This window comes from Callithrix jacchus, chromosome 13, assembly GCF_049354715.1.
Source record: "Callithrix jacchus isolate 240 chromosome 13, calJac240_pri, whole genome shotgun sequence".
Lineage (NCBI taxonomy): Eukaryota > Metazoa > Chordata > Mammalia > Primates > Cebidae > Callithrix > Callithrix jacchus.
In genome coordinates this window covers 121,938,225-122,059,552 of record NC_133514.1, presented here as the reverse complement: position 1 = coordinate 122,059,552, position 121,328 = coordinate 121,938,225, and the positions used below count along the sequence as shown (strand labels likewise).

Below are 121,328 nucleotides of genomic sequence, written 5' to 3'. Positions count from 1 at the left end.
AGTGGGAAATCCTTGGTGTGAACGTTGCCTCAACCTGGAATTGAAATTTTATTTCTTTAAGGAAATAGGCTGGGCACAGTGGCTCATTCTTGTAATCCCAGCATTTTGAGAGGCTGAGGCAGGAGGATCGTTTGAGGCCAGGATTTTAAGACGAACCTGGGCAACGTAGCAAAACCCTGTCTCTACAAAAAAAAAAAAATGAAAAATTGGCTGAGAGTGGTGGCACATTCCTGTAATATTAAGTACTTGGGAGGCTGAGATGGGAGGATTGCTTAAGCCCCAGGAGTTGGGAGATACAGTGAGCCGTGATCACACCACTGCACACCAGTCAGGGTGACAGAGAGAGACTGTCTCAAAAAAAAAGAAGGAAGGAAGAAAAGAAAAGGAGCATCCCGTTTGTGCGTCTCCGGCTTGTCTGTCTTAGACACTAGCCTCTGGGGCAGGGGCCCTTCCTATCTGTGTCCTTGGCCCTTGGCGTGGGCTGGGCTCCGAAGCATGTCGTTGGCGAGCATTCGCTGAAAGCGGTAATAGGAAGTGAATGGTAATGTCATAAACTTAGATGTCAAACTACTTTCTCTACTAGTGTTTTCCAAATTCGTCATCTTCTTCCGGACATTTACTATAAGTTTCATTTCTTGGCTGATTTTCAAAGTAAGATGATGTATCCCACAGCTTTTCTGAGCTAGAACGGACCCCATGCAAGTCACCGCTTCAGCTGCACAAGTCAGTGCCTTTTGGTTTATTGAGAGTGTACGGCCATTGCTACATCTGTTCTAAAGCAGCTTCACCACCCCCAGGGTACCCGTGTCCTTCAGCCCTGCCGACCTCTGCCCGCCCCGGGTTCTCCCGGCTTCTGGACACGTGTATTCTTCTGTGCCTCTGCCTGGCTCTCTACTCGCTCCCTTCTTTTCTGTTTCTTGCTCATGGGAGGCAGGGGCCCATTTCTAGCATCTGCTGCCTCCCTCTCTGCATGCCGAGGGAAGAGGCTGCTCGTGGCGGGGCTGCCGGCCCATGGGGGGCTGCTCTGAATGCTCGTCTTTGTTTCCGGTCCCCGATGGCTCTCACGTGTCTGTGTCCGGGCAGATCCCCCGGGTGCCCGCAGGGCCGTCCCTCTCCAGTGGTGCTACCCTGGCCCCTCTTCTTGGTGCCAGCCGGCTCTGGCAGCAAACACTTCACCACACCGGGAACACAGGCTCTCTCTGGGGCTTTCTGGGCCTCCTCCTCTGTTCACTTTAATCTGAACCCTGAATTCCCGAAGTGCACATTTCCTGTTATTCTATTTTCTCTTCTTAACTTGAGCTCTGATAGGAAGCTGTCCACTGAAACACGGACACATTCACACCGAGTCCCGTCTGCCGGGCATATTCTTGGCAAGGGAGGCGATTCTGCTCTGCAATCTCAGACCCGTGTGTGCTTCAGAGGATACGACCGCCTTCCACTCAGCTAATACATGTGCTCCTGAAATTTGTGTAAATTAAAATGTTGGAAGTGGATTCAAATGTCCACATGACTCCTGTGAGCGCTGATGAACTGGCTCTCCGTGTCAGATTCCTTTGTAATGTAAGCAGCTGGGCTCTTCATGCGCTGTCGGCAAGGGAGGAGTTTGCTACGCTCAGCTCTCTTAGCCCAGGGACATCTGGGCAGCGACCCGCACCTTCTGTGACCACTTCCTTCTCTCTTCCTGAAGGCAAACTGCATGTGGTTGACGCCGTGCGGTTTTTGTATTTGTGAACGTTCATAATCAGTGTTCTTAATGGACGACTTACATAACACTTCCCGATAGTGTCTGCGATTATGAAACGTTCGTGCTGCAGCGAGCAGCCAGCGCTTCCTCCGAGCCTCTCCTCGTTTCGTTTAAACCACAGTGGAATGCAGACGTCCTTTCCGTCTCTGTCGGTTTTGTGCTGTGAATGTAACGTTCCATTTCACTACTGTCAGTAGGTTCTGGGAAACGGCCTTGGATTGGATGAAAAACCCATGTAAGTTATTTGCACTGCCCAGCCCTGCACCGTGTGCAGGGAAACGTTGTGAGTGATTGGGGTTTCCTTTTCTCCCCAAACTGTATGGCACCCGTGACATTCTGAGCAGAGGTGTTTCTCTTTTGTGAATAGAGCAGCTTACCTTTGCAGTCCAGTAAACATTTGTCCACGTGTTGTGTTAACATCTGCTCCGTGCTGCGTGCCAGGCACTGTGGGGCCTGGACATTCACCAGACACAGTCTCTGCCCCAGAGAGGCTGGAAGACTCTGCGGAAGAAGACAACACCGTATGTCATTAGCTGTGTTAAAAGCCACACGCGGGAATGACATGATAATGATAATGCCCGAGACCTGGAGCTGTTGCTGTTGTTACTCAGGAAAGACAATGCCTGACCGTGTCAGCTCATCCTATAAAATGTGCTTTAAATTCTTTCAAAAGCACAAGCTGCCCCCTCCCCACTTCAATCTCCGTGGAAAACGTGCTCAGATCATAGAGGCAGGAGGCAGTGCTGAGAAATAGGGAGAATGGAGGAAGAGAGTGCAAGAGAGACAGAAAATGAGAGGGAGGGAGAGAGAGATGGGATGGGGGCATGGAGGAAAAGAGAGGAGAGAGACAGAGAGAGGGAGGGAAGGAAGGACACAGTCCCCTCCCCCAAAACTCGGTTAGAGCACGGAGCCATTCTCAGGTGAAGAAGCAAGCTGCAGGCATGCTGGCCTGGGAAGCAGCCACCTTCCTCAACATGTCACTGTGTCAGAGCAGGTGCATGGAGAGAACAGGTGTTTCCTGCAAGTGACCATGAGGATGGCACAGGAGAGGCTCAGCAGAACACGTGAAAGCGAGAGACTCCGCCACCCACAGCAGTGGTGGCCCGGCCTGGGACCGAACTGCTTTCAGGTCTGTGTGTGGGGACCAGGTTTCAGGGTCTGTGTGGCTTCTCCGTAACTGGAAAAGACTGGCTTCCTTCCTCCACCCCCAAACCCTGGACACTCTGGGCCAGCCCAGCAGCCCCTGCAGGTCTGAGCTCGTTTCCCCCGTCTCCCGCCTCTGTGTCCACCCTCGACACTCTCCAGCTTCTCTGGAGGATACTGCTTATCTTCTAAACATATTCGGCTTCTCCCTCCATGCGTAGCAAGGCCGCTGCCTGTAAGGACATGTGTGTTTCAGGCAGAAATTCGCTTTCAATAGGCACTCTTGCACAAATCAATCCCCCGAAGGCCCCGTGGCTCCTGTGTCATTCCTGCTGGATGGTTCTGGCACCCAGGGCTTTTGTGGTGTTCTGCTGGGGAAGGGGATTACTAGTCCCAGGGCCTGGGGTGAACCCAGGAGCTCCCCTGGTCTGACCACACTTCAGACTGTGGCCTTGCACCTGGCCATGGTGAGAACCACAGCTCCACAGCAGGCGCCACAGAGTTGGGCTCCCAGGGCACAGGAGGCACATGTGAGCCACTTAGGAATTTCTGCACTTCTTGTGGGACTAGAGTCTGGTCATGGCCTCCAGAATACCAAGGACAAGACAAGGGCCCAGCACAAAAAGCCTGAGAAACTGCTCCCGTTGTGGCCCGGGAATTTCCCGCGGGGGTGCCTGTGGAGGCTCCTGTCCCTGCCGGCTTCCAGCCCATGAGCGCCGTCCTTCCTTCTGTCTCTTTCGTGTGCTTGGTGCTATGTGCACCCATGGTTCTAAGGCGTGTCCTGATGATGGGCTGCTTTCCCTTTGGGGCGCCCGAGCAGGCAGGGCTCCAGGGCCTCTCGGGGGCCTCCTGTGCCGCTCAGGGCTGTGCTCAGCCTGGTCACGTCCTGCCCATGCGGCGGGGGGCATGCGGGACCCCTGGGAGCAGCAGAGACGCGGAGCTTCAGTCCCGGGAGGATACGGAGGTTCAGTGGGAGACGCCTTGCTCTACAGACCCCTCATCGTGCCACTGCCTTACACCTGTGTGCAGCCGTGTGCACAGGCCTGCGAGATGGGAGTGTGTGTGCATGTGTACCTGTAAGTGTGCACGCATGGGTGTATGTATGCGTCTGCATACATGACCGCACACGTGTGTGAATATGCACATGCGTGCATGTGCATGCACACACACGCACATACATGTTCACACATGTATGTGAGTGTGCATGTGTGCGTGTGTGAGTGTGCACATGAACGTGAATGTGTGTGCACGTGTGAGTGAGCATGTGTGCATGAGTGCAACCGTGTGTGCATGTGTGCACATACATGTGCATTGTGTGTGTGCATGAGTGCATGCATGTGCGGGCATGAGTGTGCATGTGAGTGTTCATGTGTGCATGCGTGAATGAGCATGTGTGAGTGCATGTATGTGAGTGCATGCATGTGTGTGCATGTGTGACTGCATGCAAGGTGTGCACAAGTGAGTGCATACGTGTACATGTGTATGTGAGTTCGTGTGTGCATGTGTATGAGCATGTGGGCGTGTGTGTGCATTGGTGTGTGAGTGCATGCATGTGTGCATGTGTGTGAGTGCATGCCAGTGTGTGCGTGTGTGTGCATTTAAGTGTGAGTGTGCACGTCTGAGTGAGCATTTGTGTGCGTGTGACTGTGCATTCATATGCATGTGTGAGTGTGCATGCTGTGCGTGCTCTTTCTCCCCACCTCAGTGCGTGCAGGGCGGGAACCAGGCACCCTCCTGAAGCCTAGGCTGGAGTTTGTGCGGCCCGCAGAGCAAAGGCCCCACTTTCTGTGGGAGAAGCCTACTGGCTGCACCACCACCCTCTGCAACTACCTGAGCTCTGGTCCCCAGAACCCAGAGACCCCGAGCCGGGCAGACACGGTATCCGATGGGGACCCCAGAACCGTCGCCAGGGGAACCCCGTGAGGAGCAAAGACTAAGGAACGGGCAGCCCCTGCTCCTGGGGGTGAACGAGAAGGGCGGGTCGGTTCCCTGCGCAGGCACTGGGACCCCCGGGGTGGAGGTCGCTCGCACAGGGCAGACCCACCTTCGCCCTGGGTGCGACCCCAGCTGTCACAGTGCAACCGTGTTCCGAAGAAACGGATCAAGTTTACCTTTCATGAGCAAACTGGCCGTATTTCTGATGGCCATATTTCTAAGGAGGGCGGGGCTGCCGGCGGGATGTGATCCGAACGTTTTCTCTCGCTCGGGAATCTCCTGGGTGGAAGCCACTTTGACTCCCTTGGAGGAAGGCGCGCCCCTCCCCAGTGCCGCCCTGGAGAAGGACCGGGTCCAGCGGCCCGCGGTGGAGCGGTGGGGGCAGGGGGTGCGGGTCCCACGTGCAGGGTCCCAACCACCCAAGGAAAAGGGGCTTCCACAGAAAAAACCCACAAAAGCCCGGGAGTGGGGGCAGCTGGGCCTGCTGGACGGGAGCGCGCAGGGGAAACGTGTCCCTTCTGCGTCCTGAAGAGGGTCCACCGTGGGCAGATCCCTAGGCCGTGCGCCCGACACTGGGCTCTAAGCAAGGATCTGCTGGCTCCGGGGACGCGGCTCGGGGGCATCTGCGGCGCGAGTGACCCCGAAGGCTGCGGGTTGGGCCGGGTTCCCGCATGGCGGCCTGGCTCCGGAGCTCCAGAGCACCCAGGCGAGCCTTGCGCTTCGCAGACCCTGTGTCTCCCCCATGGCTGGGCCGCCTTGTCAGGATGTTTTAATTTAGCCTGTGCTCCGGGAATATTTGGGAGGCTCTTTCGCAGAGGACTAAAATAAAAGTGACAAAAAATGTAAATATCGAACATTTGAAAAAACTGTTGAAGCTCACTTATAATTAAAGAATGCAAATTAAAACAATGACACTTTTCCTATAAAATTAGGCAAGTATCTTCTAACTGTCCCAGCTATCGGGTTCTAAAACTCTCTCCTAAGGAAATAAAGGAGAGATGTAAAATTCGGTCCAAGAAGGTGAACAGACGCCACATTGAAACACTGGGCACCGTGGCTCTGTCCAGCACCAGGGGCTGGATGGCCCTCAGCCTTTTTCGGGGTCCAACTGCATGGTACGGGGTTCACGCGGCCACTTGAGAGCTTTCTGAAGAATCTCTCTTGCATCTGGCACTGCTCAGGACACTTGGATGATAACCGCACATGGACCCATGCTGACCCTGTGCTGAGGACAGCTGGTCACTGCGCTCCCTGCCCACCTGCGGCTCCACCTTGGAGAACCCGCCTGGCTTTCTCGTAAGCTTCACACTAGTCCGAAACCCAGGATTTGGGCGGTGCGAGGCGCGGGTTGCTGGATGCCTTCAGGCTCAGTGTGCCCTGTGGGCACCAGTGCCTCTCACACCTAAGCAGGAACCACAGAAAGCAGGAGGCAAAGTCACACCAGCCTGGGAGGGGGGCAGCTGGGCCTGCTGGACGGGAGCACGCGGAGGAAACGTGTCCCCTCTGCGTCCTGAAGAGGGTCCACCATGGGTAGATCCCTGGGCCGTGCGTCCGACGCTGCATCTGAGGGATTCCGACTCCCTTTCTGCTTCTTGGTACTTTCCATATTTTCTACAAACAACTTACGTAACTTTGACATTCATAAAACATGGAAAGGGGCCCTGTCCACTCTCTGGCCTCTGTCCCTGAAGACACAGTTGCTGGGATGGGAGGAGCCACTCCCCCACGTCAGACCTTTGGGGTTTAAGCTGTGAAACGTGCTGATTTGCCAGGGAAGACTCTGCCTGAAAGCCCCAGCGGCATTTTACAAGCAGGTTGTTTCACAACTTTGTAAAATCTGAGAATTTAAAGTGCTGCTCCTGACCACAGAGCGACTGAGTGAATGAAGTGAAACAGAAAGACCCCAATTTTCAGACTTCCTCACATTAAATAAGGAAGAGGAAGGGAGGAAAAATAATTCTGGTCGATGCATTTCCAACTTCAGATCAGATCAAAGACTCATAGGCTTTGCAAAAACACTTCCCACTCGCCTGGTGGGCTAGTGGTGATTTTAGTTTTTATTTCTCTAGTTTCCCCTTTACTGAAAACATTCACACAGAAGTGAGTGCACTAGCCAGGACCCTTGGTTGAAAATGACACTTTTCAAACTGGCTTTGCCCTCAGGGGAATTTCACTCCCACGCCCAGCTTGTCATGGTGACCCGTGTGGCTTCAGGTGGCCTAAATTCTGGGCTCAAATAAGGCGCCATGGGGTGCATGCCCCTCCCCCTGTGTGAGGCACTGCAGCCCCGTCCTGGCTTCCCCCGGCGTCCTGGCTCTCCCCTGGCAGGTGCTCACGCAGGAAGACAGAGGCAGACAGCTCCAGGCACTGTCTTAGTGACTCCAGGGGAGAGAAGGTTCTGGCAAAACTCCCTGGCTGGTGTGGCTCAGGTGCCCTGTCCTCAAGGGACGGCTACTGTGGCCAGGGGCACAAATGATCCTGATGGAGCAGGCTGGGATCCAGGCAGTGGTGGTCAGGCCTGGCCGAGCCCTGTGCTGTGGGACGCCGTGGGGAGTAGCGCTGTGGCCTGGGACCACTCAGTGCCGGCGACTCGACCCGGTGACACCAGGTCAGGCTCTCCCACCTCGGACCCACGTGTGGCCTCTGGCTGGGCTTCCCCACATGGGCGTCCTGTGTGTCTTGGGGTGCCAGCAGTGGGCCTGCCCCACCTGCATGATGCCAATGCCCCTCCCCATGCTGGGCAATCAGAACTGTCTTCAGGCATTGCCAGTGCCCCTGGGGTGGGGTGAGGGCAGCGTTGCCTTGAGGGCACCATGTACCCGGCGTGTCCACCCCAAACTGTTAAAGACAATTGCTCTGCTTTAGAGCTGAAATAAGATTTCAGCTGCTTCTACTTAATCTTAGAAGTCATCTGGTCCCTCTCATTTCGCAGGTGAGGAAGGTTTAGTCCGGCCTTAGCTACGGTTCAGAGGAATAGAAAAGGCGAAACCCTCTTATGTTCATTGTTTGGCGAATGAATATTCATTCATGGCCACTATGGAGAATGTGATCCTGAGCGAGCTCACTGGAGAAACAGGTTCCGAGGGTGCGGCCGGCTCAGGGGTGGTGTGCAGCTCCCACCCGGCTCCCCGAAGGCAGCACAGCCCCCAGAGTGAACCGGCTCTGACCATCCTCCAAATTCCCAGCCCCCAAAACGGGAATTGCAGGGGCTAAAAATAGACACGTGGGCTGTTATGCACATAGCTTGTCTTCTCCCTTCAAGCTGAATAATTCCAATTCCGTCAGCAATTTTTCATAAGATTTATCTGCCAACACTTGAGTAATGCATGTGGCTGTGCTGTGCGTCTGTCCTGAGTCTTCCCACGCTGTTCAGTTGTGGGGTCCAGAGCAGGACCCAGCACTTAAAATTCCTGCAGTGTTACTGCTGGGTGCCGGAAAGGGAACACACGGTCTCTAGTTTCTGCACACAGCGGATGCATCAGGAACTGCGGAGTGGGAGTGTGTGGTTGCTGGGCCGGGGCCACCCCTGCTCGTCCTGGTGCAGCCCAAGCTGACCTCCACCTGCTTCACCTCAGATGCCAGCCAAGCTGGGAACCCGGGACGCTCTGCCTCACAGCACGTTGGCGGCTCTAGCCCACCCTGGAAACACCTGTTTGTCCGCAGGGACACAGGTGCTGTGAGCCAAGCTTCTATTATTGTAAACGATTCATTTTCATTCATTGGGGAACCTTCCCATGTCACCCCCTCAGTCCAAGGCCGTGTGCTGAGCTGTGGGGAAGACGGTCTCTATCATCGAGGCACTTCCGCTCATACGCGGGAGACGGGCACAGGGACAGGTGACAGGCGTGCACAGCAGCGGAGGGCAGGGCCACGTAGGTCATCTGCTCCCCGCGGGGGGCAGCCCTGGCGAGAGGCACAAAGTGTGTAAAGGCGACTGTGACCTGATGTGTGGGGAGGGCTCTTTCCTTTGGGTGCAGCAGTGGGAGGGCCGGGGGTTGGTTTTCTGGACACTGGGCTGTCATTGGTCATTTCCTGTCCAGTCACTGCTTCACCGTTTCTACCCTTCACCCCAGTGCCCACCTGTCACAGGCTGCAGAATTGCCAGGCTGCGTCTGCCTGGGCCTCGTTCCCACCCCGTTCGCCCACTGTCTCCACCTCTTCCCCCGTCCTGGCCCCAGTGCCACCTCTCGACCTCGAGGGCCTTTTCGCAGCCTACCTGCAGGACGTGATGGGCCACACAAAGTGCACAGACGCTCTTCCTGAGTCTACGCCGGGCTACAAGTGTTGCCCTCCTTGTGACAGCATCCTTATGATGCCACCCATGGGACACCATCCATAACATCATCACATGGTGTCAATGGCGGCAGCAGCCCATCTGGAGTGGCTGTGGTGGGGACACCAACTGCAGCGGGGGAGGCGTTGGGGCTGCGCACTCCGTGGAGCAGGTAGGGGCCCTGTGCCCTCCTGAGTCTGCAGGGTGGGAGCTCATACTCCACTGCAGCTGCAGCACCCGGCCACGGCTCTGGACCCTGGCATCCCTGTGCTCTCAGTGGCCTGGGAAGCCCCGTTGCCCTACAGGCTCAGAAGTGCCTGTTCCTGCTGTCTTGCCTCTCCCCATTCCTGGTGTCTGCTCCAGTGCAGAGCAAAGTTGTAGCTGAGTCCGGGCACTGCTGCAACCCAGCCAGTTGCACACACTTGGAGCAGTGCTGACACCCCAGCCCCCCCACCTTGGCCACCTCTGAAGCTTTGGGCACTGATGAGCTCAGGGAAGGGAGCCAGGGGGCCCAGGTGGCTCAACGTGGGCTTGAGGCACCCCTCCGCACAGACAGCCTGGGCGATGAACAGCAAGTTGATGCTGGTGGCAGGGAGAGGCAGATAGGTTACTATGTGGGAAGGGGTGGGTCCCAGTGAAACCCCACCTCCAAGCTGAGGATGGCCTGAAACCTGGAGCCAGGCTGTCATTCTGGGTGGAGTCCACCACTGGGAGTGACAACTTCATTGTTGCCTTTTGGCCAATCTGATGGAACTTTACCCCAAGCCTTCCAATGGCTGCCTGTGGACCAAGCAGCATGGACTTCCTCCATTCTGAGCACACGAAAACTCCAGACTCAGCCAAATGTGACACTCAACAGGGCAACCTGTCTCCCTGTGGAAAGGAGCTACCCACTTTGGGTCTCCTGAGAGCTCTTCTGTTGCTCACTAAAGCTCCTCTCCACCTGGCTCACCCCCCAGTTATCCATGTAAACTCATTCTTCCTTGACATGGGACAAGAACTCAGGACCCACTGAACGGTGAGAGTAAAAGGGACTGGCTGGCTCACTGAGCTGTGGGCAGTGACATTTCTGGACTGCAGGAGTGCAGGGTGGATACCGTTCAGGGGGCCCAGACCTTGGGATTCTCTGAGCCACAGCTGCTGTAACGCTCTAGCTCTCCTGCCCTCTGCTTCACAGGAAGAAGGAGGCAGCAGTGGGGGTGAGCCAGTGCAGCAGCCACAGGCTGGACTGAAACAGCTGTAATGCAAATGGGCTGAAACACCCCTCCCCAAAACACACCTCACCTGCCATGCTGCACGCAGCAAGGAGAGAAGAGCTGCTGCTCCTCTGGGAGCCCAGACCTCGGGGCACCCTGAGCCAGGGCTGTGACATGCTGTGACACCCTCTTTGGGGCTCTGCAGTTCCTGCAGTCTCCAAGCTTTAGGGCACCACCATGTTCCCCTTGTCCAGATGCTGGTACTTGCAGCAGAAGCTGCTTGTGGTATGTCTGGTCCAGAAGCAGCCTCCCATGGAGCCAGCAACTTGGTGGTTCCTGAAGCTGCCCACCCCACCGCAGCAGCCAGCATCCCTCACTGCACTGCGGCTGGACCCTGCACTTGCTCACTCACACACCCCTTGCCGCTCCGTGCCTGGCTCACCCTTGGCAAGTGTGGGATCCAGGCCGGAAGTGAGAGCCGAGTGCAGCCTGCTGGGCCTAATGGGCAGAACAAGCCCCACAGGGGTGAGCAAAACTCAGGCAGAGGGGCTGCCAGCCATGGAGGTTTCTGGCTGGTGAAGCAGCACCCTAAGAATCCTGTGTGATGTCATCCATGTAATGCCATCCTGTGTGATGTCATCTGTGTGGTGTCATCAGTGTAGTGTCATCCTGTGTGATATCCATGTGGTGTCCTCCTGTGATGTCATCCTGTGTGATGTCATCTGTGTGATGCCATCCTGTGTGATGTCACCTGTGTGATGTCGTCTGTGTGACGTCATCTGTGTGACATCATCCATGTGATGTCTTCTGTGTGGTGTCATCCTATGTGATCTTATCTTGTGTGATGCCATCTGTTTCATCCTGTGATGTCATCCTCTATGATGTCATCCTGTGTGATGTCCTCTGTGTGATGTCATCCTCTGTGAACTAATCCTGTGTGATGTCCTCTGTGTGATGTCATCCTGTGTGATGTCATCTGCATGATGTCATCCTGTGTGATCTTACCCTGTGTGATCCTATCCTGTGTGATGACATCCAGTGCAGTGTCATCCAGTGCGATGTCATCCTATGCAACGTCATCCTGTGTGGTGTCATCCAGTGTGATATCATCTGTGTGACATTATCCTGTGTGATGTCATCCTCTGCAATGTCATCTGTGTGACATCATCCTCTGTGATGTCAGCCTGTGTGATGTCATCCATCTGTGTGATGTCATCCTCTGTGATGTCAGCGTGTGTGATCTTATCCTGTGTGATGTCATCCATCTGTGTGACATCATCCTCTGTGATGTCATCCTGTGTGATCTTATCCTGTGTGATGTCATCCTCTGTGATGTCACTCTGTGTGATCTTATCCTGTGTGATGTCATCCGTGTGAGGTCATCCTCTGCAATGTCAGCCTGTGTGATGTCATCCGTCTGCATGACATCATCCCCTGTGATGTCAGCCTGTGTGATCTTATCCTGTGTGATGTCATCCATCTGCATGACATCATCCCCTGTGATGTCAGCCTGTGTGATGTCATCTGTGTGATATCATCCTCTGTGATGTCAGCCTGTGTGATCTTATCCTGTGTGATGTCATCCATGTGATGTCGTCCTCTGTGATGTCAGCCTGTGTGATCTTATCCTGTGTGATGTCATCCGTGTGATGTCATCCTCTGTGATATCAGCCTGTGTGATCTTATCCTGTGTGATGTCATCCGTGTGATGTCATCCTCTGTGATGTCAGCCTGTGTGATCTTATCCTGTGTGATGTCATCCATCTGTGTGATGTCATCCTCTGTGATGTCATCCTGTGTGATCTTATCCTGTGTGATGTCATCCATCTGTGTGATGTTGTCCTCTGCGATGTCACCCTGTGTGATCTTATCCTGTGTGATGTCATCCATATGACATCTTCCTCTGCGATGTCAGCCTGTGTGATCTTATCCTGTGTGATGTCATCCGTGTGATGTCATCCTCTGCGATGTCAGCCTGTGTGATGTCATCCATCTGTATGACGTCATTCTCTGTGATATCAGCCTGTGTGATCTTATCCTGTGTGATGTCATCCGTGTGACATCTTCCTCTGTGATGTCAGCCTGTGTAATCTTATCCTGTGTGATGTCATCCATCTGTGTGATGTCAGCCAGTGTGATCTTATCCTGTGTGATGTCATCCATCTGTGTAATTTCTTCCTCTGCGATGTCACCCTGTGTGATCTTATCCTGTGTGATGTCATCCATGTGACATCATCCTCTGTGATATCAGCCTGTGTGATCTTATCATGTGTGATGTCATCCATCTGTGTGATGTCATCCTCTGTGATGTCAGCCTATGTGATCTTATCCAGTGTGATGTCATCCATGTGATGCGATCCTGTGAAATAGACATGCCATGATGCCATGGACAGGCCTCTGCATGCCAGGGTCTGAGGATGCTGCAGTTGGGCTGCTGGCTGCTTCTGCTGCTCTTTGCCCCTTTCAGTGCTCCATTTTCTGCCTCCCTCCCTTCTCCCCCAGTGGTGTGCATTTTCCCATCTATTATCAGAGGTGGGAATGTAATCACCAGGTGAGGTATCATAGGGACAAACTTTCCTTAGTAACTGGCAAGAACACTGATTCTGGGTTTGCTTTCATACAAACGTTTGCTTGTTGGATAATGAGATAAATATCCACAAGAAGCAGCTTTAAAAAGAAATGTTTGAGACTTCCCAGTGTTCATCTGCTCTGAGGCATGTGCTTGGCTCCATGCACACCCAGTTACATGCAGACTTCTCAGTACTACAGGAGCCACGCCTTGGGGACCCAGCTTCTCACAGACACATGTGATAGGAAGCCTGGGTGCGTTTAGATGCACAACAGAGATTTTTGAAGGGTGCAAACCTCGCCGATAGGTGGCACGCTGCTGCCAGGTGGGCCGGGTTATGGGGCTGGGCTTTCCCCGAGGGAGCAGCAGGGCCAGGTGGAGCCTAAGGCGGTGGCATGGGAGCCACCTGCCAGCCCAGCCTGCAGCTCCCAATGACACTGAACAAGGCCCAGTAGACACTGGGTGGGAAATGGAGGACAGCCACCACTCGCCGCCCACAGAGAGGGCAGTGCCCACAGCACGGGTCCCACAGCCACCATGGGGCAGAGCTCAGGTCTGCACTGCAGCTGGGGACACAGGCTTGGAAAGCAGGAAGAGCTGCCCATTCACCTGCCAGCCGACAGCTCGCCAGAGTGGCTCTGAAGCCCGAGCCATTCGCTGTGCAGGTTTTGAAAGGAGAGACCTCTGTGAAGCATTGTTTATTCAGAGGGACCGCAATGGCCTCATGCATCTGGTTGTCTGTTTCAGTGAACAGGTATCAAGGGCCCCTCCAAGCAGGGCCTGGGGCTGCTTGCTGGGGGCCCTGAGACCCCAGGGCATCTACACCTGGACACAATCACACAGCTGATAGAGAACAGGCAGGTCAGCGCGACCACCGCCAACACCGACTCTGGAAACGGTCACCTGGGGGCAGCTGCCGGCCATGGAGTCCGAGTTTCAGTGTTGCAGCCTGAGAGGGAAGCTGCAGCCTGGCGGGCAGAGGCCCAGAGTCTCAACTGTTCCCCTGCCCACGTGTTTCCCGATGTTTGCTGTGGAATGACTGGAAATTTCCTTACCCTCAACACCTGTGAACCAGAAATCATTGGGACCAAAAATAAAATCGCTCCGCAGGTCTTCAAACAGGTACAGCAAGTGATGGCGTGCGCGGTGGGCGCTGTGAGGGCACCGGGGAGGCTCCAGGAGGGTGCGGCCACAGTGGAGATGTTTGCCACTGACAAGGAAAAATGCCAAATGCTGCTAATTTTCCAATGTGCTTTTTGTTATTTTTGTTGTTTTTGTTTCTTGTGTCTAATTGAACTCTGACCGAGTTATAAAGGGAAAGTGTTAGTTTTAGAAGGAAATGCAGTTGCCCCTGGATCTAGAGGAACACCGGGGAGACGCGTGTTGTTACGGAGCAGAGGGAGCGGGTCCCTCCTGAGACCCTCCGCACAGAACCAAGCGGGATTTAAACGTCCCGCGTTCCTGCCTCCACTACGGTGGAAGACACACCCCGAGTGCCACAGGCCCTGCCACACAGACAGGGCCCAGGCTGCCGTGGGTGCTCCCACAAATGTCCAGGGCTTTCCCTCAAGGATGAACCTCACTGATGCTTAGCTTGGCCTTCCTTCCCCAGCGAGGAGGGCACTGTCGGGGGACAGGGACACTGGGGTGCCAGCCCAGGCTCTTCCTCCCAGCCGCCCCCACCACAGGCACACTCAAAATGAGGAGTGTGTTTGGAGGCTGGGGCCGTTCCCAGCACTGCTTGGTTGAGGAGAAAAGTCACAGAGGAGGTGGCACGTGGTTCTCAGAGTCCAGGCCTCAGCGAGGTGTCTCCAGACCAGCAGGGACAGACGGTCACTTCATCTGCAAATGCGACCTTAGAGCAGCTCCAGTTTTCAAGGATGTGATATGTTGTGTTCCACAAGGCGGCTGCTTATTCCGTTCTGAAACCAGCGACCTTGCTCACTGGGCTAGCCTACGCCGGGCACTCGGCGGGCGTGGTGCCGACTCCAGGGAGGGCGTGGTGATTTTGGAGCCAGCCTGCAGCACAGCGGGGCTGATGCCGTCCCTACTGAGTGTGCAAGTAATGGGTGGATTCTTACACTCGAATGAAACCCTGAAGGAAAACAGGCTGCGGCTCAAAGGCTCACAGGCTACCCTGTTATAACAGGTGTGCACGCTTCATGTCAGGTAATCACACGGCCAAATGTTCTTGAGGAATTCTGTTTACATGTGGATTTCTTTATAATTCTTATGGTTTGCAAAGTATGTGCACATGTGAGTGTACCAGAAATATCTGAAAATGTGTAATCAGCTTCATAGGAAGCAAAGGGAGGGCAAAGTGAGACACGCAGATGGGAGGAGCTGCCGCTCTCACGCCCCTGCCTGGCAGTGAAATTTAGGGCCGCTGAGGAACCTCGCCCCGCACTCAGTATCGGGTCTTTCATTTTGTTGGTTTATTTATTTTTGACTCAGCATCTCACTCTGTCGCTCAGGCTGCCGTGCAGTGAGGTGATCACGGTTCACTTCTACCTCAAACTCCCAGGCTTGAGCAATCCTCCCACCTCAGCCTCCCAAGTAGCTGGGACTACAGGTGTGCACCACCACACCCGGATACGGGGTCTTGCCCATGTTGTCCAGGCTGGTCTCAAGTGCCTGGACTCAAGTGACCTTCCCGCCTCGGCCTCCCACAGTGCTGGGATTACAGGCGTGAGCCACTGTGCATGGCCGCGATTTAGGATTTTTCAGGACTAACAGAGTCCCAGCCCAGAAAGCCCCTGCCTAGTATTGAAGGGCAGCCTCCAGAGGGTGGGGTCAGCGGGGCCGCAGATGCAGGAAGCAAAGTCCCAACTGTACCAGGGCGGAGAGCACCCCTGGCACACCCAGCCTGCGCTGATGTACATAGCAGTTGCTGCTCCATCCTCCCCGAGGCTGGACCTGGGGTGCTCCCTTCAATCCTCCAGCTTTATGAGTGCCCAGAGCAGAGTCCTCTCAGGCCATGGCCAGTGTGTGTGCCTGGCCTTCCCGGACGGCCTCTGGCTGTAGATTCTGGTGCCCGGGCCAGGGCTGGCCCACCCACGCTTCTGCACAGGCCACCCAGTCCTTTAGCAGAGACCTACCTCGGCATCCTCTCCTGCTCATCTCCTCTGACCTCCAAGTCCGGGCCGTGTGTGGTGGAGTCATGTCAGTTATTTTTCTTGCCCTAAACCGCCCCTTCTCATAGGACCAGCACCTCCCTTTGGGAATCACTTCTCTATCAAACCACACATTTTCAGTGGCACAGGACTCTGAGTGTCCCAAGGATGGGTGACAACAGGCTTTTAATCCACGGTGGAGGCTGAGGAGCTGGGGCCTCAGACTCAGTGCGGGGACTGGACAACACGCTCTCGCTGGCTGAGTCTTCCGGCAGCTTCACGGCCCCGCGCCCCTGGGGTGGGGTTGTGGGCGGGGGTGACGAGCAGACGGGTGTTCCTGTTTGGGGATGGGGCCGGCAGGGCTGCAGCTGGAAGCAGGCATTTTACAACGTGGGCGCTGTTCCAGAGGGCTGGGTGGGCTGCAGGTCGCCGTGTGTCTCACTGAAGGGCTGTGGGCTGTGTCAGCCGCCCACCACGCTTCTCCGGAGTTGGAGGCATTTCCATCAAGAACTCAAAATCGAGCCGCACACGTATTTTCAAAGCCTGTGGCCAGCGATGGGCCCACCTACTCCCATGTGTCTGAACGGGATGGTTGGGAACGTGTCACTATGTTCACCTCTGAGCCAAGGGGGACAGGGGTCCCCTCACAGACAGTGACCACTCTGCAGCCGCATGCAGGCTGGGTCCAGGGATGATCTTCTAAAATGCACATATGTATTTATAATGTAATATATGCAAACAAATTTAAGTTCGTATGTGTGTGGGTTTCATATTTATATCTTTTTCCGTTGCTGGAATGGAAACCCACAGCTAAACACATACGTCTATAATTTGTGCTGTCTTCAGCAAACATGCCTTTAATGCCTGATCTCTTTGCTGATGCTTCACATAACAGGGTCTTTAAAGTTGATGAACTTTGAAACAAGAACCCCTTCCTCTCACTGTTTGTGTGCTGTTCTGATGGTGCCCCTCAGAGTTTCTTTTCTCTCCTCAGGGTCTGCTCCCAGACAGCTCCCGGGAGCCACAGCCCTGAGGAGGCTTTGTCTCTGGACAGTTGTTTCTGCACTGTCCCGGGGTGCCACCCCACCTGCCCACTGTCTGACTAAACCACACAGAAGATTAAGCAGCACATTAGAGGCTCTTTCCTCAGAGATGCCTTTTTAAGTAAAAGTCAGGAACTCAGACCATGAGGTCAGAGCCCCTGGCCGCTGCTCCACATGCTCTCTTGGAGACAATGAACACAGACTTGGCTTCGCAAGATGGTGGAGCAGGGCCTCCCCTCCACATCTGGACGCAGGGCTTGGCAGGGACAGGGACACGGCGGCTCCATGCACTGCAGCTCCACGCCTGGCAGCAGGGCAGCTGCCACAGCTCCAGTCCAGAGAGCGTGGCCTCGGCCCCAGCTCCTGCCCATGCACGGCCTGCCAGCTGTGTGGATTCCTCATCACCAAGGGTCAGAGAGTCGGGACTCTGGGAAGAAGAGTTCACGCCCCTCCCTCCTCTAGCAGACCTGGAGCTGTTAATGCCTCAACATGCTTGTGCCTCAAGGAAGCACCACCCTGGCCCCAGCAATGATGAGGCTGCCCAGCCACGTGGGAGCCACGCACCAGGGAGGCCACGGAAAACAGCCTGGGGGGAGCGGGAGAAATGAGAAACTCTGGAGCAGGAGTTTCTCAAATCAGGGAGGGACAAGAGCACGGAGGAAGATGAGCCAGACTTTGAAGAAAAAGAACCAAACCCTGACACCGCTGCAGAGAGAGGTTGCCCTCTGCGAGCAGGCGCACGCCCAATTCATTCCTGTCTTCATATTAAAGATCAGTGCTCCCCACGGTATCCAACCCAGAGATCATCTAACGCTTGAGTGTGGACGTCTATGCAGCGTGTGGCTCACACACGGCACAGATCCCATCCCATACTCCCGGAAATATCCACACTCTCGTAAGTCTGAAAGTCCCTATTAAATTATTTGATATAACCTCATTTCCTGCTGCCTTCCCTAATGTGGAAGCCATTCAATATGGAGTCTGGGACCATCCTCAGTGACAGTCCTCCATCTTAGAGCTGCCTCCATCCTCCAGGACAGTCCTCACCTAAGAGTTGTCTCCATCCCCTGGGACAGTCCTCCATCCTAGAGCTGCCTCCATCCTCCAGGACAGTCCTCCACCTTAGAGCTGCTTCCATCCTCCAGGACAGTCCTTACCCTAGAGTCATCTCCATCCTCCAGGACAGTCCTCCATCCTAGAGTTGTCTCCATCCTCCAGGACAGTCCTCCATCCTAGAGCTGCCTCCATCCTCCAGGACAGTCCTCCATCCTAGAGCTGCCTCCATCCTCCAGGACAGTCCTCCACCTTAGAGCTGCTTCCATCCTCCAGGACAGTCCTTACCCTAGAGTCATCTCCATCCTCCAGGACAGTCCTCCATCCTAGAGTTGTCTCCATCCTCCAGGACAGTCCTCCACCTTAGAGCTGCCTCCATCCTCCAGGACACTCCTCCACCTTAGAGCTGCCTCCATCCTCCAGGACAGTCCTCCATCCTAGAGCTGCCTCCATCCTCCAGGACACTCCTCCATCCTAGAGCTGCCTCCATCCTCCAGGACACTCCTCCACCTTAGAGCTGCCTCCATCCTCCAGGACACTCCTCCACCTTAGAGCTGCTTCCATCCTCCAGGACAGTCCTTACCCTAGAGTCATCTCCATCCTCCAGGACAGTCCTCCATCCTAGAGCTGCCTCCATCCTCCAGGACAGTCCTCCACCTTAGAGCTGCCTCCATCCTCCACCCTAAGCCTGACACCATCCTCCATTACAGGCCTCTACCCTAGAACATCCTTAGTTTTGCAACCTCCATTCTGGGCCTCCAATTTGGGCTGCCTGTTCTCAACCACTTATTCCCCAGCCTGGCTGGGGAGCTCTTTGGGCCCCTTATTTAAATCCTTTCTTGAAAATCACTGATCATGCCTATTCATTTAGTTTCACCTTAGGGATTGTGGGGACGGAACTTAAACCCAGACTTCTTTTTTTCCAGTTACTAAGGGCATCTGGGCTACCTCCTCAGTGCGGCTCATGGGAGGCCAGCCATCTTCCCCTTTCACACCCAGAGCTGCTGCCCTGAGCCTCCCCACCTGCTGCCCACTCCACCCCTGCCTCTGCCCTCACCTTCATCACCCCGCAGGCTCTCAGCTGTTGAGTTTCTTTGCGATTGGTTAAGAGGTCCTGGGATTTTTCAAAGGGGCCTCCACCCTGTCATTTTGCACAAGATGTTCTTACTAAACCCTGAAGCCTGCTCTGGGGGTGAGTGTGAAGATGTCTGTGTCCTATTTTTATCGCTGGGTATCTTTAGAATTTTCACTTAAGCATGATCCAGCATCCAAGCCTGCCCTTTGCAAGAGCCAGTGAGGTGCCGTGGGAAACCACGGGCCCTGCTGGGCCCCTCAGCCGGCGTTGAGGAAGTCCTGGACTGTGGAGACACATGGCCACCACAGCTTTTGCTCATGCCAATGTCCAATGCAGAGTGGATTCAAAGGCAAAATGAAAATTAAACATCTCATCTGTGTAGGTCAGATTCTAGAGGCGTAACTACCTTCACCACGCCCAGAGCAAATGTGCCCATGCATGGATCCACCTGGGCAACGTTTCTGAGGATCTCCTTGAAGCTGGGACTAACCACTGTCCTTCTCCAGCCCATGCAGTGGTCGTGACCACCTGGTCCCTCGCTGGTGCCCTGCATCGAGATTACCAGAGGTTGGTGGCCAGCGCAGGTGGCAAGTGGCAGGGACCCTGCAGCCCCCCTTGCTGTGAGCAGCTCTCCTGGCAGGTGACAGACTCAAGGTCCTCCATGGGTCAACCAAGCTCTGTGCTTCGGTCTGAGCTCCTCCCTGCCCTGTCGCTGCCCACCTCCTCCTTGCCCCTCCAGCGCCTTCCTGTCCTCCAGCACAGCACTGCCCCAAGGAATCTCTTCCACATGTCCTCAAAGGACCGAGGCTAACACACATCTCGAGCAGCTGTGAAGGGTGAACACACAACACGTCCATCATTTACGATTTTCTGGGGAGGGCAGAGGGGTGCTGTGGCCCCATGGAAGGGCTCAGTGCTGCTACAGCACACAGATCCAGCACTGGCCGGAGTCCCTACCACGGAGGATATCCCTGCTCTAGACAGTAAGGCAGAGGGAGGGACCCACCAGACAAGGAGTGGCCATGGGGACTGTGGGGTTGACCATGGGGACCGGGGGGGCCAAGCCCGATAACGCTGCAGCCACCAGCCCCCGTCACTCAGCAGACCGCAGAGCACAGCATGCCACCTCGTCACACGGGCATTTTATAGTTTTGTTGAATAAATACATTAATTAATAAACACCTTTTTTTCAGGATGGCCCTATGCATGTCAAGTCACAGCCCCTCCAAGCTGCCCAGGATTGAGAGGGCGGCTTGCTGCTGTGACACGTGGATCTCGGACACTTTCCAGCTTTATCGTCTCTGGCTTTATCTTTCTTCTTTTAGAGAGGGTCTCGCTTTGTCACCCTTCCAGTGACACGATCACATCTCACTGCAGCCTCCACCTCCAGGGCTCAAGTGATCCTCCCGCCTCAGCCTCCTGAGTAGCTTGGATACAAGGGTGCCATGACACCTGGCTAGTTTTTACATGTTTTTGTGGAGATGGGGTCTCGCTGTGTTGCCCAGGCTGGTCTCGAACTCCTGTACTCAATGATTCTCCCACCTTGGCCTCCTGAGTAACTGAGATGCAAGTGTGTGCCACTGCACCTGGCCTTGTCTGTTTTCTTATGTACACATACATGTTCATACACACAGAAGCACACAGTCATACGTGTGTACACACGAGCAGTAGACACACACATACACCTGCACACAGACCCACACATCTATATACAGATATGCACACACACGTATACACATACAGATACACACCTATATGCACAGATACACCTATACAGATATTTACACACCTATACACACAGATGTACCTCTACACAGATACACACCTATACACAGATATGCACACACACATCTAAATACAGATATTTACACACACCTATACACACAGATACACACCAATACACAGATATTTACATACACACCTATACACCTATACACACTTGTAAACAGATATGCACACATCTATACACACACAGATACACCTATACATGGATATGCACACACACCTATACACAGACACACACATCTATATACAGATACACATACACATACAGATACACACACCTATACAGATACACCCAGACACAGATACACACCTATACACAGATATGCACACACACCTATTCACACAGATGCACACACAACTATACAGATATGCAAACACCTATACACAGATATTTACACACACCTATACACAGATACACAGATATGCACACACCTATACATAGATACACATACACCTATACACATATGCCCACACACCTGTACGCATAAACACACACACCTATATACAGATATTTACACACACAATACACAGATACACACATCTATACAGATATGCACACACCTATACACAGATATTTACACACATCTATATACACAGATACACACACTATACAGATATGCACACACACATACACATATTTACACACACCTATACACAGATACACACCTATACAGATATGCACACACCTATACACAGATACACCTATACACAGATATGCACACACACCTATACACAGATACACAGCTAATACAGATATACACACACCTATACAGATACACACCTATACACAGATATGCACACACACCTATACACACAGATACATCTATACATAGATACACACCTATACACAGATATTGACACACACCTATACACATAGATACACACACCTATAGATATGCACACACACACCTATACACACAGATACACCTATACACAGATATTGACACACCTATACAGATATGCACACACACACCTATACACAACAGATACACACGTATGACTGGGATGTGCATAGAGCCTCGGAGATTCCGGGGAAAGGAAACAGTTTGCCTCTGCACACAGGGTCAGCCTCTGAGGGAGCGGACCCTCTACCCACTCCGGGCGCCCAGCAGTGACTTGGCTGTAGGTCGTCTGCTCTGGGTCCTTTTTGTTCTGTGCTCAGCAGCATCCCCCTGCCCTATGCTGTTAATCGGATGCCTCTCCGGACGTTGCCGGCTGCCAGCATTACCCCCACCCTCAGAGAACAGAGCAAAGAGGCGCTAACAAGGCCCCTGAGGGGAGGTCGGACCCAGGTGTGTGGGCGTGGGGGAGGGGAGGTGGATCCCAGGTGTGCGGGTGTGGGGGAGGGGAGGTGGGTCCCAGGTGTGCGGGCGTGGGGGAGGGGAGGTCGGGCCAGGTGTGCGGGCGTGGGGGAGTGGAGGGGCGTGGGGGAGGGGAGGTGGGTCCCAGGTGTGCGGGCGTGGGGGATGGGAGGGGCGTGGGGGAGGGGAGGTGGGTCCCAGGTGAGCGGGCGTGGGGAATGGGAGGGGCGTGGGGGAGGGGAGGTGGGTCCCAGGTGAGCGGGCGTGGGGGGATGGGAGGGGCGTGGGGGGAGGGGACGTCGGGCCAGGTGTGCGGGCGTGGGGGAAGCTCCTTCAGGCTGAGCGGCAGGTGCAGCCGGGACAGTCACTCCACGGCTGGAGGGGCGCAGCAGAGTGTGGAGCCGCCCCCGGAGGAGAGGCTGCGCGTGTCGGAGGCAGAGCCGGCCTGAGTGGGCGTGGATCGGCCAGAAGGGAACCAGCTGAGGACCGGAGCCTGGACTCCGACCCCGGCGTGGATCTGACACCGGAGCCTGCACTGGTGAGCTGAGTGGGGAGGTGCGTGGCGGGGAAGACCGGGGTTCTCCACGGTGGAATTTCAGCTGATAAACCTGGGAGCAGCGGCCGAAGCAGGGAGCCGCGGGGCGGGGCAGAGCCGTCAGCGGTGCCAGGACGAGGGGCCGCAGCCTGTGGGAGGCGGGTGCCTGCAGGTCTCAGACGCTCCGGCTGGGCGCGCCCGGCCACGGCACACGCGGACACCTGCTCCTGTCCAGACGCCGCCAGGGAAGGGGCACTGTGATCTCGGGAGACTCCTGTGAAGACACAAAACCACAAATATGGTCCCAAGGACATGTGAGGGGAGCCTGCGTGGAGGTTATCCGATGAAATGCCTGAGCCGCAGTCTTCAAAAGGGTCCGGGTCGCCGCAGACACGGCAGGAACTGCCCCACGGACGCAGTCCAGGCACCCACGGACCCCGGACGAGGAGGGCAGGGCGGGTCTCCAGGCGCCGCAGGGCTGAGCTGACCCGCACGTGGCTGGATTTTCCTGCAGCAGGAAGGCGCGAGGAAACTCTGGACATCAGCCCCTCACTGTCACCTGCACGTGACACACGTGGCTCACAGGCAGTGCCAGGGCCCTGCGCAGAGCCAGCCGTGAGAGGAGGGCATGAGGGTCTGGAAGCAGAAACGGGGCCGGGGCGCCAAACCCTCTCCCTGCTGCTGAGACGCGACTCCCACTGGAGAGCCCCCAACTCTTGCCCTCCCGCCCCTCCAGCCCTGGCTGGATTCTGGAACTGCCCAGGGGGGTGGGACCCAACTTCACACCCTCCCAGGGTGCAGTTTGCATTTTCCTTGTGACGCGCCTTGTGAAGCCCAGGGGCGTGGGGGCTCTCGGAGCCGAGGGGCGGTGCTGTCTTGTTCACTAAGGGAGGCCGCGGAGTCCTGGATGGAATGAATGAGTCTCTGCCCAGGCAGGTGCTCTCCACGGGGAATCAGTTGGCTTTTTCAGCAAAAAAAGAAAAGACAGTGTCGGTCTTTTCTTCTTTTTTGGTGCCCGGAGTACCTGGTGAGTCACTTAGACCAGAGATATTTCAAACGTCATCATTATTACAACAACGTTGACATTATTACTATTTTTATCTTTCAGGGATCCCTTCCTCAATCTCAATCCTGCATGGAGATCCAGCTAGGAGACCAGCAGATGTGGGGGCCCCTCCAGGGATGAGTGCGGGGGGCACTGGAGCCCCAGGTCCCTCAGGGGATGAGTGTGTAGGCCACTGGGGGCACTAGAGCACCCGGTCTTCCTCATCTCTGCTGCCCCAGGCACCTGTGAGGGGCCGGCGTCCTGAGCCTGGCGCCCAGCGGGACCCTCTCGGATGGTTCTCTGTTCTCTCCTGGAGCGGGAAGCACCTGTTCTCAATGTTGCTGTGTCTCCTGCACCAGTGAGTGGTCTCTGAGCGCCTGCTCTGTGCTGGGCTCGGTGATGGGCACAGCGGGAAGGGCTGGGGCAGGAGCTTCAGCAAGGTGCTTGAGGAGCGCACAGGGAGAGCAGAGCGCTGGAAACCTTGTGGGAGGAGACAACAGCTGCAAAAACAAAGCCTGGTCTCAGGGAACCTGCTGGGTGTGGAGCCACAATGGGCCGCTGGGCTCCTCCGGGTGCCGCGAATACCCTGGGCTCCAGGACGGGTGCCCACACCTGCGACCTTGGCACAGGGACGCAGCTGCTTCCCTCTGAGACCACCTGGTTGTGTCCCAAAGCTGAATGATCCTTCGACGTCCCTGTCCTTGGTGGCTCAGGAGCCATCTCAGTTGTCAGACTGACTGTCGTGGCACCAAAGTGCTGGTGTTCAAGGGACCCTCATTTTGCCTATTAACGATTGGCCTCAAAGCACAACAGCAATGACGTCAGCAATTCACATCTGCCAGCGAGAAGCCAAAAGAGTGTCCTCACGTGGAAAGGTGAGAGTTCTCAGCTCAGGAAAGACAGGAAAAGCATCACTTGCTGAGGTTGCTGAGAATCTATGGAAAGAAGGAATATTCTACCGGTTAAATTATTAAGGAGGAAACAGGAATCGGTGCGCAGCACACGCAGTGGGCTCTGGGCCTGTGCCAGGGTCTCTGAATGTGGCCCCTGACGACAGGGCCACTGTGTTACTGACTCAAACTGTCCCCTCCCATGTGGCAGAAATGGGGACCTTTGACCAACATCTCCACAGCCCCCCCACCCCACCTACTCCTGCCTGGGTTTGATTTCTGCCAACTCTGCACGTGAGACCCTGTGGTGCGAAGGTGCAGGTCACCTCTGCGTAGAGGGAATACTCAGGTGTCGACCGACGTGCAGACGGCACGCTCTGTGGTAGGACCTTTGCTTTGTGACCTGAAACAGACTTAAGGTGTGAGTTGATGCTGCCTCCATGTGGTTCTGAAACCGCTGGGCTGATTTACCCAGGATGGGGTTGATGGGGCTGCCCTCGCCGGGTACATTTCAGAGCATGGCTTCTTTAAAAGTGTTTCAAGCATCATGGTATCATGCTGGGTTTCAGAAAACCCTTGGGGCCAGCTGTGGTGTCATGCATGTCCCTGTAGTCCCAGCCAGTCAGGAGGCTGAGGCAGGAGGATCACTTGAAGCTAGGAGGTGGAGGCTGCAGTGAGCTGTGATCGCAACACCGTACTCCAGCCTGGATGACAGAGCAAGATCCTGTCCAGAACAAAACAAAAACGCCACGAAAACCTGAGACGTAGCGGGTTTCTGCACCGTTTGCTCCGAATCTGCAGTCCGAGTGGGAGGGACTGGGCCATGTGAAGTGTTGTGAACATCACACCCTCTGACCGTGGGGCCCTGCCTGGCCCTGAGTCACCGGGCGACCTCACCTCTCACTGGCAGCCACTGATTCTGCCATGCCCAGGGGGCTCGGCTGCTTCGCCTGGTCACCCAGGTGGGGCCCCACAGGCCGGGCCACAGGTGTGCAGGGTCCCTGCTGCGGGGGTCCCTGCTCCGCCTGGGCCCCCCTGCTGCCACCACGCCACCCAGCAAGCTCGGCCGTGGCCTCCACCACTGGTTCAGCTTTGCCTCCTCACCTTACTCACTGCCTGCTGCTTTACCAAGCTGCAGACCTGCTTCGAAGGCACCTTCCTCCCTGACCGACGGTGGCGTCCAGTTCCATAATGTGGGCCACAGGTGTGCGGGGTCCCTGCTGCGGGGGTCCCTGCTGTGTGCAAAAACATTTGCACATCAAAACCATCGCAGGAATGCGGGCAGCTGGCCCCGGGCTCCAGGGAGGAAGGTTTGCAGATGCAGACTTGGTGCTGGGAGGTTCTTTTCTTTCAGTGCCTGAAAAAGTCCCACTTGCTTTGGGTCCCATGACTCAGGTGAAAAACCCACTGTCATTGAGCTGGGTTTCCTGCTGGCCGTGTGTCTTCCCCCAGCTGTGCAACGTGTTTGTCTTTATCTTTAGTTTTTAGGCGTTTAATTCTGGCGTGTCTCGGTTTGTCCTACTTGGCGCTGTGAGCTCCTTGGATCTGCACGTGTCTGTGTTTTCCCAAACGAGGCGAGGCTTGGCCACGACTTCCCCGGCTGCTCTCCTAGCCCGGCATTCCTCCTTTCCTGGGGCCGAGACACAGATGTTGGAGGCGAGTATCTGCCCACTTTGCTCCGCTTGGTTCCTCTGGGTTGTTCAGATGGGTTAAATTCTTTGGGTCTTTCTCCTCCGCTCTGCCAGGAAACCCTTGCTGAGGATCCCAGGGAGAAGGCACTCCTCTGCCTGTGGCTTTCCCACCTGCCCATCCTTCCCACAGGACCAAGCCAGAGCTCCTTGGGTGTCAGTGCAGGGAAAAGACAGCTGAAGGCTTAACCAAAACCAGAACGAACGCCTTTTACACATTACGTCATCTGCAGATCGCAGGCTGCGCCTCGGACAAGAGGCAAGGGCTTCAGGGAGTGCAGGGTGTGGGGGGCTTGTCTCCATCCTAACCTCAGCTGCCACATTCACCTTGCTTACATGTCCTAACACCGAGACCACGGAAGCCACTGGAAGGATCTGAAACCCATGCAAATCAGGTTCATGCTGGCTGTCGGAGACTGTGATATCTGCGGAGTCGGTGGCCAGGGTAGCACCAGGGCAGGAGGACCCGGCCGGGCGGGCCAAGTGCTGCTTTGGGAGAGGGGTCTGGCCCTCTGTCAGTGGGAAGAGGGGCCCCAGCTCTGAAGTTCTGGCTCCCTGTGACTCAGAGGCCATCCCTTCCCTGGGAGGTGACCGCAGACGTCACTGAAGTGTTTGCCGGCCCCAGCTTCAGGGAGCCCTGGGCTCTGGGGTGAGCCTCTGGTGAAGCGGGGAGGCTGGCCTGGCTGGGGCTGCTCTAAGGCCCCTGACCGATGTGCATGAGGCAGGTGGGTCCCTACATTTGCCCCTGGCCACCCTCCCTGAGCAAGAAGCCACGTCCTCCATTTCCGTAGGCCTCATGCGCAGACCTGGGCTGGCTTCTGGAGGACGACATCATTTCTGGGGAGATGGGAGAGGCAGGAGGCAGCTGTCCCAGGAAAACTGGAAATTGCTCAAAGCCCCCCATGAGGACTCGTCCCATCGTGACACCGTCTGACCCAGGACCATGTTCCCTCCATGAGGATTTGTCCCATTGTGACACCGTCTGACCCAGGACCACGTTCCCTCCACGAGGATTCATCCCATCATGACACAGTCTGACCCAGGACCACGTTCCCTCCACAGGGACACGTCCAATTATGACACTGTCTGACCCAGGACCAAGTTCCCTCCATGAGGACTCGTCCCATCGTGACACCCTCTAACCCAGGACCACGTTCCCTCCATGAGGACTCATCCCATCGTGACACTGTCTGACCCAGGACCATGTTCCCTCCATGAGGACTCGTCCCATCGTGACACCCTCTAACCCAGGACCACGTTCCCTCCACGAGGACTCATCCCATCGTGACACTGTCTGACCCAGGACCATGTTCCCTCCATGAGGACTCGTCCCATCGTGACACCCTCTAACCCAGGACCACGTTCCCTCCACAGGGACACGTCCAATTATGACACTGTCTGACCCAGGACCAAGTTCCCTCCACGAGGATTCATCCTATCATGACACAGTCTGACCCAGGACCAAGTTCCCTCCATGAGGACTCGTCCCATCGTGACACCCTCTAACCCAGGACCACGTTCCCTCCACGAGGACTCATCCCATCGTGACACTGTCTGACCCAGGACCATGTTCCCTCCATGAGGACTCGTCCCATCGTGACACCCTCTAACCCAGGACCACGTTCCCTCCACAGGGACACGTCCAATTATGACACTGTCTGACCCAGGACCAAGTTCCCTCCACGAGGATTCATCCTATCATGACACAGTCTGACCCAGGACCAAGTTCCCTCCATGAGGACTCGTCCCATCGTGACACCCTCTAACCCAGGACCACGTTCCCTCCACGAGGACTCATCCCATCGTGACACTGTCTGACCCAGGACCATGTTCCCTCCATGAGGACTCGTCCCATCGTGACACCCTCTAACCCAGGACCACGTTCCCTCCACAGGGACACGTCCAATTATGACACTGTCTGACCCAGGACCAAGTTCCCTCCATGAGGACTCGTCCCATCGTGACACCCTCTAACCCAGGACCACGTTCCCTCCACAGGGACACGTCCAATTATGATACTGTCTGACCCAGGACCACGTTCCCTCCACAGGGACACGTCCAATTATGACACTGTCTGACCCAGGACCAAGTTCCCCATCAGCTCACACTGTGGCACATAGCTCAGAATAGAGACCATCTCCTAAGAGGACTTTCATTCTCACACGAATCATTCCATTGTAACCAGTGCAGGACCTGGCCCAGGGACGTTAGAGGTTCGTGATGCAGGAATCACCTCTCGTGTGCAGGTGAGAATCCAGCCAGCCCCAGGGCGTGAGGCGTGTATGCAGGTGTGCATCTGGGAGGGTCATCACACCCTCTATGGGCATGAACAAATGCCCACATCATGTGCAACACTGGCTGTGGAGTCTCAGGTCAGGGCTGCCAAGGCCGTGGGTGACATCCAGGGCTTGGGAGCAAGGTGAGCACACAGGACACCAGGGAACTCACATGGCATTTGGGCAGCGGCTAAGGCCAGGCTGTGGGTGCAGAGAAGTGGGGCCCAGGTCGGCCCATGGGGGCTGCCCACAGGCTGCAGACCACCTGTTCCTGGTCCACACGGGAGAAGTGTGCGTGTCTACAGAGGAAATGTGGAAGGGTCCGTGACACCCCAAGAGCATGGCCACGGCCTCCTCACCAGGCAGGCGTGACCAGCGTGGGTGCTGCTGAGGCTGCCGGGTGCCCAGGAGCAGATCGGAAATCAAGACCAAGCAAAACCTGGCCCTCAGCACGGGGCCTTACAGTCTTCGAGATGGGTGCAACTACCTTCCCTCTGCATTGTGTGATTCACATCCACTCCCTGCAAGTTTTAACCCCAGGTGGACAGCGTGGCCTGCCAAAGGCCAGCGGTGCTGCTGGATCCGGGGACATTACTCAACACTTTCCAACCAAAGCAGAAAGCGTGTTTGTATCAGAAGTCAAACCACCACAGTGGACCAGAACCGGGGAAGCAGCTGGGGGAGATCCACAGCGTGGCCAGTGACACCAACAGGCCCAGGTGCTGCGGCTTTGTCCCGGCCCCGGGAGTGTCTTTTGGGTCCTGGTCCGATGATCATAGTCATCTGGTGTTGGCCAGGCTCCGGGCTCCTGTGGTCTGGGTGCGACCTGCAGGGCACACACCAGCCGTGGAGAGCGGATTCCCAGCGTGCTGTTCCCCCAGCCCAGGGGTGAGTGGCTCCAGTGCCTGTGGTGTCGGACCCAGAAGTCACCAGGCCCCAGGGGTCTCAGAGGGTCCCTGTGGTCCCGCTGCTGGGTGTGGAACCAGCTCCCTTGCCTCCATCTGGGACCCTGTCCAGGGTCCTGGATGAACCTGGGATGTTCGTGCCCCTCTGAGCAGAGGCTGGTAAGCTCAGGATGGAAGTTAGCCCCACCTGATCACTCCCTGCTGGCCTCATGAACTGGTCACAGGAACCAGGGATGGGCTCAGATGGACAGAATTGTCATCCGTCCTGCAGCTTTCTCCCAGCTCCACGAGCAGACCCAGAGCCGGTGTTTTAGGGCCATTCCTGCCGTTCAGGTGCAGACTGGAGTCAGAGAAGTGAAACGAAGCCCTGGAATCAGGTCTCCGTGGGGCTGAGACTGCAGAAGATGAGTGGGCAGTGTGGCCTCCAGAGTGTGGCACCAACAAGGACAGCTCTCAGCTCCCGCAGCAGGACGCAGGGGCCCGCCACCACGCCTGACCCTTGCTGTGGGCCAGCGTCAGCACAGGAATGCACAGCTCTCACGGGGCCAGGAAAGCAGCTGGTCCTCAGCACACGGCTGCACCCACCACCGAGGCTCTGGCCTTTGCCGGCATCTCAGCAGGGCCCAGCTCTGCTCCTAGCGCTCTGTGGAGTGTGGAGGCAAAACCATCCACATCCCCCCTGGATGGCGCTGTCTCCCAATGGGCTGTGCTTCAGGTCTGCACAGAGTTGCCGAAACTGCCTGAGTCAGGATGACAGGAAAGTTCCCGGCACGTCCCTCCCCGGCATGTCCCTCCCTGGTGCCTTGTAGCTCTGGCCTTCCTGGAGGCCAAGGTCAAGGTCAAGGGCGGCCCCGGGTGGGTATCACTTCTGCATCCTCCTGAATCCCCTAAATCCAACCAGTGTGAGGTTAACAGGAAAGAGTGGCCTTCTTGGTCTATTTTGGGGGCACTCGTGGGAAGCACGTCTGGCCACGTGCTCCTCAAACAGGGCCCAGCCTGCAGGCATTTAGGAGGTGGGGGTGCTCTGGGGAGGGGCTGGTCATTGCCTGTCAGATGACCTGGGGGTCCTCATGTGCCTGAAACAACAGCCACAGTATGTGCTGTGCTGGTGCCCTGGTGCCAAGATGGGCCCATCAAAACCTCCTCCTCCCCAGCGGGTGCCGGGATGCCCCCATCATAACTTTCTTCCCGCCAGGAGGACCCTAACTTTGCCCCGTGCATGTCCCTCACGGGACAGAATGTTTTCTAGAGGCTTCCTGAAGCTGTCCTGTTCTGGCACAAAAACACCCTCTGTGAATTGTCTTCTTGTGCCTCTTGGAAGTGGAGCTTTTAGAAAAGGCAGGAACGAGGCCAGGTCAAGGCAGGGACGAGGGTTAGGGTTAGCGCAGGGTCCCTAGAGGAGGCAGTGGCCGCTGCCTGTGTTCAGAGGCGTGAAGTCTGTCACAGGAACGACATCCCTCCCTCCCTCAGGTATTTAGGAAAGGAAATGACTGGCAGAAGAATTAGCTTTTAAGGGCAACGTGCTGGAAGGCTCTAGGGGGCCGGTACCCGGGGAAAGGAGTGATTCCCTCCCCAGTCTGCAGGGGGGTGACCACGCGGGTGCTGTCAGCACAGAAGGCCCAGGCGCCGGAGGGAGGAGGAGGCCAAAGCCGACTTTGCATTCCTCCAGCGGGAGCGCCGCCCTCCACGGTGATTCTACATTCTGTTTCGGACGCCAGCCCACACCCCAGCCTCTGCCAGGCCGGCTGCTGGCTCCGGGACAGCGGTTGTGCACCAGCCTCTGGAGGCAACCAAGGCCCAGGGCACCCTGCTGCTCCTCCAGGTGTCGGTGAAGTGGCGAGGCAGCCGGGCACGGGCAGGTGAGGCCTCCCTTGGACTGGGAAGCTGCAGGCGTCCACGGCATCCACGGGCATCCACGGCACCCACGGTGTCCACGGGCATCCACAGCACCCACGGGCACCCATGGCATCCATGAGCATCCACGGGCTCGGGACGCTGGGGCCTGAGGGCAGCATAAGAGCCGGGTCCCCAGGAAGACGGCGTGAAGGGAGGTGGCCCTGAGCCTCCAGATTCCAACCGCAGCCCCAGGCGCTTGCAGAAGCACCTGCTCTAACGCTGGGAAGCATCACACGCTCTCACTCCAGATCCTGCGAGCTGAAAGCTGACATCTCCTGTGAAAACAGTGGAGAATAAAAGACACTCGGTTTCCCGCCTGCTGCTCGCTTTCTGTGCACCTGGTTTCACCGGCCCGGGGACCCACCGGCCCACTCCGAGCAGACGCTGCCTCCGCCGGTCTCTGCTGTGAGGAGGAGGGAGGACCAACCTGCACTGCGTCCTAAGAAACTGAGGCGAGTCACAGGGGCTGCAGACGGCAAGTGTGGGCTCCAGTAGTCACCGTGGGGGAAGGACGTGGTGCAGAGCCAGGCTGCGGGGCTCCCGGCGCCTCCTCCCCGCGGACCAGCTCCCACAGGGACTTCTCACGGGCCAGGCTCCCCGAACCTCCCGCCCCGCACCTCCCGCCCTGCACCACCACGTCCCGCACCTCCCCATCCTGCGCCTCCTTGTCCCACGCCTCCTCTCCCTGGACCGGCTCCCACAGGGACTTCTCACGGGCCAGGCTCTCCGCACCTCCCGCCCGGCACCTTCCCGCCCTGCAACTCCTGCCCCGCACCTCCTTGTCCCACGCCTCCTCCCCCTGGACCGGCTCCCACGAGGACATCCCACCCCGTCACCCACCCACGGAGGCCAGGCACCCGTGCTGCGCTGGCTCTGGAACGACCCCTCCTCCCCGCTTCACCGGGGCATCTTCCCCACATCCTGCACTGGCGCCACCATGGAGTCCGGCCCTGCCCTATGGCTGGGGATCCGGGGGATTCGCTGGGTCTCAGCTCCTCAACCGCCCACCACCCACAGCCAGACCGAGCATTTGAGGAAGCAAATTTCCAAAAAAACGCTTCCATCCTGACGTTCAAACATCTGCTTCCCAGTTCCGCCTCCAGCACCAAGTCCGCACACTTCAAAGGACCAGCAATATCAGGGCAGCACTGTCACGTGGCGTCCTCTGCCCCCGTGGTTGGAGGGCTCCTGCCCGCTGTTCCTTACCTCGGGACCATGTTGGAGCTGGCCGAGTCTGAATGGTGTGCGGCGTCCCGGTGGGAGCTGCCCTGCCTGGATCCCACAGCCCCCAGATCCCACACCCCAGATCCCACACACCCCAGACACCCAGACCCCACACACCCCAGACCCCACACCCTGGATCCCACACACCCCAGATCCCACACACCCCAGACTCCACACACCCCAGATCCCACACTCCAGACCACACACACCCCAGACCACATACACCCCAGACCCCACACACCCCAGAACCCACACACCCCAGACCCCGCACTCCAGACCCCACACCCTGGATCCCACACACCCCAGATTCCACACACCCCAGACCCCCCACACCCCAGATCCCACACACCCCAGACCCCACACACCCCAGACCCCACACCCTGGATCCCACACACCCTGGCTCCTCATAAGACTCTGCCTGGAATGGACGCATGTGTAGAGTGGTCGCCAACTTGTGGGTGACGTGCACCTTCAGCCGGGAAGGAAGCCCTTGCTGAGAGCCACTGGGATTTTGGGCTCACTCCTTATGCAGCATAACTCAGCGAAAGGTGACTACAGCTTCTCCACAGATAACTTGGCATTTGTAACAAGAAACGTGGACTCACTTGGGTGGCAACTTTAAGATACGAAGCCTATCCGTGACCACGACACTCTCCAGTTAAGGCTTCAATATTTTCAATAAAGCGGTAGCATTTTCTCAAAGAGCTATTAGTTTTTAAGTTAGATATATTCTTAGTACTCATTTTTTTTTGATGCTGTAATACTTTTAAATTACATTTTGCTTGTTCTAGTTCCTAGAAATGGAAATGATATATGTACACTGACTTTGCATGCAGCTACCAAATAAATGCTTTTTAATTCTAATCATTTGTCATTTGGGGGCATTAGAGACCAGCATACAACCTAATAATGCCAAGTTGGATTTTTCTTGAACAGTAAATACTTTAATATTTCAGTATTACTTACATGTTTTGGGCCAGTCTCAGTAATCACAGCACTTTAGGAAGCTGAGGTGGGAGGATCACTTGAGACCAGGAGTTCAAGACCAGACTGGGCAACATACTGAGACCCCCATCTTTACTAAAAGTTACAAAGTTAGCTGAGTGTGGTGGCCCACGCTGTGGGCTGTTACTAGGGAGGCTGAGGCACAAGGATCACTTGGGCCCAGCAGTTTGAGGTGAACTACGGTTGGGGCACTGCACTCCAGCCTGGGCAACAGAGCAAGATCCTGTCTCTAAGAAAAACTGCAAATTTACTTATAGGAAAAAACCCTACACATTTTATATAGACTTTTATGCGGCTGCCCATTAGATTAGGAAGAGTCTATCCTTGGTAAATTTATAGACCCCTCTCTGCAAGCATGAATGGATGTTAAGAGTTTTATCAAATAGAAAACCAAACATTTAAATATCACTTAGGCTGCATTGCCACAAGTTTTGAAATGTGGTTCACACAGAGGTCTGTTCGGTTTCCATTGTGGCTGATTCTTGGCTCACGAGTTAATACCTTGCTTTTAAATTTTCAAATGTATGAGGTTTTTCTCGTTATTATTCCACTGATGTCTAAACAATCGCACTTGTCAGAAAACTATGGAAATATCCTATATACGTCCATTACACCAAACTTGTTTATTACGCTGTTTTTCTGTATTCTTTCTGATTTGTGTGTGTCTTATCAATTATTCATGAGGTACTAAAATCTCCCAAAATGTTGCTGAATTTGTCAGTTTCTCCTTATGGTTTTATCAGATTTTGCTGGTAACAGCACAGCTCTAAGATATGTATTATGTACCTTTTATTTTTAGATCTCTGTTATTAGTGGTATGTATCTCCAATACTGAGTAGGCTGCTGTACTCGGGTGGGGTCCACGGGGCAATTACAACATCCTTTAGGGTTTTCTTTCATGGGGGTCTGTTGGTGCCAAACTCACAGCTTTTGTCTGAAAGTGTTTCACTCTACCTTTAATCTTGAACAACAATTTCACTGGGCACAGTTCTAGACCAATAGTTATTTCCTCGAAGTACTTTGAAGACGTGTTTTCCCTGTCTTCTATTTGTTTCTGTTGAATGTTTCAGAGAATCTAAATTATCTGCAAACTTTAGGATTTTTGTTCTGAATTTCACTATACGTTCTGATTTCATTTTAATTATATTAGTTTGGATTTAGTGAGATTCTAGAATCTAAGGCCTGAGGTTTTAAAACAATTTTGGAAAATTCTAAGCCATCATCTCTTCAATTACCTTTTCACGTTCCCCAGATTTTCTTCCTGAAATCTGGATTTCAGGATGTACCCTGGACCTTCCAACTCCGACCATGTGTCTCAGCTTCTCTTTAATATTTCCCATCTTGCCACATTGATTTCTGAATAATTTCTTTGGATCTGGCTTCCAGTTCACTGGTTTTCTCTTCAGCCATGTCTAATGTGCTATTTGATCTGTTCATTGAATTTTTAATTTCAGTTGAACTCTAGGATTTTTAAAGTGAAAAAGTATCTCCAAAAATGTGTGATAATTTTAAAAATTAAAAAAAATTTTTTTTTGTTTTGTGGAGATGAGGTTTTGCCATGTTGCCCATCCTGGTCTCAAACTGCTGGGCTCAACCTGCCTTGGCCTCCCAGAGTTGGGGGGATTCCCGGTGGAGCTGCTACACCCGGCCTGCGTGGTGGTGCTCTAACAGCCTCTGTCACACACACACCCCTTTCCTTTATTTCCTTACGGAGATCAACCTGCCGGTCTCAGCTTCTGACAATCGAGCATCTGACACCTGCCACTGTCTGCAGATTTCCCGCCTCTCCCTCACACTTGAGTTACCTATAATTTTATCTGGGGAATTAGTTGAAATCTAAGCTGTGTACCTTAAGGAAGGATGTTTGCTCACTTCTGCTGGCCGCTGAGGATGCCACCGTCAACCCCATTACCCACTTGAGGTTTCTCAGATTATGCACGTAGCATAAATCTTGGCTATGGATGTGCTTAGGAACCAGCTTGTCATCACTAATTTCCGAGGATGTTTTCCCTTCCTTCACCTAAGCTGAGACCGAAACAGGCAATTTTCCTGACTCATGTCCTTGGCGTGAAGGGCCTCGTCCGCGTCCTGTCCTGCACCGAGAGCGGAGCCCTCTGAGCTCGTGGCTAACAGGTCTCCTGCTGGAAGCCCTACTTGGATGCTGGCTTCTCTCCTGCCCACAAAGCCATCAGAATAAGGTTCAAGGCGCCAGGGCTCCACAGGTGCCCTCGGGGGAAGTCTCCTCCATTTAAAAACACGGTTCAACACGGTGAGCGAGTTTCAGTTGTGGGGTTCCCAGCAGTGTCTAACAGGCCATTCTGGAGTCCATCAGTATATTTTTTTTTAAATAAAAAAGGTGAGATCGAGTTCGAAGTTGGGGTTGTTGGGAGAAAGATTCCAGGAGTCTGGCCTCCTGCGAAAAGCAGAGCTGTCCCAGTGGGCAGAACAAGGCCGGGAAACTCAGCGGGAAGGAGAAGGGCTGTGGGAGCAGGAACGCAAGAAACCAAGCTGTGTGAGTCCTTCCTGGGATGGGTGGATGACAGGAGCAACAGAGGACGGTGGGCTGTGCTCTTCTCTCTGGTAGCCCAGGCTGCGGTGGGCCAACAGGACAACAGGGAGAAGAGAGAAGGGGCAACAACCCCTTCCCACGCCCAGCTGAGCCGGATGAGGAAGGACATACCCTGGGCTCCCTCTTGACCTGTAGACGAAGGTTCCAGGCTGCACATCCACGTTTATTCCCAGAGTGCACACTGCTGAGTCCGGACCTGGGAGGGGCATCCAGGGATCTCAGCTCGGGCAGCACAGGGCTGTCTTGGGGCAGGTCAGCCTCCTCTTCTGAACCTGTGCCTCCTTCAAGCACATGGGGCCCTGCCTCAGGCTCGATGCTATTCCAAGTCTGGTCGTGCAGGAGAGACGGGCACAGCCTTCCACCTAATTGGGCTCGCACCTAAAAAGGAACACCAGCATTGGCACTGAGGTGTCAAGGCGACGCACAGCAGACTCAATGCCTTCGATGATCCAAGTGCATCTTCCGGGAAATGCCTGGAATGAAGGGAGGGTTGAGATGACATCTGGGTGACTTTCAAGGCGTTTCTGTCTTGGTTGTTGCCTTCTGTCGTCTCAGGGCGCAGCAGAACTCATTGCTCTTGCCCGACTCTTCCAAAGATCTCAAGGTTCCTTAACAAATACATAACCCGACCCCAGGGATGTTTATCTCTGGCCCAGGCGGCTCATGTGTAAGTCATTCTGTCAGCTCAGGCCAAGCCAATTTCTAACTTTCAGACGACAGCCCCCGTGCTGGCCTCCCCGGGAAAGCACTGCCCAGAGCTCAGCCTCCAGCTGCTGACAGCGTCATCGTTACCCCAACGCAGGTATCAGGAGCTGTTCACAGAGCCTCACTGATGTCTTTCCTTCCTTCTTCACTGCAAAATTTAAAAAATGCACCTTTAGAAACTAGTTCTAACAACAATGAAAAATAATCCGAGGGGCCGAAATGGTGCCAACGCCTGGAGCCCAGGGTGTGGGGAGAGCAGCCACATTCCCAACACCAGGGCTGAGGCAGACGTGGCCTCTGCTCTCTTCATAATCTCGTTACTGTTGCTTTTCCAAAGAAGCAATCCTGGCCATTAGGGCGGCTCCGACTTAGGGAGCCCTGAAACCCACCCCACTTGTGTCTGGAAAGGGGCTTCCTGGGCCTAGGACAAAACCACACTTTCCCACTCGGGGCTGGGGCTGAACTGCTGCTGACCCTGGTCACTCTCATGCAGGGCTGAGCTGCTGACCCTGGTCACTCTCAGGTGGGGCTGGTGCTGCTACTGACCCTGGTCATTCTCACATGGGGTTGAGCTATTGCTGACCCTGGTCACTCTCACGCAGGGCTGGGGCTGCACTGCTCGTGACCCTGGTCACTCGGGGACCATCAGTGCCCACAAGGGCCATGTCTCAGGAAAACCAGCAGAGGCATTCCCAGCCCCAGGCGGAGGAGCTTCCTGGGCAGTCCGAGGCTGGCCAAGCGCACGACATGCACTGTGGTGACACATCAAGCTGCACCTCAGAGGCTCTCTCCTAAAACCTGCGGTCTTGTTGACACTGCACCTGACAGCTGCGCTGGCTCCCATTGGCTGCAAGCTGCCCGCCACGTGGTCACCACCCACCAGGCCCTGCAGGGAACTGTCCAGGAGCCTCAAGCCCACTCCCTGTGCTTGTCGGTCACTTCTAGAAAAAGGTGACAGTTAACTGTGATTCCATCAACTGCGGGAATAAGCTCCTGCAGACATTTTCGGAAGGCTGATGACAGTGCCGGGGCCCCAGCTTCCTGGGTCTGCAACTCTGAGGGTCTAGAAGATTCTCTCTAGACAAACAACTTTGTCCACCTGGGAGGGGCTTGCTGTGAAATCGCCCTTCGGGTCCTTCTGTGGTTGGAAACCCGTTTTCGGCTGCCCAGGTGTGGGGGTGCTGCTACTGGATGGGCCGGGCCCTCCTTGCTCCAACCTCCTACCCTGCCGGCTTCATGTTCACCTCCAACTGTGGGGACCTCACTCGACAGAGGAGGCGCTTCCATCAAAAACAACTTCCACCGGCAGGAACACAGAGCAGGAGACCCTGGTGGGTTCTCACCGCAGGAGGGAGCGTGAGTCAGCATCCCTCACTGGGAGAGAGTGTGGACCCACGTCACTGATGGGAAACTCACTCCATGCTATCCAGGAAAACCGCAGTAAGGTGGCCCCAGTCCCAGCAGCTCTATTTAACTCCGGAGGCTCATTCACGAGTGCCCCGGAGATATGTAAAGAACGCTCAGGGGCTGCATTTGCACAGCAAGAGCCAGAAGCAACACACATCTGGCAAAACAAGCTGTGGAACAGAACGCCACCGAGCATGGAGGACAATGACAGACCACGCTGCGCACGTGGACAAAGCCCTGAAGCACCCGGTCAGAAAGCAAAGGTTCCCTCCCTACTGACCACGGGGCCACGTCCTGAAAAACCCAAGTGTCCCAAGTTGGAAATGCATTGAAACACTTAACCCTCCACACACCATGGCTGAGCCCAGCCCGCATTAAACACGTCAGGCTCCTCATGTCTGCCGACAGTCGGGCAAACTCGTCCGGCAAAAGCCTGCTAGGTGCTATCCTGTGACCCGACTGCCTCGGGAGGTACTCGCTGCTGAACTGAGATGGTAAGATTCGACTGTGTGCATACTGGAAGCACGGATTCTAGTGACCATGTATCCCTTTGGAATCACTCTAAAGTCAAAAAACTATGGTCAAACCATGGTAAGCTGAAAATCGTATTGTGTACAAAAATGGGCAAAACCAAACGTGCAGTGCTTACGTGTGAATATGCATGTGGTAGTTACACAGAAAAACATAGCGATTAACACGAAACTCAAGATTTGTCTAAGGGTATCGCGGTGTGGGGAGTACCGGACAGGAAAGGCTCCGAGAACCCTGTTTCTCACACGGGGCGCTGGGTCACTAGGTGGTCATTTACTCTTAAAAACTATTTTAATTCACATACCATGAGTTCACCTCTTTAATGTGTACGATTCAGTGGAATTTCAGTACATTCTCAGTTGTGTAATCATCAGCACAGCCTAATTCCACATCTGCACCCCCTCTGAGGGAAACCCCACGCTCATCGGCTGACCCCTCCCTCCACATCTTCCTGCCCGAAGAAGTGGGAATGAAATGGGATGCTTTTCGCACAACTGGAGGATGTTTGTGTCTTTTCTGGGAATGCAAATGCCTTTGCCCTCCAGCCTGGGCTACAGAGGGAGACTCCATCTCAAAAAAAAAAACCAAACAAACCATCTTTTAGGACACACAGGGCGGGGGTACAAACACATCATCAACTCGCTGATAATATGAGAGACTAGATGCTCAGACTGGGCAGAGCACCCAGAGTCAGGCTGGTCCAGAAAGCTGGACGTGGCTGGGCCCCTCCCGGAACCAGACCCACGTGGGGGCCAGGTAGGTACTGAAAGCTACACAATGCCTGGCCCCTCCCGCCAGCAGGCCCCAGCCACCCTCCTCCTGTCCTCTCCGCCCCTAGGCCAGAATAGGTAGCAGAGGGGTCCCCATTCTTGCTGCCCTTGAAGTCCCATCTATATTTCCACGCTGTGTTCAATGAGGCCCTGCAGGGCATCACTAACACCTAAAAAGTCAGAGGGGACTTGACCAGGAGCAGTACAAGGCGCCAACTCGGACCGAGCAGGACTCCCCACAGGTAGAATTAGCCCAAGCCCTGAGAAACCCTGCGGAGGGAGAGGAGGGTCCCCTGAGAAACCCCCGCGGAGGAAGAGGAGGGTCCCCTGAGAAACCCTGCGGAGAGGAGGGTCCCCTGAGAAACCCCTGCGGAGGGAGAGGAGGGTCCCCTGAGAAACCCCTGCGGAGGGAGAGGAGGGTCCCCTGAGAAACCCCTGCGGAGAGGAGGGTCCCCTGAGAAACCCTGCGGAGAGGAGGGTCCCCTGAGAAACCCCTGCGGAGAGGAGGGTCCCCTGAGAAACCCTGCGGAGGGAGAGGAGGGTCCCCTGAGAAACCCCTGCGGAGAGGAGGGTCCCCTGAGAAACCCCTGCGGAGGGAGAGGAGGGTCCCCTGAGAAACCCTGCGGAGAGGAGGGTCCCCTGAGAAACCCTGCGGAGAGGAGGGTCCCCTGAGAAACCCTGCGGAGGGAGAGGAGGGTCCCCTGAGAAACCCCTGCGGAGAGGAGGGTCCCCTGAGAAACCCCTGCGGAGGGAGAGGAGGGTCCCCTGAGAAACCCTGCGGAGAGGAGGGTCCCCTGAGAAACCCTGCGGAGAGGAGGGTCCCCTGAGAAACCCCTGTGGAGAGGAGGGTCCCCTGAGAAACCCTGCGGAGAGGAGGGTCCCCTGAGAAACCCCTGTGGAGAGGAGGGTCCCCTGAGAAACCCCTGTGGAGGGAGAGGAGGGTCCCCTGAGAAACCCCTGCGGAGAGGAGGGTCCCCTGAGAAACCCCTGTGGAGAGGAGGGTCCCCTGAGAAACCCCTGTGGAGGGAGAGGAGGGTCCCCTGAGAAACCCCTGTGGACCGAGAGGAGGGTCCCCTGAGAAACCCTGTGGACCGAGAGGAGGGTCCCCTGAGAAACCCCTGTGGAGCGAGAGGAGGGGTCCCCTGAGAAACCCCTGTGGATGGAGAGGAGGGTCCCCGAGCCTTCCCCAGAGGCCTCGTTTGGCCTCCCTGGCCCCCACCCAGCACATCACTCCCTGCACGTTTTGTGCCCCTATAAACCATAGAATTTTATGCTCTCTTTGGGATATCAACCTGTACATTATTTTTGTTTTCTGTCCAATTCATCTTAGATTCTGACTTGCTTGCAGAGAAAGTGAACCTGAGGTGGGGTCCAGTTTGCATCCTGCTTCCCTGGACAGGAGGAGCTCCCTGAGCAGCGCCTGCTGCCCTGAGGCCTCCTCAGAGCTCGGACCTTGGAGAACCCACAGGTGGGCTGGGTGGTGAAGCTGCCTTGTCACACGGCCCTGCAAATAACCTGGTTAGTACCTCAGTCACCTGGGGCTGGCACGCTGCTGGGAGACGCTGCCTTTCCTCTGCTGCCATCTCACCATACCTTGATGACAGCACAAGGACCCCTGGGGTCCTCTATCCACTGAGGACACCTCCCTTGGGAACCCCACGGGAAGGCCCCACACCCAGCAGAAGCAGCCTGAGCCCAGAGGTCCTGCAAGAGCTGCATCCTGTGGACGGAGACGTCCATCACACCCGCCACATCCCGAGCTGCAGTCAGGTAAGGGTGCTGTCGGAACACAGGGGAGAGTGCTTTTGGAGAAGGGTCACAGCCTCAAGGTGCAGCCTTGAGCCCATCACACTGCGGGACTGACGCCGGGAGGAGGGGACGTCAGCCCAGGCTGTGAGATCGAGGGGTCCTGGCAGGACTGATAGCAGCCTGGGCTCACGTCCCCTCCTCCTCCAGCTGCCGACTGAGGCTGCTTGCTCTAGGGTTCTCAGGGCAGCATGACCAGAAGAGAGAGAGACCGCCACATGCCTGACCTCCTGCAGACACACACAAGCTGTTGCATGCCTTTCTCTTAGGGGCTGCGAGCCAGACTCTGACCACCCCCAGGGAGCAGACAGCCCAGGGTGGAGCCCCACTTTCCACCTGTGAACGTGCTCCCAACAGAAGCGCTTTCTTGGGCATCTCAGGGTTAAGTTTTGTAAAAATCTAATAATTAGAAACAACAATGGTCTCTTGGATTTTTAATGTTTCAGTGAGATCTGTGGAAAAATTCCTCCCACACAAAGGAGAGTAGCAGCCAGAGTGAGACCCTCTCCTGTTTAAACTGCCACCCCTGGTCACACGCAGACAAACCCACCACGAGCTCAGAGCCCGCCTACCCCACGCCCCATAAGCATTCAGCTCAGGAGCTGGATCCCAGCAAGGGAGAAGCCAGGTGCCACCGCTGCCACACACCACAAGAAGATAATTTACAAAAAGGATTTTTATTAAATGAAAGAAAAATCCGTCTGGTGGGTCAGATATGAAATAGATTTACAGAAACTTTACATCAGATCTAACACATAAAAGGCTGCCCAGCAAAAGCAACGCCCCCTCGCCAGGATGCCAGTGGGAGGACGGCAGGGTGGCTGCCCAGACCACATGGCATGGACCCTGCACAGGAAGCTCCAGGCCGCCCAGAGTTGCGCCATTCCCCAGAAATGGGTCCCCTGGGTGGGAGTGGCAGGTGCTCCAGGCATGACTGTGTGGGGCTCGGCACTTGGCACACATGCTGTCCCATTTAAAGTCCTTGTCCATGTCTTGAGGGACCCTGAAGCCTTCCCCTAAAGAATGTGCTCTGGTACACTGGGGGAAACACACCACCCACTGCTCACTGAGACAGCAGGCGGGGCCAGAGTGGGCCACGCAGGAAAACACACCGACCCACCCTCACAGAGACAGCAGGCGGGGCGAGCCTGGGCCCCACAAGGCTCTGCTAAGATCTTTGGCACAGCACGCCCGGCCCTTTAACACCTGTCACTTACAAAAGTAGACTTTCCTGTAGTAAAACTTCTTAAAAACACCTATTTCTGTAAAATAATGTGTTTCTGTATGTGGAGCTCTGCAAATATACATGTCCTTCGGGAAAAAGCGCGTGGACCGCGGGCTGGTCCGGATGGCTTCGGTCCCGCCTGCCTGCCGCCTGTGCTCACATGAGGTCATTCAGCTCCGCCTCCAGCGCCGCAGCCATCTCGTCGGCCTCAGAGCTGCTGCCCTCGTCCTCGTTGCTGGACCCCCTGCTGGACTCACTGGCGGCATCCTCTTCGTTCAGCTTCCTCTTGTGGCCTCTGCAGAGAAGCAAGCATGGTGTGAGATGTCCAGGGCATGCAAACACACGCCGGGTGACTGCGGGGTCTGTACTTGGAAAGGGGCCTCTGTGGTTTTAACACAGGACACAGCAGAATTCTCTGGTCAAGGATGCACATGGGCCACCAGACCTGGGGCCACGCCACACAGGCGTGGACAGCAGAGCCACCGGCCTGTTATACACGAGGACACCAATGACAAAGTGGCTCCTCACCATCTGCAAACAGGTGTTCCAGCAGCTCATAAACACACGGGTCTTGCTGGAAACCTCAGATCGGGAGTGTGAGGGCAGGACAGGAAGTCACCAGTCAGTTATGCTAACAAGCACCTCCCAGGTCATCAAGGGGCTGCAATCCAGAAATTCTCATTTCCTCAGGTCTTGCTAAAATGGTCACCCTAAAAAATAAGCGAAGAGAACACCAGCCCTTTGCATAACCAGCAAATGCCACTAGCCTTTACTTATGAGCCACTGCAGATGCACCTGGTTCCAGTGACAGTGGCTGACTTGAACGGACACACCCACGAGATTCCCAGAGCACTGAAACACTAGCCTGCGAGTGTCCTCCTGGACACCCACCTCCCGGTGTTGCGCCCAGGAACCTCAGCTACACCCTTAACGACGGAAGCCTGGTGAAGGGCACACGGCCTGATGGGGGCAACTGGGCCATGCCAGTCTCCAGTTACAGTCCTGAAAACCACCGAGAGAAATGAGTGAGTCACCATATGTGAATACCCTAAAAATACTTTCTTGGCTAACGGAGATACAATGCAGCTAACATGAATGTGACACACTACATATGATACAGCTGCGTGCATACATAGCACGCATGTAGCACACATGCTCGAGGCTAACGTGCACAAACCACAGCACAGAAATAACCTGAAGCCAAGAAAGACCACACTGCACTGAGACAAAAGGAAAAGCAGTAGCCAATCGGACAGACCGACGGAACATGAGAGAACCCAGGGCTGGCACCCACCGCCGACCAGTCACGACGAGCTTGTTCAGAGAACTCAACCGTCTATGGTCCAGGGAACACAGTGTGAGAGGCACACGAGGGCCCCACACCTCCAAGTCCTGTCCAGGTGGCATACGCTGGGCTGCAGGATGACAGCCCCTCCCTCCTTTCCTCCCTCCCTGGCCTGCCATGCAAGATGAGAACTGCTGTCTTCCACGACATGCTGGGACCCCTGGATTCATAAGATCCTTTCCTAAACAGCAATGTATCCCATCATTTAAGAGCGGAGTAGACTGGGTGTGGTGGCTCACGCCTGTAAACCCAGCACTCTGGGAGGCCCAGGCGGTGGATCGCCTGAGGTCGAGGGCTGGACAAGAGACCGTTGTGAACAGAGGCAGTGTTCGGGGCTCCCTGAGCGGTGCACAGCGCTGACCTCAGGGAGGAGGACAGTCATGGCTGAACAGGAATGCCAAAGCGCAATCTCAGATCGAGTGTGGGATGGTCACTAAGTCCAGGAGAGGCCGGGCCAGGACCTAGTATTCACGGGGCCTCGGGAGTGTGCGGCCCGACCCTAAGAGTCTGGTGACCCAGCTCGCCCCTCCCATATGAGGCCAGGCCCTCAGGGTCGGCAGGTGTGGTCACCTCCTTCGTGGCGAGGCTGGGCTGGACAGACAGGGCACTGAGCAAGCAGGGGCAGTGTCCCCCAAAGAAAGTGGAGATGGGGCCGACATTGGCCAGGAGGGACCCTGGAGACAAGCAGGGGGAGGAGGGGGAGGGTGAGAGACAGAAGAACCAGTTCCAACAATTCCTTTCTTCCTAAAATCAAGTGGGGAAGCCGTCCATGGAAGACAAGAGTTCTAGAAGCAGGAAGAGAAACACAAAGAATGGGAAACAGCCGTGACTCTTTCTGTTTGAAGTTTAGAAATACGCCACAGCATTCCCCTCAAAAGGCTGATTAAAACACACAGCCATGATGTCGATAGCAGGACACCTTCAGAAAAGCCAGCGTGCCTTGCCAGGGTGCCACAGGACTCGAATGAAGCCCATGAAGGGGCTACCTCAGCTCCTGCTGCAGAGCCCTGCACAGACGCACCAACATAGCTCACGCACTGACACGGCTCACACACACAGACACGGTTCACACACGCAGACACCGCTCACACAGACACGGCTCCCACGCAGACACCGCTCACACAGACACGACACCCATGCAGACACAGCTCACACAGACACGGCTCACACACACACGGCTCACACAGACACGACACACACGCAGACACGGCTCCTACACAGACAGCTCACACAGACATGGCTCACACAGACATGACACACATGCAGACACAGCTCAGACACGGCTCATGCAGACATGGCTCAAACAGACATGGCTCACACACAGACACGGCTCACACAAAGACACGGCTCACAGACATGGCTCACACGCAGACGGCTCACACAGACAGCTCACACACACAGACGGCTCACACAGACACGGCTCACACACAGACGGCTCACACAGACACGGCTCACACAAAGACACGGCTCACACAGACATGGCTCACACGCAGACGGCTCACACAGACAGCTCACACACACAGACGGCTCACACAGCTCACACACACAGACACGGCTCACAGACATGACACACACACAGACACGGCTCATACAGACACAGCTCACACACACAGACGGCTCACAGCTCAGACACAGCTCACAGACACGGCTCACACAGACATGACACACACGCAGACAGGGCTCATACAGACAGCTCACACACACAGACACGGCTCACACAGACACAGCTCACACACACAGACACGGCTCACACAGACACGACACACACGCAGACACGGCTCCTACACAGACAGCTCACACAGACATGGCTCACACAGACATGACACACATGCAGACACAGCTCAGACACGGCTCATGCAGACATGGCTCAAACAGACATGGCTCACACACAGACACGGCTCACACAAAGACACGGCTCACAGACATGGCTCACACGCAGACGGCTCACACAGACAGCTCACACACACAGACGGCTCACACAGACACGGCTCACACACAGACGGCTCACACAGACACGGCTCACACAAAGACACGGCTCACACAGACATGGCTCACACGCAGACGGCTCACACAGACAGCTCACACACACAGACGGCTCACACAGCTCACACACACAGACACGGCTCACAGACATGACACACACACAGACACGGCTCATACAGACACAGCTCACACACACAGACGGCTCACAGCTCAGACACAGCTCACATAGACACGACACACACGCAGACACGGCTCATACAGACAGCTCACACACACAGACACGGCTCACACAGACACAGCTCACACACACAGACACGGCTCACACACACACACAGAGCTCACAGCACTCCTGCACCAACATGCTACTGATGACTTCAGGCCTCTGACCACACGTGTCACTGCCGTGAGAAGAGGTGGCCACACGTGTCGCTGCCGTGAGAAGAGGTGGCCACAGGCGCTCAGAGTGCTTGCTGCGAAGTTTCTTATGGATCCACAGCTGAGGATGCTGTGGGTTGAGGACCAGCTGTACCGGGGGCCTCTTCCTTCGATTTTCACAACAAACCCAGTGGGCTGGCACCACCATTCCCATCTCACAGACAGGAACCTGGACCCCAGGATGCTGGCGAGAATGCTCACAGAAACATTTTCCACATATTCTGGGAAAACGTGGCTGACAGGCGACAGGGCCAGGCCTTGCGTGAGGCTGCATGTCTGGGGGCAGGTCAATGGTTTCTACCCTGAGGGGTCACAGAGCCTGGGCTGGAGTGCCCCTCTCTCCGTGGGTCCCGCCAGGCCCCGCGTGGTCCCTCCTGGTGCTGAGAACGCTGTGCCCTCAGCCTCTGTGGGCCTCCAGCTCCATAATGAAGTACGCGAGCGCTCCGCTAAGATGGCACAAAACATTTATTCTCGGCTAAACGATGATTGTAGTGTGCCATTTAAAAATACAAGATGAATGAATTTTAGTAATTAAAAATTACCTCAAACATTAAAGACAGCTGCATGCCACAGTGAGTAAATGTCTATAACCGACACCAGCTTCATTTCCTCAGCATAACATGCAATGTTTGTATTTTGTTTACACAACCAGCTGCACAGCTCCGTAGAGAAATATTGACAGATTTAATTTGGAGAAAATTTAAAGCTCAAACATTTATCTCAGATTTAACGTGGAATAAGGCAAGAATCCAAATAGAAGAATACATATGTAAACTGCCCCCTACCCATATTTGTTTTCCAAACACACTGGGCTGTCACAGTGCACAATTTAGCACCAGAAAGCTGTCAGTGTGGTGAATACATGGGTGATCGTGTCACACCAGCATCTAATCCAGTGGGAAAGGAGCAATCCATAGCCACAGGGTTTCCGTGGCTGCAGGAAGAGGGAAGATCAGCTCTGCACACAGTGAGGCCACCACGTCACTAAAAACCCATGCTGGGGTGGCCAGGTCTGCACATGTCAGGACAGCTGCGGAGGGTGGTTTATTTCTCCAATGAATTTCTAGAGTGAAATGTGGCGTGAGGGTGGCGTGGGGCTGCCTGGTTAAAGTAGGCAAAGCCTGCATTTCACAGGGACCTGCAGGGAGCCACCAGATGAGCGGGGACCCAACAGTCCAACCACCTACAACACAGGCTGGGCCCTGTCAAGGAAAGAAGGCAGCAAGAGCTGGTCAGCTGCTGAGAGCGGGCCTGGGCCCAGGCCCAGAAAGCCAGCAGCACCTCCGCAGGGGCTGCGCCTGAGACCCAGGCCCCCGAGGGCCCCAGCGGCCGGGAATGCATGCAGCAGTTCCGGGTGTGGATGCTGTCATGCTCTCCTCCTCAGCAATCTCATGGCATTAGAATGAATCTGAGTGTGTGTTGCAGGTGGAAGAGGAGGCAGGGACCCTTCCCAGCAGGGAGCTGGCGAGCCCCATGGGCTCGACCCTTCCCTCCAAGAGTCTGCTCCTCAGGCTGGGGCTCCTTAAAGTGAGAAGTTGAGTATTTTAGGGCAAGAATAGCTACTTCATGCATCGGTAAGAAAGGACGAGAAAAAAATTCTATCCCTCACTTATAATTGGGCAATCATTAAGAAAACTATTTGATCCAGCAGTTTTGTACCCAAATTCTAAATTGCACGCACCTGAGTGGCTGGCATCACATGGTCAAGGCACGCGACCAAGAGCCTTTGCCTCGGTGTGCCAAAGACCACTTTAACACCACTGGGCATGGTGTTCACCTGCAGTCCCAGCACTGTGGGATGCTGAGGTGGGAGGATTGCTAGAGGCCAGGAGTTTGAGACCAGTATGGTCTCAATGGGCAAAACAGGGAGTCCTCATCTCTACAAAAACAATTTTAAAAAATTAGCCAGGCATAGTGGGGTGCCCCTGTGCTCCCAGCCACTCAGGAGGCAGAGGTGGAAGAATCCCTTGAGCCTAGGAGTTCGAGGTTCCAGTGAGCCGTGATCCTGCCACTGCACTCCAGCCGGGGCAGCAGAGTGAAACCCTGTCTCTTCAAAAAGAAAAAAAGCCCCGAAGTACGAGGTGGGCGAGGTAGGTCTCCTGACCGTTCACAGTGCAGCGGTAGTCATGAGGCTCTCATTCTGGCAAGAGATGCTTGTATAGCCATCAAAGCAAAGCTCCACACACTGTGTGCAGTGAGAACGAACACAGCCTCCGTTTCCGACACCCTCGAGGGGCAAACCCAGAACACGCACAATGCAGTCACAACACGTGGGTGTGCTGACCTCTCATCTTTCCCACAAAAGTTACCCATGCCGCTCAGGACCCAGAGGGCTTTCCCACCCCACAATCTCAGCAACACGTTCAGACTCCCGCTGGGAGAAAAAGGGGGGCCCTCAACACCCCCACCCCACTCTCAGGACCCACAGGTCTTTCCCATGGAGGGGCCTGGTACTCTTGCTGAGAGCCAGCTGGCCATGGGCACGGGACATTCCAGAACGGCTGCTTCCGCTCCAGCTCCACAGCCCACCATGCCGACAGGGGCACCCCCTGCAACCTCCATTGCTCTGAAGTGGGATGCACGTCCTCTGGCCCACTCTTCCTCAGGACCCTCCGGAGTCTCCCTCGTTCCCTGAAGAGCTTCAGGACTGGTCTGTGGCCCCCACGACTCAGTGGTGGGGAAACCTGCGCGGTCTTGCCGCGCCCACTTCTCCTTTGCTTAGACGGTTTCTGCCTCCGCTGAGGTGGTTCTCACGTGTGCCAGCAATGCTCACATCTTCCCGATGGGTCCAGCTCTTACCGTCACAATTCTATAGGTTTTCACTATACAGCGTCCTCTGTACTTGTAGGTGCACTCGGTTTTAAATTCAGTCTTCTCTGATATTCGGTAACACTCCGCTTTCCTATGGGTCTGCTGACCGATGCAATGCCTGCCTTCTGACCAACTGGTCCACCCACTCATGTTAATCTGTGAGTGCCCTTGCGTTACAACTGCCATTTGCTATTTGTTTTTCACGTCTTACGGAGTTTTGGTTCCTGTCTTCTCTTTACTGTTTCCTTTTGCATTAAGTGATTATTTTCCAATGTCATTTTGGTTCCTTTTGTGAACCCCAAATATCTGAGGCAGGTCTCAGTTAATTTAGAAAGTTTATTTTTTGCCAAGGTTGCGGGCATGCGCCAGTAACACAGCCTCAGGAAATCCTGACGACCTGTGTCCAAGGTGGTCGGGACATAGCTTGGTTTTATACATTTTTGGGAGATATGAAACATCAATCAACATATGTAAGAAAAACACTGGTTCCGTCCAGAACGGTGGGGCAGCTGGAAGTGGGGAGGAGGCTTCCAGGTCACAGGTAGACAAAAGACAAACAGCTGCATTCTTGTGAGTTTCTGATCAACCTTTCCAAAGGAGGCCATCAGATCTGCATCCGTCTCAGGGAGCAGGGGTGACTCTGGAGGGAATGGGAGGCAGGCTGGCCCTCACAGTTCCCCAGTTCAACTCTTCCTGTTAGCTGAGTGATGCTGGGGCCCAAGGGTTATTCTCCTTTCATACTTTCATGGTCTGTTTCTCGACGTATTTTGAGTTATTTCGTTAGTGGCTATTCTTGGGTTCAGCATATATCTATCTCCTGCCATCAGAGTCAATTGTGGGTTCAATGCTGCCTAATTCCAGTTAGACATGGAGAAGTGGCTGCTGCGCAGCTCTGCCCCTTTCCCGCTTTGTGCTTCATTGCTACAATACCACACCCACGTGTGCCACAAACCCAGTAATACGCTGTTGTAACTACTCATTTGCAGAAGGAGGGAGAGCAAGTGTGCACTCAGAGCATGGTCCTGGTTCTCTTCACCTCTTCCTGTAATTCCACTCAGAGTGTGGTAAGAGCAACCTCTTTGCTCCACACTCCGGGCTCTCTTCGCCTCTTCCTGTAAATTCCACTCAGAGCATTGCTAGATGGACCTTCCTCCTCCGCACACAGGGTTCTCTTTGCCCCTTCCTGTAAATTCAAGTCACCACCTGTTGTCATTTCGCTCCCAGTCCCTTCCTCTGTGCTGCTACTGGCAAGCATTACACTCCCGCATGTCATGGGCCCAACAATACAAAGAGTTTTTGTTTTTATTTTTATTTTTTGAGACAGGGTCTTGCTCTGTGGCCCAGCCTGGAGTGCAGAGGCATGATCCTGGCTCACTGCAACCTCTGCTTTCTAGACTCTAGTGATTCTTGTGCCTCAGCCTCCCGAGCAGCTGAAATTACAGGAATGCATGACCACGCCTGGCTAATTTTTATATTTTTTAGTAGTGACAGGGTTTCACCATGTTGGACAGGCTGGTCTTGAACTCCTGACCTAAAGTGATCCACCTGCCTTGGCCTCCCAAAGTGCTGGGATTACAGGCGCCAGCCACCAGACACCTGGCCATAGAGTTTTATAATATAAAACTGTATCACTTTTTAAACCAACAGAGAAAAAGAGAAGCGACATGCTGCCTTACAGAGTTAAATCACCATTTCTGGTGCTCTGCTCGTTTGTGTGGACTCAGATTTTCATCTGGGTCACCTGCTTTCAGCCTGAAGAGCTTCTTTTAGAACTTCTTTTAAGGAGGGTCTGCTAGTGAATTCCCACTTTCTGTCTGTCTGGGAAAGCCCAGCCTTTGTTTGTGAAGGGCTATTTTGCTGGACAGGGCCTGGGTATGGTCACACCGTCTGAGAAGAAGCGGCTGCGGCCTCAGGATGGGCTCTGTGGAGGCCTCACACTTCCTCTGCTGCCCCAGGCCTGTCTAAGCATTTCCACTTCCACTGTGGAAGGGCCTTTGTGCTCCTCCTACGGGGAGTTTGCTGAGCTTCTGGGATGAATAAATTCATGTTTTCCATTAAATTTGGGGAGTTTTCAGTCATTATGTCTTTGAATAGTTTTTCTGCTCCTCGCTCTCCTAAAGAACATCCTGCTTGGTTACCCCAGATTAAAAACAACTTTGATGTGTGTTTCTGGGGAGAACTGTTCACTGTTGTCTGTCTGTGAGAGCAGGAAACTCATGCAACCCTCCCAAATGGACAAGAGGAGCCAGACCTCAGAGGAGCCTCGCCGGCCGTCCCGTGTCTCCACGATGGCTGACCACGCGCCCCCATGGAGAGGAGCTGAGTGTTGGATCTGGGCACTCGTGTCAGGAAACGAAGGCTTTAAAACGTGGTGCTGTTTTCCTTTCCTGTTTATCACTGTACCAGATGGGACAGAAACAGCGCCAGGACTAAAATCTCTGAGTACTCAGGGAACCGTCTTCGGCTGTTGTCTCTGTCAACAGATCATGGGAATGACCGGCTCATCCTCTTGCTGCCAACATAACAGCTCCCAGCAATGCTATGCTATGTTTCTTGGCAGTTAACTCAATGTCGTTTTCACTTCTCCACGAACTCTAGGAATAATCTGAAGAGGCTACGGCGTATTTTAAAGTTGCCTTCTGTGAGCAATGACTCACCTCCTACCACCGAAAGAATAAAAGGATAGGCTCAGGGGCAGATCACCCAATAGGGGAGACATCACCCCGCCACAGGCTCAGGGACAGATCCTACACAGGAGAACTCGCCTAACCTGGGCGCCTGTTCTTTTCAGTACCTGGAATGGTGGTGAGATGATGTGTCTGGAAGATCCTTGGACATTCCGAAGACGTCTTGTTTGGTTTTTTATCTTAAGGATTTACTTTAAGGAGTAAAAGCGCTCGGCAGGAGGCTACATATATAGCAGGCATCTGATGTTTGTTGATTTCAGAGAAGAATGAATCACTTCTTGGTAGACAAGTAAAAAACACAACCTTCTCCCTTCTGTTAAAACTCGTTTTCAAGTTCAAGTGACATTAAGATTCTACAGAACAGCTTGGCCAAGTGAAATCAGCAAGATGTGCTGCCAACCAGAGCACTGATGGGAAAAAGCGGAGCCAGCTTCCGCACAAAATGCGTCGCCATACACGGGAAAGAATCAGGATGAAGCTGAATGTTTGACATGCAAAAATAAACCCAAAACTCAAACCATATTTTACTTAATTACAAGCAAAAATGTTACGTGAAAAATTTCAAGACATTTGCATGTCTCACTGAATACCCCATAAACAGGAATGAAATAACTGGAGTTCCCTGATCTTTAAAGAAGGCATGAGGCCCCCAAAGCCCAAAGTCACAAAAATGTGACAGGAAGCCAAACAGACCCCACTCCCAGCTGACAAGAAGCCGCGCGGACCCCACTCCCAGCTGACGGGAAGCCGCGCGGACCCCACTCCCAGCTGACGGGAAGCCGCGTGGACCCCACTCCCTGCTGATGGGAAGCCCCACTCCCAGCTGACGGGAAGCCGCGTGGACCCCACTCCCTGCTGATGGGAAGCCGCGCAGACCCCACTCCCAGCTGACGGGAAGCCACGCGGACCCCACTCCCAGCTGACAGGAAGCCGTGGAGACCCCACTCCCTGCTGACAGGAAGCCGCGCGGACCCCACTCCCAGCTGACGGGAAGCCGTGCGGACCCCACTCCCTGCTGATAGGAATCCAAACAGACCCCACTCCCAGTTGACAGGAGGCCGCGCAGACGCCACTGTCCCACCCCTTCTAGGGGCATGCACGTCCCAGCAGTCAGGCTGCTATGGCAATTCACGAAGGCTGGCGTGGCACAGGCGGGGGTCAGGCGCCCAGAGTCCCACCCATCCCGGTGGCAAGGATGAAGGCTGTTTGGCGGGATTGGAATAGACTCTTGGGATGCTTTATTCTTCTGATATCAAATTCTAAAGTCTTCCAAGTCCACTGAGTCCGTAAGACATAAAGAGAAACAGTGATGACAGTGACGATTCCCGTCCCTGCCGGAGGAGCCAGAATGCAGAGGTCCAGCCCTGACCGCCTCCTGCAGCTGGGAGACCAGCGCTGAAGCCACGACCAAGCAGAGGGGCTCTCTCACCTCATCTGCATTGCTTCACCATTGTTTCACCAGTTCTGCCGTGGGCAGGTCATTTAGCAAAAAAAGAGAAAAGACCCAGGGGTGCTAACTCCCGCCCTGGCCCCCAAGTCCTCCACAGGTCTGGGCCCCGACCTGCTGAGCGCCTCAACCAGGTGCCCACATGGGGAGACACAGCAACACCCTGACTGGTCTTAGTAGAGAAACACTTTGGGTTTCTTCTTTTAATTAGAAAAAACTATCATGTTAAAACCACATATGTTCACACCCAGAGCACGCTGCAAATCTGCAGAAACTAACATGGCCACAGCAGACTCTTTGGAGCCTGCTCAGCCCAACCTTGGCCAAGAGGGGAGGGCAGGAGAACCGTCTCAGAGGTCCCCAACGTGCTGCCCTTCCCAGACCTGACCCCAGAGCTTCAGGACAGGCCCAATAGGTCTATACTGAGAAGTGAAGAAAGGCACGGCCAGGCAGAACCACCCCAAAATTCATGTGGAAAAACCAAGGCCCAACATGGAATTTCAAAATTTCTCCCAAAACAATTTCATGTCATCTCAACACAGCTGGGAAATGCTGCTTCCTACACGGCAAACACAGAGTGGCTGCCTGAGAGAAACTGCACACATTTCCCTGCTAAACCAGAGTTGCAAATCAAGTGATTTTCTCTAAGTAATTCTTGCAAACGGAACAATATTATCCTGTCCTGTCTGCATTTGTTGCTGGAATTTCTGGCCCAATTTTACAACTGGTTTCCCTGAATGAGTTACACTCTTTTCTTGAAATGTTTATTCACCCACAGAATAGCCTAAGAGTAAGACCAGATGGGGAGAACTGCTTCCGCGGATAAAAGCAGTCCCACCGTTTTCTTTACCCACAGACAGTGCACATGTACCTGGAGTACTGCCGTGGGCGCTCCCCACTCACCTGCTGAAGCTGGGAGCAGCCTCTCCGAGGCTGGCACTGCTTCTACTCCATTTCACCTGTGAGCGCACAGGCAGACCTCACACACAACTGTGTGCACACGTGCAGACCATACATGCGCCTGTGCGCACACATGGAGACCCCACACACACACCTGTGTGCACATGTACAGACCACAAACATGCCTGTGTGCACACAGAGAAGATACACGCCTGTGCGCACACATGGAGACCCCACACACACACCTGTGTGTACACGTATAGATGACAAACATGCCTGTGCGCACACAGAGATGATACACGCCTGTGCGCACACATGGAGACCCCACACACACACCTGTGTGTACACGTATAGATGACAAACATGCCTGTGCGCACACATGGAGACCCCACACACACACCTGTGTGCACACATGGAGACCACACGCCTGTGCGCACACATGGAGACCCCACACACACACCTGTGTGCACACATGGAGACCACACGCCTGTGCGCACACATGGAGACCCCCACACACGCCAGTGTGCACATGTACAGACCACAAACGTCTGTACGCACACATGGAGACCTCACATGCCTGTATGCACACACACGGAGACCACACACATGCTTATGCACACACATGCCTATGTGCACACACGGAGAACATACACACGTCTGTGCACACACGTACAGATCTCACACACGCCTGTGCACACACATGGAGACCCCACACACCTGTGTGCACACATGGAGACCATACACACGTCTGCGCACACACACAGACCTCACATGCCTGTGAGCACACATGGAGACCACACGCCTGTGCGCACACATGGAGACCACACACGCCTGTGTGAACACATACAGACCTCACACACGCCTGTATGCACACATGGAGATCACATGTGCATGTACACATACAGACCTCACACCTGTGTGCATACATGGAGACCATACACACGTCTGTGTGCAGACATACAGATCTCACACACGCCTGTGTGCACACATGGAGACCACGCACATGCCTGTGCATGCACACGTACAGAACTCACCTGTGCACACACACGGAGACCCCACACACGCCTGTGCGCATGTACAGACCTCACACACATCTGTGTGAACACACGGAGACCCCACACGCCTGTGCGCATACACCTCATACACGCCTGTGCGCACACATACAGACCTCACACACACCTGTCCGAACACACGGAGACCCCACACACGCCTGTGCGCACACACGGAGACCCCACACGCCTGTGCGCATACACCACTTCATACACGCCTGTGCGCACACATACAGACCTCACACACACCTGTCCAAACACACGGAGATCCCACACATGCCTGTGCGCACACACGGAGACCCCACACGTCTGTGCTCACACATGGAGACCTCACACACGCCTGTGTGCACATACAGACCTCACACACCTGTGCACACGTGCAGACCCCACACATGCCTATGTGCACACGTACAGACCTCACACACACCGAGACCACACACGCCTGCACACACGTGGAGACCCCATACACGCCTGTGCACACATGTGCAGACCACACACACGCCTGTGCACACATGTAATATGACATGGATTCAACATGGAGGCATCCAAGTGTCCACCACCAGGGGCTGCTGAATCGAAGCCGCTGCTGTCAAGACATAGAACAGGGGAGGGCATGAAGAACAAGACACAGGCGGCCCACCAAAAGCAGGGTCACCTTCAACCTCAGAGCCCAAAACTCACCTGGGCCCCCGGCCACCTGCCATGCTCCTCTCGCTGGACGCTGAGGCCCCGAGGGTCTGCTCCCTGCGGGCCTCAGGCTTCCGGGGCTGGAGCTCCTCCTCCTGCTCCTCTGGCCTCCTCTTCTCGCTGTCGCTGTCATCGCTGCCTTCTCCAAGGATGTCGTCCACCTGACAAACAGCCAAGAGTCAGCCACAGACCTTCCTGGGCCCCATCCCCAACAACAGGCCTTCTCCCGTCGTGTCCAGGGCTCTGGATGCAGTGGGGTGGCGGCTAGAGGTGGGACTCTGCTTCCTGCCTGAGCTCTGGGGTTTGAAACTCACCAATTCTTAAAACAAAGCCTCAGGTGAAAGACTCTTGGAAATCCATGGAGCAAGCCCAGTTGCTTCACAGGCAGGGGCTGGGTTTACATTCATTCTGTGCCTTACATGAACAGGGGCTTTATTCCTAGCCCCTGTTGGATTTTACGGTGAATAACCAGAATATTTGCTTGAAATTCTCTCATTGAGATCCACAGCATGACTCCCGAGTGACAGGGCTTTCTGGGAGGCGGCCTGGTCTTTCCCATCCTGGAATTTGGGTGGAGATGTGGCCACGCCGTAGGGACACTCGCTAAGAGCCTGCTCGCTCGCTCTAGGCATGCCTCCAATTTGGAACACGTTCAGGGAGGGTGACTCCTGAACACCTTGGGTGAGCACCGGCCAGCCCCTGCCTGACACGTGGTGCGATGGGAGCTCGAACAGAGGCGGAAGGTGTGCGGTGGGAGGGTGAGCGAGCAGGTGAGCCGTGTGCCACATCTGAACCTCAGCCTCCTGGAACCTCAGCACGCAGGAAGTGAGTGCCATCGGCGCCTTGCTGTGGCAGCAAAAGAGGCTGAGCCCAGTGCCAGGGAGGCGAATCTGCTCTCCTGAATTGAGCGGAGATGGGAGGATGTGCAGAAAGAATCTGCACACAGCAGCCAGGGGCCTCTTGGCCGCCGCCAGCAGAGAGAAGACGGCTTTATGTCCAGCAGGGATCATGACGGAGGGGTGCTGGCGGGCAGCTCTGCTCACAGCTCTCCTATGTTGAGGGTGTCTGTGTGCGATGGCATAGCCATGTGGTCCCCAAGACAGGCGGTCTGTCCCCTGCCCCCCAGCGCAGGCTGCTTCCCAGGAGGGGTCTGGACGTGCCCACCTGACTGGGGCCCAAGGGATGCCACATGGGGCCCTGAGGGGCGCTGACTGACACAGATGTGACCTCACCCCTGCAGCAGGCCATGACAAACGGCCACGGAGCACAACTCCTGAGACAGGCGCAGCTCAGAGTAGTCGAGGCCCTGAGGTCAGTTACAGAGGCTTGGAAATCATGGCTCACCCCCTGCCCCGAGTTCACATGGATGCCGCCTTGTCCGCCTCACCCAGTCTGCAATTTCAAACTCAGCACCAACGCGTCCAGTGAGTCACAGCACATGTACCCTGGCCGAAATTATTAAAAGGCAGAAACATCTTAACCAATGGTTAATTAGCTAAGGCAGCGACTTTATCATCAGGTCATTATAATGATCTGTGAAAGTGACATGTTACCAGGGACACTGGCATTAAAGGTATTTAATAAGAGCAGTTGGTTAATCCAAGACGTTACTGATGTTTGCGCTTTACCAGAATGTTACATCACTGTATTTACTGTTCTGATGGCGAGCCTCCTATGGGAATCATTCCGCTAAATTCTATTCTGAAAATACGCACGGCCTTTAACACGGCACCATGCTTTAGTCGAGAGAGAGAGCGAAGGCATCGCTAAAATCTGTTATTTTATACTTGACAGCCAAGGGCAGGCAGGCTGGCCAGCGTGGCAACCCAGGGACCCCACACGGCCCTTGCTGGCGCGGCGCCCCACCTGGGAGGGCCAACACTGGCGAGGCAGGGCGGCCGGCACGTGTCCGCTGGCTGCTCTCTGGAAGACCCTGAGGTACACTTTGCAGAGCCAAGCCAGAAGCGTAGACACGCATCAAACCTGACTTCCCCTGACTGCTCCCATCCCCTTCCCTGTCTGCCTGACTCACGTCGGTGTGGCAACGACACCTATCTTTCCTGCACTGGTTTTTAGAAAAAAGATGACTTTCAAAAAAAGTTTTCTGCACTACAGAGGCTCCTAGGCTCAAGATGGGGTCACGTCCAGGTGAGCCCAGCACAGGCTGAAAACAGTTAGCACACGTGGCCCAGCCGCCTTCCACACTAAGACCCCCGACATTGGCCCACCGCTGGCGAATCACCTCGCACGAGGCCAACTCAGAAACAGCTTTCCACAGAATGCGGAGTCAAGATTCCAAATTCGAAGCGTGGTTTCTCCCAAACGCCCATCACCTGCACATCGTTGTAAAGTTAGAAAACCATTAAGCTGAACCGTTATAAGTTGAGGATTGTTTGTATTTACTTAAAAGATACCAAAATATATATTTTTTAATCTTAAGGAAAATTTAGAATTCTATAAAAAGAAAAACACAAATGAATTCATACGTAAGTGTTGGAATTTCTACCAAAGTGCAAATACAGATAATACCAGATGCTACGATATCCTGTCAATGCACAGAAATTAAATGTTTCTATCAACCTCCTTCCATGACCCCAGATCACTAATAACAACACTGAACCCAGCTCCGCCCTGGAGTGAGGTGGGACGGCTGTGGGAGAGAGGACGGAAACCAGCAGGGACACAGAGCAAGGCCGGGAAAGCTCCCTGAGCATGACAGGCAGAGCAGCAAGAGCGAGGAAAAGCAGCTGAAGAGGCAGCTGTGCTGGCTTTCTGCGGGGTGTGCAGGGGACTGGCCCCGCCACAAGGCTCCAGTGACCTCAGAGCCCTGGTTCCAGCACCTTCCCTTCCCTGAAGTTCCATGATCACACAAGAACCTGCCGAGAGGCTAACACACATGGCTGTGGGGTCTCTTTCTGAGCTGGCTGAGACAAAGGCGGATGTTTGTGGAGAAACACACAGGCTTCAGCAAATTACGAGACACGGCACGTCCTGTAAAAAGGCCACCACGGCACCCTAAGAAGCTCTAGTCTCAAGGAACAAACCTCTATTAACCGTAAATCCTACTGCCTGACATCAACGGACTTCTCTTCCGTCCAAAAGGACAAACATCCCAGGCCTCCTCTCAGATGTGCTATATTCTCTGCCAACAGAACTAAAAGCACTTAGAGACCATTAAAGTTAACTTTCTTCAACAGCATTTTCCAGAGATGGCGAACAAAGAGAACAGAAGGCAACGCTGCCCAGAGCTGCCCAGAGCTGTCCAGGGCCGTGTGGCCGACCACGGCTCCTGCAGGTCTCCAAACCCAGGGCAGATACTCGACCCGAGTGGCAGGGAAATGCCTGTGCCTGGTGTGGGGCCTGGCGCACTTTCCACGAAGAGCATCGCTGGAACAGCTCATGATGGACACCTGGGTGAAGCCCGAGCTCCCAATGCCGTAAGCACAGGAGGGGCCTGTGGCCTCCCAGCAACCCACAGGGCCCAGCACAGCTGGGGACGCTGCTCTTGGGAAGAGGTCCCGCCACATGGCTTCGGCTGTGCCAACTGCAGGGAAGGTCTCCTGCAGGCTGCCTCTGGGAGATGAGGACCTGGGTGCAGGAACACAGTCTGCAATCCGAGCACTGGAGGATGACCCTGAGCTCTGAGAGCAGCAGGAAGGACGGCCCCGGGCACGGCCTGAACCCTGAGTCCCAGTGGTGGAGATGAGAGAAGCAGGGGTGGCTTTGAGGGAGACATGCGGTGATTTGTAATGAAGCAGAGAACTCACAGAGAAAAACTGTAATACGGAATACCTTTTCAAGTGAATTAATACCAACTGGAAAGATGTTTTAATCAACAGAAGACTTTAACTAAAGAGGAACTTTAATGACATGTAAAAAAAACCCCAAAGCTTGGAAAACAAGGCATTCAGAACTTGCCAAGCTTCAGTGGCGGGACCCAGAGCCCTTCACTAGAGACGTGGCTGTAGCCAGCACATGTTCCAAAATGACTTATGCAAATTACATACTCCAAACCCCACAGAGAAAGCTTTTCTACTTAGAGAAATATTGTGACAAGTCTTTTATAAAACAAAAGATAACTTCTTATCCATTCAATTACACCTACAGTGAGACTTTAATTCACGAACACTTCAGGAAACGTAACTTTCAGGCAGGAAGTAGAGCCCGGAGAGAGAAGCATTCTTTCTAAAGCTACCAACTTCATGAAAGAAAAGTCTAATCCCAGTCTACACACCTGAAGTTCCGACCACGTGAAGAATGATCTACTGATCTAATCTTTAGACATGGTAAGTTTTTTCCCCATTAATTATCATCAACAACTTCTACTGATTGGATAATACAATGTAAAAACTAACTCATTCTTAAAGGATGTTGGTTAATCAGAAAATTTTAAAAGATCAAGTCACAATTTGGTTAAAAACCACAAAGCAGACATAACGGGAAAAATTACTGCTGTTCGGCGACAGGAGAGTTCCCACACATCACTGAGTCATGTGTATTGTGTGTAGTTTATGATCTGTCTACTGCACACAGCCATGGAGGGATCTGGCCCTTTAGTTTCCTGGAATCTAATCCACCATTAATTCTGCAGTCTGTCATTACTTTGGGAGAAGGCCTACCATGGTAGCAGGTGCCTAGAGCTTTCTGAACAAATGTCCAATTCAATAAGAGCAGTTTCACTAACATGTTAGGCTCCAAGACGCCACAGGTATTAGGAGTGGAGTCACAGAAACGGTCTCAGAAGCACAGCAAGAGAAGGACTGGCATCTCAAGGGCCTCCGCACAGCACGAGAAGTTTTAACATTTGTGTCATGGATTCCTGAAAAGGAGGAGAAAAAGACTGGCTTCGAAAAAATACTTAAAGACATCATGGCTGAAAACTCCACAAGTTGGCTTAAAAACGTGCATTGCTGCATCCATGTGCAGAGACGAGTGTGGTGGCCGTCTGCGTTCCTTGTTTGTGTCCACCATCTTTTGCTTCCTTACTCCAGGGGTGGGAGGGATCAGAGCAGATCTGTGGAAAGGCAGCAGCTGAGCGGGGCCTTGAAGGACGGGTGGGAGGTGCTTCGGGCGTCAGAGAGGAGCGCAGAGCCCCACGCTAGGATGACGGGTGCCAACTTCAGGGAAACAGTTTGGACGCTACGCAAGAGCTCACTCCAGGCTAGAAGGTACTGAGACTGTAAGTCCAGGCACATGTCGTGCATATTTTATGAGCATTAAGTATCTGTGAAGTTTTAACTTTTTGAGACAGCTCGAAACTCTTCACACATGTTGCCTTGTTCAACCTGTTTCTGGGTTCCACTGACGTGCCAGAAACGACTGGAGGTCTCAACACCCCTCACTCAATGGCCCCCCCATAGTCTGCATCCTGGTTCCGGATCCCCTCAACTCCCCATCGTCTGCATCCTGAAAAAAGCAGCAGCCCCTGCCCTGTGTGTCCCCAGGATGAATGGGGGCCACGGCAGCCTCCAGGGAATGCCACGTGGCAGGCACCCGGTCCATCTCGCGGGCCCATGGCGGGTGCAGGCAGCAAGCCCGAGACAGGCATGTCTGAGGTGCAGCTGCCTCATCTGCACCAGCACAGGAGTATAAAGGGGACAGGCGTGAGACGAGGCTGTCGTGCCAGGGCTGGGACACAAGGAGATTCCTGAGGCTGCTGTAATAACCACGCATCATGGCTCAAATGATCCAAATTCACGACTTCACAGCTGTGCAGGTCAGAAGTTCCACGGGAGTCTCACAGGACCAAAATCCAGGTGTCCATGGGGAGAGTCCCTTCCTCGAATTTTCCAGCTTCCAGAGCCCCGTGTCCTCAGCTCTGGGCCTCCTCTGACCCCTCTCTTGCATCCCTCCTCCCTCCTCCAAGGAGGATTCTGTGATCTCAGTGGTCACCAGAACTTTCCAGTACCATCTCTTCTAAAAGTCCCGAATTTCATCTCTCGTGCAAAGTTATTTGGCACCAAGGCAGCGTTGACTGGTCCCGGGAGAAGGAGATGCCTTCAGGGGCCACTGCTCGCCTACCACCATCTCTAACTTGTCTTCCAGCCAATGAGGAGTGACAGGTGGCTCCGAGCCAAGGACAGTGCCAAGCACTGTGCTTAGAAGGCCCAGTGTCAGCACCTGCCCTCTGGGACACACTGCCGGGGGCTGGGGCTAGGAGTGGGTAGGGATGAGAGCAAGGGGTATGGGGCAGTGCTCTGGCCCCTGTGGTGAGGGAGGAGCCGCACAGGGAGGGACGGCTAACCTCCAAGTCCCCTCTTTCCTCCCTGAGCAAATGGGATGGGACCTGGGCAGCTGTGGGAGCTCACAACAGCAAGGACCAAAAGAGCCCCATGGTCAGGGCAGCTCACGGCAGGCAGTGTGGGCAGCACACTGCAAGCCTGGCTCTTGCTGACGGTGGGAGCAACTCCCTGCAAGCTTTGGTAGAAACTTGAAGGAATCCTCCCTGCTGCACATTCAAGACTATCCTGGAAAGTGGGTGGGAGCATCCCGGCAGCTGCCTGGACCCTGTGCTGGGAAACCCACAGTGTGCTGTGCCCCATGAAGTAAAATTTTTGGAATATTTCAAACACAGAAGTAACAGCAAGCACCCAGGAAGCCTGTTTTCCACTTGCCTGCTGGAGGAAACCTAGATAAAGAATCCATCTGGGTCAGTCTAGTGCTAAAAAAATTTATAAACACAGGACACATTTCATGGAGGCTGGGGAGGGGCCGGAGTAGAAATCAAATACTTTTGCTCCTCTGAAACTTGAGACGTATTTACTTAAAGGAGAAAATATTAAAACGGTTAGAATGCATTAACATTAAAATATAAAGTCACCATCTGATAGAAAAGAAAGACTAAAATTTCTTTTCCTAAAGTAGAGCCCTTCTAGCCTTTCAAATGCCTCAAGTGACAAAAGGCAGGTACTGTGGGTATGCGTGTATGTATATATGTATGTGTTCTCTCTGGGGAGAGGGAGTAAGAAGGCTCCATATTTTTTTAGGCTGTGTGCCATGGGTTAAACAGGCACCCCTGGTCTTGTGCACGTGCCCGCATGTCCACACACAGCACAGGGAGTCAGGTGAGACAAGGCCACTTGGACTGGGTGGGCCTCGGCAAAGAGCTAGGGACGAAGGCACGGGGGGATGCAGGCATGGGGGACACAGAGGCTGGAAAGAGGTGCCACAGCACTGCTCACCAATGTGCACCTGCAGGACACACCACGGCTCCATTCTTGGAGGTCCCAGGGTTCCCAGGATGTGTGCAGGTGCCGCAAACCCCTACATCATGATGCTGGGACACTGCTCACCTCTTCTCCACAGTCACCTCTGTAAGGCAGGATGCGTACTCGGTGTCTCCTGCACTGCCTCGCAGCCCCCACTGCAGCCCCCAGGAAGGAGCGGAGGGTCCCGGCTGTCAGTGCTCCAACAGCAGGCGCTGTCTTGTGGGCCCGGGACTCATGGAGAATCCCACAGGGGAGGGCTGCTTCTCCTGTGGACCCGGGACTCACGGAGAATCAAGCAGGCTTTAACTATTCACGAATGTGAAACCCTCTGTCCTCTCTCCCATGCACAGAGCAATCCACGGCTGCAGACTTTCACTTCCGATACCATTTGTTCCTGAAGGGCCACACCTGGGGCTGAAGGTCACTTTTTATTTCTGAGAGAATTAGGTTTTTGGGTGGGGGAAAGCTGCTGACTGCATTGAAGACTTCTGTCTCCCACTGAGATTTCAACCCCCTTTGATGTCAAATGAATAAGAACCAAGGTTGTCACCGCTACCTGACAAATGGGACTGCGTGGGGAACAGACCCAGAGTCCTCCACACCTGACCAGGAAAGCAAGAGGAAGATGTGACGTGTCGGCGGCTTCCAGGCAGGAAGAGGCCAGCGTCCACTCCCTCCTCTCCTCCAGCCTCTGCTCCTAGTCAGGTGGTGATTCCTTATATGGAAACCTGGCGTCTCAAATAAACTGGTCTGGGCTTACGAGTAGTGGCTGACGAAAATTTAAGAGAAAACATCTTCATGAAGAAAAAAACAAAAAACCCCATGTTTAAAATGGCAGAAAAATGGCAGAGAAATCAGCACACCTGAAAAATGGGTTTGATCCTCACAAAATACACTGGGGTCTAAAGGTGATGACCTGAATTACTGACGTGATTCTGTCCTAAATACAACCATCTGCATTTTTCTGCTCCTGCTAAAAATAAACAGGAGCTATTTTCCTCCTCAAGAAACCTCTACCTTCTCAATGCAAACAGAACAGCAGCTCTCTCCACAGGACCGCGATGCCACGTGGGCACAGAGGAGGGGCTCTGGAGAAAAAGACCTCGGAAGGGGGTGGCCTGCGCCCCGACCAGCTGCGGGAGACCCACACGGGAGCCCTGACAGGCTGCAGGAGACCTACACAGGTACCCTGACCAGCTGTGGGTCAGACCCACAGGGGAGCCCCACACGGGCACCCTGATCGGCTGCGGGTGAGACCCGCATAGGCGCCACCCATGAAGGTACCTTCCAGGAGGGCACAGGATGCGTTTTTCCACCAGGGTCCTTCTAAAGAACAGTCTCTGAAGGACCATGCTATGCAGACTGCCCGCCTGTAGCACCCCGACAGGTGTGGAACCTTCTATCAAGAGGGTGGCCTGGGACCCACGAGAAGCAGCACACGGGCCAAGGGGCCCAGGACGCAGGAGCCAAACATGACCTGGCTGAGCAAACCTCAACTTCACCAATGCTGCCTAAAGCTCTTTAGTGCCAGGATAATGAGATCCTGGGAGCATCACAGTCACACGAGGTGCCGTGAGAGTCACAGTCACATGAGATGTGTGAGAATCAGTCACACGAGACGCTGTGAGAATCAGTCACACTGTGTGCATGTGTTCAACGCCCATATGCAATGGAAGCACAGCTGCCCAGGGTTTCTCAACAGGGGCCTGTCAGTGTCGGGCGGGGGGTGCTGACCAGCACCAGTATCACCCCTGGTCACGACCACGTGTGCCTCCAGACGCTGTCCTACGTCCTTGGGGAGGGCCAGGAGAGCAGGAGGGCCGGGCAGCGTTGGCCCTGGTGGGGACGCAGGCGAATCCTAAACCACGCCCGTCATGCTCTCATGCCACATGCTGCTGGTAACATTGCTTATGCTGTTCTAGGTCTCCTTGAATAGGAAGTTCCACGAAAAACACAAGTGATAGTCCCCAACCAGAGCCGACTGTGCGACTGCAGAATTCTAGCTCCGCCTCCACGTGCGCAGCTCAGCGATCCGCCCGCTCACCGCTGCTCTGTGGCCCCAGCACAAGCCCCGGTGTTTGGCTCACCTCTTTGTCCATACTCTCTAAATCCTCCTTACAAAGAGTGTACAGCGGCATTGTCTCAGACATACTGGGCTGTCGCTTTCTTCTAGAAGGGCCAGGCTGCTCTCCGTCCTGAGCATCAGGCAGCTCTTCATCAAACATCTGCGGCTGAGGTGGCGGGACCGCTCTGAAAGGAATTTTATAGGCCCCACATGAGGAAAGTCAGCTTGAATTGCACCTTTCAGAACTGAATCAGATTCCTGACTCTCGGACTAGATAAACATTCACACACCCAACAGGGAATACTCATAAAACATATGATACTTCGCCAATACGCTTTTCAGAGTTTAACAGATCAGACTTTGCCAATTCAGCCCAGGTTGAGTGGCAAAATACGTTTGTGACTATCCTGTCGAAAAATAGCATACACCTTCTTTTATCAACAAAATCCCCATGGTGCAGACACCTGCCGGGCTCTAGCATCTTAGAAGAAAGGGGAAAATGGGACGGGAGATGAACAGCGTTCTGGGAACCACCAGGACATGTCATTCACCCTCAAAACAGGGTCTGGAGAGCAACATCTCCAGGCTAGGAAAAGACAAAGAATGGTAACGTGACAAAACAATGCCAGTGACTGAGATTAAAATCATTTCACCGGTTGGTGTGGAGCGTCACACTTGTGATCCGGCACTGTGGGAGGCTGAGGCAGGCAGGTGGATCACGTGAGGTGAGGAGTTCGAGACCAGCCTGGCCAACACAGTAAAACCCGATCTCTACCAAAAATGCAAAAAATTAGCCGGATGTGGTGGCGGGCGCCTGTAATCCCAGCTACTCAGGAGGCTGAAGCAGGAGAAATGCTTGAACCCAGGAGGCAGAGGTCGTAACGAGCAGAGATCACCCCACTGCACTCCAGCCTGGGTGACAGAGCAAGAGTCCATCTTAAAAAAAAGAAAAACTCATTTCACACACACAAAAACCAGGAAACGGTAATTCCTGTGCTTGCTTTACTGAAGTACTAAATGTTAATGAAACGAATCAGTGAGCACGGCCAACCTTCTGTGTCAAGGATGCCATGATCACACCCATTTTCCTGCCATGTGAAAACCGCAGCTCCATTTGAAATGGTTTCTCTCCTCTGTAAACATCTGTCTTGCTCTGGGTGTGTCAATCTTATGAATATATTCTGATGCCTGCCTTTGACTGCTGGAATTTAAGGCAAGCTTCTGGGAAAACGGCTGATGCTGCCCTCCTGAGAGGCGGCTGTTTCTAGCAGCCGGTTCTTTCCTGGTCGACTGGAGCACGAGACCAGGAGGCACTGAGCGTGCGTCCCAGACACCAGCTTGCTAGGGACAGACACGAGGAGGCGAGGATAAAACCCATCATGGTGAAGGAAACAGGCCCTAAGTCAAAGTCACAAAACTGTAAAGACCCAACTGTATTAGTCTAGTTCCTCATGGAGAGAAGATTTTTCGCCCAGAAATCTAAAATGCTGATCTGAGCTACTGGAATTCAGAACTCCCCAGCCTCGTCAAAGTCCACTCTTGATGGCCCTCTGCAAACAAGAGCTTTCCATCCCACAAATGCACGCCCACTCCCCATTCTGCAAAGGCCCGCTTCCCATCCCGCGAAGGCTCATTTTCCATCCCACGAACACATGCCTGCTTCCCATCCCGCGAACGCCCGCTTCCCATTCTGTGAACGCCACACTTCCTGCCTGCATTTGGCTGAAACATCCACGTTAAGTGGACGTATGCCATTCAAACCAGTGTGGTTCAAAGGGCCAACTGCACTGTTATTTTAAAACGAATTAAATGAACATGTTAAAAACCTGTGATAACTGCTCTACTCCAAACACCCCTCCTCTGAGGTCTCAGAGAAGGCCACGGGGGAGCATGTGGGGAGCCTGACGTTCACACCCAGCGGCAGCAACAAGGCCCCTCCCACCCATGTGGGAGGGTCCAGACTCTCCCCAGCCCCCATTGGAGATGCAGACACCCCTCCCATGGTGCCAGTGACAATGCTGTGTGGAGCCAGGACTGCCACAGCAACAGTGCTACCCCACCCCTACAGCCATCCGCCAGCAACGGTACCACCCTATCCCCCACAGCCATCCACCAGCAACGGTACCACTCCCCCCCATAGCCGTCCGCCAGCAACGGTGCCACCCTATCCCCCACAGCCATCCACCAGCAATGGTGCCACTCCCCCCCATAGCCGTCCGCCAGCAACGGTGCCACCCCCACCTCCACAGCCATCCACCAACAATGATGTCACCTCACCCCATAGCTGTCCACCAGCAACGGTGTCACCCCAGCCCCCAGAGCCGCCCGCCAGCAACAATGTCATCAGAGACCCCACAGCTGTCCACCAGCAAGTGTCACCCCACCTCTCACAGTCATCCACCAGCAAGTATCACCCCACCCCCAACCACCATCCACCAGCAACAATGTCACCCCAGCCCCCACGGCTGTCCACTAGCAAGTGTCATCCCCACCCCCACAGCCATCCACCAGCAACAGTATCACCCCCACCCCCACTCTCAGGCCTCAAAAGATGCCATGTGGGGGAGTGGACTCCTGTCCCAACTTGCAGGAACAAGGGAGCCTCCACTCCTGCTGCTGGAGCACGGCCTGAAAAAAATCAGTGATGGCAGAAGGTTTACATAAGATCCAAAGTCTCCTAACACCATGTGAAGAGGTCTGGGTTCAAATCCAATGTCACAGTCGCCGCAAGAACCAGGAAGATCTAAAACGATGAGAAAAAGACAATCGACAGAGGCCGAGCTTCGAGGCAGAGATGCTAACATTCCGACAACGACTTTACAGCATCCATGATACAAACGCTTCAAGAGGCAACTGCAAATATGCTTGAAGCAAATGGAAAACACAGAAAGGCTTGGCAAAGAACCAGAAAGACAGAGATTTTAGAAATGAGAGATATAAAACTAAAACCAAAAACTGTCACGGACAGACTAGCAGCAAATGCAGGAGACAGAAGTCAGTGAGCCTGAAAGTCTACCAGAAATCACGAATCTGAACAACAGAGGAAGTGAGCTGACAGGAAAAAGGAACACCATTTAGGATGCGTGAGACAGAACAAGGCTCAGCATCTGTGTCCCTGCTGTCCCATGCGTGGCAGAGATGGCCCTGAAGAGCAACGGCTGGAAGTGCCCCAAAGACTTCAAAAGACATAACCCTTCCAACTCACACAGCAGAGCCAAACCTAAACAAGATCAACCAGGAACTTCGGTTAAAGATGCAGACAGACCTTGAAGGCAGTCAAAGAGAAAACACAGCTTACCCAGAGGAAAAACGGTCAGAAACAGAAGATCACTCAAGTCGGATGTTTCTCAGGTCCTGAGGAAAAGGAAGGTCCACCCAGAGTCTTGTCCCGTGAAAACGTCCCCTAGCAAGAGAGGGGCAGGAGTGGGCCCCGGGCTGCCCTGAGAGCAATGGTTGTCCCTGCAGGTTGGGAGGGAAGGACCTTGAGCGAGCCTCCTGCAAGGATGGAAGCAGGAATCCAGTCAAGCACTGGAGACTCCACTTGGGTTCTCTAGATCATGCTTGACTGTCGAAACTCATGTCCTAAGAAATCATCCCAAAACAAGCAGAGGGAAGACGACATGAAGGCTGAAAACGAAAAAAATCAGCGAAGGTAAACGGAGCCACAAACAGCCACAACTCACCCAAACGCAACGGATCCTGTGAAACGCCCTATAACTACTGAAAAAGTGAATATGAAATTTTAAATCTTGCAAAAATAAAATCTCCAGGACCAGACGGTCTCACTGGAGAATTCTCCCAACTGTGTGAAAGAAAGGGGCAAGTCCATAGTCTCTCCAGGGATGCTGGAGGGTGGGGCGCTCCCCACCTCATAACAGGAGCCGCAACAAACCTGGGCGCAGACAGCACAAAATGTGACAAGTGCAGCCCCCCAGGCCCCTCCACATCAACATCAAGACACTTCACAGAAGAGCAACAAGGTTATTCTACACCATAACCAACACGCAGGCTCCTCTACCCCACAACCAAGGGACTTATTTCACAGGAGAGCGTCGAGGCTGCTCCACCCCACAACCAAGGGACTTATTTCTGGGTTGCAAAGTTGTTTCCACATCCAAAAATCAGTCAGCGTGACCACCACATACTGACAGGCAAAAGAAGAAAAACCATACCATCATACCAAACAACACACAAACACCTAAAAAATTCAACACCTGCTGGTGATAAACACTCAGAAAATATGAAACCCCTCAACTTGACCAAGGGCATCTATGAAAAACCTACGGGCAGAAAACCCGGAAACAGACCACACAGGTGTACCTGAGAGCCCTCTAGACTCTGGGGCGGAAGTGTCTGCAGACGGAAAACGGTGCCTGTGACAACGTGGCTGGGGCCAGAAAATCAACCTCAAGCACATCTCAGGCTGACATGTTAAACAAAAGACTACAGAACTTTCAGGGTAAAACATAAGAACATCTCTGGGACCTGGGACCTGGGACTAGCTATTAGTTAACTTGACATCAAAAGCATGATCCCTAGAAGGAGGCAGTGATGAACTAAAAACTGTGCTCTGCCAAAGACCCTCTTGAGGATGAAAAAGCAAGTTGCTGACTGGGAGAAAGGATTTGTAAGTCACATAACCAACCAAGTACTAGCATGAAAATGTATTTTAAAAACTCTCAAAATCGACGGTAAAAACCCAAACAATCCAATTAGAAAATGGGCAAAAGACCCAAACAGCCACCTCACTGAGCAGAACATGCAGACGGGACACGGAACGGTGTCGCTATTCACTAAGAACATGCACAGTACAGCCACAATGAGCTTGGGACACACCTATCGGGAATGGCTAGTCAACAGCACTGGCCAGGCCGCCTGCATCACTCACTGCCGGTGAGAATTCCAGAAAAAGGGCTGGCAGTTTCTTTAAAAAGCTAAACACGCACTCACCACCCAATCTGGCAACTGTACCACTGGACATTTATCCAAAGAAATAAAAACTTAGGTTAAGTATCCCATAGCCAACATGCTTGGACCAAACGTGTTTCAGATTTTGGATTTCCGAATTTTGAAGTATCTGCATCACACTTAGGAGTTGAGCAACCCCAACCGGTGACCCCAAATCTGAATGTTCAATGACCCTTTCCTTGCAGGGCCACATCAGTGCTCAGAAAAGTGCAAATCTTGGAGCATTTCTGATTCTGGATTTTCAGATGAGATGCTCAACCTTGTGTAAATGTTTAGAGCAAAGGCTGAAAGCAACCCAAACGTCCCTCTCAAAGGGTGAACAAGGTGAAATCACAGATGGCTCCTCCACACACCACCAAACACCGCTCAGCAAGAGGGGGGCATGAGCAAGGGGCACAGCAGCAACTCAGAGGCGCTCCAGGAATTGTGCTGAGGAAGGAGGGTCAGCTCCAGATGGCTGCCAACTCGCTGTACACAGCACTCCTGAGAGGACGAGGGACAGCGAGGGACAGTAGGTGGAGGGCCAAGGGTCAGGGAGAGGGAAGTGGCTGAGGTCGTGAGGGGCTTCAGGGGAGCTGGTGTGAGGGTTCTGTGTCTGGATGAGTCTGTGTGGGTCCTAGTGGGAGCCTGTTCCCCACTTTCACAAGATGCAACCACAGGGAAAACGGGATAAAGGAGGACCTCTCTGCATTATCACTGCATGTAAATCTACAAATATCTCAAAATTTTAGCCAAAAAACCGAATGCTCACACTCACATCCAGGTCCCTGGTGAACCTGCCTACCAGCCGAGCACCAAAAAGGTCAAAGCCAGAATTAGAAAAAACTTACAATGTCCAAAACCTGAGGTGAGGAGCAGTCCAGGGACAGAGGGCCAACTGCCTTGACCACCTAGGGCCCTGTCACAATGGGTCTGCACAGGGTTCCAGGCACAGAATGGGGAACCACCACTCTCAGGGGAGATGGGGCCACTCTTGCACGGTGTCACCAACACACGTGACAGATGAGGCCTGGGGCTGTTCAGGCACAGGACTGACGGTGAGTGGTGCCATGGGAGAGCTGGGCTGCATGGCGCAGCACTGTTGCAAGGGCATGGGGGTGGCCGCAGGAGACCATGCGGGACCCGTCTGCACAGGTAGAGCGCTCTGGTCCTGCAGGCACCAGGGCTCCACACAAACCCAAGCAGGGGAGACTCTAGGACTAAACCAGAAGAAGACACCCTACATGAGGTCAAGGGATTGAGACCATCCCAGCCTACATGGTGAAACCCTGTGTCTACCAAAAATACAAAAATTAGCCGCGTGTGGTGGTGCATGCCTCTAATTCCAGCTACTTGGGAGGCTGAGGTAGGAGAATCGCTTGAACCTGGGAGGAGGAGGTTGCAGTGAGTTGAGATGGTGCCACTGTACTCCAGCCTGGGCAACAGAGTGAAACTCCATCTCAAAAAAAAGAAAAAAGAAAAGAAAACAGCCCAGTGTGGAGGGGTGGCAGGGGCGTGGCCAGTCCACACAGACCCGGGTGCTCTCCAAAGTAAAAAAACCTCCAGAATTCCTGGTCCCACTGCCTCAGACTTCCAGGGTAGGTCTAGCCTGGGGAGGGGACATTAAAACGGGGACTCTTTTTTTCTTAGATAAATTGGTTATTTCATCAATTTGGAAAACTATGAAAAAGCAGAACCGATGCTCATTTCAGGAGAACTCCGTTCCCAACACACACAAGTGAGGGGAGGGACATTTCCTTCACGCGACAAAGCTGCACCCACCTGGATCACACAGACCACGCAGCACATTTCTGAGGCCACAACAGCACAATTATCACAACCTAACAAATCACATTGACACCCTTCGTATGTAAATGGCTGGTAGTAACTTAAGTAAAATTGATAGTTTGGTGCAAATTACACTTTCAGATTAAAAAGAGAAGAAAATGCCATCAAAAGTTGACTTATTCAATGAACTACAGCCCAGGAAAGGCAGGCAGAGCTGAAGACTGTGTGATGTGCCAGTAGAAACTGAACTGCTGCTGTTCAGCTTAATCACACACAGACGGCGATCTGCTGCCACATTATCAGTGCTGCCCAAGCGAAGCAGTGTTTGACTTCACTCAAACTCAGCTTACCGTCTGCACGTCCATCTTCAGACGACTGTTTTCCTCACTGACCTTAGAAATTCCTAGCTCACGTCAAGCAAGGCTGAATAATTAACAGACCAGTTTTGACTACTTTATGTAGTTTAAGACAATGAGGCCAGGAGTTCGAGACCAACTTGGGCGACATGGTGAAACCCAGTCTCTACTAAAAATACAAAAATTAGCGGGTGTGGTGGAGCGTGCCTTTAATTCCAGCTGCTCAAGGGGCTGAGGCAGGAGAATTTCTTGAACCTGGGAGGCAGAGGTTGCAGTCATCGCACCACTGCACTGCATCCTGGGTGACAGAGCAAGACTGTCTCAAAAAAAAAAAAAAAACTGAAGAAAAAAGTAAGTCAAAGGTTTGATTTTATTTTTATTTATTAAAAAAAAATTTTTTTTTGAGACCAGGTCTGACTCTGCAGCTCTGACTCACAGCTCACTGCAGCCTCGAACTCCTGGGCTCAAGCCATCCTCATGGGTCTACCTTTCAAAGCACTGGGACTGCAGGTGCAAGCCCCTCCCCCACCATTTATGTAACTGTGAGAAACAGCGTCTAAAACACAGGTGCTGCTCGTAGTACCCACTGCGTGGCTTCACTTACGGAAGCGTTTTGTAAAACTGCAGTTTAGAGCTAAATCTCAGCAGTATCACTTTAATGCACACATCTGTCCTACAATTGTGCTTCTACTGATGAGAGTCACAGCACACGACAGACCCTGACTCTTGAGATGTCACATCTCCATGTCGTTCTGCTCTAGGAGGTGCTGGCCCATTCGCCGCCTGGCCCACAACAACCCCACAGGCCAGGCTCCACCACACCGTCCTCAGAAGGGTCCAGGAGTTTTGTCACCCGGCTGGAGGGTTGGAATTAATTAAGTCAAATGAAGAAATAAGAGTAACACCGAAGGGCTAAGCCCTGGTGTTATGGAAAGAGACCTGTTTCCAGCCCCTGGAAACACCACAGAGGTAAGAGCGCTGCAGGCTGGGCCTGAGTGGCTCCAGGGCCCAGCTGGTCACCAGGAGGCTTTGGCAGGAAAAGAGGGCAATGGTGGACCAGCCATGCCCCCTCCACTGAGCTTCTGGGGAGCACACACGATGCTCCCCCTCCTTTAACCCGGTAACGTTGGGTGAAATGTTTTCCTGAGTTTCCTGAGCTGATTCAGATGATCAAAACAGCACAAGTCTGAGTGTAGGAACCCCCAACACTGCAGCTGAGCTGGACGGCGAGGCGGCCTGGGGGTCCGAAATGAGGGCAGCCTGGTGGGACTGAGCTCCTAGACTCAGAGCCTGATGCCACCTGTGGTCATCAGCGTCAGAAACAAACTGAACTGCAGGCACCTGCTGTCGTGGGAGAGGCAAGCGCTAGAAAGAGGACACTGTATTAAACCCCAATAAGCCCACACAGGAGGCTCTTCTAAAGACCAGAAATGACACCACCACCAGGACGCCCTCCTAACCATGGGAGGTGACATCCCCAGGACCTTCCTAACGATGGGAGGTGACGTCCCCAGGACACCTTCCTAACGGGAGGTGATGTCACCAGGACCCCTTCCTAACGATGGGAGGTGACGTCACCAGGACCCCTTCCTAACGGGAGGTGACGTCACCAGGACGCCTTCCTAATGGGAGGTGACGTCACCAGGACCCCTTCCTAACAATGGGAGGTGACATCACCAGGACGCCTTCCTAACGGGAAGTGATGTCACCAGGACCCCTTCCTAACAATGGGAGGTGACGTCACCAGGACGCCTTCCTAACGGGAGGTGACGTCACCAGGACGCCTTCCTAACGGGAGGTGATGTCACTGGGATGCCTTCCTAACGATGGGAGGTGACATCTCTGTATGGCTGGGGATCCTCTTACCTGTCATCAAAATGGAGAACCTCGAATTCAACCTAACTCAACCCCACAGCATTGCCAGGCTGCTGCACAGGAGGCCACCCGTGCTGGCCCAGCTGCCCCAGCTGCCCATGGCCACTCTGCACCTGCACCTGCACCTGGCCCACTGCCCAGTCATGCGACTCCTCCTCCTCTTAGCATTACTCCCCGCCATGAACCCAAGGGCTGTGAGGGGCACGTGCTGCTCTGGACAGAACACAGTCTATGAGACAGAAAACCCAGGAGGCACTAGAGTACGTTTTTAGGCGGAGTGGCCTCTCCCGAAAGCTGACTGGGCTTTGTCGTGGTGTCTGGTGGGGTCCTCCTTGCCTGTCCACCTAGGCTTCTGGCTTAGAATGTTGCCACCCACTGTGCTCTGGCCACTCCTGCTCCCCTGACCTGGGAGGGCCCTGCACTCTGGGCCTCAGTGTCCCCACACAGGGACAGCGCTGGATCCCAAAGGACTCACAAAGGCTGAGGGCTGATCTCAGGTGCACTCAGGAAAACAGGCACAGAAGCCACGTGCTCAGAGTCCGCGATCTCCCGTCTCCCGGGCAGCACAGATCCTGGCTACTCACACCTTCCAGTCCAATAAAGTTTCCCTTCCAACCGCCACTGGTACCACCCCTGCACCTCCACCCACCCTCACTGCAGGCAGCTGGTGCCATCCCCCTAACAGACCAGAGCAGCAAGCTTGTTGAGCCCTCATTAGCTGGGGAGTGCGGCCGGGCTGCCATGTACCTGAAGGAGGAGGGCTCCTGGCGGATGGGCAGGGAGCTGGGGGGTGCTGGGGGCCCCCGGGCACCCGTCCTGATGAGCTTTCCCGTGTTGGAGTCATAGATCCGAACCTCAGGGCCAGGCTGGGCCTTGGGAAGAACCGGCATTGGGTGGAACAGGGCAGTGGGGGGCACACCCTCCCGGTCGGGAAAGGCCGCGGGGCTGTTCTCCCTGTAGGAGGAAGAGAACAAGGGCTGTGAGCGGGTATCCAGGCGATGCAGGGCAGGCATGCAGGGACTCCCAGCGGGCACTGCCCAGGCATGTGAAGCAACAGCCACCTGGAGAGAGACCGCCTGGCAGGGACTGGAAGCACCCACCTCTGTGCCTTGGTGTGGTCGTCCCTGAGCGGGAAGAGCTGCTCCTCCACCTTGTCCCAGCGCTCCAGGCAGCTCCACAGCCAGTCAGGATTGACCACGTGCAGGTGCCCACACTCCTGTGCCTGCAGCACCTTCTCTGTGCCTGCGGGAGACCGGGCTGAGTCAGGCTCAGGGCGCTCACCTGGCTGCACCCCACTAGGGCTGCCCATCACAGGTGCCCATCTCCCAGGCCAGGGACAAGCAGCCATGGTGGGAAGGGAAAGACAGGTAAGGCTGGAGTGGGGAGGGTGGATCGTGGACAGGGAGCTGGACGCAGTGGGTGACGTGAGCAACAAGAGGACCCTTTAATGTGTTCAGGAAAGCCCCTCAGCAGTGAGGCCACTAACACGGAAGCAAAACGGAAACGTAAGCACGATTTGGGGAAGGGAGAAGTGAGAGGAGGATCAGGAGCTGGGCAAATACAGAGCACAGCAGACGGGCACTCGAGGGGCTGTGGAGGCCCCGGCCTGTCTCAGCTCCATGGTCAGGACACAAGGGCCTGACTGCCCACGGGGCCGAGGCTTAGCTTCCTCCTGGGACTCACAGAGCCTGCCTCCACCCTGCAGCTAGCACCCAGCTATTTCACACTGAGATGGAACCTTCCATTTCACCCTTGACTCAAATGCTTACTGAGCACATGCTTGTCCAACGCCACAAGATACACGCTGGAGGCGTGACCTCAAATGACAGGGAGCATTTGCGTGGCCGGGGATGAGCTCACCCTACAGCCACAGGAGCCACAGAGGCAGGGCCAAGCACTGAAAAGCCCTCTCAGGACACGTGGCCAGGAGAGAAACGACGACTGGAGGAGCAGAACCTGAAGGCGTTCAAGCAACCTTCACTTGGGAAAGATCAAGGTGCTTATGGGAGTATTTTAACACAGTAACTAGGTATTTGGGTTTTTTAAGCAACGAGGTGTGAGCCTTCCTTCAAGATTCACCTATCGCTGAAAGGTTCTGTTTTACTCGGTGGAAGTCTCAAACACGGCAGCCTGTCCTGTCTGGGCAGGTTTCACCGTCGGGGGACAGTGGCCCGTCCTCCGCTCTTCCAGCCACCACGCGTCCATCCTTCTGTGTGCACTTCGGCTGAACCCTGTGCTTGGCTTCCTAACTCGGAGGGTTTGTCCGCCTTTCACCTGTGAACTGAAGTCCCCAGCTCCTGTTCCTGCCTGGAGTGTCTCCACTGCGCCCCATTGCTGATTCCCTGTTCTTACTCCAGGAAGGAGCTTCTAACTGTCTGCCCCACACACTAGTAACTCCTGCCACCTGGCATGGTGTGCATTGGCGATGACTGTGGTCCGAAAGCATGAACGTGCCCAAACCTGAATTTCACCCAATGTCAGGATCTATTCTTAAAAGATGGTGATTCTGGAAAACATTTCTGAAAACTGAACGTGAGATAAACAGCAATGTCAACTCTAAGGCATGCTGGCAAGGAGTCTGCGGGCCTGACCACGCATGCCCAGGGTGTGGGGAGGGAGGCGGCACTCACCAGCCCGTGCGGCGATCAGGTGCGTGGCCCTGTCAGGGGCATCGGGACTCAGCACCAGCCGAGTGAGGATCTTTGCTCCCAGCGCTGTGGCGTGGTAATGCTCCCGCGTCTTCTCTATTGGGAAGTTGGTGGGGTGCAGCCCACTGAAAATGATGGCCACGTCCGCCAGCACCTTGCTCTTGAGCTCCGGCACGATCTTGCGGATGTCTGGCGCCTCCTCGATCTCCTTGTTGAGGAAGCGGTCGTACTTGGCATAGTAGTCGGTGTGCACACGGACCAGGATCTCCTCCAGGTAGATGAGGTGGTCATCCTCATCCGTGTCCTCCTCCTCCTCCTCCATGCTCTGGTCCAGGGACTCGCCCGCGGTGACGCCCGACAGCTCGCTGTTCTGAGACTCGGTCTCCGCCTCCTTCCTGTCGGCACAGCCGTTGCCCAGGCTGCAGAGGCTGTCCCGCTCGCCCTCCTCCTGCCCACCGAGCTCGGGCCCCTTGTCCGGGACGTGTGCACTGGGCTCGGCCTCTCCAAGGGAACTTGGCCCTGCAGGCCGGCTTGCCTCCAGGGGCCTGCCCTGCACCAGCACCTCAGCTCCCTCTGGGGCAGCCTTCGGCTTCTGTCGGCCTCTCCTCCCTTCACTTTCACCGTCAGAAGCCGAGGGGGAGGACTTTGTGCCCTCCGACTCACTGCTGCTCTCGCTGTCACTGGATAGGTCAAAGTCCAGGTCAGTGCCCATGGCACCCTGGGCAGGCCGCTGTCCCGGTGCTGCCCGGCCACCCTGTGCACAGGATCCCTGGGGCTCGAGAGCACCTGCCAGCTCTCGGCTGCCAGCGGGGGCCTGGGCAAGGGGCCAGGTGTCCTTCTCATCTGGCTTCCCAGGGCGGGGTGAGTCCTGCAGGACGGCAGCCTCGCTGCCGTTCAGCTCCCGTGCTGCTGTCTCGAGGCCGTTGCTGGGCTCCACTCCAGGGGCCTGTGCTCCCTCCTCAGGGTCTCTCACGGGCGGGGCTTGCTCTGAGACCTCGGTGCCTCGAGAAGAATGATTTACTAAATATGCACGCAAAAGGAAAAGTTACCACGATTCAGCATTCAACATTAAATAGCGTTCAAAGTTAAAGCAGCACCCTCTCCACAGCCGAGAGCTCTCAGTCACCCCCAGACCAGGCCTTGGCAAAGGTGCTGTGCAGAGCCGGGAGGGCTGAGTACCCCTCACCCCAAGCACATGGGCCCAGAGATGTGTTGGATATCGAGTTTGTTTTCTGATTTTGGAGTATTCGCATTAAACTTCCAGTTCAACATCCCAAGTCTGAAAACTCCAAAATGCTACATGAGTATTTCCTTTCCTTTGAGCACTATGTGGGTACTCAGGAAGTTCTGGATTTGGGGGATGAGGGATCCTCTACCTCCAGGGACCACTGGAGGTTTGCTTCCCAGCTCTGGGCTGCAGACCTGGCACCCTATGGCCACGGTTTATCAAGCCCCGCTCCGGAGGACGTCGCTCCGGAGGACTCACCATCTGGTGAGTCCCCACCTCTATGGCAATGCCTCCAGTTCCCCTCTCTCCTGGTCTTAACCTCCAAGTTCCATTTTAGTGACTACAGCAGTAAATGTATGCCTCAAAATACTTTTTAAAAAATAAACATCAAAAACACTTAACTTTTCACAGGGTGAACGCCAGCTGCACACCTGCCTGACATGTTAAACCACACCGCTCTCTGGGGCCCTGGCCAGCGCCCAGCCGGACCACCGTGCACTGGGAATGGTTCCTCCCCATGGAGCCACTGCACCCCACATTTGCGCTCTCTACAGAACGCCATGGACAAATGCCCAGGGGTACATTCAAGGAAAACTGGGATGAAAGGCGCTGCTCAGATGTATTAAGTAAACAGCATTCTTGAGTCTTTATTCAACTGGGAAAATGTTTAAGTTAAGGCCATTTTTTAAGGCCCAAATTGAAACAACGTAATATCCTGTTTTTCAGTACTATTTAAATAAATCCAATAATCTCTACTGAAATACAAACAAACAAAACCAAACTGCATCTTAAATTCACAGCAGTCAAAATAGACAAGAAACGAGAAGAGAGAAACGATAAATAAAATGCAAAGAATCAGGAAGCAGGCTGCCCACCTTTCCTTCTTGTCGGAGACGCCCGGGACCCGGGGGGCGCGTTCATGTCGCCTGTGCCCTGGAAGTACACGTATTTCTTCACAGTGATCAGGTTGGGGGCGAACTTCCAGACGTCCTCTCGGTCATCGATAATGCAAACCATTGAGTCTCCACAAGGAAAGAGATTTCTACAAGCGAAAATGCATAATTTACAAAAAATAACAATGAAAAGCTGTAGTCATTCACTTTGTCAAGCGTAACAGTTTAAGACTTGAATCCACATGCAGCCAGCAGACAGCAGGTTAATCAGAAACAGACGCCAACTGGCCCGAAGCCCTTTCGGTTTGGGTCACATTTAAACGTCCTTAACAGCTTCCCCACTGTTCCCGATCTCCTTCAAGCAGGAGTTCTCAAACCGTTTTTTAAAGCACCAGAGTCACTACTTCAGGCATTATGGGCCAGCCACAGGGACAAAACCCAACTCCGAGCGCGTGGGTGCGGCCATGTTCCATGCACAAACACGGCTGAGGAGCCTAAAGGCCAGAATGTGCTGTCTCTGAACACAGAGTGGGCTAGGCGCAGTGTGGCTCGTTCCCGTAATTTCCAGAGCTTTGGGAGGTCTTGGTGGGAGGAAAGCTTGAGCCTAGGAGTCTGAGACCAGCCTGGACAACAAAGCAGGACCCTGTCCCTACAAAAAACACAGAAATTATCCAGGCATGGTGACAGGCACCGGTAGTCCCAGACGCTCAGAAGGCTGAAGCGGGAAGATGGCCCGAGCCCAGGAAGTCGAGGCTGTGGTGAGCTGAGACCCCACTATGCACTTAAGCTTGGGTGACAGAGCAAGACCCATCTTAGAAACAAAACACAGACCCACTGCCAATACAGGACTTCTAAGAGGACCTCCAGCTACCTCCATGCAAGCCACAGCGTCCGTCACCAGGGCCCATCCTGGGCACGTCCCCATCCTACATTCTGGCTTCAGCCGACTGTCCTTAACAAATCACTGTCAGTACCTCCCATTCTCCGTTCCGATCAAGCTGCTCACTCTGCCACACACTAGCAAAAAGGTTTGTTTTTGAAGTAAATACCTTCAGATTCTCTTCTTAGTTAACACTAGCTTGCATAGGCCTCACAGTCTGTGTGGACTCCCTAAATCTAAAAACCAAAATGCTGAGAGGCAGGTGGCCACCGTGAGCCAGGAAGTGACTGATGCTGAAGCTGTGACCGCCAGGGCTCTCGGGAGAAAAAGCCACACCTGCCGTGGTGTCTCGGCAGCAGGACGGACTTCCGGGTGGAAATGGGGAAGCTCTTCATACAGAGTGGGCAAGAAACATCAAAGAATATAAAAGAATATACAAAAGTCTTGCATAGGGGTGGAGAGGGGCCAGCCGTGTCAAAAAAGCTCAGAGGAGCTGACGGGGATGGGCTCTGGAACTGATGGAAAGGAAGAAATGGCAAAAGGCAAAAATATGAGAAAACGGTCATGAGACCTAGGGTTTTCTAAATTATTAGTAGGATTAACACAGGCAAGCTCCTAGGAAAATTACAAACCGCAGATGCCAATGCTGACGTTAAGAACACTCCCTAAACCAGCAGCCCCACAAAGCTGCAGATCTGTACGTTGGATGGAGTCACGGACATTCCTCTGTCCACTCAGGCCCTCACGGCTGCCGCCTCCCTGATGCCCACTGCGTCCCTACATGGCTCTGCCCTCCTGGGTTCTGGGCCCGAAAGTCAGTCCCTGAGTTCCCCAGAAGCCCTGGCCATTTCCTGGATACTCAGAGGCAAAAAGGCCAAATGCTTCACACCTGGCTACTGTGGGGATGCACACTGCCTCCTACCTCTCCAACTACAAACCTCAGCGCCAGGTGTTTGCACAGGAATGAAAATCTGAAGCTAAAGGGACTAGAACGATCACACACGCCAAGACTGGTTAAGCAAACAGATACACAAAGTCAGGTGGCAGGCTGACATCAAATGCGTGCCATCTGAGAGACGAGGCAGAGAGGACGACAGTCCCACCTCCACAGACACAAGGCCCAGCTCCAGGGTGGTTTCAGGGCAGGGCTGTTGGGACAGGCAGAGCCTGCATCAGGGGCTGTGTACAAACACCAGGGCTCAGGCAGCCTGGGAGGCAGCAGGAGCACAGGTTAGAAAGGAATTTTCTCAGTACTCTGAGGCTAACAAGGAAAACTGGAGAGAGGACAGGAAACTCCTAAAAAACACCAATATGAATATTGGTCTAAATCTCAAAATGTGATTTTTAAAATGGGCAATGAACAGCGAGTAGTCTCTGTGATGAACTTGGCCGGGTACATACCTAAGGTTTCCTGTTTTAGAAAATGGGTCGATACATTCATCCCTCGATAATATTCGATGAGAAAAAAGCTTCTTCTCGGGGTCTAAAAATCCTTGAAAAGAAAACAGGACAAAGATTGCACATCTGAGATGCATTTACATCACACAGCACATGGCGAAGACCTGGGTGCTTCCTCACAGGGCAGACACAAAGCATGGAAAACTGGCACCAAACACTTTACCCTGTTCAGGTAAGATGCCTCATTTAGGGCTTCTGATTGCTCAAGGTGAACTTATTTCTCAAACACAAATTATGTTGACAAGTGTCTATAATTCTATTAATCTGAAAAATTTCTAATGTCCTACTGAAGTGCCTATGTAAACTAGACGGGTAAGAAAATTATGGAAGGCACCTGCATAAGGAAAACAGGAAAGCTACCATTCTATCTCGAAACACTCTGTGTGTGCTTCTCCACGTGACCGAGTCTAGATATGAAACTGAAATTATTCTGTGTCCCTTTGGATATAACCCTTTCTAACCCCAGGTAGGCAGCCCACCACTCTTGTCTGTAACAGTTAGTGGAGGAAAGCTATCAAGGAGGCTCGCTTCTCCCATATGCTTTAGTAGAATGATACAAACTCCCATGCTGTGTGGTAGAAATACACAGAAAGGCCAGTTACTTCTCACCATGATACACCACGTTTTAGCGCTGCTAATTGAGGCAACAAAGAAGCTTGCCTGACAGAAGAGACTGGGAAGAAGGACAGACTTGACATCCCGCTGACCAGCTGCTGCAGAATGTACTTCCACAGTGAGGAATCTGCTTGGGCTCATTCGACACCTCCTTTACCTGACATCTGTCATTACAAGTCTAGTGAAATTTTTACCAACCATTTTCTAAAGAGCTTCAGGTGCTTGAGGATCTGCTTTGGCTCCTTAAACATAGCGATCCCATGCTATGTGCAAAGCCACCTACAGTTCAGGAAGCACCCTGATCACAACCAACAAATCAGGCAGAGACTTCTTGGCATTACTTCCACTCTGGGTTTCTTGGTCTACAAATTCACCTTCGAAACTCTAAGCCTACTGTGGTATCTTCCTCACTTTGCGAAGTTTTCAATTCACATTAAAGTGCCCATATTTATATATAAAGACTTTTAAAATAAGTTATCTCTTGCTAATTTACAAGAACCATAGAATATGCAGTAAGCGTATTTCAGTTTGTGGAAGTAGGGCACTAAAGAAAAGCAAAACAGGCTTTTCAGGCAATTTATTCCATTAGTAAAATATGCTGGAGGAATCAAGTTCAATGTCAATTTAATTTCACCAACCATTTAAAACATTCTGGAGGTGAAAAGCTACTGTAATTATGAAGCCTCAGAAAGCAACATTTCAGTTCCTCATCATATAAGTGGCTGAAGGCATAAATCTGTGCACTCCCCAAGGGACAGGTATGCTATTGCACCTGTACATACCCCAAGGGACAGGTATGCTATTGCACCTGTACATACCCCAAGGGAAAGGTACGCTATTGCACCTGTGCATACCCCAAGGGACAGGTATGCTATTGCACCTGTGCATACCCCAAGGGACAGGTACGCTATTGCACCTAGACAAGGTGTTGAGGGGTGTTTGTTCATTTAACATTTACTCATCATACAAGTGGCTGAAGGCATAAATCTGTGCATACCCCAAGGGACAGGTATGCTATTGCACCTGTGCATACCCCAAGGGACAGGTATGCTATTGCACCTGTTCATACCCCAAGGGACAGGTATGCTATTGCACCTGTACATACCCCAAGGGACAGGTATGCTATTGCACCTGTACATACCCCAAGGGACAGGTATGCTATTGCACCTGTACATACCCCAAGGGACAGGTATGCTATTGCACCTGTACATACCCCAAGGGACAGGTATGCTATTGCACCTGTACATACCCCAAGGGACAGGTATGCTATTGCACCTGTACATACCCCAAGGGACAGGTATGCTATTGCACCTGTGCATACCCCAAGGGACAGGTATGCTATTGCACCTGTTCATACCCCAAGGGACAGGTATGCTATTGCACCTGTTCATACCCCAAGGGACAGGTATGCTATTGCACCTGTTCATACCCCAAGGGACAGGTATGCTATTGCACCTAGACAAGGTGTTGAGGGGTGTTTGTTCATTTAACATTTACTAAGTTTAACGTTACTTGGAATTTTACTGGGAATAGAAGGTACAAGAATGAATACAACACAAATATTACTCCCACAAGAGGCTGAACCTGTAAGAAAACTGAACACATGAACACACAACCTCTATCTGCCATGGCATGTACAGTTGCCACGGAACAAAATGGCGACTGGACTGCAGAAGAGAGAGCCGGTGCAGAGTTGGGAGCTGGGACTGCGGTCTTGCCATGGCATGTGGATCCCCTGCACAAATGTTAGTAATGCAGAAAGCCAGGAGGCAGACTAGACATCTCAGAAGCACCACGAATCCAAACTCCAGCCACGCAGCCATGTTCTCTCAAGACTTAAGTCTCACTGGAAGGCCTGGCTCCACGTCCCTGTGTGGCACACAGGGTCCACTTCTGGGATCTGAGCGCGCCCTGGAAGGCCTGGTGTCTCCTCCCCACGTGGAACATGGCGTCCACTTCTGGGATCTGAATGTGTCCTGACAGCACTCTATCCAATCACTACTGTTTTCACGCTGGCTTTTAACCAATTACCTCCTGCCCCCATCCCTACTGGGCTCATTCTCTGCACCACCACCTCCGAAATCACAACTGCGAGAAACACATTTGCTATTTCTAATACATGCAGAAACACACACAATACAGTTAAAACAAAAGAGCAGATCCGTGCACCTCAGTTACCCTGCAGCCCCCTGGCACCGTGGTTAAAACAAAAGAGCAGATCCGTGCACCTCAGTTACCCTGCAGCCCCCTGGCACCGTGGTTAAAACAAAAGAGCAGATCTGTGCACCTCAGTTACCCTGTGGCCCCGTGGCACTGTGGTTAAAACAAAAGAGCTGATCCGTGCACCTCAGTTACCCTGCAGCCCCCTGGCACCGTGGTTAAAACAAAAGAGCAGATCTGTGCACCTCAGTTACCCTGTGGCCCTGTGGCACTGTGGTTAAAACAAAAGAGCAGACACGTGCACCTCAGTTACCCTGCAGCCCCCTGGCACCGTGGTTAAAACAAAAGAGCAGATCCGTGCACCTCAGTTACCCTGTGGCCCTGTGGCACTGTGGTTAAAACAAAAGAGCAGACACGTGCACCTCAGTTACCCTGCAGCCCCCGTGCTGTGTGATGCACTCTGGACTCTGTAAGATCTTCTGGAAAATGAACCTGCTTCCTGGCGGAGCTGTCACCACCTCCAGACGTTTCAAATGCACCACTGTCAGGAACTTTTGGTTCCTTAATATCACTGGTTTGTTAGCATTTCATTAACAAAAAGATACTGAGGCTTGGTACGGTGGCTCACGCCTGTAATCCCAGCACTTTGGGAGGCCAAGACGGGCAGATCATGAGGTCAGAAGATCAAGACCATCCTAGCCAACATGGTGAAACCCCGTATCTACTAAAAATGTAAAAAATAGCCAGGTGTGGTGGCATGCACCTGTAGTCCTAGCTACTCAGGAGGCTCGAGCAGGAGAATCGCTTAAACCCAGGAGGCGGAGGCTGCAGTGAGTCGAGATCACACTGCTGCACTCCAGCCTGGGCAACAGAGTGAGACTCTGTATCAAACAAACAAACAAACAAACCCATATTTGGACTTAAAGGAGAAATAAACCATACTGTTTCTTCCTGTGTAAAGAACATGTAAATTCTAGATGAGCACTGAGGCCACACGGTTGCTAAATCTAGAGTCTGTTAATAGAATTAGTAGTCTCTACTGTAAGATAATGAAACGCATCCCAAACACTTACCATTTCTATCCTAGTCAGACTGAAAGCACACAGGCTATGAACACAGTCACTTTCTTTTTTTGACATGGAGTCTCACTCTTGCTGGCCAGGCTGGAGTGCAATGGCGTGATCTTGGCTCACTGCAGACTCCGCCTCCTGAGTTCAAGGAATTCTCCTGCCTTAGCCTCCTAAGTAGCTGGAATTACAGACACCTGCCTCCACACCTAGCTAATTTTTTTTGTATTTTTAGTAGAGAAGGGGTTTCACCATTTTGGCCAGAATGATCTCAAACTCCTGAACTCAGGTGATCTGCTGGCCTTGGCCTCCCAAAGTGCTGAAATTACAGGCATGAGCCACCATGCACAGCCGAACATGGTCACTTTCAACATGAAAAGCATCAAGAGCGGAAGCTCAGCAGCCACCTCAGGCTTCAGGCTGGACCTCACTTTCTCACTTGTTGAAAAGCTGGCCCAGGTCATCTCTACAGATCTCGCCAGCCACGAGCCTCGAGGCTCACCCATCAAAGCAGAGCTCGGTCTTCCTGAACCACAGCCTGGACGCAGCCCTCCTCCCATGTTGCTGGGCTGCTGAGAATCTCTGCATCTGTGCTCACAGGGATTGGTCTGCAGTTTCCCTGTGATGTCTTCGTTCGGTTTTCACCAACATCCCTCAAACCCACTGGAATACTGGACCTTGCGTGTAGAAAGCAGAGCTTAAAGTGGAGAAAGCACAGACAGGGCTCCGTGATGCCCAGCACACCTAGCAGGTCTCACTGCAGCAGGACCCAGGCTTGAGGCCCTCTGCAGACAGGTGACCATGAGCAGGTCACTACTCTGCTGTCCACGTGGCTTGGCAGCCTGTGGACATCAGCATGAACATTCTGCTGAATATGTAAGCAGCGACCGGGCTCCCTCCAGCTTTCAGGCTGATAAAGAAACATGGCATTCTCTTTACCTGCTCCATCTTACACCACACGAGGCCGCATTACTGTGGAGTCAGACTGCGGCGTCCCATGCCCTGCGTGTCCGTGTGGCAGGCAGCAAGGGCGTGGCCCAGCTGAAATCTGGAACCCCTTTGCTTTTAGCCCAACCCCCCTCCAGCCAAGCATTTAAACAGACCCAAGCCTTCCACATGCTCCTCCTCCCTGGGGCTTCTGTGCTCTGACCAACCCACACTGATACCTCTCAGAAAAGGGTACGCAAGCCTGTGGAACAGCCAAGCTAAATAACCCAGCTTTAAACAGAGACCTGGAGAAGCAGCTCTGGCCACTAAACAAACGGACGGGAAGACAGGAGAGGAGGAGGAGAAAAACCACCGAAGTAGCTCAGACCGCCGTCTTCAGGAATCAGACGTGCAGGTCATCGCGCTGTGCCCGCTGGCGTGCACCCGTGCAGGAGACAGGAGGCTGCAGGCACTCGGCCAGCCTGCCGCCCACCCCGGGAGCAGGCCACACAGTGCACAGTCCTCACAGTCCTGGGGGTCCGGAATCACTCCCTCCCCTGACAATCCTGGTTCCAGGAACTCACCCAGAGGACCCAGTCCACAGAGGAGGGAGAAAATCTTACATGAAATGATGAAGGTTTATAACCATGTGATGGATACATTCTTAGTGAAAAAATCTTATGTGAAAAGAAGAGTATGTAAACTTGTGTACATATTGAGACAAACTAGGCAAAATCACACACCAAGAAAACAGAGAATAGGGGATAGGCGTGAAGATGGTGACCGTGAGTAATAATTTTCTGGTGTTTAGTCTTTTCCTGACATTTGTAACTGTAAAAATGATGGCTCTCCCCGCTCCCCACCCTCCCGCATTGTCTAGTTTGAGTGGGTGTTACCATCACTGTGGTTTGTGTGACTTACAGGGTCGGCCCCTGGGAGGTGCCCAGGCCCTGGATGTGAAGGCACAATCTGGGCCAGGAGCACGCGAAGGATTCGGGGGTCTCCTCTCATACGCAGCTTGTGTGAGTTACAGGCACTGGGCACAATCTAGGCCTGGAGCATGTGAAGGATTCAAGGTCTGTTTTCACACAGTAGGTGGCTTAGTCGGCTGGAGCTGCTCTACAGAAACTCCGTAGAGTGGGTGACTCAGGAACACACGTCCCTCCTCACAGTTCTGGATACAGGAGCCTGACCAGGATGCCAATGATTTGGCCTGCCTGGGTAAGGGTCCTGATTCCATTCATGAGCATGGAGCCCTCATGACCTCACCACCTCCCACGCCCCTCCTAACACCCTCGCCGTGGAGACTAGGTTTTCACATGTGGACTCAGGGGTGTAAAACCATGAGATCATAGCAGGGGTTACTTCTCTGCTGGCCTGAGGACGTCACCAGCATCACCCTTGTGCACGATTACCTGTCTTCATATCATCTACCTCAGGCAGCCACAGAGCAACAGCCAAAATGTTACAGTTGAATGTGCCGATTTTTTTTACAGGAGGAATTAAAGGTCATGATCACAATTTTCTACAAAGGCACTAAATATTAAAGGAGGATTCAAAATTCATTTCCCCACCAACAACAAATGACTAAGACCAATCTAGAAAGACCTCTGAATTTTAAAATGCTCAATCTAACAAGCTCTAGAGCCGGCGAGGAGGAGCTATGCCTACGCTGTCACTCGGCATCCACATCCATGTGGGACAGACGGTCCCCGTCCCATGGCATCGTCCCCTTGCTGCCTCCCACGCAGGCTGGCGCTCACACCGTCATCCCAGAGACAGAAGCAAACGTTAAACCGTAAGGGTGCCCACGTCTAGGTAAGAGATGGTCACCCTGTGTGCAGTGAGGCACCCAGCGTGAGGGCACAGAAACAGCCTGGCCCGAAGTCCTCATGAACCAATTAAAAAGGTATTTGTCACAGTAAGTCCATAGAAAATGTGTCCACGTGGTCCCCTGCTTACCCAGTACTGCACCCAGCCGAAGTGACCCGCAGCCCCGCCCTCAACCAGCCCTGAGGGCAGAATTCCCCTCCTCACTACCCTCTGCACAATGGCCAACCCTAAGACTCAAACTGAGCTCCCGGGAGAGCTTCTTCACTTTTCTTTCCTCACCTTTAAAAAACCATCACTGAAAACAGGAAATAAACCCGGTGTTCACACTGCTCAATCTGGTTGTGGCCGACTGACCTGCGATGGTGTGCGCATAGAGCCGGCTGCCGAAGGTGAAGACGTGCAGCTCGTACAGCTTGGCGATCTTCTCCAGGAAGTCCTTGCAGTGAGGACGCAGGCGCGTGTGCAGCATGGGCTCGCCCCGGCCCAGCTGGAAGTGAAAGATGCCCTGAAAGAATGACGGGACGGTCAGGAGAAAAGGCTGAGGACCCCAGGAGCCCCTAAATCCACATGCCTGAGACAGGCGCCCTGAAGACACACATGTGCCCTCCCCTCCACATAGGACAGAGGACATGCGAGTGTGTACCCACCCCTCCACATGGGATAGAGGACATGCGAGTGTGTACCCGCCCTCCACATAGGACAGAGGACATGCGAGTGTGTACCCACCCCTCCACATAGGACAGAGGACATGCGAGTGTGTACCCGCCCTCCACATAGGACAGAGGACATGCGAGTGTGTACCCACCCCTCCACATAGGACAGAGGACATGCGAGTGTGTACCCGCCCTCCACATAGGACAGAGGACATGCGAGTGTATAGGACAGAGGACATGCGAGTGTGTACCCACCCCTCCACATGGGATAGACCCCGCCCCTCCACATGGGACAGAGGACACCTGTGTACCTACCCCTCCACATGGGAGAGAACATATGTGTGCCCACCCCTCCACATGGGACAGAGGACGCACATATGCCCACCCCTCCAAATAAGGATGTGACCCCAACTGGTGCAAGGAGCTACTGGTGACGTTTACAACCCAGTACTTTCTGTGCATGCAGTACAAGTGAGCAAGTGTGGCCTTCTCTGCTGTGGGAATGCCTGCAATGAGTGTGGTAATGACTGCCCATGATAACTATGGTAACTACCCACCTGCAACGACTGTTTAGGATAACCGCCCAGGCAACCACATTGACAGTAACACGTTACGCCAGCTCGATGATAACAACACTAACTACTCATGAGAACCATCTGCCTGCAACTAGCACCCAGGATAACTACGCCACCGGTGACAACCCGTGATAGCTACACAATAACCAGGCCACCCAGGATAACCACGCCACCGGTGACAACCCGTGATAGCTACACAATAACCAGGCCACCCAGGATAACCACGCCACCGGTGACAACCCATGATAGCTACACAATAACCAGGCCACCCAGGATAACCACGCCACCGGTGACAACCCGTGATACCTGCACAATAACCAGGCCACCCAGGATAACCACGCCACCGGTGACAACCCGTGACAGCTACACGATAACCAGGCCACCCAGGATAACCACGCCACCGGTGACAACCCGTGACAGCTACACGATAACCAGGCCACCCAGGATAACCACGCCACCGGTGACAACCCGTGACACCTACACAATAACCAGGCCACCCAGGATAACCACGCCACCGGTAACACCCATGATAACCACCGATGACAAGGACACTTACTACTCACGTAACCATCCACCGCCTTGGATAACCACCCTTGATGACCATGCCAACAGTAACAACCTATGATAACTACAAGGTAGCCACTGATGCCATTTCTGCCTTTGTTTCTTCAAATGCGGACCCATGTTGAACAGCAAAGCCACACAGGTCGCTCTGAACAGATGTCCACGTCATGCACTCAGAGTGTTTTCCTGAGTTATTGAATAACGGAAATCAAGCATTCCCAGGTAACCTGGTATAATGCACAAGTAATTTGCAGATCGTTTCTTTCATTTACACATACAGCACAAAATCTAAAAGTATTCTAAATCATATTTAGTAGATGGATGAAATGAGCAATACCAACCTGCGCACATGTGATCAACACGCACGTGTTCAACACCAAAGGAAAGGTCAGTTTCCTTTCCTCAGGAAGTTAAACTTCGATCCTTTTAATCCTGTCACTGACTTCCTCAGTGAAATGTTTACTCTCAATGGCTTTAGAAGAAGGCAGGTGACTTGAGCCCAGTTAAGTTTTTCTAGCTCTAAGTTAGTTACAACCTCATGAAGAAGTGATTCCGTTAAAGATTTAGGAGTGAGAAGTTTTATTAACAACTTTCCCACTGCTCAATAGTAAAAAGTCCAGCAGCTGTCCAGGCTTTGGGAGGTGTGGCCCGCCCCACCCCGATCCCCGAAACTGCTCTCAGAGGGGCCAGGAGTAGGACCAGGCCCCGGCCCCAGGGTCTCCTCCGGATGTCTAGTAAGGCACACTACTAGGTACTGGGAGGCAGAGGGCTGTTCATGCTTAGGCCACCCTCCCCACCACATCAGGACATCTTCGCCTTCCAGACCACACACTGACAAACAGCTACATGATAACCAGACTCCAGCTGGTCTACCTTGGAGATACTGAGAATCACATGAATTTTGTGGTTTCCCAGTGAATATAATTCATGCTGACACTCTACTGTAGCTTATTAAATGTGCAATAGCATTATGTCTAAAAGAACAATGTACCTAGCTTAATTTAAAAATACTTTTATTATTAAAAATGGCTGGGTGCAGTAGCTCACACCTGTAATCCCAGCACTTTAGGAGGCCAAGGCAAGGGGATCACTTGAGGTGAGGAGTTCAAGACCAGCCTGGCCAACAAGGTACAGCTCCGTCTCTACTAAAAATACAAAAATTAGCTGAGTGTGGTGGTACCCAGCTACTCGGGAGGCTGAGGCACAAGAATCACTTGAACCTGGGAGGTGGAGGCTGCAGCGTACTGAGACGGCGCCACTGCACTCCAGTCTGGGCAACAGAGCAAGTCTCCATCTCAAAAATTAAAAAAAAAAAAAAAAAAAAAAATTATTATTTAAAAATGCTAATGACCATCTGAAACTTCAGCAAGTCATATACTTTTCGCTGGTGCAGGGCCTCACCTTGGTGTTGACAGCCGCTGACTGATCAGAGGGGTGGCTGCTGAAGGCAGGGGTGGCTGTGATCATTTCATAAAATGAGATGACAGTGATGCCTGTCCCACCAATCGACTCTTCCTTTCACAAAAGACTTCTCTGTAGCATGCAATGCTGTTTGACAGCATTTTACCCAGAGAAGAAGCTTCAAAACTAGGGGCAATTCTCTCTCACCCTGCCACTGCTTTACCAACTAGTTTATGTAACATTCTAAATTCTCTGCAGTCATTTCAACCACGTTCCCAGCATCTTCTCCAGGAGAGGATTCCACTCAAGAAACTACTTGCTTTGCTCATCCATAGGAAGCAACTCCTCATCTGTTCACGTTTCATCCTGAGGTTGCAGCAATTCGTCATCTTCAGGCTCCACTCCTAGTTCCCTCGCCATTTCCACCCACCTGCAGCTCCTTCCGCTGCTGAGGTCTTCAACCTCCTAAAGTCATCCACGAAGGTTGGAATCAACATCTTCCAAACTCCTGGCTGATGCTGATATTCTGACCTCCTCCTATGAATCATGAATTTCCTGATGGCACCTGCAATGGTGAATCCTTTCCAGAAGGATTTTCTATTTGATTTCCCCAGAATCATCAAAGAAATTGCTCTCTAAGACAGCTACAGCCTGAGATATACTTCTTTATAGGGAATCCATGAGACCCACACGTTGGTGTGCCAGAATGCAGGGGGCCAGCCCTACATCACCTGTGGGTACTCCGAGTTCGGTGGCGACAAGGGAATGAGAGAAAGACAGATGAAGAGAAAAAGTGGGACCGGGGGCCATCACTTGATTACTCTGGAGGAAACAGTGGAGGCCCCGACCTCTGATCACCCACACTATTCATTGATTACAATCACTTTGATCTATAGGGTAGGGGTAGAGTGACGGTGGAGTGATCAGTGGCTGGAACTGGTGTATCATCCTAAGGATTGACAACTGGTGGTTTGGGAGTTTTACAAAACAAGAACTTGTTGTTATCTTTGGCCTATTATCTCCGTGCAGCTGATGGAACACAGGCCTTACAAGAAGCCTACAAGTCTGGCTATGTCACAGTGCTACGAAGGGGTTTTACGTCCTTGAGCACAGTGTTTATGGTAACAGAGCCGAGGTCACCCTGCACTGGAACATGAGGCATGGAGAGGCCCTCCTCAGAGGCCTCCTGCGGGCTTCTGCAGTTCATTGTTCCTTGTTTATGTGTTACTCATAACCAATTTACGTAGGCATCTGTCAGTCCTTTCCCCTTGGCAGTGTTTCCCAACGCTTCTTAAAGAGTAAGAGGCCAGGCACTGACTTCTCTCCAGCTGCGAAAGCCTGACGCAGCATATTCTTCTGTCTGCACTGAACACTGCTGCTTAGCGCGGCCTCCGTCATCGATGGTCTTGGCCAGATCTCCTGGAACTTGCTGCAGCTTCTCCATCTGCACCTGCTGCTCCACCTTCGCTTTCGTATTATGGAGACGGCGTCTTTCCCTAAATCTCATGAACCAACCTGTCTGGTTTCCAGCTTTTCTTCTGCAGCCTCCTCGCCTCTCAGCCTTCACAGAACGGAAGAGAGTCAGGGCCTTGCTCTGGGTGAGGCTTTGGCTAAAGGGAATGTTGTGGCTGGTGTGGTCTTCTACTCAAACCATGCAACTCCCTCCTCAGCAACAAGGCTATGTCATGTCTAATCATGTGTGCGTTCACTGAAGAAGGATTTTCAGTTTGCTTCAAGAATGCTTCCTTTGCATTCACACCTTGGCTGTTTAGTGCAAGAGGCCCAGCCTGCAGCCTACCCTGGCTTTCGGCACACCTTCCTCACCAAGCGTAATCACTTCTAGCTTCTGATTGAAAGTGAGAGACGAATGAGCCTTCCTTCCACTTGAAGACTTGGAGGTCACTGCAGGGTTATTACTTTGGCCTAATTTCATACTGCTATGCCTCAGGGAATAGGGAGGCCTGAGCACGGGAACAGACAGACAAGGAAGGGGCGGCTGGTGGAGCAGGCAAAAAACACACAGCTATCCATCAGGTTTGCCATCTTATGTGGGTGTGCTTCGTGGCACCCCAAAACAATTACAACAGTGACTTCGAAGATCACTGATCACAAATCCCCGTAACAGGGAGAACACTATTGAAAAACCTATTACAACAGTGATCTTCAAGACTGCTGATCATCAATCCCTGTAACAGGGAGAACATTAATGAAAAAATTATTGTAACAGTGACCTTGAAGACCACTGATCACAAATCCCCGTAACAGGGGGAACACTAATGAAAAAACTATTAAAACAGTGACTTCAAAGATCACTGACCACCGACCCCTGTAACGGACAGAACACGAATGAGGAGCCTGAAGTACCACGGGCATTTCTAAAACGTGACACAGCACTTGGTGGGCACATGCCGTTGGAAAATGGCACCCGTAGATGTGCTCAACAACGGGTTCCCCCAAATCTCCTCTCTGGGAAAACACAATATCCGTGAAGCATAAAATGAGGTGTGCCTATAAAACTCACTAAACGTCCAACTTCAAAGGCACAACAAAAGCAAGGAACAGCCAGAGCAATTTACGAAGGTACATACATGCAAAATGTATTTTCATAAAGTCCTTACATCCTTCAAAATACCTAGTTTGTCACAAAATAGGCATTAAAAAAACCCAAAAACCCTTAGTGAGTAGAGTAGTTGGTATGGATGAACCAATCTGAAAATACCCAGTCAGTTTCTACTGCATAAAAGAAAATATTCCTTTTAAGATTCCATGATATATAGAAATAACGAACACAGCCAAAATTATCAACTGTTTTGTGGGTAAAGGCCTGAATTCGGGCCGTGAGGGAAACTCCTGTGCAGGTACTCAATTACCTGCATTCTGCAAACAGTGTAAGACACGGGGGTTTATGTCACCTAAGGGTTCCACGCAGATCACCCTGACCACCTGACTGACTAGGCCAACCTCAACCAAACTTCTTCCAGATGAAGCTCGTCACAAGCCTGACTTATCGCAGCTGCATCAATCTGTCCGGGCTGCTGGTCCTAGGCCCTGGCATTCGGCCGTGGAGGATGCCCGGCTCTGTGGTGACCCTCCGGCCCACCGGGTGGCTGCCTTCGGGACCTGCAAGATGCCCAGGAACCCTCAGGAACTGGCAAGGTCAGAACTGATGGGCCTCGGAAGTCTCCAACCAAGCGCCAGAGTCCACATACTACCTGACTAATAGCAAACACCAAAAGATAACTCAGAGTTGGTGAGGGCCTCCCTGCTGGCGACCGTCCAGGTTGACAAAGCCTCGGCACAGGCATTACAAAGGCTTTGGTCTAGAATTCAGCTTCTCTGGCTTCATCCTGAGGACAAAGCTCGGGAAGGGTTTCATATGCACTAAATAGGGTTCCCCCGTAATTACCCCGGAAAATGCATGCCGGCCACCTCCCAGACTTTTCCTCCAGCCCAGTTTCCCAAAGAACAAACTTAGGCATCCACCTGCCCTCAACATCCCACTCCCCCCTCAGATGCTCCTCGCACCGTCCACCACCCCATCCTCATACAAAGGGCAGGAAGTGGGACGCCACCTCCACCACACAGGAGACACAGTAGGCATCAGGATTTCTGCCCAGGGCCTCGGACGCTCCTCAACTGCCCGACAGACACAAGGCTCACACCCAGAACTAGCAGGTCTGCTTTCCAGATCCAGGCTGACCTATGGCAACGAATCGAGCTAACGCGATCACACGGTTCTGGGTCAAAGGTCTGGGGCCGGGACACTGTCCTGTGGGGTGCTGCCCACACTCACTTTATTCGACATCTGCTGGCAGTGCTGCTCGGTCGTGTGGATCAACGTCTGGTCCAAATCCACCATGAGCACGAGTTTCCGGTTTCGGTGCAGCCGCTGCTGGTCTTCTCTTCCCAGCTGTTCAGCTTGCTACCATTAAAAAGAAACAAGAAATGACAAAGTCAGCATGTCGTCTGCATCCAACGTAAAACTCCATTTCATCAGAAACAGAAAATGATACCGACATGTTCCTCTCTGGACCCTGGCACTCCCCAGGGCCTGCGCTGCACAGGCCGAGAGCCAGGGCTGGGTCACCAACCTGGTCATGGCAGCCTCACTTGTGACCATCATTTTATAATTCAGGTAAACACATGAGCCATGAAAATGGAGGGGAAGAGAAACTGGCTGTTTCTATACAAGTTGAATTGAGCCCGGGTGCCATGGCTCACGAGGTCAGGAGTTCAACACCAGCCTGGCCAATATGGTGAAATCCCATCTCTACTAAAAATAAAAAAACAAAAACACAAAAAACAAACAAACAAAAAATCCAAAAACATCAGCCAGGCATGGTGGCGCATGCCTTTAGTCCCAGCTACTCGGGAGGCTGAGGCAGAAGAATCAGTTGAACCGGGAGGTGGAGGTTGCAGTGACCCAAGATCACGGCACCGTACTCTAGCCTGGACAATAGAGGGAGAGTCCGTCTCAAAAAAAAAAAAAAAAGTTGGATTCAACACTATGGGCCACTCAATAAAAATGAGCTGCAAAATTAAGAAACCAAGTCAGCTGGCTGGGAGGACGGAGGTGCTGGGCAGCCCAGGCTGGAGGACGGAGGTGCTGGGCAGCCCAGGCTGGAGGACGGAGGTGCTGGGCAGCCCAGGCTGGAGGACGGAGGTGCTGGGCAGCCCAGGCTGGGAGGACGGAGGTGCTGGGCAGCCTAGGCTGGGCAGCAGAGACTGGTGAGGGCGCTGCGCTCAGAAACCCCCACAATCAGCCTATTCCTGTGTCTCAAAGAGACCCGGGACCTGGTGATGGCGTACCGGGGTGTCCCTCCATGCCAGGCCTGGAGCAGAGCTCCTAACAAGGGCCCGGCCGCCCAGCATCAGGAGCCCAGCACAGGGTGCAGCGCACAGGATGCGACGCACCAGACGCATCACTTGCCCTTGTCACTGCAACTGGCCCTCACTCTTCACAAACCAAATCCCGATCCCGCTCAAGGAGAGCCTCCTCCATGGCCATCTCTGAAAGGAAACGCACCAAGGTGCCGGCAAGTACCCAGTTACGGAGGAGATGGGGGTACTTTCTCCTCCCTTCACCACCAAACTTGCCAGCTTTGGTTTATGCACACACATTTACGTTCGTCTAAAGTTTGGTAATTCAGAAAACCCAGAATCACGTAGCTGGCATTTTGTTTTTCCCACAAAAAGATTAAAATTGGGGTCCATCATTTAAAAGCATGAATTTACTAAAATCATAACACTGGAAAGTGTTTTACCTATTTACAAAACTGTGCAGCCCTGAAAGTCTGTAAGATCACAAACTAGTTTTTCTCGGCTCCCAGAGCATTTTCACCCACAGGGTGAAGCGAGGTCGGGGACATGGCGTCTGCCTCAAGCACAGGTCCAACCCTGAGCACAGGAGATGCCCAGAGCCGCTGACCAACAGTGCCCCCAGCAACTCCTGAAATACATAAATGAGGCGTAGACTCAAAGATAAAAACCCATCTCACTGTCAACTGGGCACACAAACACCTGCCCATTCTCTCCTCCCCACAACCCCCATGGGCTCTCCTGTCAGCTACAAGGCAAACACCCCTGGGACCCCCCAACCTGCCCCTGCGTGCGCCCACTCTCCCAAGCCAGCTTCCCACCAGCACCAGCAGCAGCAGCTCCTGGAAGGCAACAAAGTACCACCCTCCCCACCACCAACCCCTTGCCAGCATCTGCCCTGATATACACTTTGCCCTCCCGCCTCGTCCGGCACACGCCTTGACGGTGTGGCCACCTCCTGAGCTCCACCAGCAGCTGTCTCATCCCTTAGGACTTGGCTCAAGGGACCCCAGGCCGAGCCTGGCTGTTCAGAGCTGCAGCAGCACCCGGAGGTCCGACATGCAGGTCACGCAGTGTGGGGTCCCAAGTTGCTTTTGCGGGCAGACTTGTCTGTGGAGGACCAAGGGCGGCCGTCTGTTTCAGGAAGGCAGCACCCCCGTAAGTCATCTCTGTGACGAGGGGTTGTTCCAGTAACGACAACAACCACACGTATGTGCTCTCTGCAGCCGCCCTCCTTGGAACGCCAGCCGCGGACGCCCAGCTCACCTCGGAGCTCACCATCAACTCCGGCACGCTGTGCACCATGGACACGGTGGCCGTGGACAGCGGCACCTGCTGCTTCCCGTTCTTACTCTGCAACCTGTGAGTGAAGGACAGGTTCAGGGCTTTCAGCTGAGTCACCGCGCACAGAGGCACACTGAGCTCTAAGTGACGGGATTCCAACTGATGTCTCAACGGCACACGTTGCTATCTTAGAGCAGAAGTGAATTCTGCTGGCAACTGTGGAAACATTTTCCACTGTTTAAGACAGACAGGAAACCTGGTGAAAACACTGAGCTCGTGGCCACTCACGCACACACAGAGCCAGTTCTTCATGAAAACAAACTGCAAAGTCACACAGAATCAGGAAGAGGCTCTCAAACGTGCAAATGCAGAAAAGGAAGCTGCTGCGCCACCCCCTGTACAAGGGATAAATCTGAGAAGCCACCTGGCATTAGAGGTGGGGGCCCTCAGGGAGGACCAGCACAGGCTGCTCTGAGGGAGGGGCTGCTCCAGACACTCAGCGATCTACATCCTCACAGTCAGGAGAAAACAGGCCTCAGCCCTCCAGCCCCTGCCCCCCCACACCTGAGAACAGCATGAGGCTGGAGTGACAGAACAGAATGGGAAGTTACGCAACAGAACAGGGAGAACCGCCTCCTAAAGAAACCCACTGAGCGTGACTCGTGACTCGGGTGGGGCCCGAGGGAGGTGTCTGCACCTGCCGCCGGGAAACCAGCAGCCCTCACTGTGTCCCCAGCACTGCTTCTCGGACCCCTCAGAGGCCACCACCTTGAGCGCCGGCAGGCAGCGATCTCACTCTTCTGGATACTTACTGGGTGAGGTCTTGGCCACATTCAGCACACAAGCCTTTCATGACAACTGGGTGGCTACATCCTTCTAACGTCACCAGAACCGCTCTACAAAACACAAAGGGAAGAACAGTTTTAAATCTCTTGGTTTATCGGAAGAGCCCAAGTGAGAATGTTAAAATCTAAGTTTTGTACCAATTCTACACTAACTTTCGAATAACTTTTCAGGCAGGTTACATCACTCTTGAGGGCATTTCTTTGTCTATAAAATGAAAGAACTTTCCATCTACAGGTCTCGCTCATGAGAAACCAACCCCTATCACACCACACCACCGCTGTGCTGCCCACGGAATGACTGGAAACCTGAGGCTATCTGGTCCAGTGAGGACACTCAGGGATAACAGAAAGCTGTCTCTATTTATACGTGATCCTAGACATTTCTGATAGAGACTCCATAAAATCTAAAACTTGGTTAATTCAATACAATAAGGCACAATTTGGTAGAATATCAAAAAATAATAAATTACCTCCCACATATCATTCCTATCAAGAAAGAAGCTGATGCAGCTACATTTTGCTGACAGAACTCCTGTAATATTCCTAGTTTTATATAAACACACACTGTTTTGTCTAAACAGTGGTCATCAGAAGCCTTGGAAGAAGTGCTGAAATCTGAAGGCTACGAGACCACAGGCTGCCCTCACAGCCCACCCAGGTGCTCACAGTCCCCCGCTGACCACCCTGCCCTGCAATACAAGGTCGCCCAGTACTCACAGCCCACCCCAGGTGCTCACAGTCCCCCGCTGACCACCCTGCCCTGCAATACAAGGTCGCCCAGTATTCAGAGCCCACCCCAGGTGCTCACAGTCCCCCGCTGACCACCCTGCCCTGCAATACAAGGTCGCCCAGTACTCACAGCCCACCCCAGGTGCTCACAGTCCCCCGCTGACCACCCTGCCCTGCAATACAAGGTCGCCCAGTATTCAGAGCCCACCCCAGGTGCTCACAGTCCCCTGCTGACCCCCCAACCCGTGGAAACGAGGCAGCCCACCACTCACCACCCGCCCCTAGGTGCTCGCAGACCCCATGCCCGGCTCCGGGCCGGGATGCTCTGACAAACCCACCCTGCAGACAAGAGGCTGCCCAGCCCCCACCCCCGTAGCAAGCTACATCCGTCAACGGGACCTTTCCAGGCCCATGGCCCACTGGGACACCAGGCCGCAGGCGGGAACAAGGGCCCCATCTTCCATGACCACTGTGCCTCAGCGGGCAGTGCAGGGAGACTCGGAGGGGCAGGGGTGGCGTCTGTAGCCTGCATCCTGGAGGGGAGCGGAAGGGAGCTCTTCCCAGGGAGGGAACAGGATGGGCGTGTGCAGATTATCCTGGGGGAGGAACGGTGCTGAGAAGACACAGTGCGCCCTCGGGATGGAGCGGGCTGCCAGCGACCATCTAGAATCTGAGCTGCTCCTCCAGAATCTGTTCTGGGTTCTGGGCCTGGAACCCTAATCCTGACCCTGTGCAGTGATCGGGACAAGGTGGCCCTGCCCCCATGTGTCCTGTGCGCTCAGCAACCACAGGAGCCACGGGACTCCCTGGCCCCCACAAGCTCACACAGAGCCTCCCACTAGCACCCCAGCAGGAAACTCAGAAAGGGTCATTTAAAAAATTACAAAGAGAACTTTATTGAGAACTCTATTCTGTAAATCCTCAATTCTCAGAAACATTTTTTTAAAACAACCACTTCTTACCGGTTGTTAAGAGTCTAAATGCGGGGCCATTGGGAGGACTGGGTTTGGGTGCTGGCGGTCGGGCCGCAGAGCCCAGGGAAACTGCCAGGGAAATTTTAAATTATATTTTAAAAAAGAATCTAAATTTTTACATTCAGGTTGAGCTTTCCCAATCCAAATATCCTAAATCCGAAAACTTCTGGGCTGGGAGACAACAGCACGGGGGAGATTCCACTCCTGACTCCGTGCCATGGGCAGCAAAGCTGCGTTTCATGCCTGAAACCTCACAAGTGCCGTGTAAAATCACCTTCAAGCTGTGTGTACAGTGACGTTCAACATAAATGAATTCTGTGTTTAGATCTGGGTTCCATCCCCAAGGTATCTCGTCACGTATATATACAGATATTCCAAAATGATCCTCCCTCCCGGCCACCACACCTGGTCAGAGACACCGCCAGGCTTCACAGGACTCAGGGACACCTGCTCCCCACTTGCTGAGGCCGCGGGGGCCATCCCCACCCAGGAGTCTGCGTCCCCACCACCATCACAGCGGCACTCGGGGCCTTCACATCCAGGCTCCCTCCGATACCTGGCACTCATGCACTCCCAGCTGAGCTGTTTCCACCCACCCACAGGGCTCTGCGGCCCCACCGCCAGCACCCAAACCCAGTCCTCCAAATGGCCCCACATCCTTTCCCCAGGCATTTCTGCCCCAGTCCCAGCAGCAACCCTACTTGGAAGCCGCAGCCCCTCAAACAGGCTTCCCCAGTCTCCAGCAGACATCACTTTGCAATCAGCCTTCTGCAAGGAGACCCTGCAGAGCTCCTACCGGACGCAGCACACCAGCACGCTGCAGGCTCCTCGTTCCACCCGTGCAACGGGAAGAGAGGAAAAGGCCCACCCGTGACAGCACCCCAAGGCTGCAGGTACAGCTCAGTTCTGAAGGTTCCTGGGTCTCTGTAACCTGACAGAGGACTTCCGGCTCAACAAGGCTGTGTCCCTCGCAATGCTGCTGCAGGTGTTAAGAGACACAGGGTAAACCAGCTCACTGGGCAAGGTTTTGTGGTCAAGCATCACGTGAGGAGGACACACGGGGCGGGAAGGGCCTCTCCTCTGTATGCACAGCAAATAGGCAGTTTGTATTTATTCGCTTTGCTCATTTTTAAACTGAAACTTGTGGCTTGGGAAATATTTTTTCAGGAATTCTCAAAAATGAACTAGGAGGATTCTGCCAATCTCCCTTAAACACGTTAGCATGAAGAAAGATCTGCGGTGTCTCTAGCTTAACCAATAAACAGGTGTTTTTCAGTCAGAAATTGACAAGCTGGTTCTGAAATTTATATAAAAATTCAGGAAACCTAGAATCTCAATTTTGAAAACCAACAGAGAACTTTTACCACCTGACTTCAGAACTTACCAAGCATACTTCATAAACTCATGGAACAGAGGAATCCAGAAAGACTCAGTCATGACTGACCAATGACCCCCCAAGGTCACTCCAAAGGGGCTCCATATGAACAGACAAGCAGCTGCCAAACGCCTGCAGAGTGTGTGTTCTGCAAAGGGTTTCTCCAGTGTGGCGTCTACCTTTCACTTCTGAAGTGTTTTTTAAAGAGCAGCAGTTTTTAACGTTGTTCAAGTGCAATTCATCGCTATATTTTGTATTGTTATTAAGAAATCTTTGTCTTATCCAAAGTCACTAAGATTCTTTTCTAGGAGCCGTATGAATTTACCTTACGCTCAGGTGTGTGATCTATTTCTGAGTTATTTTTAACGTGGGTACGATGCAGGCTGAGGCACGCTTACTTGCATGCGGACCCTTAAGGCATGCTGGAGCTGCTGTGACATGCCTCGTGCAGCGGCGCACAATGCTGGACACTCACGGTCTCTTGCTTCTGGAGGCTGGAGTCTGAATCGGGTCTTGCTGGGCTGAAATCGAGCTGCAGTAGAGCTGCCCCTCCTGCAGCCTCCAGAGAGAACCCGTGTCCCTGTCTCTTCCAACCTCTCCTGGCCACTGTGGTCCTCAGCTCGAGCCCCTCCTGCCACCTCAAAGCTGATGCAGACAGTGGGTGGGGTATTTGCGAGTGCTGTCTCTGGTTCCCTTCTCCACCGTCACATCTCCCTCAGCACAGTGGGGAGGGGTGATCCTGCCCACCCCACAGAGGCACGACCGTGCCTGTACATTCAGCACCACTGTTCCAAGGCCAGCCCTCCTCGTTCAGCTCCCGGGTACCGTTGTGGGTAACCGACGAGATGTTTGAGAGTCTGGACTCTTCTGTTTCTCATGCTGATGGCGCACGTATGTCTTCACACCAACACCGCACTACCGTGGCTACTGTAGTTTTGTAACAGGTCTTGACATCAGGTAAAGGTTCTCTTTGTTCACTTTCAAAATGTCTATTCTAGGTTCCCATACAAATTGCAGAACCAGCTAGTCAATTTGTACAGAAACCGCTGGGTTTAGCTTTGGGTGGTATTCAGTCAGCCTTTGCCCTCCACCAAGGCAACCAGGCCCTGACCCGACTCAGCTGCCTGCACAGAGGAAACACAGCCACACCCTCCTGTCCACCTTCAGCCCGGTCTACATGGTCAGGCACATACACGATTCTTCCAATCCTCCACCTCCCCTGCCTACCAGCCTCCGTCTCTGAAGAGCTGCTCCTGTCCTGCCTGGGAGCTGTCCCCTGTCCCCCACCCCGAGTCCTGCCTAGGAGCTGTCCCCTGTCCCCCACCCCGAGTCCTGCCTAGGAGCTGTCCCCTGTCCCCCACCCCGAGTCCTGCCTGGGAGCTGTCCCCTGTCCCCCACCCCGAGTCCTGTCCCCTGTCCCCCACCCCAAGTCCTGCCTAGGAGCTGTCCCCTGTCCCCCACCCCGAGTCCTGTCCCCTGTCCCCCACCCCAAGTCCTGCCGAGGAGCTGTCCCCTGTCCCCCACCCCGAGTCCTGCTTGGGAGCTGTCCCCTGTCCCCCACCCCGAGTCCTGCCTGGGAGCTGCCCACTGTCCCCCACCCCGAGTCCTGCCTGGGAGCTGCCCACTGTCCCCCACCCCGAGTCCTGCCTGGGAGATGCCCACTGTCCCCCACCCCGAGTCCTGCCTGGGAGATGCCCACTGTCCCCCACCCCGAGTCCTGTGTGACACTCACAGAGTGACATTAGGCTGTCACAAAGGATGGGGCCTCGTGCTCCAAGGAAGGGCTGGTAGCAAGGCCAGGTGCCACCTGGGCAGGCTCCCTTCCCCAGCACAGGTCTAAGAGCGAGTGTGAGCTGGCCCTGCTCCCCACAAACAGCCTCCCTTGGGCCTTCAGCTCAGCCTGAGGTCTGAAGAAAGTCGACCATAAGCTGACTCAGGCATGCACTGCCTGCTGTCACCAACAATCTAACATGCATCAGACAAGAGTGACTGCTGGACTGAGGTGCCCACAGGAACGGTGACTATAGTAGATGCCTCGTTCCACATGAGGAGGAAGGAAGCTTCTAGAACAACATCACAGAAGATGTAACAGTTGGGTCCTGACGGATGAGGAAGTAGGTGAGGGCTGGAAATTAAGATCATGCAAGGTCCTGGTGGCAGATCCAAGGCCCTGACGCCCAGTGAGGGTAGCACCCCCCAGGCCCTCAGCAACGAGGACCAAGCGCTGGCCTTCTCTAGAAAATCGTTCGCATATGGATCACATGAGAGAGTCAGTAACCTTCTGTACTGGGGTCGAAAGGTTCTGCCTGTCTTATTCTAGTGCAGGCTCTGCTACCCCAGGAAGCAGAGGCTGGAGACACTCCCGATGTCACAACTGGAGGCAGGGATGCTGCCCAGCATCCCACAGCCTGCAGGATGCCCCGGCCAGGCCACCTGGCCCAGAAGATCGTGTGTGCAAAGGCCAGGAAACGCACATGTAGAAAGTGAGCAGACAGCAACATCTTTTTTTAATACAAGACATTTCTATGCTTGATCTTTGCAGATGCTGACACAAAATGGGTGAAAAGCACTGTGTGTTCTCATGCCAGCCTCCATGCTCCAAGCAGAAAAACATCTCCACACCTTACAAAGGGGAGCAACGCACTGTGGATTCTTTAATACTGATGCAAATGTAAAAACACCCCAACCCAAGAGCTCAGCCCAAAAATGTCAAACCAATCACCAGTAAATGTTTTCTGGTTTGTCCTAAAGAAAATCCATGAGAAAGCCATGACATGTGATCTCTAAACAAGTTATTTTCTTCAAAATACACAAGTACAGTAAGTACCAAAGTCTATGGGTTCTGGGCTCTCGGCTCTCTTGGGGGAGGTCCGAGACGTGGGCACGTCAGATAGGGCTACGGGCTGGGTATGAACCATGGACGCCGAGCATCTGTTCCAGGTGGGTCCAACCCTTCCCTTCCTTCTACAGATCAGGAGGACTCAAGGGTCTTCTCTAAGTTCCAACGTTCTGAGCATAAAAATGTATTCGGAAGGAAATTAGCTGGGCATGGTGGCATATGCCTGTAATCCCAGCTACTCAGGAGGCCGAGGCAGGAGAATTGCCTGAACCCAGGAGGCGCAGGTTGCGGTGAGCCGAGATCGCGCCATCGCACTCCAGCCTGGGTAACAAGAGCGAAACTGTCTCAAAAAAAAAAAAAAATGTATTCAGAAGGAAGAGTGTATTTTTTGCACCTAGACCTTGGGTTTCTAAACATCATTCTCCACTAAGAGGAAACAGGACTTGTTAGAGACCAGCTGATTCCAGGGCTGTGGCCAGGACAGCCCCAGCCTAGAATCTGTTATGCACCGACGGCGGCAGTGCACTGGGACTCAGCCGCCAGGAACCAGCACCACGGATGGGGATCCCGCCGGCCACACCTGGGATAAGTGATGTGTCAAGGCAAATAGTGACACCAACAGATTATAATCTGTTCAATAAAATAAGAAACCATGAGCCTACGCTGCTAAATAGACATGCTAATTATTTGCTCTTTTTGTTTTTGAGTCTCACTCCGTCACCCAGTTTAGTGTAGTGGTGTGATCTCAGCTCACTGCCAACCTCTGCCTCCCTGGTTCAAGTGATTCTCCTTCCTCAGCCTCCTGAGTAGCTGGGACTACAGGCATGCACCACCACGCCTGACTATTTTTCTATTTTTAGTAGAGACGGGGTTTCATGATGTTGACTGACCTCCAGTGATCCATTCACCTTGGCCTCCAAAGTGCTGGGATCACAAGCGTGATGAGCCAGGTACCCGGCCTTATTTGTTCTTACAGTAGAAAGCCAACCAGAAAATGGAGAAGAAATGCTGGAATCAAGAACATCACCACTGGACAATCGTCTTAGAAATGAAGAGAGTCCAGCAGGAATCACTGAGTTACCCAAAATGGTGGGTCGGCTTGGTGAGAGTGTAAGCATTTATGTAGTAACAAAGTATCTCTTATAGATACCCAATTACAATAGGAAAAGTAATAACTTTTTGCAACAGAAATCTGGCAGACAGCACCTTCACCAAGCCCAGTGCACACAACTGCAGTCTAACTGAGGGATGTCCTACGAAACCAGGAAACGATGACAGACAGAGGAGCCGACTTGTGACAGTCCAACCACCGATGCAATGTGGGCTCCAGGGTTTGCCTTTGTGACAGAGGACTGTATCAGGACTACAGGAAAATTTGTAGAGCAGAAAACAGCGCTGCATGGATGTTCGTTTCTGATCTTGGTAACTGTACAGCAGTTATGTAAGAGAACGTCTTTGTTTTTAGGAAACCGAAGTACATGACACCTGCAACTAGCTCTCCAACCCCAGGGAAATGTGTGTGTGCACGGAGAAACATAAGCAAACGCGGCAAAGCATTAACATTCGTGGAACCTGGTGCGAAGCTGATGTGAGAATTCTGTGCACTGTTCTTACAACTCTGAAGTCAAAAATTATGTCCCAAAAGAGCCTGAGTGGCTGGGTGCGGTGGCTCACACCTGTAATCCCAGCACTTTGGGAGGTTGAGGCAGGTGGATCGCCTGAGGTCAGGAGTTCGAGACCAGCCTGGCCAACATGGTGATACCTCGTCTCTACTAAAAATACACAAATTAGCCAGGCGTCGTGGTGTGTGCCTGTAGCCCCAGCTACTAGGGAGACTGAGGCAGGAGAATTGCTTGAACCCAAGAGGCGGAGGTTGCAGTGAGCTGAGATCGTGCCACTGCACTCCAGCCTGGGCAACAAGAGTGAAACTTCATCTCAAACAGAAAAAGAGGCTGGAAAGAACAGATGTTGTTGCTCCGTCTTCTGTGTAGCCACAGGGTGGTAGGTGCTACACAGGACTGCGTGCTCCAGCTCCAGTCCCCAGCTGGAGTCCAGCGCTGTGCCCACAGCAGTGCAGCTGTCGGCCGTGGCTCACGCTCTGCACCTGGCTCCGTCCCCAGTGCCCAGACGCAGCTATCCTGGAGAACCTGCGCAGGCGGGGCTCTGAGCAGTCACTGAAGCTGCGGCTGTGAAGCACAGGCTGGGGAATGTGAAGAGGAAGCTGGAACAGGGCAGGCCAGCCCAATTCCCAACACTGCAGACATCCACACTGCAGAGCCGCGGCGGGGAAGTTTCAGCACAGCCACTGTGGGCTAGGACCAGCCACGTCTCAGTCATGTGGTGCGGGGTGCACCACACCATTCAGACCCCACCGCCCTCTCTGCTGGGTAGACAGACGTGCAAGGAAGGTCGCTGCCTTAGAACCTGAACAGACCCCAGAGAGCCAGGGTGTCAAATGCTTCCCGCCTGAAAACACTCTAAGCACCCAGGTGGTATGCTCAAGACAAAAAGCCAATTGTCACAGCGTGCGCCCGCCAGTGAGCTGACAAAACCAAAGGGCTGGTGCGCACCGACTCAGTGACTGACTCCACCGCTCCTGCCAGATTCTGGTCGGCACAAAACTGCGTGGAACTCCAGCATTAGCCAACATTTAAAGCACTGCAGGGCAACAACTGAGTCCTTTAAAGTCTACTTCAAAAATAATACAAATAGCAAATAAGTTACATTGTAGCTCTAGTTCCTCTTAAAGTTGTAAGGAATTTTGTAGACATATGATGCTAAACATATGATATTTAAAAATCTATCAAGACTATCTCTTTGTAATCTTTAAAATGTACATTTATCCTTTAAAAAATATCACCCGAATCCTTTGAAACTCTTTGGTTCCATTCTCTCTTCGGTCTCTTTCTCCCTGAAATATAAAAACCACTTTTTCTCAGACAAATAATTTACATCACTTGTTTTTAGTTTTAATATAACACTGAGAATTCATCCATTCCTCTGTACTCAGATACTAGATGACTGCATGTAACCACTTTAACGCTAAAGAAGCCACGAACATACGAACGTGGAGATAAATCTGACACTGCACTCAAAGTATCTGCAGCTTACAAACGATTTCCAGGCAGACACGCTTCAAAGACCTCTGCCTAAAGGATCAGGTCAGAGACGCCTAAAAATCCACGACAAAGTAAACCACACGTCTACACGAAACCACGAAGCCAAGGAAGTAACAAGGTCCAGTGGTTTTCCATCAGGTGAAAAGTGGGGAAAACAGAGCAGAATGTCTGAAGGGCAACTCGCCCAAGTTTAATGGTTGACAGAGTGACAACCTCCCAAATGTCAGACACAAAGATCTTCTTCAAAGTGTCATCCTTCACTCAGGACAAAAAAAAAAAAAAAAGTATCCTTTAAACAGCGCAGATGTCAGCAGGGAAGAATAAAATTATTTACTAAAAGAATTGCCAGTTCGTCAAGATTCTTGGTACCAGTATGAAAACAACGTTTCCTTATTTCCAGGACAAGACCCAGAGCTGACGACGTCCGTGCACTGACCGAACCACATGGAGAATTTCAGAAGCTTCTACCTCCTAAGCACAGAACAATGAAGTTGGGGACTAATCTTAGGTTGTAGTCTATTCTAACTTTATCCCTGTTTCTCAAAGATTTTTATTCTAAAATCTGCAAAGCAATACAGATAGCAATACTATTATTGTTGGAATGATCTTCATTTTACTCATCAATTGCTTTCCTGATTTTCTGTGGCACTCTCACCCTGCGCCGGCTGACGCGGAGGCTCTTCCTGTGGACAGCTATACAGGCGCAGGCCAGGTGAGACACCATCAGCCCTCACACGCAGCCTCCACCTGTTAGCTCTTCCTGGTCACCGCAGCTCCCTGACTATTTCAGGTACTTTCCCCTTTCTCTGGAGACTTAAATATCCCCCTTGGAGTAGCCAGGAAGAACACAAAGCATAAGACTTAGTTTCTGAAGGATAGTGACCTGTCAGAATATTTTCTATTAAAATAATTCTACCCCACCTAAGTATTATAAAAACAGATAAACACTACTGTTGTAGCTACTCCCCCAGAACTGGGAATCTCCAGGGATGAAACCTGGTTCGTAGAGAGTAGTACAGGGAGAACCAAGGACTGGGGCTCTCCCAGGGTACTGAGCTCACCCCGAGGTGCCTGCACCTTCCTCCTCACCAGGAACCTCACAGGCCTTAAGGGGCAGGACAGGTCCAAACTTCTTAGAATCTGTTTCTTTCCTATAGAGTAAGGAAGTTCTTACTTCTGCCAGACAGAATGAAGCCCTGTAAAAACATACAATCTTAATAAAGATCAAAATGACAATCTCGTGATTATTGCAACTATACCAAATGCAGTGTTTTTAAGCTCCCGCTCCCAGAATGGTTCCTCATCTAAAAATAACCACTGATGTGGTGAGGACGAACGCTGCTGATCACGACAATGCAGGTGACAAGGACACAGCCATACCTTGCGTGGACAGTGCTGGTGCTTTTAAGATTCACTCACACCTGCGATCTCTCCAGGGAGGTTTTATGGAGCCACAGGCTCCATTACCTCTCTCCGCAGCGCTCTGCCTCAATAATCAACACCAAACTACACAAGGCTCACACACATACGCACGCTGGATTCCTTTGTTACGATTCCGTGCTACGAAGAATTGCTTACACTGATGTTCTAATGCACACTCAGGTTCAGCATGTACTGTGCTCCTCAGCACTGCGAACACACTGGCTGCGTGTACATAAGCCACGCCCACACCTCTCAGTTTCTGAAAGTCTCAGCTAAACAGTTACCACTAACAGCCAGTGGCCAGTGGGGTCAACAGCGCCCGTGCAGATGCCCAAGCTCAGCCCCACGTGCAGACTCAGGCTGCTGCCACTGTCTGCTCTCGGAAAGTGCCAGTTTAACACATTTAACGATATTTTTTCAAAGATACTTCCCATTGTTCTTGAAAAATAAGTATTTTTATGAGCCCTGCGAAAAGATCAAGATGAAGGAATAATAATGGGTAAGCACCCCCAGTCCCAAAGCCGTGTGGACCAGAAGCCAACCCGCAACACCCACAGGGCAAACACAACAGCCAAGCCTTAAGAGAGACACCACCGTCCGCACTACGAATTCCACACCTGTCAGCGATGTCTTCAACACCACCCCTGGGAAATCTGCGGCTGCCTGTCCCAATACGTTCTCCAAAGGCCTCACCACGCAGCCAGCAGGGCACGCTGAGGCCCAGTGATCCCTAGAGGGACCAAAACTGTGTGGCCTCCCCATAGGCGCCACATCAAGCCAGAATTCCTATGTCTGCTCTTGGCTGGTAAGGTTGCCCACGTATTCCTCAGGCAGCCACCCTGAAACCCTGTTTCTGACACCTGAGTTTCTGATCCATCAGCTGGGCAGGACCTGCTCTCTCTAACCAAGAGGCACGGGGTTCCGTGGGCCCTCGGAGACTTTTTTAAAAAGGGGGGAGACTCTTTTCTTTGGGATAGGCCCAGGAGCAGATTCTGCACCTCCCCTGCCCTCGCACGTGGATGAGCTGAAGCCAGGGTTGGAGCTTCCTCAAAAGCAGTTGTGGATTCTGCCCGTGCTTGTCAGTACAAGGGTGTGTCATTACATCATCTGAAAGGGGTGCTCTAAGGATCAACTCAAAATAATCAGTCTCCAAACTTAACTGAAAGCAAACTCCAATCAAATGCTTGCTCTCCCACATAAGTATCTCAGGAACCTGTAACTTCAAGAAAACTTTTGGAACAGGTCAAGGTAAGTCCATTCTAAAGCAGCCCATGTGCAATCCTGGGAACTTGCTTAGTTAAAGTCAAACGCCCGGGCTGGTGAGCAGAGCATGGGTTTCTGGACAGTTCCTCTTCCCTGACGTCCTCACCTTCCAGCCTCCAAGAACTGTGAAGCTGTTGCCGGATATGGCCACACCAGCAAGCAGAGAAAAAAAGAAAAACACAGGAAAAACCTTTTAGGTGAAAGCAATGTGACTCAGGCTCGCTGGAGGAAGGGACATGGCTCTTCACCAACCAATGTCCCAGAAGGGTCACAGAAACAAGGACTAAACTCACGGCCAGCACCCTCCCACATTAGGACGAAATCACACCCAATATTCTCCACTTCATCACGAAGCCGCACAATCTGTTTCGGAGACTTCCACATATCATCAGTCACCCCTCAGTATCCGTGCGGATTGGCTCCAGGACTCCTTCCGATACCAAACTCCTGAGATACTCAGGTCCTGCATCAGCCCTGAGAACCCACGAATCCAGAAAGTCAGCCGTCTGTATAAACAGCCTGCGCTCCACACCCAGCAAAGAGTGTCGGACGTAGAACCCACGGATGCAGAGAGCAGACAATTTGCTGAAAAACGTCTACATAAAGGTGACCCTCAAACCACAAACCATGTTGCTTGAAGGTCCGCTGTAAACTGTGTATAAAGAGCTACTGAGCTGGAACTCACACACTGGAGAAATCCATCACTGTTGGGCTTTAAGCAAAAGCTGCGGAGATTTCCACCTGCAGCTCACCATGGAGAGATGCCACCACGAGTCTACACTGCAGGGCGCTACTCCCATCACAGGGGGCTGCCAGAGAAACGCACTTGTAACCCACCCTTTCCACAAACTCTGTCAGCAAGTGACTTAATCTAGTAATTTTCAACTGTGTTCCACAAAGGTGCAGCAGGCATTTTGGAGAGGCCAACACATCTCCAGACAGCAGCCCCAGAGCCAGGGCAGCTTCATCTGGACTGCACACAACCGCACGGAGCCGTCAGCAGCACGGACTCCTGCTGCAAATGCTCCCGAATTCCGCTACCTATCGCAACCTCGAGGCAGGAACCTGATTCCAAACCAGGGCACACACACACAGAGCTTTAGACTAATGCCTTTGCCAGCTGCTCCTTCCTGGATCTATGGCAGCCATGCCCACTGCAAGGGCAGGAACACCTCCAGAAATGCTGACATCACACTACCACACTCCCCAGAATGCTCACAAAAGCCCTGTACACAAACTCATAGGAGTACACAGAAATGGGGAAGGAGGCACCTTGAATTCCAGGTAACACCGTCTGTAGCTTTCTCTAAGGCAGGGATTCACCTGCCATCCATGGACCGGTGGCAGAGAGATGAGCCTCCTGGAATTAGAGGAACACCTGGTGCCACAAAGATGCTCCATCTGAGGAGAAATGATATCACATCAGTTTCTCAAAGGGCCTTGTGACTAATCAGTGCTGTGAGGTGCCCCAAGATCTCAAACAGCACCTCCCCATAAACACTACTGACTGCTGGGAACCTGTCATTAACTAATTACTTGGCTGGCTGATTATTCACCAGGCTGACTGAACACGGACTGTCAGTACTAACTGGTCACATAACCAGTGTACCCAGCTGTCTAGGTCAAAGTGGCCCTTCCGTACAATCAGAGAACACATGTAACATCAGAAGGCTCTTCCATCCTGGGGTTTTCTGTGCAGGTAATACACCCGCACTGAGGTCTGCCTCCACTGTCCTCGGAGGTATGACCAGAGCTTAGAGAGGAAGCTGTGCGGGCATTCCCTGGGAAGCACGGCCCTGAACCGCCCAGCCCCACCCACCAGCATGGAGGAGACAGAAGTGGGAGCCTGTGCTGAGCGTCAAGGTCCCAGGCTGTGTCTCCAAAAGAAGCGGAGCCAGGACGTTCTGGGGCTGTGATGGCAGATGTCCTGTGCCCGTACTCACTCCTGCAGAAGCAGGCGCGTAGCAGATCCTCAACAAAAACAGCGTCAGTGCTAGCCACAGGAAGGAGGGCCAGGGACTGCGGATGAAGGTGAGATGGCATCCCCAGGAGTGGCACCATTCCCAGAGGGAGCTCACGCCTGGCCCACTGCAGGCTGGAGTGCCCACCTCTTCCTGGAGTTTCTGTTCTCACAGTCAAAATCACCGCAACCAGGCGTACACATGTGCCCATGTGCCGCCTCTCCCAGAATACAAAGGTAGACTCAAACAGGGTTGGACACTTCCATGTTACAGAAGCACACCCCCGTATGGGGTCAGAGCACAGGTACCCACAGCTGTGGAGTCTGCCACACGACCACGTACTACCCTGTCACCTTGAAGCAGCGACAGTGCCCACAGTGGTCAACTACGGGCCACTGCCTTCGCTGCAAGGCCTGGTTTCCTCCCGTCCCTCAGCCACGAAGCACAACTGCACCAGGTTTTACAACTGCGTTTCACAAAGTTTACAAAAACTTAAAGATGTGCACACACCCAACAGTTTATATTTCAATAACAGGTCTGGAGCCTGCCCGATGACTGTGCTCACAGCCACCCAGGAGTTTACCTAACTCACAAAGGTGGAGCTACAGGAGGGGGCGGGGACGATCGCCGCAGAAGGAAAGAAACAAACACCAGCGCTTTTCCAAACAGCAACTTCGGGTTGCTATGCGGGACCCTCCCCTTTTATCTCAAAATGCTCCCCATTGGTAAAACCACAGGTGGTCACTACCCGGTTTAGGGGAGAGGCGTAGTGCCTGCGTCCCGCTTTATCGCCCCTTCCCCTGGGGCGCCCCTGCCCACCAAAGAGCCGGGTAACGAACCACGGCCCGCCCGCCCTCGGCCCCGCTCGGCCCGGCGCACTTACCCTGGGGCGACCATCTGGCCGGGCTGCGCGCACAGCTCCCGCACCACGCCCGCGCGCTCCGACCTCAGCCTGCGCTCCGCCCGCGCCGGGCGCACGCAGCCCCCGGAGACCGCACGGGACTGGGGGGAGCCGGCGGGCTGCGCGGAGGCGGCGGCCTCGAACACGGCCAGCACCGAGCCGATGCGCACGGCCGCGCCCGCCGCCACCCTCCACTCCAGCAGGCGCAGCGGCGCGGGCCCCGGACAGCGCACCTCGGCCACAGCCGCCGTCGGGGCACCCTCGGCGGGAACACGGCCCGCGGACGGCGCCTCCATCGTGAACAGAGGGCGGACGGGCGGTCGCTACGGGGCCTGCGCGGCGCTCAGACCGCGGCGCCCACCGCGGCGGCCCGACCCAGGCGGCAACACAGCAGTTCCTCTCGGCACCGGCTTCCACCCGCCGCTCGGCCCGCGCCGACTTCCTGGAGAGCGCGTGACGTCACGGCGAGGGCGCCGCGTGCGTGCGGGCGTACGTGCGCGTGTAAACACTGGCGCCGCGCGGGGTCGGAGACGGCTCTGTCCTGGGACTAAGCCTGGGCGCGGGCTGCGGTTAACTGCTTTCCTGCGCCCTACCCATCCTCGGAGCGCCAGAGCCGTGGAGCAGCGACATGCAACGCAGACCACTGTCCCAGTTCCAGTGAGGATCCCGCCGAGCTCGGAACTACGTATCCCGGCGTGCACCGCGGGTAGGGCATGGCGGGACTACGAGTCCCAGCGTTCAACGCGGGCGTGCGGTCCACTACCCCGTCTCGCGTCGAGACCCGGCCTCCTGAGACTACGAGTTCCGGCATGCACCGCGAGCCGCTCTCCTCTACTCCCGTCGCGCACTGCGAGTCCCAACGTCGCGAGACTACGGGTCCCAGCATGTCGTGCGCGCCACGGTCCCAGAGACCTGAGGCGGTCGGTGTCTGGGTGTCCCTGCCGCGTGTCCCGCCCGTACCCAACGCCGCGGGAGCTAATGCGCTGCGGTCTTCTCTTCCTCCGACCTCCCCTTCGACGCGGAAGCGCAGGGGCAGGGGCGCCGCTTTCGGCCCGCGCAGGCGGTGGACTCGCGTGGGACAAGGCGCCCGGAAGCGTCTGGTGGGTTCGGAAAATCCGAGCGACCGTAGCGGGAGAGCGGGCACCGGCGGGTGGTCGCAGCGGCCCCTGGCGAACCCTGATGAGAATCAGCGGCAAGAAAAGGCACTTTCCACGTTTGTCGGGAATTTCCGTGAAATAACGAGCCGGCGGGCGGCCTGGCCTGGAGTCCCAGGCTGTGGGAGGCTGAGGCCGGCGGATCACCCTAGCCCGTGGCTGGAGACCAGCCTGTGCGACAGAGCGAGACCCGTCCCTGAAACAGATTCTTGAACACGTGGCCGGGAGCGGCGGCTGAGGTCCCGGGTCCTGGGGGCCGCGCCAGGCCGCTCTGGGCTGTGGTTTTTCGGGCCTAATGCGTGCCAGTGCTCCTTTTTTTTTTTACCGGGAATCTTTGTCTTGACGTTTATAAATGTTAATGTGCAATTGAGGTACCCTGTGTTTGCCTTTTCCTCCCACTTTTATAAGGTGGCTTTTCTCATGTTAGTAAACATTTTGGAAACTGTCGGACTTTTTTGGGCCACGCTCGAGGACTGCAGCCTGGGAGCACAGATTCAAGGCGCCCTGAATGTATCCTCCGATTAGCAGTTCGGAGTGGATTTTAAAGGCAAAAAAGGGGGCCGGGGAGTGCACTAATGGGAACTTGTTTGTGAGGACTTATCTCTGGCTTACAGAAATAACGTTGATTAGTGACTGACTCTACGTTGCTCAGCTGTAGCGCGTGGGTGCAGTGTCCAGTGTGGCGTTATTAGGTTGATCTGTGGCTGCTCGTGGCGATGTTGCCGCCAGTAGCAGGAGAGGAACATGTAGGTCAAGGCGGAGTCGGGCGTGATCGTCGCCTCATTTGAATGTCTGTCTCGGCCGCATGATTAAAAGGACTCGCGTTTCTCAGATAAAAATTCTCTCTGCTCAGAGCCATTTAAGTCAGGTAATCGCAGTGACACAGAATGGGCACGGTGTCTTTTAGCTCCGGCCATTACTTGCTGTTAGGAGTGCGTTTTTTGCAGCTGCGGGTTTTTGCCTGTCTCTGCTGCTTTCTGCAGCCCCTGCCCCCGTGACTACAAGGGAAAACGCGCTCAGGAGCGAGCATTTATGGGAATTTTTTTAAAGTGGAGATTGTGGGAAAATGTCACCAGCAGTGACAGTTTTTCAGTTTCTCATAATTCGATAAAAACAGAGCAGCCAGGTAACAAAAGTAAAGGTGTGGGCAATATTTAGAAGGCCAGAGGGTGGTGAAGAATTTCCAAGAAGCCGTAATTCACACTGTAAGGACACACTGCTCTCATGTGGCCTGAAGCCACCTCCTTGCACACTTTTAGTTTAGCCTAGAGGTTTCCCCATACGTAGTGAACCGTAATCTAACTGCATGTGTGAATGGACTGTAACCTAGTCTTGTACCAGTCAGCCGTTCAACTCTGAAATAAGCCAGATGCGAGCTGTAGCCACCCTGCTGTTTCCAGGCCTCCCTTCTGCTTCCTGCGTGTCTCCCCTCCTGTCCGTAAGTCTTCGCCCAGGCAGTGGCACTGGAGTCGCTCAGCCTGTTCTGGTGTGAGGGGCTCCTGGATTCCCAAATCATTGTTTGCTCAATTAAACTCTGTTAAATTTAATTTTCCTAAAGTTTTAACACTACCAACAGCGCAAGCCCTGGGTGATGTCAGGGTCTGTGAGAGAAAGTAGGGGGGCCCTGGGCTCCACATTCATTGTGTGAACAGGTTTGTCTCAAAGGATGTTGACATGTATCAGCATTCCTTATCTGAACCTGTTCCTACCAGCAGTATGTGAACTTTGCTTTGGGAAAATAATTCCGCAAAATGGAAGAACCATGTGTTACTTAGCGATTTTGAAGTACAGCCCTTGGTGGAACTGGCAGGCTGACCTAGATGGATGCACACATCCCTAGATGATGATAACTTTAACCTGGGTAGATGCCGCGCGAGCTTCAAATTAGGGATGATGTACAGCAAGTGAAACTTACCACGTCTTTAATTGGTATACCACCATTTGTTACAATCAGCTATCTTAAAAAACAGAAAAAAAAGAAAAGAAATTTAGCTACTTACAAGTATCATGGGAGAAAACATTAGCATCAACAGGTGGAAACAAATTTATCGGGAAGAAACATAACTATTCTGCAGAAAGTGAGACCACAGTCAGGAAAAATAGCATAAGCCACAACCTCTTATTCAAAAATCTTAGAAACAGATGCGTCTTAGAATTCTGGATTTTTCTGATTTAGTAAAGTGGTATGTATATGTTCTGCTTGGGGCCTGGGGCAACACCTCATCAAACTGGTATTTCTGCAGCAAAATATAAGCAGGATGAAAAAGACCACGAGGAGTCTCATGCCAGTTCAGGGCAGGCTTTCCTGCCAAGCGAAGTATGCAAAACTTTCCATGTTTAGAACTGCGGATTTGGGCCAGGCACAGTGGCTCATGCCTGTAATCCAAGCACTTTGAGAGGCTGAGGCAGGTGGATCCCTTGAGCCCGGAAGTTCAAGACCAACCTGGGCAACATAGTGAGACCTCATCTCTACAAAAAGATTAGCTGAGTGTGGTGCTGTACACCTGCCTGGAGTCTCAGCTACTCAGGAGGCTGAGGTGGGAAGATCCATTGAGCCTAGGAGGTCAAGCCTGCAGAGAGCTGTTGTGCCACTGTCCTTTTAAAAGACAGTGAGACCCTACTGGGTATGGGGGCCACAGGTAAGAGATATGGGATTGTAGTGTGGTCGCCTTTATGTAGTGGCCCAGGGGAAAGGAGGAATCCCACTGGCTGGAATTCTAGTTTTATCCATGTCTCAGGTGGTTTTGGTAAAACCCGGAAGGATTCTGTTGTCGCTTTTCCTTGCTGGTGTATGTTTCCTCCAAACTCAGTTGTGTCATTCGAGGAGCAGACAAAGGTCGGTGCTAGTGAGGCCAGAACAGAGAGGAGGTTAAAGGGAAGGACAGTAGTCATAGGAGCAAAATATGACGTTGGGGAGTCTGAGATCTCCCGGCCTGAGTGTCTGTGTGAACATGCTCTGCACATACATGACTGTGCTTGGGGCCTTTAACTATTTCATAGACCCCCAAGAAGAGCTGTGAAGATGCTTATATGTCACCTTATGTGAAAATTAACTCAGTGGATTAAAGACTAAAGAAATAAAGCTATACAGTTTCTAGAAGAAAATGGGAGAAAGCGTTATGACAGTGGATTTAGCAGTGATTTCTGGTATATGACACTCGACACATGGGCAACAAAAGTAAAACTAAGGCGACATCAGTCTTCTGTGCAGAGTGTGGGGCGAGGGAAATGCCTGCAAATTGTGTATCTGACAAGGGTTCATATCTGGAATATTTAGACAACTCCTACCACTCAACATCAGTGAAACAACCTCATTTAAAAGTGAGCGAGGGCAAGGGACTTCAGCAGACATTTCTCTAAAGAGGATGTACAGTCAGCACTCTCTAGCCGTGGGTTTTGCATCCCTGGATTCAACCAGTCATGGATTGAAAATATTTTTATTTAAAAAAATGCACCCATACCGAACTTGTATAGACTTCCTTCTCATTGTCTGCTGAACAATACGGTTTAACAGTGATTTACATAGCATTTACATTGCATTAGGTATTATAAGTAACGTATTGGGGATTTAAAGGATGAGGGAGGATGTGCATAGGTTACATGCAAACACTCCCAGAGTCCTCAGATTTTGGTCCATGGAAAGTTCTGGAACAAGTCCCCCACAGATACCAAGGGACAGTTGTACTTACAAATGACCAATAGACACGTGAAAAGATGCTCAAAATCACTGATCATTAGAGAAAAGCAAATGAAAGTCACAGTGAGATAGTCACGCCATAGTCATTAGCATGGCTGTAATGAAAACCGTGGAGGTTTTCCTCAGAGTTACGTATGATTCAGCAATCCCACTTGTGGGTGTTTATCCAAAGGAATTGAAAGCAGGGTCTAAAGAGCCACTTGCACACCCACATTCACAGATGCGCTGTTCACAGTAGCTGAGAGGCAGAAACAACACAGTGTCCCATCAGCAGACGAATGGACAAGCAAGGTGGTGTACCCATGAGATGCGTTACTGCTGAGCCTTAGGAATGAGATTCTGACCCAGGCTGCACGTGGGTGAACCTTGAAGATACCATGCTAAGTGAAAGAAGCCAGCTGCAAAAGGGCGAATCCTGTCCTATTCCACTTCTGTAAGATTACCTAAAGTCAAATTTATAGAAACAGAAAACAGAATGGTAGTTACCAGGGCTGGGGGACGAGGTGGGGAAGTTGTTTGATGGGCACAGAGTTTTAGTTTTGCAAGACAAAAAGTTCTGGGATGTGTTGCAGATCAGTATGAAGAAACAATGCTACTGTACACCTAAAAACAGTTAATATGGTAAATTTTATGTATTTTTAACTAGTTAAAATTTATTATTTTTATTTTTTGAGATAGACTCTTGCTCTGTTGCCCAGGCTGGAGTGCAGTGGTGTGGGGTCGGCTCACTGCAACCAGCATCTCTTGGGTTCAAGCGATTCTCCTGCCTCAGCCTCCCGAGTAGCTGGGACTACAGGCGCCCACCATCACACCCACCTAATTTTTGCATTTTCAGTAGAGATGGGATTTCACCATGTTGGCTGGTCTCAAATTCCTAGGCTCAAGCAATCCGCCCACCTTGGCCTCCCAAAGTGCTGGGATAACAGGCGTGAGCCATTGCGCATGGCCTGGAGTTAAAATCTGAAAAGAAAAGTGTGAGAGCCCTTTACTGGAATTAGATGATTATTTTTCAGACTCATTTTTAGAGATCACTGTGCAGAGTTCTGCTTAATTTTTGGCATAATAGAATAAATATTACTATTTCTGAATTAAATAATCTGAACATGTACTCATTTCATCATTTGAACCAGAATTGCTTGAACCAGAAAAGCATGTACATTAAAAAAGCAAATTCCTCTTTGTTGGTCAAAGAGAGCAAGAAAGGAAAAAAAAAGCAAATTCCGGGTCCATTTAGATGCTCTTTAAAAACTATTGCCTGATTCCTGTTTCTATAAGTCAATAATTTCTAGACTAAAAAAAAAAAGAAATGAAATGTCAACCAGTTTTTATTCTCCTTGATGGCTTTCCTTTTTTCCTTTTTTTCACTTTGCTTTGTGAGTTCTTCCTAACTTCCCATTCAGGCCAAAATCATGAATGGCTTTCAATTTTGGTTTCCCCGTGAGTCTTCGCACTGAAACCCCATTTATTTTGCTAAGCATCTCTGCAGAGGGTAAGGAGCGTGCTTATCATGGGGGCAGATGACACTTTGCCAGTCGCTGAACCAAGTGCATTGCAGAGCCTGGTCTCGTTTCATCTGTGCCACGACTTACTAAGGTAGCTACGATTCCAGCTTACAGATAGGAAGGCGAGCCCTGCGGAGTTTTAGGTGCTCAGCCAGGAGAGGGCCGGACTGACATCTCGAAGCAGGTGCCTGACTGCAGACCCTGCTCCCTTAACGTCCACTAAAGATCTTTGTGATCTCAGCTGATTAAGGGGCCATCCTCCAGGGCCACCAGAATGAAATGGGGCAGCTTTTCCAATAAATACGGTTTGTTTGAATAACATAGGAGTTATTAATGATGGCTGTAATACAGAATATATTTGGTTTTTGTTTGATGTTTTGTTTTTGCCCTTCTTGCAAGAGGACTGGCAGGAAGGGAGCTGAGGTCACTAGACCAGTTGGACTTCAGACGCAGGTGACAATGGCAGGCTGGGTTCACCCTGCCTGAGTGTGCAGCACAGAGGAGGCAAGGCTCTGGGGAGGTGAGGTGTTGGCCAGGCTGGTCTCGAACTCCTGACCTCAGGTGATCCGCCCGCCTCAGCCTCCCAAAGTGCTGGGATTACGGGCGTGAGCCACCACACCTGGCCAAAATCTATTTTAAAAACCTTAGAAATAACCATGTTCAGCAATGTTGGAGGATATCTATATACCAGCAATGAAAAAGCTAAAATAAACAAACAATTCCATTTATAATAGCACCAAAGGCAGGTGGGCACAGCTGCCTGCTTCCTGTGTTTCACAGAGGCCCATCTTGTCCCTGGTCCTGAAGCCATTTGAAGGAAAATGTCAGAGGAGCCAGATCAGAGCAGGAAGGAGTGGTGGCCCCTCCTTTCATCCCTTCATCCCCACTAGCTGTCATAGAAGGCAACAGTTCTGCCCCTCGGGGAGCTGCCTCACACACGCCCGGATTCAGGCTCCAAGCTCCAGCTGTCTGGTGAACTTGTCTCAACATTCTAGTAACAGAAGGAAGTTTCTTTAGCTTGATAAACAGCCTCTACAAAAAACCTAGGGCTTACATCACACTTAATGGTTGAAGCTAGAACCCGTCCTCTAAAGTCAGGAATAGAACAAGGATGGTGCTCCTGCCACTTAGAGTTTCTTGTGTATAGAAGGCTCTAGCCAGGGCAGTTAGCAAAAAAAAAAAAAAACCAGCATCCAATTCAAAAGAAAGGTGTAAAACAGTTTCTAAACGTTGTTGAAGATGACTTAATCTTCTATGTAAAAAGAGTCTATGGCAGGGCACGATAGCTCACACCTAAATCCCAGTGCTTTGGGAGGCCAAGATGGGAGGATTGCTTGAGCCTAGGGGTTCAAGACCAGCCTGGGCAACACAGTGAGACCCTGTCTCTACCAAACAAAAAACCATGGAATCCTTTTTTTGTTGTTTTTTGGGTTTGTTTGTTTTTGAGAAGGAGTTTCGCTCTTATCGTCCAGGCTGGAATACAGTGGCCTAATCTCAGTTCACTGCAACCTCCGCCTCCTGGGTTCAAGCGATTCTTCTGCCTCAGCCTCCCGAGTAGCTGGGATTACAGGTGCTCACCAGCTAATTTTTGTATTTCTGGTAGAAATGTGGTTTCACCATGTTGGCCAGGCTGATCTTGAACTCCTGACCTCAGGTGATCCGCCCCCTTCAGTCTCCCAAAGTGCTGGTATTACAGGCGTGAACCACCGCACCTGGCCAGAATCCATTTCAAAAACCTTAGAAATAACCATGTTCAGCAGTGTTGCAGGGTGTCAATTGTATTTCTATATACCAGCAATGAAAAAGCCAAAATAAGCTAACAAGTCCATTTATAATAGCACCCAAAAAGAATAAAATACTTAGGAATAAACTTAACAAAAACAGTACAAGATATAAACACTGAAAGATACAAAATATTGTTGAAAGAAAAGATCTAAATAGATTGAAAGATATCTCATGTTTATGAGTCAGAAGACTTAATATTGTTAAGGAAATATTTTCCAAATTGTTCTATAGATTCAGTACAATCCTTTTTAAAATCCCAGCTGGCTTGTATACAGAAATTGACAAGCTGATCCTAAAATTTGTTAAAATGAAAGGGACCCAGAATAGCAGAAACAATCTTGAAAAATTGTTTGGAGTACTCAGAATTCCCTACAAAGCTACAGTAATGAAAACAATGTGGTACTACCATCAAGATAGATGTGTAGATCCATGGAATAGAATTCCAGGCTAAATAGAATTTAGAGTCCA

The 121,328-nt window shown here is 53.0% G+C and overlaps 1 protein-coding gene and 1 long non-coding RNA gene across 12 annotated transcripts; one reads left to right on the top strand and one right to left on the bottom strand.

Annotated features, from left to right (window-relative positions):
* Window positions 1-42,143: 42,143 nt before the first annotated feature.
* Window positions 42,144-113,165, bottom strand: CTDP1 (CTD phosphatase subunit 1). Of its 11 annotated transcripts, XR_013525962.1 has the most exons (16): window positions 112,705-113,165; window positions 98,107-98,190; window positions 97,277-97,370; window positions 94,986-95,114; window positions 88,354-88,504; window positions 81,341-81,431; window positions 79,042-79,208; window positions 76,921-77,958; window positions 75,391-75,532; window positions 75,038-75,244; window positions 65,347-65,509; window positions 56,046-56,212; window positions 54,803-55,950; window positions 54,319-54,682; window positions 43,236-43,417; window positions 42,866-43,002 (listed from the first exon to the last, which is right to left on the bottom strand). XR_013525962.1 is itself a non-coding variant. In XM_035271410.3 (13 exons), exons 1-13 carry the CDS (start codon window positions 113,016-113,018, stop codon window positions 42,864-42,866), a joined length of 2,886 nt encoding a protein of 961 aa, XP_035127301.2. In that variant the 5' UTR covers window positions 113,019-113,165; the 3' UTR covers window positions 42,144-42,863. The 11 variants fall into 11 exon arrangements, 4 of the variants coding, with proteins under 4 accessions (XP_035127301.2, XP_078204426.1, XP_035127302.2 ...); XR_004733119.3 differs by having other exon boundaries at window positions 42,144-43,002; window positions 54,319-55,950; XR_004733123.3 differs by having other exon boundaries at window positions 42,144-43,002; window positions 54,319-55,950; window positions 112,956-113,165.
* On the top strand, window positions 71,241-79,042 carry LOC118146944 (uncharacterized). Its single transcript, XR_004733125.3, has 3 exons — window positions 71,241-71,329; window positions 73,177-73,384; window positions 78,578-79,042. It is a non-coding gene; the product is annotated as an uncharacterized LOC118146944 (long non-coding RNA).
* Window positions 113,166-121,328: the final 8,163 nt, after the last annotated feature.

Bases quoted from the DNA above. Each gene is read 5' to 3' on its own strand.
- CTDP1 (XM_035271410.3), bottom strand. From the start codon at position 113,018: ATGGAGGCGCCGTCCGCGGGCCGTGTTCCCGCCGAGGGTGCCCCGACG. The intron at 95,115-97,276 runs GTGAGCTGGGCG...TTTTAATGGTAG, and splicing joins AGTTGATGGTGAGCTCCGAG to CAAGCTGAACAGCTGGGAAG. The intron at 88,505-94,985 runs GTGAGTGTGGGC...TCATTCTTTCAG, and splicing joins GCCAGCAGATGTCGAATAAA to GGCATCTTTCACTTCCAGCT.